This window comes from Apostichopus japonicus, chromosome 20 (assembly GCF_037975245.1).
Source record: "Apostichopus japonicus isolate 1M-3 chromosome 20, ASM3797524v1, whole genome shotgun sequence".
Lineage (NCBI taxonomy): Eukaryota > Metazoa > Echinodermata > Holothuroidea > Aspidochirotida > Stichopodidae > Apostichopus > Apostichopus japonicus.
This window is the reverse complement of record NC_092580.1, coordinates 14,962,240-15,106,418: the sequence shown is the minus strand read 5'-3', so window position 1 is coordinate 15,106,418 and position 144,179 is coordinate 14,962,240. Positions and strand designations below refer to the sequence as shown.

The window sequence follows — 144,179 nt, the reverse complement described above, 5'->3', positions numbered from 1 at the left end:
GCTCCCTCCTCGTCACCACAAGTTCCCTCTCCTTCACTACAATGTAAATACATGATGAAAATTACGTATGAATTCTATCGTGCTTTCCGTCCGCTTTCACAGGGTGAAATAGCTGTTTATAAAGGCTCTAAGCCAGACGATTTGTAACGAAATGAAAAAAAAACACCACAAAACAACTTTACATCCATTCCAATCTTTTTTGAAATTCATCAACTACACTGACATAGACAGCACTATGAAACAACACTATTAACGAATTTATCACCCCCCTCCCCCTCCCCCACCCGCCGCCCTTGGAGAAGAAATCGAAATGAAACATGCAATAATCAGCTACATAAACATGTCGTCTCTCTTATTCAAAGGCAAAGATCGTTAAGCTCAACAGTTGAACCCCCCTATACTTTGACATTTACAGCGACCATAAATTTGTGTCCCCCAAATCGTTACTGATCATTCTATGAGTAAAACACAATCCTGTAACAACCGGCCTCTCTTATGTTTCTGAAATTCAATTTATAATGTGTATGCGCCATGTACGTTTCTTTCAATTGTCTCAACGTCATGCAGTTCAATTATTTTAGTACGAAATTAGCCGCAGCCTGAGAATTCTCATAGCAGATTTACATAGGCCAGACGAGAGGGGGTGAGGTGGGGATGAGAGGCCTGGCGAGAGTGGGGATTCGGGGAGGATTACCGCCCAGGATTAAAAGTGGGTCTTAAAAGTTGGTATTGCAATTAACTGGTAAAGCAATACAGCTACACTTTACCATGTATCTGGTAGGGGTGACGAAAAACTGTCTAGGGGCTCCTTCACGCCGAATGTTATAAACTACTGATGATGTAAGGGGTAATAATTTAGCAAACGCTGCATGCGTATGGTGGATATCAAATTATTTGCAATACATTTTTTTCAGTAACGAAACGGACGTATCTGCTTTGCCTTAAAAAGATATGATTTGTTCTGCCATTCTGCCCAGTCATACGACATATGCCATTCTTTAAATGGATTAGATTTATATAAACACCCAGCAGGCCCCCTAAAAAGACGGTCCTTGCTTAAACATTAATCACATACCGGTATATACAGTATATACAGACTTCATACAGCTAAAATAGCAGCGACGTTTTCGCCTATGGAATTATTTTCCCATCAAAGTTTATGTAAATAGCAGTCATATCAAACAGTCTCATGACTGTAGGCGGAATATTAGATCCCCGCGAATTTTGCCACACGAAGTTGAGATATTCGATTGCCGAATGTTGCGTTTTAATTGGTGCTTTAGACGTGTGTGCTAACTAAACACACACACACATGCACACATACACATATATATACATATAAATATGTATATATATATATATCACACGTGTAAGTATAATCAGTAGAAGCAGAAAGTGCTCAATACCGTAGTAGAGCAATAATATCACATATAGACAAGATATACAATTTACACCATATTGCTACCCTGGGTTTCACGCACGCATAGAGCGACGATCTTCAGGCCAGTGGATGGTCAAAACAGACTACTTCTTTTTCAACCGTTTTCAACCGTTGTATGACAACAAAGGCACCCCTTGGGTAAAAAGGGAGGCGTACAAAGAATTTGATGTCTCGATGGGGGCGTTCGATGGAGCGGAAGTGTGTGAGCTCGTTGGGCTCTTCATCTTGAACGAGCTCAGAACGAAACTTAACGTGGACAGCGTTGGGTTGTATAGAGATGACGGGCTCGCAGTGATGCAAAGCCACTCCGGAAGCGAAGCGGACCGCACCAGAAAGGAGATCATCAAAGCATTCCAAGCTTGCGGACTCAAAATCACGGTGGAAACAGGCAAAAAATCAGTTAACTTCCTTGACGTGAACTTGAACCTAGACACCGGAATGCACCAGCCCTACCGAAAACCCAATGACGAACCACTGTACATAAATGTGAAGTCAAACCACCCGCCAGCCATAATCAAGCACATCCCCCCTGCAATAGAGAAACGGATATCATCGCTTTCGTCAGACCAGGACGCCTTCAACAACAACGCACGCATGTATAATGACGCATTGAAGAGTAGCGGGTTCGACGCAACCATTTCGTACACCCAACCCCAGGAGGGTGAGAAGGAACAGCCTAAGAGGAAAAGAAGGAACCGGAGCAGGAAGATAACATGGTTCAACCCACCTTACAGTAAAAATGTGAAATCTAACGTTGGTGCCCAGTTTCTCAAACTGGTCGACAAGCACTTCCCTCCCGGGGCAAAGCTGAGGAAAATATTCAACAGGAACACTTTAAAAGTGAGTTACAGTTGTATGAAAAATATGAATTCAATCATAAAATCCCATAATGCTAAAGTAATGAAAAAATTCAACCAAGAAACCCCCATAAGAACCTGCAACTGCAGAGATAGAGCCTCTTGCCCCCTACAGGGTGAGTGCCTTGTCAGTGCCGTGGTGTATAAGGCCACAGTTACTTCCGGTGACGATGGCACCACCAGGTCATATGTTGGGCTTACCGGGGGGGATTTCAAATCTAGATACAATAACCACACTAAGTCTTTCAGAAATAGTAAATACGAGAAGGAGTCTGAGTTATCTAAACACATATGGGGATTGAAGAGACAAAAGGTAGATTATTCGGTTAAATGGAGCATAATTAGGCAGTCCGACACTTACCAGCGAGAATCGGGCAACTGCAACCTTTGTATAGAAGAAAAACTGGAAATCCTACGCACAAGAGGTGACACAATCAATAGGAGATCCGAGCTTATCTCTTTGTGTCGCCATGGGAACCCCAAGCTATTGAACCGTAAACGGTTGAAAAAGAAGTAGTCTGTTTTGACCATCCACTGGCCTGAAGATCGTCGCTCTATGCGTGCGTGAAACCCAGGGTAGCAATATGGTGTAAATTGTATATCTTGTCTATATGTGATATATATATATATATATATATATCAATATATATATGTATATATATCAATATATATATATATATATATATATATATATATATATATATATATATATATATATATATATCATGATGATGATGACCAACAGACAGATAGATAAACAGACTCCTTGCTATTTCCTGCAGGCATACATTTACCCGTCTGTTCGCATTATCTTACCGGGGATTGTGTTTGAGATGATAATGATAAATCTGGTCTTAAATTATACATACTTCGGCAGATATTTGTTTATGGATCTTCTCATTTTCGTCACGCTGCCACTTCCTCCATTCAAACGCCAATGCCATCTTCATCAAGGCACGCCAAACTTTCGCAAATTCAATTGATTTGACTCTCAAGAGGATGCGCATATATGTTTTAGCTTTGCCAATTTATAACGAGCACACTTGATTCTTCACCTTCGGAGGTTCCGACATACATTTTTAAACGTTCTAGAAACACTATTCTCCTGAAACTTGATACTCGTTCCCAACAACTTATATTATATAAGGTGAATTAATTTCTTCCGGGATATACTCTCCATGTCAAACCGGAGGTCCTTTCCGTTCGAAGTTCGATATAGGGCAAGAATTGTTTGGATGACACGGGTGGTCAGTATCCGGTTGAAAAAGATATGCTAGAAATACGATAATGCGGTCGTCTAGAATTGGTCACATTGTTCTCACTCTCACCGAAGTAAATGTCTTCATTCCAGAGCAGTGTTATTCACCGAGATACTTTCGTCTTCTATATGGATGAGTCGAACTTTTCTCTTCAATTCAGTTTCTCTAAGGAATGGGAACCTATGACAAACACTCGATCTTTAAAACTTTAAAATTGCATTTTGAGAATTTGACCCTTCTCCTCCTCAATTCAATGTCTCTTAGGATTGGGAACCCTTCATGAAAGCACTCTTGGAAAATTGCAATCCGAACCATTCGTTCTGAGTTGATTTTTGCCCCTGTCTATTTAGAATCGTACATACCCGAGAGGTTAGAGGAAACATGATGCAACTACATGGATTTTCTTCCTCTCTTTTAATGAAAGGTGAAATCAGGCAAAAATTCAAATGCATAATAATGACAAAATGAAAGCTCATCTAAAATAGCAAGACAAGAAAGATGTACCTTATTTGGCTTAACAGTATGTACGCTAATTTGGTCCATGCCGCCAAAACAGTTGCTATCACATGAATAGGTATCTCTTAGTTAGAACAGGTAGTTGCTAGAGATCTCCCTGGCTAGAAAGAGCGGGCTATCAAACGGTGTGTATACACAGATGCGGTTCCAGGTGTGTGTGTGTGTGTGGGGGGGGGGGGTTGTACCTCACTCCCCACGGCCCCTTTCAACCCCACAGAATCTGTAGAGTATTTACTAAAACAACGTGGCTTGTAGACCTAATTATAGACCTATTATTTATGACCTAAATATGCTTCAGAATGCATCATTCCATATCTGGAAATTCTATGCTTTTCCTGCATGGTGGAGGAGCCGACCCAAGGACACACCCCGTACGTTTTTAAATCCTGGATCCACCCCTGATACATTACATAGCTCAATTGAAGTGATACACAGATACAACCTAACGCAAATTACACTTTGGATTGAAAACGATATACCCCTCCCCACCACCCTCGCCAAGTTCAGATGACTTCTACAAGGTCCAATTGCTGTATAATGTTACATAGGGAAGATTGTTTCTTGAGGGTCATCAGTGTTGCCCCTATCATCATCATCGTCGCATTCACCATCATCATCGTCATCGCCATCGTCGTCGTCGTCATCATCATCATCATCATCATCATCATCATCATCATCATCATCATCATCATCATCATCATCATCATCATCATCATCATCATCATCATCATCATCATCATCATCATCATCATCATCATCATCATCATCATCATCATCATCATCATCATCATCATCATCATCATTGTTATATAGTTGCAGTCATTTACGTAAACAAAAGCCTGCCAAAAAGTTCAACGATTATGTAAGACATGGAATATTTTTAACAACAATGTTACAATAACAACTGTACCAAATTCTACTTACAAAACCAATGGGCCGGCCTCATTTATTACGCGTTTGACGTCCGACCAGTGGGAGTATATACCGCAGCTCGAATTCAGTATCGGTACATAAATATTTATATTATTAAAGCTTAAACGTATACAAGAAAACATATGTTCCTTTTCTTGTTATTCCTTTCCAAAACTATGAATGACGAGTTCAAGAGCAGAACTTATATTTGAGGCCGACGAGGGCCGATACATCGCTAAAAATAGCCTGCCCCATCTCAACTTGACAAAAATAGTCGGATTTATAGAAAGGAACATGTACATGGGACTGGAGGAAGTGATGTGATAAGATCGTTATTTATTGTTCATAAAGATGGCTTTCATTTTCACTTACACTCATTTTGGTGCTTTATGGAGAACCTGTTACTTTCTATTGAATATTCCCTTATTCAATGTCGTTGTCTTTTACATCTCAATTTGTGTGAGTAGTTTTAAATTTAGCAATTTTGCCTATTGACGTATGTCAGTCTCCCTAGGGTAAAATGGTTCCGTCTATACAGTTGATCAGGTAACGCGGTCAGGAAACAGCATTGTATATACACAGACACACACATATGTATATAAATGTATATATACAAATATATATATATATATAAACACACACACACACATATATATATATATATAAAAACTTAATATAAATATATATATATATATATATACAAATATCTATATATATCTATACATACATATATATATATATATATATATATATATATATATATATATATATATATATATATATATATATATATATATATATATATATAAATGAAAATCGTAATGAGTTGGAAAATCAAGAACAGTGAAAAAACTTTCAGCCTCCACCGGGATTCGAACCACGGGCCTTCCGCTATATATATATATATATATATATATATATATATATATATATATATTCACACACACACACACACATATATATATATATATATATATATAATTGAAAACTTAATATATATATCACATGAACAAGTATATTATATAGAGTTGTCGTTAGGGCAGCTACATTCCTGGCCTTAGTTTTTGTACGGTTATTTTCACTTTTCTTGTTTAATCTGTTGATATTTTTTACTCATGTTTGTCTATTTAAGTTTTCGAGAGGAGTAACAGGTGAGAGAAATGATTAGCTCAGGAAAAACTGAGATCAGTGTTTTTTTTTGTTTTATCAAGCTTGCATGTATATACGGTGCAATACTTGGTCAATTGGATGGAACAGGGAGCTCTTTCGACATTTCGGAATTGTATATTGTAAAGGATCCGAAATAGCTAGTTCTCTTTAATAGGTGGCGCACGTCTCAAATATTGTCAAGATGCAATTAAATTACGTAACGTAACAGCAGTGTGCCTTCGAAGGTCCTGTAAGGATGAAACTGAAGAAAACCAGTGGCGAAAGCCATGACGTTAACAAAAGTTGTGGTAGGGGGGGGGGACCCTGACGTCAATGATACGGATTCCCGTGTATGGAGTCTGCTATTCCTCATCCTCAAATTGTGCATTCTGGGTCATTTATATTGAGGCCATATAATGTCTATGATTAGGTCTACACGCAAGATTGTGCTAATAACTACTTTCTTTTTCTTGTGGGGTTGAAAATTGGGGGGCCCGGGAGGATGGGGTGAGGGTGTACACCAGTGGCGTCACCAGACTTTTCAGTCTGGGGGGCACCAGCATTTGATGGGGGGGCACTTAGGTGGATACGGATCGCCGTCCTGGGGGAGGGGTCTAAGGGGAGGGGGTGCCCCCTCCAGGCGCGGCGGAACGGGAAAATTATTTGGGGGGGGCTAATGTGTAGAGACTATCTAAGCGGAGCGCCACCATCGGTTGGCGCGGAGCGTACAAGAAAATTTTGGGTTTTTCAAACCCCCAGATGGCCGGAAACGGCACTTCCCGAGTGTTTTATGCTGCGAATACCTAGCCCTAAAATATGGGTCTCAAGCCTGCAATTTCTCAGATTGCACGTAAAAGTCTGTAAAAACATTGTAATTTGTATATTCGATGGTGTTTTAAGAGAGTAGCTATTACTCGTAGTGTACTCGCAAAGACGTTTTTGAGTGTAGGAAGGGGATGTTGGAGAACTGGCTGAAATGAAGCAAGTCATTGGCCTAAGACGAAGTTGTGTTGCGCTTACCGGTACTCACACTCACTGCTTCCACTTTTCACGGGGCGTGAAGACGCGGTTGGGGTGACAATGTGGTCTATAGCCAGGGGACGGGCCGAGGGTCCCCCCAGCATTTACTAAAATTATTACACCTATAGTATACGTGTGCATCGGACAGATCGACAAGTATGCATTGAAAAATGGGCAGATGCACGTTTCGGAGCCTTGGTAAATATTGGGGGGGCTTATCATGCATTTGCCCCCTCAACTTTTTCATTGGGGGGCCTGAGCCCCCCAAGCCCCCCCCCCCCCCCGGTTCCGCCGCCACTGCCCCCTCCCCTTTGGAAAATTTTAGCATACGGAGGATGGGCTAGATGCAAAATGCTGCCACATTTGATGCTAAATTCGATCTGAAGATATCTCCAGAAATTGCTATTTTTGAGGTAATGATTTTAACAAGGCGCAGAATTTTGCAGAGGATATGAACCACATGCTGTCGATATTATGCCTAACCCTATCAATAGAACCTACATTTGTTGAATTAATGTGTGCATGACCCCCGACTCCTTTCTTGTCCTTCTCGTTTTCGCCCATTATCTATTAAGATGTAACAGGTTCCAGCATCGTTATTGGCTCCTATCAGGGATCTCACCATGCAATCTAATGTTTGATCACACATCGAGTATGGCTCAGTATGCAGGTGTGAACATTCGCCATTTGTTCCTACAAGCATCTGACCTCAAATGACCTCTGCACCCCCTACACAACAGGGTTAATATCTGGGTCCACAAATATAGGCAAGTATGGTGCCTGCGGACCCTCACATTCTCACATTTCGTCAGCTCCTAACCTGTCAACCTCAGACCAAGGCAACATATTGCAGTACCCTCCCTTCTCACAGTCATGTAGCTCGCGAAGCGGACGTGTATATCCGCTGGTATGGCGTGAGCACTGACACATTCAATGTAAATATCGACACCTGTTGTGATGGCGCGGGTTACGACTTCGATACCCGACGTTCAAGGATAAACTTTTTCATTTTTTCGCAGCTCATTTGAAGAAAATACGAATTACTGTGCTTCTTTGTCCTTATGAGAAACCAACTCAGATGATGGGAGTTGAATATAGCAAAATATATATATATTTTTTTACCAACCCAAATCTCAGATGGGGGGGGCACTCGGTTTTCCAGGGGGGCACGTGCCCCCCCCCGGCCCCCCCTTGGCGACGCCACTGGTGTACACTGCACCACAATTGGATCCGCACATGTGAACTAAAACAGTTCAAAAGGCTTCACTTGGGCTATATCATTTACTTCTGTTTAAGTCGGAGAACGAAAGATTCTCATGCCAGCTTATCGTCTTGAAGGCAATCATGGCCTAATTCATGCAAGTTTGTCACCGGCGAGGTGCATACTACTACAAGCGCGAAGCTGATTGCGTTTCTTGGTTAACATAACATGAATCCCAGCGTTAGTTTGGCTCAGTTGAACTTACACTTTCCAATACCTACACCACAGGGCTTAATACAATATAACCTAGACAGGCACATTCAACCAGAATGCAAAGTTGCATTGTGGTTTCGATGATGTAACATGAGCAGTTTTCTTCAAGAATCTGACGTAATGTATAGTAAGGGTGTACAATATACTTGATCTTAGTAATACATTGAAAAGCAGTGTGATGTGAAGACAATAAATTCACGATGACACAGGCTGTCCTGAAATGATCATTGACCTTAACAACAGGCTTCTTGTACAATAGGTGATGCATCAACACACTAAGTATGACATCTGTCCTTGTTCAAATATTGTGTAAAAAAATGATTTTCACAATTTGACCCCTGGTGAACTCAAACGACCATTGACCTCCACCCACATTAGGCTTCTTGTACTCAATGTGGTACAATAACATACCAAATATGCGATCTGTCCAAGCTTCCCTTGCAATATTATGTTTAGGAAGGTGTGTTAGTGTAGAGAGACAGGTAAGAGGGGAGTGAGGTAAATGTTCAGTGTTTCTTTACTTCAAATGACTTTTGACCTCCAATAAAAGCAATGGGCTTCTTGTGCTCAATGTAATACTAAATATGAGATCTGCCCAAGCTTCCCTTCTTGAGATATTGTGTTTACAAGTTTTAACAATTTGACCCTTGGTGACCCAAAATGACCTCCACCAAAAACTATTTGCCTCACTCCACTCTTACCTATCTCATATATAAAATATGAGATCTGCCCAAGATTACCTTCTTCAGATATCATGTTTACAAGGTTTACACAATTTGACCCCTGGTGACCCCAAGTGACTGTTGACCTACACAAGAAACACTACACTTCTTATACTCAATGTGGTACTTCTACACATTAAATATTGAATTGGTTCGACCTTCCCTTCTTCAGATACCCTGTTTACAAGCTGGGCGTCTCAAACACACACACATAAACCCATACCATCATGAATGCAACGGTTATCCATCCAAACCAAGAAGTGTGATCCGTACCAAGACATATAAATACAGAAGCTCTTCACGAGAATGCACAAGAAGTATACAAAGTTTGTTAATAGTCAATCCCCAAGTTTAAGGGAGCATCCTTACAATAATAAATAATAAATAATCAGGTGCGGATTCAGGGAGTGTACACCCCCCCATCCCCACCCATCCCTTGTTTTCTAACCCCACACAAAAGAATTAAACCTAGTTACTTGCACAACCTTGCATATAGACCTAACTGGAGGTCTAAACATTCCTCAAATTGAAATTTCTTTTCTCTGGGGAGGACCCTCCCAGGCCCCTACACTGGAGTTCATTTCAACTATCCCAGGGCTATTGGTTCAAGTCCTGAATGAGTCACTGAAATGATATATACAAGCACACATCTCGTAACATTACAGATGTCATTCTCAAACAAGGAAACTAATTCATCACTCAAAGAAAGAAGGCAAAGACAAAAAAAGAATGAAATAAACACCTTCCAAATATAGCCATTGTTTGTACATGGTGTCAGTTTATTATTTTGCAGTAAACAGCAACATCAAGTCTGTACCATTCATTCATGATTAAACAGTGAGAAAATAAATTAACATTGAGGAACCCTGCATAGATAGTTTAACTCTTTCCTTCAAGCCTTAGAGAATAAATACAAAAAGGCAAGACTAAAGCAACTCCTCCCTGAACAAAACCTGTAACGTTTGGTTAGTATTGCTTTATATACTGAATCATGTCTAACCGAGACCGTCGGTTCTGGTCAATCCCCTCCATGCTGGCATTATCTCCTCGCTTCACGTGTAGTGGCGTGCTATCGATGTATGATCGTCCTCATGTCGTGACGTCCGAGAGTGTAATCTACCGACGGTTTCTAGTCTTCCAATTACTCTTTGTTCCCAATCATACCGCATCAACTTAATCACTTGTATGTTAAAGTAACTATTAAAATATGTAACATTCTGGTCAGTTGTGCTATGAACATTCTTATCATATCTAACAGCTAGTTATTAACATGCTGACTGAACTTTTGTCCACATTTGACAGCCTGCTGTTAATAAGCTGACTGAACTCTGATTATATCTAAACGCTTGCTATTAACATGCTGATAGGGTTCAATTCACATCTAACAATCTGCTATTAACATGCGGAGTACACCTGTTTTTCACATCTTACAGCCTGCAATTGACATGCTGATTGGGTTCATTTCACATTTAACACTCTGCTATTAACATGCTGATAGGGTTCAATTCACATCTAACAATCTGCTATTGTCATGCGGAGTACACCTGTTTTTCACATCTTACAGCCTGCTATTGACATGCTGATTGGGTTCATGTCATATTTAACAGTCTGCTATTAATGTGCCGACTGCACCTTTTTTCACATCTAACAGCCTGCTATTAACATGCTGATTGGGTTCATTTCACATCTAACAGCCTGCTATTAACGTGCTGATTGGGTTCAATTAACATCTAACAATCTGCTTTTAACATGCAGACTTCAACTTTTTTTCACATCTAACAGCCTGCTATTAACATGCTGATTGGGTTCATTTCACATTTAACACACATTTACACTCTATAATTTGAACAATGCAATTGCCTGAACCTCAACAACAGAGAGATGTAAAAACATGTTGTTCTTCTAACATGTTCTGTATCCCAGAAAAACAATGGGGGTAATTGTCAATAATGATATCAAACTTATTAACAGACATATTTCAGTGCTTTGAAGCTTAAAAGAATATATTTCAGCTATATTTCCCAGTTCATGCTGTGTTCCACTTTTCATTAACAAATAACCAGATTATAAAAAGCAATGTTAAGCTATTAACAAAACATGTGCCTTGATGACATGACAGGCCACCTACTGTGATCGATTTCCTAGAGTAATGTAGAGTTTACCTAAATATTATACCTGAATAAGTCACATTCCAACAACCACGCCTAGAGATAGGAACAAGTTATCGAGATTGGGTTTTCACCTAGCAACATGGAATATTATTTGGTTTCCTGTGATAGTCATATTATCTGCCATCCGAATATGTTTGACAATAAATGAATATGCAAAATTCATCATTGTTGATGATGACTTTGCCCTAATACATATATAGATAAATACATCACCGTGTATCATGGACAGAGATCAAATGACTATTTACTATTAGTAGAATGGTTATAAATGAGAATTATAATATTTAAATAATATGTTTGAATGAACAAATATTAAACCAAATGAAATATTTCATTACAAAAATAAACCGCTAAATATGAATACAAAAAAAACTTCATGGAAAATCATATTTATACTGAACTTTTAAGGAACAATGCAAAAAGTTATTTTACGTCAATGAGGTATCAATCATTTCATCGACTAATAATCATAATTTAAGAGTAAGCACAAATGATGTAAATTCTGAATGGACCCCAGTCAATGAAAGTAATATGACAAAGTTATGGCCATATTTTTCAAAGGAGAGGGGAAAAAAATTGGGCATATATATACACTGAACATGTATGCTCCTATGCAGGATTTTCTAATCTTATAAAGAATGACTAAAAATTGTTTTTATTTGAAGATATTCTAGTCTAAAAATCAACCAAATTGTGGAGTACACTGTTTATAAATAGAGGGGGAATGCTTCTTCAAAGGAACATTGATGATGAGAAATAGCAATGGGTTACATATATAAGATGACAAACTTCACTCTCAGCAGGACATAAGCTTATCAGCTGTGAAGCACATTCCCCAATATTTGGGCAGGAGTATCTGTATCATCCAAATGTAACAGTGAAATTGTAAGAATGTATTACTCTCCTTTCACCTTTTTTTTTTAACAGAAATTTGCCACAATTCCTTAAAGGGTGTGAAGACTCGCGCAAAAAGAAAAGTCTAATGCCGGTAATCTGACCTAGTTTCGAATGAGGTGTAACAGAAGTGTTAGACACCACCATCAATCCCAGAAAATACACACACAGCTTGCTACCATCGGTAATTAGACACAAGTGTACAGTCAGTACATACAGCTGCGGTCAATACCCACAGCACATTCTATAAACGATACAGGTCCAGCTAAAGATAACAAGATATCACGTTTCATTACTGTCTGCATTTTGTAGCGACACGAACAAAACGTCACTTGCAAGCAACAGAAAGTTAACTTTTTCAGATGGCTGCACGCGGTTTGGGTCAAGTCTTCAATGCCTTTAATCCCAACCGACACATCATTAGCCTTAAGTATACAGATCTTACACACATCTTTGTCTGTTTCTGTGAATACTTGAGCTGAGTTCATCTGCACTTGATCACTTTTTTTTTTGTATCATTCTTCAAGCACCATAAAGTAATAAATTCAGTTTAAATGAAAGAGATAAAAAAATAAAAAAACCTGATAAACATAAAATGGTATTACAAAGAGAAACACATCCTATTCTGCAATGATATATAAACATACATTATCCAATGAGATCTCCCATTCCTTCATAGAAGCTATAAAAACAATAAAAAAAAAAACAATATGCGAGGGGTGATTTCGTTCCTGTTTAACACTCTTGAGATCTTTGTTTATTTGAATATTAATTACCTCTTTCACTCCTCCTGAGCATTCTGTTCTTCAACTTTGACATCCGATTCGTCCGTCTCCGGTTTACCGTCGCCCGTCTCCGTCCCATTCAGCCGAGAGCTGAGCCATTCTCTCATGTCATCCAAGATGACTTTTGCGTATTCCTCTGGTTCTTTGTCCAATTCGTGGTAGTAGCCCTCGTAGACCTGTCAAAAGCAAGATCATCTAAACTGAATCACGTGATGATCACTGAAACCATGGAAACAACAACTGAACGGGTGACAGACAGTCGGTCCCTTTAATGTAGCTTTATAAAGCATCGACATTTTCCATCTCATAAATCCATGTCAAAATTTCCAACTATTTAGATTTAAATCATCCACCCAAAAATTAATTTCCGAATCTATTGAAACATTTCTGATCTGTGTTTGGACTGTCGAATGTTGTAAGAACTCCAGCATTGTAATATTACACTGCCACATTGTGTAATAACTGACATACATTTTGTAAAACCTGACACACATATTGTAATGAAGGTGTTGCAAGGTTGTGCAGTGTTTCTTGGGCTTACTTTCCAAATCTAACCAAAGAAACTAGATTGAAAAGAATGAACCAAGACACAGATAATAAACTATACAGTAGCAGGATGGGATTTGAACTAGTGACCTAAGCTTAGAGGTCACTGGTTCGAATCCCATGCTTAATAAATAAATTTCTTTGCTCGTTTCCATTGTCAAGATTTTCGCTTGCCTTAGATTACCATTTTTCATTTATTTCTAATATCAGAATGTGTTGACTCTTCTGAGCTAACAAAAAAGAAACATATGTGTAATAAAGGTTTTGCAAGGTTGCGCAGTGTTTCTTGGGCATATTTTCCAATTCTAACCAAAGAAACTAGTTTGAAAAGAATGAACCAAGACACAGATGGTAAACTATACAGTAGCAGGTTTCTCCATACATGTAAGCAGGGCCGTTCTTTATTGAAGAAGGACATTGGTTCATGTTATAACCCCTCATCAATTCCATTAGGAGTGTTAGCTCAGTGGTTAACGCCGGTGCCTTTCAATCATAAGGTCCCCGGTTCGAGTCACTCCCAGATTAATGTATGTCGTCCAGTTACAGAGTTGTTGACAATTGACAATTCATAATCATGGATGTTAAATATGAATGTAAGAGACTGACTTCTGTCAGCTTGCGGCTTTGATAAGCCAATGAGGCTTCTTCGCGAGTTCCTGCTTGCAGGAGAATCTAAAATACATTAGAACCGTGGAAATCTTTTTTATTTGACACCTGTCAACAAATCTTGAAAAAGAAGTTGGACCCATTGAACATGAATTTCCACTGAATATGGCTGTTATGGTTATATATCAAATTTTTTAAATTGACTTAATAATTTTTTTCTTTCTTATAAAGCAATATCAGGACTTCATACTTATATATGGAAAGTTAGAAAATTATGGTAGAGCTGTCTAGACTTGGCAGAAAATGTGTATAAAATCTTCACATCATCAAATTGAAACATGAGTTGGGTATCTTTAAATAATAAAACCATTTAAATTCATAACTATTATTAAAAAAATTAATTAATTCTTCAAAATTATAAACCGTTTCATCTAAATAGTCATCTTCTTTCTTTCTATATATTTTCGTGTTTGATTAACATATTTTATTTTTGAGAATAAGAAAGCAGCAAAGTTTTCAGCTAGAATATGAATTTTTTTAAAATTCTTTATATTGACCCTGGGCAGCTTTCTGTTGTTTATCTACTCGAAAACTAAATAAATAATTCTTTCTAATAAAGCAATATCAGGGCTTCATAGTAGTTGAAAGGCTAGATAATTATGGTACAGCTGTTTCCATTAGGCAGTGCATGTGTATAAAATCTTCACATCAATTTGAAACACCAGTTGGGTATCTTTTAATAATATAACCACTTAATTTCATAACTATTATTAGAAAAATTGATTAATTCTTCAAAATTAAAAACCGTTTCATCTAAATTGGTATCTTCTTTCTTTCTATCTATATATTTTCGTTTTTTGATTAACATATTTTATTTTTGAGAAAGAAAAAGCAACAAAGTTTTCAGATACAATGTGATTTTTTTTTCTGTTCTTTATCTTTACCCTGGTCAGCTTTCTATTGTTTATCTTCTCAAAAATTGACTTAATAATTCTTTCTAATGAAGCAATATCAGGGCTTCATAGTAGTTGAAAAACTAGATAACTATGGTACAGCTGTTTCCATTTGGGGTAACCTGTGTATAAAAGCCTGCACATCAACTTGAACACCAGTCGGGCATCTCTAAATAATATAACCATGTAAATTCATAATAACTATTAGATTTAATTGTTTAATCTAAATAGTTAACCTTTTTTCTTTTATATATATTTTCTTTTTTGATTAACATATTTATTTAAAAAAATTAAAAGCAAAGAAGTTTTCAGCCAGATAGCAACTTATTCAAATTCTTTATTTTTAACCTGGTCAGCTTTCTGTTGTCTATCTCCTTATATATTTCATTATTTGTATAACAAAAATGGTCACCTTGAGAGTTTTATCCTTGCTCTTAGCTGAGTTGTGAAACGTCCGCGAACCACCGACGTCACATATTTGATCTGCATCTCCATGGAGCAGAAAGTACGGCCATTCAACAGAAGATGCGGCTTGCAGAACTGCCTGGATGCAATTATGCATTTTGACTACGAAGCCAACCTTAGGGCCTCCGTGAAATACCAGGGGGTCTTCATCATAATCTTTGGCCTATAAAAAGGAGAGAAAAAATAAATAAATAAATAAAATACTAGTCCACACTGCATGATTTGAATATCTAATATTGTAGCCTAAAGTTTGAAAACAATAATCAGCTAAGAAACAAAAGATGGAACTAAATGATTGGACTGATGTCTTTTCTCGCAAAGTGTTTGATGTGGAATAATTAAGTAATAAAATGTTGATATTTATTCATTACAAGCTTAAAACAAAGATTGGCTAAGAAGATGCTGTACAGTTACTACAAATATGATAAAACGTAAGAAAACAGACAACAAAATTTTCCTGCAAAATGTGGAAAAGAGCAAATAAATTTATGGCTAGAATGGCATTCGAACAAGTGACCAAAGCTCACAGGTCACTGGTTTGAATCCAATGCTAGCCATAAATTTCTTGCTCGTTTCAATTAACTATAATTTCGCTTGCCTCAGTTTTCCATTATTCATTAGTATAATTTATATAACACCAGATTGTGTTGACTTTGCTGAGTCAACAAAAAGGAATCACATTTTAAAACACAAAAAGGAGCAATAAAAATGGTCAATAACTCTACAGAATAGGTTACATTTTCCCAAACTTTTTCCAGTCTTTCACTACAAGCCTTCAACGAACCTTTCAAAGAACCTTGACAGTTCTCAGAAAAGAAATGCCAATTTTCAGCACTATTAACTCTTATAGCAGAATAACTCTATAGCAGAATAGTGAAGAAAAATACTTCAACCTAGAAGCAAATTGTGCTTAGGGATTGATCGCCACCTATAATATGAGAATATTTAATGTAACGATACATTCACACCTTAATAATTATATTTACCAGTTTTTTATTGAGTTCCTTATAACAACTATAGAAAGTTAAATGGAAATTCCAATTTGATTACGATATGAATGGGCAGTTCTTGGATGGAAAGTGCGGCTCTGTTTACGCCGTCACTGTTGATGCCCAAACACATAGATTACCTTGTCTCTAATGCATATATGGGTTTCACTAAAATTTTTAAAGGCACTGAAGACTCGCGCACAAAGAAACGTCTCATGCCGGTAATCTGACCTAGTTTCGAATGAGGTGTAACAGAAGTGGTAGACACCACCATCGATCCCAGAAAATACACACACAGCTTGCTACCATGGGTAATTAGACACTAGTGTACAGTCAACACATACAGCTACAGTCAATACCCACAACACAGTGTACATAGCAGCATGGACATCTCAGGTCTAGATAAAAGATAACAAGGTATCACGTTTCATTACTGTCTGCATTTTGTAGCGACACAAAATAAGCTTCACTTGCAAGCAACGGAAAGTTAACTTTTTCAGATGGCGGCACGCGGTTTGGGGCGAGTCTTCAGTGTCTTTAATGTACAGTTTATTGAAGATTGGATCAAACACGTTGTCAATAGGGCCCAGGTTGGACGAAACAAACAGACTGGCTCATTTCTTCATCAAGTATTCAAAACCTGTTTGTTCACTTAATGTCATCTGTCCTCTTTTGCAGCGTAGGGGTCTAGGGTCCAGGTCTAGATAAAAGATAACAAGGTATCACGTTTCATTACTGTCTGCATTTTGTAGCGACACAAAATAAGCTTCACTTGCAAGCAACGGAAAGTTAACTTTTTTAGATGGCGGCACGCGGTTTGGGGCGAGTCTTCAATGTCTTTAATGTACAGTTTATTGAAGATTGGATCAAACACGTTGTCAATAGGGCCCAGGTTGGACGAAACAAACAGACTGGCTCATTTCTTCATCAAGTATTCAAAACTTGTTTGTTCACTTAATGTCATCTGTCCTCTTTTGCAGCGTAGGGGAACATTTCTAGAAATTTATTCATGCAGCAAATTCCCATGAAATATTTAAAAATATTTAAAAGTGTGAAAGGAAACTTACCACTGCTGGATCTCTGCTGATCAGAGACGAGCTGATCTTTGGAAGTTGCTTGTGGTACCAACACCAAGATAATAGTTTAGCACCGGAAATCTACACACGCAAACAAACAAAAAATCCTGAGATCCATAAAATGAATTTGAATTCTTTCATAAAGTAAAACGTTACCTTTTCTCCGCAGAAATCTGTCTGTTGCCAAAGTAAAAAAAAAAACGCATTTTAAATCCCAACATTGGCTGCTTGACCAAGCATTTGGCTAGGCACTGCCTTCATTCTCACTTAAAAATACTTTCAAAATTATCCAACCATTCCAGATGTTGCAAAGGGGTTCTTACACTGGTAATATTCCAGAATCCAATATTTAATATCACCAATTTCAGAACTGATATAAACATACCACAAGAAACCACCAATTTTTTATACTGACTTCTATACCATCTAGAATATGACAGGTTGCATCAGATGCCATGAAAAAAAAATCATTCTTATTCATTACATTGACAATTTCCTTATGGAAAGTTATCTAGAGACTGTCACAGTAACTGCTGTCATGGTCACCACTGTCACTGCCGATGCCATCCCTGTCACTGTGCCCCCCCCCCCCTGCCCTATACAAAAGTGGCTTCCTTTTGAAGAGCTGCTTGATCCATTTGAGACCACCCTGGGAGATAAGGAAGTTTACTTCAGAGTTCAATGGTGCATTTAGATTCCCAACACCCATCAACTACGGTTGGTCTGTGCTTTGCATGAAACTGGTCTGCGAAAGCACTGCTATCTGAATCTCTGTAACAATATTCTACTCTCATAAATGATTATTGAATGCTGTAACCCTTGCTATAAAAATGTGTACCATCAGAAACAGCGAAAAATAAATATAAAAAAAAAGTTGTGGTATGACAGCTCTGGAACTATATGGTATTGGCAATTTCCTGTTTATGAGTGCTATAATAGATATCAGATTTTGTTTCTCAAAAGCAGCGACAAATTTCTGCTGTCAGCCTAAAAAAATGACAGCAAATGTTTTCTAGTTTAATATGTGATGATTACATCATGTATGGGTTCCAAAAGACATTTAACCCGGTCATGCATAATTTACAAAAAAATTATATATTACCTTCAGAGGTGTGGCATCTTTTGGATTGAAGCCAAGGCATGGAGATATTAAGAGGTTGATGAATTCTTTTGGTCTTTCATTTGCCATCATAATGTTGATGAGGCCACCCTAAAAGAGAACGGAAAATCATACTGATTCAAAAAACTGGATTTCAAGCCATCAGCTAAATTTGCTAAATGTTATTGAAAAAACAGCATTTGAAGTGAGGAGAAAACTATAGACATCAGCAGACAAACTTTCAATGACTTTTTTTCATGTAAAATAGCTCAAGTTCATACATAATTTTTTTTTCTCTTCTTTCCCCTGATTTACTTTCCCACCAATACATAATTTCTTGCCAGAGCAACAACCTACAGATATCCTTGAAAGTACCACTGCCAATAATAATAAACCACCTGCTGAATATGTTAATGACTCTCATGTGATGTTTAATAGCTTCCTTTTTCTCTCTTAATAGCCCACTCTAAACAGGATATCAGTCATGTCTAATTCTAAAAAAAAGTGTATCTACATCCACCATTAACAAGGCATACTTCTAGTTACACACTTCAAATATATCTACCAAATGTAGAAAATCCATTTCAAATATTTTGTTAATATTCAAGGTTGTTTTTTCATATGTGGTTTAGATGTGGAATTTCATCTATGAAAATGTATGTGACCTTTATTATAATTGGGGATATGAAGGCAGATTTCCAGACCACTTTAAGACTCCAGGGTGCGGTATAGGAGACATATAAATTTGTCCTCACTGAGGGAAAAACCCCATGTAGCTAGAACTCAACATGGTCATGATACAGAAAGTCGGAGGGTGCCATGAATGGGCAGCTATATGGTGAGGGGTACCTCAAATCTAGAACAAATTCTGCAATGCTTTTACAGCGACTGTATCGGTTTGATATTTTAGCATACATGGACATATATGTCAATGGGCAAATTGTGCAATATGCTACCTGACATGTATTCATGTTTGTTTACTCAAACCAACACCTCCATCTCCTTAGTGAATGCAGAATCTTTATTCTCTCCAGAGTAATGGTGTCGGTTGACTCCAGTACTAACAGTGCTCAAGTGCTCTGTTTCCAGTTTTAAGACACCTGTACAAGTGGATGATTTGTTTTCTTGAGACACACTAAGTAAAGGCCTAACCAAGGTTGAATCTATATTTGAATAAAGTATAAAGTAGTTTTAGGGATTCCCTCAAACTTGATATTCGTGGCTTCATGCAACCCTGTCACTTTATTTGAACAAGTATCCTTGTGATGAGTCTGACTATACGTTTGCTTACAGATACACACTAACAGACAACTACAGTACTATTAAGAGGGCCTAGATTATTATTATTATTATTAATATATTGTGGTAAAGTGAAATTTTGCCTGTTTGGCTCTCCATGGGTGAACTCTGTCATCCTCATGTTCACCTTCCTTGTTCTCTCAACTTTCTAGAAACAGGATATCGAGCAGTGGGCTAACTAATTTGTATAGCCTCTCTACAACTGTGGGTTTAGTGTACATGTGCTACAGAACTTAGTCCAGTGTTTATTGCCTATTTTCTAAGAGATTAAAGGGTCATTTTCTTAGTGTTTCGAGTAATTAGTAAGTTTTAGTAAGTGAGTAAGTTTTAAACACACTACATAGTGTACCACTGCTCTTGCTTCCAAGGTCATTAGAGACTTGTATATATTGTTACACTGAGTGAAGCAGTGAGTCACCAGCTGGGGCCATATGCTGTTTGTTAACTGCTGACCAAGATTTTAAGTATAGAGGTTCTATGACAGCAAGTTTTAAGAGTGAAATTAATTAATTGAAGATATTTTCTGGGTTTGATGGCAAGAGTTTCCTGGTTGTGATGACACTGCTTCCATAGATGTTGAGGGTTTGAAGGATGCTGGCATTCACCTTTAATTAATACTGGGCCGAGGCTGTTCTTAACAGTTCTGAACTTGTGCTGTAATACACTGATGAAACTGGATACTATTGCGTTGTGTCTACGTATTTCGTACTGCTAGGACCCCTTCCACGTCTCCCCCCCCCCCCTTGGGCGCGTCTCTTTTCAATATCATCGCTTTCCCTACTGATCGTAGGTCGTCTAGAATCCTGCTATCCTGATGAGGCAACGGATGAATTACAGGTATACGGAAAATCAACTTGAAAAATATTTCCAGGCATATATACCCTGCTGTGACGAGTGAAAGTAGAAACTGTTGGCTCATTAACTTTCATACGATATGTCAGATTATTTAACACTTTCATACTGTACTCAGATCATATTCGTTCACAATCAAAATCATGGTTAATGTCTCACAGAACTGAATTTAATTTACTTCAATCACAACTGAGCTTTGATCTTACCATGGAATGTGAAACTACAAACAGCGGCAGGTTGGGATGTTTCTCCTTCATCATGTCAACGTGTTGGAAGCAATCTCGAGCATAAAAAGAAAACTCCTCGACGTCGATTCGAACCCCTTCACTCTTGCCATGTCCAACTAAAAAAGAAGATGATATGTTAAAAATTATATTTTTATAACTCTTTCCACTAGCTGGAACTAGCACTGTTTCAATGGCAAAACAGAAATAAGAACCTACAATACATCACTGCTACATTACACTGAAAAAGAAGTTAACATGACTACAAGTTATCTTCTTTAAAACTTTGTTTGATCCTTCGATCTGCGAATACGTTGAGAACTTGGGAATGTTGACCATAAACCAGCTTATTGAGCTTACCCACTGCAGTATACCTAAGGTGTAAAGTATGAGGTCCCTGAAGTATGTTTCCTTGAATTAGCTAACATTGAAGTTGTCAGATTTTCACTGCTACTGACCTCATATGACCTTGGACCCATACAACAACAATATGAGAAACAAGAATAAACTTAGACTGGTGCACAATTTTCATTAATAACAATCATCCAAGCCATTGGGCATATACAGTACTAAGTTGTCATGTTTACAAGCCAACGTGTCACATGTGTACATTCAAACAGGCATGCAAACACTTGGGTACTGTATGTGCACATATCACATCCTGAGGATTCGTTTCATTTTCCTTTCAACACAGAGTCAAGCGTAGTACCTATAAGGAATCAGTGTGAAAAGGCATCAATTGTAATGTATCCTAAAACTATCTTTCATATTCTACCATGTTCCCTACTACTCACTGTGATCATGGCCGCAAACCTTAAAGCCAAGGTCCGTCAACATCTTGGCTATGCGTTCATATCTCAGTATGTGTTCCCCTAACCCATGGATTACAAATGCCAAGGCCCTGGGAAAGGAGAAACAAGTCAAATATAAACACTTTGAACTACTGTAAGTACGGAAAATTAAAACAGCTGCAAGCATTCTTAATATCTAGGTATAGAGTATTTCCCATATCCACCGCCCATTCCATTAAACAAAAAAGAAGAGTTTCTTACTAGGGACACAACTAACAATTACTAAGAGTAATGTATATTATTAATGTCTAATATGTACAGCTACCTGTATCTATATCATCATTTTCTGACTTATCATTTAGCGAATTAGTTTATACACACACACTATACAAATATAAATTGTACAGCCACCTTTGTAAGATAATTTATGATAATGATGATTATAAATATCTTGACGTTGGAAGGCACCATAACCTAAGATAAAAAAGTTCAAACTCCTGTGATAAGGCCAGGTTAGAGAGTACACAGTATACTGTATATCAAAAACTGAGATAACAGTGTTTTAGTGAATATTGATAATTCCATACAGTTTATTTACCTAAGAATTGATATGGTAGTACAGATATTGTATTCATTGTCACATGTTTGTAGCCATGTATAATAATGGGGCTCTCCAGCATTTCAACAGAGGGTCATAATGTGTGTGACAGTGTGATCTGTATTGTTAAACGATCTCTAAACTAAAGTAACACCATCCCATGCATGCCCTTCTCAAGTTGCAAGCATGCCTGATGAACTTGCACTCTGATGTGCTGGGTGATTGACTTGTTCATGGTTCCACTTTTTTAGTTTCGCCAAACAAAACATGCTCAAGGAAATATAAGTTTAGTAAGCTTGACTTCAAAGACATGTTTCCAAAGATCTTTTCTTCAATAATTACGAACAAATGTAGGATAAACTCACTGTACCACAGAACAACAATATGACAATTCCAAGCTATGTCAACTGTGGGTGTATGGAAAGTCGGACCATTGTATAATGTACTTACATGTACTTCTAACCACTAGCAAAGTGAAAGTGCTGATGTCTATTTTGTTTCGCAAACTTTGCAGTGAGCTAATATTTTAACAGCTCAGAATCTTTTGTACTGTAGCATTGACCTCCAATACAGGATATGATGAAGAAGAGCGGTTGTTAAACAGCTTCCCAAAGGAGACCAATTGTACAGGGTATTTGAAATAGTACACAGGGTGTCTTACTTTCGAATTCAATCTGTGTAACAGTACTTATCTTTAATTGATATATGTTTGCTGTACATTGTTCCCATGCACTATATTGAGGCTCTCTGTGAACTTCTCATGAAATCATTTTCTAATAATTCTAAAAATGACAAATTTTTGTGATGAGTTTTTTTGTTTGAAAAACCACATAAAAATGTAGTTCATTTATTTGACTAGCAAAGTTCCATTTCATAATTATCAAATGAAAGTCACAAAAGTTTGAAATCTTCCAATTTTACTTAGCATATGAGTTTCATGAATTTACTAGAACTTGATAAAATCTATCTTCTATTGTGTATATTGGTTAATATTATACTTTTCCTAACAATTCATTTAGCTAGTTTACAAAAAAATAAGTTTTAAAGTAGGAAGCTTTACTTTTGGAATGATATTATATAATTGACATACATACACTCAAATGAAATTCAGTAATAAGATCAACAATCAGTTCTAAAACAAACAGATTATGGTGTCAGAATCAATGGAATGTATTAGACAATCAAAATTTTAATAAATATGGTGATGCCAAGGAATAATCAGTTATGCATGTCCAAGCAGGTCAAGGTCTATAACGTTAAAAGTTTTATGGCTATGAGAACTATGCTAGGCCTAACTCAACTGTTAACTAGTATTACATATTATTACATATTAACACCAGAAACTTGTCCCAGGCCTAGGCTAGAGTATGGTTTTGACATAACAATAATATTAAATTCTGAAATTCAGTACAATTCTGCTTACATGAGTAGTGAGTGCAAAACTAAAAGCAGTCCCATATGATGTTACTTGTTAATGTTAGTCAAGTTACAACACTTTTTTTAAAACCTCAGGTGTTAGCCCAACTACAAACAGACAAGAAAAGTGTAGAACTTGTGAACATTACAACATACATAGCAGTACTACTGTCATAGTGACGGTGTACAGTAAGCTAGTGTACCCATAAATGATTTAGACCCTAGGCCTAGTTACTGTTACTTTTTAATGTTACTTAGCCTAGTTACTGTTAGTTAGACCTAGGCCTTATAACTATTGAAACAAAGATGTGAAACCATATTTCCGTCTCTGGTTCCCAGTATTTGCAAAATATCTTCTGTCCGTTGGCATTAATAAAATGTGGAAAATCGTCACTTTCCTCCGCCATTTCAATGAAATGTTACAGCACTTTACTTATCAAATACAAACGACAACTTCTTCTATGTAAAGATGCACTATAGATAGTACAGTAACTGTAAAGGCTAGGCCTGTAAAATATTTCGGGTGCTTTGCCTGCTTGCAATCTTCACTTTTGCAATAATAATGTACAGGTGTAGTTTACAATATAAACAAGCGCATCCTTTTAAGCAGATAATTTCCTAGGAAATTGATAACTTGCATTATGGTCAGCTGTTATCACTGAGAAGAAAGTAATTACGGAAGTGTAGAGAGAGAACAACAGTGTTCCCTTTGCAAGTTACACAAATAGTAAAAATAGTAAAAACTGGAAAATCGCCGTTTCGTATTATTTTTTATAAAAGACATTCTGTTGTTTCCAAGATTTGAAAACACTGAGGAGATGTTCCAAATTTACAACTAGTAATTTTTAGATATTTTTGTTTAACTATGGCTGTAAGTCGTGAATATAATGCTCTATCTACGCTTCCGTAGTAAGAAAAAAGTAAATAAACAAAAATGCAGCGAACACAGTTTCGTTCAGTTGTTAAGATCATATGCAGTCTTAGCTTGTGCTATCGGTTGCTCAAGATGAAGTCAACTTTCCATGCAATTTTGCTTTTAAGTTTGATTTGTGGTTATGTATCATATACCACAGGTCGCAAACTAACCAGGAGAGAGGTAGGGGTACATATTTCACCCGATCTGTCGGTATACTGATTAATTAGTGTCCCTTACAGTCAAGTTTACGTTAGATTTAGGCCTTATAGTTATACTTGAGTTCTAGAGGCTAGAGTTGGATCTTGGTCGATCACATTCCCAAGACCATGTGCCCACTTAGGCCTAGCCACAGGCGCTCATAACATTTGCCACACAGTAATTATTTATAATTTCTGTGTGGCCAACGTATAACTTTGAGGGAATTGTTTGTAGTACCTGTGGGCCTTGCTAGTACTGTCTTTGGATCAGAATCCTAGTTAAAATTTAGACCTGTAACTTTAGGCTACATTCCTATCAAACACAGATTTGGCAATTTATATAAGCTATGTAGCACTTTGTTGGGATTTTGAAAATGAAATTGCATATATTTGAATATTGGTATCTATCAAGTATGATCAATGATATTTTTGGGATTAGCTTAGGCATTGCAACTTCCAAAGGCTTGTGCGGTTTTGCAGTGTATGTTTTACTAAATCATTTAAGTCACCAAAATGGAGCCTGACTGAAGACTAGTCCTACCGTAATAGCCACATCCTTAGCTAGCTAGAGGTCTAAGCAATACTTTAAGTTTAACTTTAAGGGCATAGATGTTTTAATTAAGTAAAGGAGCATGTTCATTCTTTCCTCTCAACAGTTGTCATTCTCCAAAGATGATTATCTGAACTATGTGAGGTATTACTCATCACATCAAACATCTGAACCATTGAGAAGGTTTGATGGCAATAATGGCAAATTATTTCTTCTGGCCAAAGGTGCAGAAATTCTAGCTGGAGAACTGAGTAAAGATGACAAGGTAATTGACATATGGAATAATTTCTCAAGAGAGGTGAAGACTCTGACAATGACCTGAAATGCTTTCCTTTAATAAGGAGCTGATCAGCATGGGTGTTACTAAAACGAATGACAATTGCATTACACATAACGAATGACAATATGTTGTACACACTAAAAAATTGCGTTGACTAAAACGAATGACAGTAATGACAGCGCAGACATTTGCTTCAACCGGATATCACAGTTCAGACTTCGTAGGTTTATTAAAGCCACGCAAACCGAGTGGACGCGAAGTGCGTGGCTTACAGATTTAGTAAAGTACGGACAAGATACAAACGCACCTTATGGTAAGCGAAATTGTCAGTCTGATTTTAAAAAGTAAATTTAACGTCATTCTTCCGATATTAATTGTTAGAAACTAACAATACTATAATCTTGAAACGGCTTCAGTTATCTTTCTATATAAATCTACAGGTAAATGTCAAAAGCACAGCACCCAAGCGCATTCTCACACAAAAACTTACCCTGTGGGTCCTATCCGTTATAAATTACACCAAAACCCTGCAACCACATAACATGCGATTTTCCTCAAATCATTTTTGCGCAGAAAACCAATAACCGCATTTACTCCACTCCGTTAATCATTGTATCTCATCTCACCACTGTCCTTCGTTGTCATTCGCTGTCATTCGCGAATGATAATTAACCCTGTACAAAGTCAATTGTCATTTGCTGTCATTCGTTTTAGTTTGTCCTATCAGCATGGTCATATATTGTTGTTGAATTTGCATATACCAATATTCCACTTGCCTGTCAAATGTTGTTAGGACTTATAGTTGATCTGAGTTCTATACAAGTGCTTCATGAAAATGTCTCTATTCATTCAAACTGTAGTTTTCTGGTACTATGTTTAGCCTTAGAAGCTAAAGATGATACCAACATCTGTCCTAACTTGTCGGAAATATGATCTACCAGAATACTTTACAGTTGTTTATATGACTTGGAGAGAAATGATGTTTGGAAAATTGTTACAACCTAGTTTCACAATTTTAGCCATTTGCTTAAAAATGCCAGTGCTCTAAAATTTATACTGAAATCAAGTTTTTGATGACATATTTCCTGAATTACGACACACATCAGTTGCTGCACAAACTTTTCAGAGCAGCCCAATAATATTTGCTGAAAGCAATAATACAGGGCTTATTTTAGGTACCGAAATTAAGTAGATTCTTTGACTATTATTAACTGACTTTCCATATATCTTAAAGTTCTTACCATCTACTGGCAGAAGAATGTCAGTACCTTTTAATCTACTGGAAATGGGCAAAATCCACTGGCATTTAGTCAGTCAACAGCCTAATTTTCAAGGCCATGGTTTATAGCTACAGTTTATTAACTGAAAACCCTCATCATTTCCTAAGTGGTGATATATGCTTATATATACAATCATCAGAAATGATATAAGTATATGTCATTGTTGAAGTGAATTCCTTTAATTGATTCAGTTTCAAAAGGATGGAAAGCTATTAATAGTAATATCTCACAACTGCCCTGGTTCTCTCTTTTGAGAAAGCTTAATAATAAAAGTGAAAGAATCACTTTATCAGATGAAGGAATTCAACAATGCGTTGGAAGAAACTGAAAGTTATAACAGTTCATGTATGCAAACTACATCCGTGGGCAGGAAATGAAATGAATAACAAAAGTGGGAACTTTATGGAGGTGCTAAAAGCACACAGATTAAAAGGGGAATTATTTCTCTTTCAGTTGATGTTTTATCTTATAATAGTAATTATGAACTAATATGTATGAAATATTAGTATGAACTACTTATCAAAGTGATTTCTACATGCCAAATGCGGCCTCTATTTTTTTTTGTGGTGGGTAGGGGAGGGGGGGGAGTTGTCTTTTCTATCTTTATTGTATGTGTGTCAAGTTAGGGATTCTCATTTGGAAAGAAGGGTGGGGGTGGGGGATAATTTAGGAAATGAATCACCTCAAGTCAGTTTCAGAGTGATGTCATATATTGTAGCTTGTCTGACCTCATTTCCATTAAAGAAACATAACATGGGTTTAAATAGCATCATGAGTTGGTTCATTCAGGGTCACCAATAGGCTATACATACAAAAAGTTAGTAATACTATAGATTGAAAGTTTTCAATAATACCTTTGTGAAGGGGTCTGAACTTTTATATGTTCATTTTCCTAGAATTTGAGAAAAATCATTCAATTATTAATGTCATCATTATTGACACCAAAATATGCTAGCTTTTTATTGCCCACCCTTAAAAGTATTTTTCCCTATCATAGACATTGAATTTTCTACCATAACTCTCCTCAATTTAATGTCTCGAAAAAATGTAGAAATTCATAACCACCCGGAAAGTACTTTTCAAAACTTTTAGCAATCTTTTTACATGTTAATTATTGGGGTGCAATACTGATGTCCTATATATAATAAATTTAGTGTGGTAGAATGCTTGAGAGGTGGCAGCAAAGCGCAATTAATGTTTTGAGCATGAACGACCGTTATTCAAATTTCTAGCATATTTGAGCTGAATATACTGATGACGTTTAAATTATACAGCACATTTGATGGCATGTCTATTTAATACTCTTACATCATTTGTATCGCATAAACCTGCATGCATTCACTTTCACTCTTGTATCATGTCTTCACTTGGCTAAAAGAATTGAGAAATAAATATCGGGAATGAAACCAGTATTATTGTCTTTCAAACCAGATACTGTACTCTGTATTGAAAATAGAATGTAAGGTCCCCAAAATACATGTATGTTCTGTACCATATGTGACTACATTGCAGTACCTCAGTACTTAATCGGTTATTTGGTTAATGGTAGCAATTTTTCAAGCTGTACAGTACTTGCAGACAAACAGTTTCTTCATTTGCAATTTTGCCATGCACCTGCAAATTACTTGATATATGCTGTAAGACGAAAATTTCTTTGATCAAATTTTTTTGTCACTTTTAAGATTACCTGCCATTTGAGACAGATCATTAATGTGACAGAGGTCGACGGTAATTCTACTTACAAATTTACCATCTTGGTCGAGGATGAAAGCGATGATAGGACATTCCAAGCAGAGGTGTTAGCACAGCTAAGTTACTCTTCTGAAGGCTCAGCTATAGTCGCAGATATCCATTCCATTGGTGAGTTCTGCTATATAGTAATTTACTGTTTAAATTGCTAAGATTGAAGTATTATCTATCATACTGTAGCAGATAATGTATAAGAAGTAATGTAAACATTATGCTAGTTGGTCACTGGTTCATGCTAAACACTAGTGCTGAGGATAATTAAACACATCTGCCGATCACTTGAATGGCAAAATAGTTCAGGAGTACAGTCAAATTTAACCCCGTACATAAGAATAAAAATAAAATGTAGATTTCCTCATTATTAAGTTCTCTGTGTTAGTAAAAGGGATCAAAATATTCCCTGCTTATTCTGTGACCTTTCTGGCTCATCTCTCTTGAGTTTTAAGCGATCATGGAACAGCATTTGTGTTGTGAAAGAATTATAAACTAGTCTGTTCTTAAGGGTGATCAATTTGTCATATATATGTTTTTACTATTTGTCATAAAATATGTCTGAATGTTTCTTAACTCTGCAGATACTACAGAACCTCTGGCAGGAGTGTGTGACCAAATCAGCTCTCTCTCAAAATGTACCGAGGTAATTGTTAAGATGATGTACAGTATTTGTCTGTCCTGACAGTATCCATGCATCCTTCCATCTATATAGGACAATGAATAGAATTGCTGATGCTGAATCCAGCAAGAAAGGAAAAGCTAGAGCAAAGAAAATAAGAACAAACTATACAGTATTTTGGTCTCCTAGCCCATCTTCAATGGAATTTGTAGCTTGTGTCAGCAGCTCTGTACTAAATTAGGCTAAGGCTTTTTTCACCCATGAGTGTAAAACCACTTGGAAGTTTCTAGTTTCAGCCGTGTGATGTTAGTCTGTGATGTGTGACCTATACAGATTATGGTTATCAAGCTCACATTGTCTGCGGTTAGTTTCCGAATGGAACTTTGCTAGTTGCTATAAAAAGCACTCTCCATGTTTGAATTGTTTGACTGGTACTGTTGCTAAAGCATTCAGCAACAGGGTAACCAGCGCTGTCATGATGGATAGAGTGTCCTTGGCTGTTGAATCTCAATCTAAACTGAAGTGCTTGACATAAAAAGAATCTTTTGAATAGATAGAACATTGTGAATGTTGATTCCAGTGTGGTTGACCTTTGACACAAGAAAATTTGGATTTCTGTGATGATGATATGGTCGTCTATTTTGAATCTATTTATAGCTTGAAAGGTTGATTATTCTCTCGTTATTTTAAAGTGCATAAACTTTGGCCGATGCTCAAAGGGTCACGTTCCGATTGATCGTTGGCTTGACTTTGCCTTGAAGACACAGAGGGAGATACAGGTGAGATGTAAACATTCAGTCTCATTGGTGACATTTTCTTGTCATGTTTTTGTCTGGTATTAGTGTTTTGTCCTAAGGAGAAAACATTTGTCCTAGACAAATTATAGTCCACAGAAACATGATATTTAAAAAATATAATGAAAAGGTTTCATTTCAAAGTTTTCATTTCAAGGTATTCATTTGATGGTGACTTGCTGACCTGGTATGACATTCAACTTTCAGTCAATTTGAAATTTGATAATTCAGTAATTAATGGGTGATTGATTACAAAAATAAAATATGTTATTGAAATATACTACCTGCATTAATCAATGTTGTTTGTGAATGTCTGTTTCATCTAGAATGAGACTTTTCTAGCTGTAAGTTGTCCAGTCATGTATCACAAGTGTTCCCCAAGTGGAGAAGGTTTTAGGAAAAGGAAGATTAGAAAGTTAAAATTCAAGCAAAGGAAATAAAGGAAGCTAGCAGATATACTCTCCCTTAAGTTTGATGAATTTTTTTGGCCATTAAATCTAGATGCATGATATCCAGTTTAATATACATCTCGCTAATTCATTACTAGTTAACATAAAAGACTTAATGAGCAATTGCAAATTAAAGAAGCTAGCAGATATGCTAACTTAAGTTGGACAAATTCTTTTGCACTAAATCTAGATGCTTGATATCCAAATATACATCTCACTAATTCATCATTAGTTAATCTGAAAGGCTTTATGAGCAAAACTAAATTAATTGTTCAGAGCTATTCAAAGCTGTTTCTCAGCTATATTGTGTATATTTCTTCCTTTAACTTCCAACATAAATTTGTCCAATCTTTTCTGTTTTCCTTACAGATTCATAAACCATTCCCAGATGTTCAGTTTCTTGCTGTAAGTCTTCTTAATGCACAGACTGTGTGCTTCTCTATTGGCTTTCATACCTAAACCAAGTTACAAACCAGTAACTAATCACCACTTTAATGAATAACCCTTCTTTTTCTTGTTATATTTCAAGTGTGTCTCAAAGGTTGAAGTTTTACTGGTACTGTTTAATAGATCATATCCGTTGTTTAATATGCAACAAGACTCTTCTGTAGACCAAACAGACTCAATGTTAAGCCAGTGCTATCTCTGTAAGAAATAAAGCTAAAATGAGATTTCTTATAAGTTCTGTAGTACAACAAGTCTGTTGTATACTTGATAGGCAAAGTAAAATAGGGGGTGGGGGAACTTTCTCCAGAAGAGTAGCTGACAGTCCAAATATTTCTTGCATTTTTAAACTATGCCTAGTCGAATACATTCCAGATGCATAATGTGTAGTTAGTCAGTGATTTATATATTCTTCAAATAAAGTTCCAATTATTTTCAAATCGTGTTTGAAATGATGCAATTTGACCATTTGGAAAAAAAAAAGGTAATAAATAAGGAGCCAGTCCAAAAAAGAAGTATGCAGTTTGGGATGAGAAACATTTGCCTAAGCAAGGATAGCATTTGTTGTGCAACAAGCTTCCTGTTTACCTCAAAGAATTTAAATGATCAACACTTTTATACATGTACCACAGCCACTGTCATAGTGCAAACAGCACTTCATGTAATGTAATGTAATGTAAATAAAATCTTACATAGCGCACTACGCGCGATGCATCTGTGACCTTTACAAACAATCTAGAATATACAATGACATAAAACAGTAAATACATAAAACAGTAAATACATATACCATATACAGATATTTTCTGGAACATGAGATCGAAAAACAATTAAAAGCACTGGTGAAGAGTAAAGCGATATTAAACAGATTGACTACAAAATCTACAATTTGAATGCTAAATTAGTGAGAATTCCAATTGAAGCTAGAACCTAAAAACCAACACAGAACAGAACAACATAAAATTTAAAAAATCCTAGAAACCATCATTACAGTGCTCTTGAATAAGATGAAAGAGATGTAGTACAGGAATATTCAAATAAGCGAATGTCATACCGAGAGACATCTGCAGATAGCTTGAATATGTTTTCCAACCAGTCCTTTTAATCTTGTCGTTCAGGAATCATATCTTCTGATTTATCTGTTTGTGACTTTTAACCAACTTTCACTTTCTTTTCACAGGGTCACAATGCATTTAACAACAGAGCAGACATGTATGGAGGTTAGTGTTGTTTTAAGTTTGTTTTTTAAGTGTCACGCAAAAACAAAGTGCATTGTCTTTGGGGAATTGTTCAATAAAAGTGAAATTTTAATTGAGAGAGAACAAACGTCTTGAAGACCAAAATTTTGTAGCAACTCAAGTAATATCTTTGTGTCTGCTGTGAGCTGATATTGAATGCCAGGCCTCATTTTGAGTTAACCTTTCCATAGGAAATCAACAGGAAAAACCACTAATTAATATAAAACTAGTTTTATTTTTGATTTTAACTATCTGATACAAATTTGTAAGTAACCCGAGATTTATGAAACAGTTTATATCTTGTTCATGCACCCTTAAGTTAGCTAGTTTCAATGACAATGATTCAGTAAGTATTTGATCATGCAGGAACTCATGCTTGATTTGAAGCTGAACTTTGTAAAAACACTTTCATGGTTTGTTTCAGGTAGAATTTATATAGACTAATTAGACTTTTTGTGTGTAATAAATATTTGCAAAAGAGAAACCTATTTTACCTTGCATCCAGGCTTATTTGTCACTTTGTCAGGGTATATCCCTTATGCAATTCCATGAATAAAGATTGCATTTTATATGCATGTATCCTCCACAAATGAATGAATGAATGAATGCATGAATGAATGAATGAATGAATGAATGAATGAATTATTTAATGAATGAATGAATGACAAACAGGACTCTATTATATTACACTGACTCAGTGACAATATTTTCTTCTGCATATCAATTAATTTTTAATAATTATAATTCTCCTGCTCCACAGTTTTGGATGATTGTAAATGGCCGCCTCCATATAATAAAGCCTGGTTATGTTTAGCAAACCAAGAGTTAAGCTTAACTGATATGCTCAATATTGGAGTCCATGCCCTTGAGTTGGATCCATGGTGGTGCTTCAACAAGGTCAGTTTCCTCCATATAATAAAACGTGGTTATATTTAGCAAACCAAGAGTTAAGCTTAACTGATATGCTCAATATTGGAGTCCATGCCCTTGAGTTGGATCCATGGTGGTGCTTCAACAAGGTCAGTGTTGTTGTCAAGGTTACCTTTTGAACAGTAGCACAGTTTTACTATCCACAGAAATGAAATTTTCTGTCACTTTCCTCAACGTTCTAGAAGCAAACTATAAACCAAACTATGTAATCAGTTCTCTCAAAGATAGATCCGACTTAAAATTGACTTCAGTAAGTTCAGTGCAGCAAGCATCCAATTGCTTAACTTTCAATGAATACTGTCTTGTTATAAATTTGTTGCCTGTGGTAACCAATAACTGTGATCGAAATTCATGTTCACAGCTTCGTTTGAGCCACGCTCATAAACGAGCAGTGGGATGTTCACCGTTGGACCGTCCCTTCTTTCTAGGAATTAAGGAAATTGGGGAATGGGTTAAGGACCCACGGAATAAGGGCAAAGTTATCAGGATATATTTTGAGGTAAGTATTTAAGACTTTCTCCATTAGATGTTGTCCTTCTGTAGTTCTGTAATCAGTTGCAGCAGTTGGAAATTATTAGCTCAAAACAAAGAAGAAGAAAGAGATTGAGTGTAAAACATTACAAAAAGAACTTGGTTGCTGATTTGTTAAAGTTTCCTCTTGAAGTTACTGAATATTGTTTCATTATGAAAATTACTAATAAATCCTACTAGTTTCTCTGTTATAATTATTTTAATGTTTAGAGTAAATGCTTGGTCATTCTTTTAGCCCCTATGATAGGAACCAATGAACTTGATATATCTGCTGTGACCATATTAAGGATCAGCTATTTATCTAAAAAGATGCACAGAGAGAACCCACTATGTTTTACCTATGGAGGACCAATCAGAATACAGATTCTGTCTCCAGGTTGAGCTGAGTGTAAATCTAAACTTATGGTTGTACATTTCTCCAATCCTCCCCTATCCTCAATGGTTTTGCCCTCAAATATGTCTCCGTTCTGTTCCCTTTTCAGACAATACTTTCCCTTACTGGTGTACAATATAACATACATCACAGCCTTTGTTGTTTATGGAAGTACTGTTTATGGTGTACCATAATTTCCCCCACCCCACATCTTTCCCTTCACAGTCATCCTTTCTCTCGCTAACTGCTGCACTTACCAAAGATCAACTCAGTTGATTGTTTTCTTTCTACTCTCTCTTTGGATAGGACGGGGAGGAGCATACAGAGGGACATGATGACCTTATAAACGGACCCATCCAGGAATACGTAGAGCCTTTTGTTTTTACTCCCTCCGATTTAAAGGAAACCTTTAATGGGAACTGGCCTTCCATGGGAGAGTTAAGAAAGGTAAAATGTTGCAGTTGGTTGAAAAGTTGGACACAGTCTTAAGGGGAGCATAAACAAAATTGATACGTGTATGTAAGTGTTGGTACTTGTTGCGACTATTTAGCCAATGTTGTTAAACCTACATTTCCCACCAAGCTTGTTAGGACTAATATGCAGCCATCAATCATGTTTGGGTATTGAAAACGATTTCAATACAACAGTTGAAATCATTGTTTTCGTTCAAGTAGCATTGTATGGGTATAAGCTTTCTTCCCACTGTATACTAAGTGTACTTTTTATACTGACCCGAAAGGCTAAGCACATATCTTTAAAATTTGTCAAGATCATAGTCTGGGGGTGTTAAGTGACAACAAAGCTGAATCATGTTCATAGTTGATTAAGTCACATTATTTGATTAACTGGGAATTGGGTAGAAGTAGCTCTAGCAGACAGGAGGAATAGTTTGTGACAATATTTTTTAATTTGGTGGCACTTACAAATCATTCATTTAAGTTTTTATCATGATTTGTTTTTTAATAGGAGTTTTGGGGCCGGTGGGGGGGGGGGGTGGTGCTATAATAACCTGTTAAGTTCCCCAATCCTGTAACCAATCTGAGGCCCTGTCATATATCTGTGGGCAAATATATCTAATTATTTGGATTTATTTTTGGATTAATGAATGGTTGTCTCCAGTCTTGACCGGTATCATCATGTTGATATATTTTAACAAAAAGAGAAAGTTGAAGTGACTAATTCAGTAAAGGATTTTTATCCTAGTCTCTGCAACACTGTTACAATATTTGATATTATTTTAAGCGGTTGTTTATGATTTTGTTCAGTCGACTCTCACACTCCTCGTTTGCTAATTCCCACAGCTGGATAAGACGGTTATTTTTGCTGGGGATGGTAACTGCACTCATGGAGGGAAGTATATACATGAGGCCTACTGGGAGCAATTTCCTGTCAATATGGTATGTGCATATTACAGAGCTGTTTGCTTCCGTAATAAAAACTCATATCTGGATGCAATTTCTGCTTCTACGTGATATGGTAGATCATTTTTAACTCCCAGCCATACTTTCCATTGCTCCTATAAATTAAGTTTATGCATTAATATCTTTATAGAACATTTTTCTGTTCACATGAAATAGTTGATCTTGTAATTCGCTTTGCGGTCATGAGTAACAAAATGCCATCTTCTTTATTCTTTGCCGCCGACAAAAGCAAAATCTGTTTAATTGTGATGGCATGTGGTGTGTGTATTTCACCCCTCGGCTTGTAACTATGGTAACTCAAAAAAGTACATCAATGGTTGAATTTAGTGTTTGGTTTGCAAATCCAACTCAGTACAAGATACCATTTGTTTGCTTGTGGAGATCAAAGGTCATCTGCAATCAACAACGGTCAATATGGAAACCTTTCAAACAGAGTGAAACTCCAAAAGTGTGAAACCTGGATGAAGTTCATACTTGATATGTACACTAGTGCAATAACCTTGTTGATCACTACACGAGTCAACAAATGGTAAAAGCTCGGAAAATCTTCCGTGCATGGTTTACATCAAATGGCATCATCAAAACCATTGACATGCCTGTTGACATTCAGGTTCTTATATCATTTTCAGATTATCAGTAGAAAAACACAAAGAGTATATTTTTCCTCGGTCAATTAAGTCTTTGTGTTATGCATCAAACATTTGAACGCCTATACACTTAGATATCCCCTGAACAGAAGATGAGATGGATAGCCCCTTCTTTTAATTATTTGACACCTTTTGCTAATTCTTATTTTCTAAATAATTTCTATATTTTGATAATTCTTATATTGTAGATTATTCTTATATTTTTGATAATTCTTTTATTTCCATCTTTATCTATTTTGTAGTTGTCTCCACTTTACAGCTTTAATTGTTTTGTATCTGTACATTTAATTGTTTTTGTATTGCTATGTTTTACTTTTTATGTATAACGTTTAATGTAAAAACCAGGGCCTTATTGGAAACCAGCTTTTGCTGAATAAGCAACCCTGGATAAAAATGCAAATAAATAAAATAAATAAAAATAAATATATGAGCTTGTATATAATTTCTTTTCATATTAGTTCACACCATATCCTCACTGTGGAGGGAGAAATCTGTCTGTTACGAGGAGGTACTACTCTGACAGTACTAATTATGGGTAAGAGTAATGCTGTTTTTATTACTTCAAAATATACATACCATCTTATATCCATATTAATCAGCAGCTAAAGTTTGGTCAATAGCAATAACAGACTTAATCTTTCTTGCTACTACTATATTTGGTAATATCATTAAAAATCATTTAATATATCCTAAAATTCAATATATCATAAAATCATTTAAAAAATACTCGTTTTATGATTTGGTCAATGAATACTGACTTTGTGAGTGACTACCTTCTCCACCTACCGCTCCTCCCCCTCCCTCCCCCATTCTTCTTAATATTGTTAGATACACCAAAGTAATGAAGCACATTGGCCAACTACTTTTGTATCGAGAACCATTTTAGGCTTGATGAAATGTATCTATCTGAACTTGTAAAGTTAAATACACTTTACTTTCAATGTTCATTGAACAGACCTTTCTGGAATGGACCAAAGAAGACAGGCGTCATCCTGGATTTCTCAGAATATGCCAAATGCAGGTTTGTTGTCATTTTGATTGGATCTGGTGTTAAATCAGGGGTAATAAAAAAAATGGTTTTAATCCAGACTAAAAGAGGCACTGAATGTGTCTTTATATAATTCCATATATCTCAATGTGTCCCTCTCTCTCTCTCTTTACATATAAATATTTATATATTACCAGTTTTCAACACCTGAACATTCAATCAGCGTCCATAGCCTAGTTGGTTAGGGTGTCTGCATATAAAGCCATTAATCGAATCCCGGTGGAGGCAGGAAGTTTTTTCACTGTTATGGATTTTCCAACTCATTACAATTTCTGATATCACTATATATATATATATATATACATTTAGATATTCCATGTTCCTCAGATTATGGTCTGTTGCCAGTTTTGCCATTTACCACAATATATTCTTCATCTCTCATCAGAGTTGGATACCCTGCTGCTGATCAGTTGAATCCAGTTATGTTGAGGTCAGCCATCTACACCTGGGCAGAGGGAGAGCCCTCAACTAACTTGACACAGTCTACATGCATTTACATAGGGTAATATTCCTACTTCTCTCCGTTTTGTCGTCTAGCATAGACAGATAGTACAAGAATGACACGTTGCATTCATTTCATCCCAAATGAAGGCAATATCAAGATAGATATGTGACTTGTAACATAGTTACATACAAGTTGTTTACTTATTATTATTATTACACCGGTGCTTATATAGCACAAAATCCCAGGGTTCAATGGGCTAAACAAAACATAAACAAAATACAAAAATACAATTGAAAACACTTAACCATAGGTTTGTTTGAAATAAAACGTCTTTATTGCTGATTTGAAAGTGCTGATAGAGGTATGTGTAGTTACACACCCCAACCCTCCCCGATATCAGGCCCTATTTCTGGCTACACTATCCACACTATCCACAGATGTACATAATCATAACACGAGGCATGCTAATCATGCCCACTATAATCTCTACAATACCACCATTGGAACTTTAAGCCTACAAAACCGTGCAACAAAAACATGGAATCTTCTAACGAACGATTTAAAGAGTAAAATGTCAGTCACATCCTCTAAGAAGTGGTTTTGTAAGGAAATAATAGCTAGTCACTGACTACTACCAAATTATACCTGTATGTTATTACTATATATATATTGAACATTTAATTTGTATTTATATTTATGTATATGTGTTTATATATATATATTTCTTTTCTTTTCTTTCTTCAGGGAGTCTTCCACATTGTTAAGCTTTATGGAAGACTTCCCTCCACTTTGTACTTTGTGGCAAAACAAATAAATAACTAAAAATAAATAAATTTACAAAGTAACAAGAATATCTAATAGGAGTGAGTGTAATGGATGCTTTTTTTCTGATTGTTTTAGAGGCAGAGATGGAAGATGGCATGTCGCAAAGAATTGCACTACATCGATGCATAGTGCTTGTAGTAGAAAAAAACATGGAGATGTTTGGACAATAAGTTCAACGAAAGGACCAAGTGGGGACCAAGGACAGTGCCCAGAAGGTTATCGATTTGATGTGCCAAATGATGGCTACAAGAGACAAAAGGTCTGTAACATATTTAAACGTTCTTTCATAGAAAAACATCAGAACTGCCTCAAATGCATGCAAGGAAGTTAAAACTTAATGTTTGCTCAGTTATAATTCACTTTGATAATTTGAATTATGACAAAGTGGTGTTGTTCTAAAAGTTTGTTGTGGCTTCTGATTTCTGGCTAATAGTAAAAAATGCAAGTTTTCTATTTTAGAAGTGAAAAGCTTTCTTCTGCCACACCCATTTTGCTTCCCCTTGTCTCATTGTATTCCCATTGATATGCCTCTGTGCAGTAAACAATTGCTTCCACCCCATTTTTTGTCTTTTCTCTCCCTTAACCTTTGCCATTGTTATGCTACTACGCTAAAACCATTGCTTCCACCCATTCGTTTACCATGTCCTCCCCTTCCCCTCCTCACCCCAATGTTATGCTACTAAGCTAAAACCATTGCTTTCACCCATCCCTATCCCTTCTCCTCCCCTCCCTTCTCCTCCCCCTGCCCGTCACAACCCCCATTATTATGCAACTAAGGTCAAACCATTGCTTTCACCCAGCCCTCACCCTTCTCCTCCCCTCCCTTCTCCTCCACTTCCCTTCATCCCAACCTCCATTATTATGCTACTAAGGTCAAACCATTGCTCTCACCCATCCTTCTCCCCCCCCCCCTTCCCCTCCCAACCCACATTATTATGCTACGAAGGTCAAACTTTTTCCCACCAGGACCATTTCCTCCCTATCCCTTCCCCTCCAAATCCCATTGTTAAGATACTAAGCTGAAATTTACCCCTGCTACTACTTTCCCTTCCTCTATATTATATTATTACTATTTGAAGAATATCAACCATTTAATTATCATCTCTTTGTAGCTAATGGAATCCATGAAGAAGCAGGATGTATGGATTAATGTCAAGCCATTTCTTCCTTTGCTGATGACCGAAAACATTCTATAGTGGTTAGGCTTAACAGGACTCTTTATGATTTGTTGAAACTGAAGATTATGCAAAAGTGTTTCAAATTATTGAAGTATTTTTTACTTGAAATTATTGATACAGAATTCGTTTCTAGTTCATATTTTTTTTGGAAATTTAATGTGCTATTAAATCAATTATTTTCTATAGCTTTCAATACCAACTGAAACAGTTTTTTGCTTGCCTTGCTCACCTTCAGTTTTTAAGAAAATTATTTTGTAAAATTAAAGTTACGATTGCAATGAAAATTTACCACCTTTTTTTTTTCCATTTATTTATTTGCATTATTTAAAGCTCCATTCAGTCTTTTAACTTCCTTTATAATTCTCGCTAGACTGTTTATGAAGAGCTTATTAGTTTTTAACTTGAAGAAATACAAATAACAACAGTGATTGGGACCTGTATACATATAGGAATGACTGCAATGTTTTCGGTTGCCCCTTCAATATCTTTGTAATACAACAAGAAAGTACTTTTTGAACTGTTGGAATCCTGCCGTCTCCCAATTGATCTATATATACGTATACTCGTATATAAACTATATACGCATACGTATATATATATATATATATATACATATATATATACATATATATACGTATACGTATATATATGTATACGTATATATTTACATATATATATATATATATACGTATATATATATATAAATATATATATATATATGTTGAGACTAGTGGAACACTAGTAGTTGTTACTCGGAGTTTCACGCATTGAGCGATCTTCAGACAAGATCAACATATTTCGCTCTGTCCACCGGACATAGAGCATTCTGCGCCAAGATAGACGCCAACCAACCAACTTTACTCTTCGTATATATATATATATATATATATAAATACATTTTGAGTCTCTGTGGCATATCCCTAATGAGGCTGATGCAAGGTGCCATCAATATTATGATTTTTTAATTTTCAGTATGACTTTAAAGTTTCGTTTCTATATCCATTGAACCATTAATCTTCAGTAAATCACTTGAAATCATAACTATGATCCATTTAATGGTGCTTCCATTCCTTGAAGAAAAAGTTGTGAATTTTGTTTCACACTGGTCTTTCAGATTCCTTTTCATTTTATCTATTTATATATTTGCTTTTAATTATGTTGCATATAAGATACTGAAATTTGTTCAAAGGAAAAGAAAAAATAGTGAAAACTTGGAATCCCAAGAAAGTATCAAAACAAAAGTTTGTTGCTTTGTAACGGCATCTAGGCTTAATGCAAAAAATATGCAGGGTTAAAATGTTGAAGTGGCGTCAGAAGGATGTGTTATATTATTTTGAAAGCATTTGTAAGTTAACTGAACTGAACTTAACTGAACCAAAGAAGAACACCACCATTCTATCTAGTTATTGTCAGCTGTTACTCTTCTTTAAAAGTATGTTTGTAAATAACCTGTGTTCTCCTCAAAGTAAAGTTGCACGAATGCCTAACTTTATTCACTTTCTGCACTTTTAATACATATAAATTACACCTTGTGCTCTGGGAATTGGGTGGAAGTAGCTCTAGCAGAAAGGAGGAATAGTTAATGACAATATTTCTTAATTTGGTGGCACTTACAAATCATTCAATTAAGTTTTTGTCATGATCTGTTTTTTAATAGGAGTTTTGGGGCCGGTGGGGGGGGGGGGGGTGGTGCTTTACTACTATGATAAAGTACTTAGTCTGTGGTGGTTTTCCTAAATGGTATGTACATTTTCAGTTTAAAGTAAGTCCAAATTGCAGGAGTGGAGTTAAAGAACATTTACAATAGATGAGAGAGGAAACTTTGTAAACAAATACACAGTTAAACTCAAGTTGTTTTCTGGCAATTTTACCACACGATGTGACACACCGCATTCTGCCAAACAACTCCGTCAAGGGAGTACCATCAATTAGTCTTGGCTTCGTTCTTTTGCTCAATGGAGTATTGGGCTCTGAATGGAAACTGACAAATTGTTAGCAGTTAGCAGTTTCCTATATTAATTGGGATTAAGGTGTCTGACAGGAACCCCCAAGTGGGCATTTTCTCCCTGATAAAATTCTCCAAAATTAAAGAGTGTTTTTAATGTTTGAAATTAGGAGTTAAGATTAAAAACTTTGTTGGAAAGGATTATTGGGGGATGGGGGGGGGGGTGGAGATGAGGCAATGAATTTTACTACAGATGCATTTGCAGTGGTGGTGTGTTCATGTATATAGCAGAGTGTGATTCCATTTGTCAAGTCCTTGTTACTTGGGTTGCAAACTGTACTCATTAAAAGACACTATAAAAGTATTTATTTTGGTATTAAATTCTATTACACTGTTTCAATATAGCAATAAATATTGTATGCATTATGTTACCAGATTTGCCTCTTTTCTTCTATTGTTATCATTGTTTCCTCTGAAATTAAAACTAATCTAAAAACAAAGACGAAGAGGGGTGGGGAGGGGTATTACTCACCACAACATCAATAACTTGTATGCAAGGAGCTATGCAGGGAGCAGGAACCTCACTGACAACAAATAACTACATTTTGTTACAATTGGAGCTGTGGTGATCACAAATAACTTGCTAAAGTATGTCCTAACCATAAGTGGTGACATTCTATCATATTTTCAATGACTTTGTTTACCAAAGTTCATTCAAACCTCCTCATGTCAGAGTGCCTTTTCATCTTCGTAGATGTGCTCATCTGGACGGGTTGAAGAATTCATCCTGAAATGCACATTTTTAACGTTGTCTAGCTACGTTCTTCAAACTTCTTTGTATCTATAGCCTCCCAATAGGTTTTCTAGATAGAGGGTGTGCTTTAACAAATGTTGTTCTTTGTTATTACTGCCATCCTCAAAATACTTCCACCCTCTTAGAAATCTTATCTGTTGTATGGATCTTCATATGCAACTTTCACTGAAAAAATGTTGCTTCCAGTCAGCTGTCACAAATATCTTTTTACCTGAAGTTATTCTTTAAGAAAAACAAGAGGTTTGAAATACACGTGAACAGACTCTTACGGTCTTACCCGATGTCTTCCCTACAATAGTCCACCATCTTTGTGACTCTCATTAGATTTGTGTTTTTTACCCCAACTTGGTTTGCAAGATTCTGACTATCATATTTTGGCAACACCTCCTTAAACACGATCTCACTCGGGCTTCATATCATCATACAACATCAATGTGCCTCTAAAAGCAACAGCGCCATCATTATCCAGTTCTTCCAACATTTGTTTCACCTTCTTCGGTATCATCCACATTTTCTGTTTTGTCATTTAGCTCCATTTTAGTTTTCATGAGTTCTTGATATTCCAGCTGTGTAGCCATCAGTTTATTCTGGAGGGTTGCAATCTCCACACACTGCTCAACAGCTGGGGAGCATAATAAGAATAGAGAGAGAGTAACAATAAGACATGAGCAGCAGGGAGGTTCCATACGTCTATGACAGGGGTGGGCAACCTTTTTGAATGAATGGGCCAGATATAATGGGTGAAAAGTTTACTGGGCCGCACCTAGCCAACAACCTGCTGTTGATTTCAAACCTTTGATTCCGAGGACTTTCAAGCAATAGGTGTGTGTACTTAATCTGTATTCACAAAAACATAATGTCAATGCAGTACAGTTGATAATTAATGGGTATAATAGGTCTACATGACAGCATCATTAGTGCCAATAAATTCTAAGCAGCTAGTTCATTTTTTTGTGATGGTGTAATTTTTGGTTAATTTGGTTAATTTTTTTCTTTTTCTTGAGACATCTCACAGGCCGCAAAAAAATCACTGGCGGGCCATATGTGGCCCACTGGCTGAAGGTTGCCCACTCCTGGTCTATGCAATGACTATTTCAAGCCAGATGCTGCAAGTAATTACAGCTGAAATATGGCAAAAACATGATGAAAAGTGTAGTCAATTAGCAGACTTTGTGAAGCCAGCCATCTGGGTGGGTTTGCCCAGCAAGGCAAAGGATAGAGCTATACCTTAGGAGATCATAACGTTTTGACACCCAATCTGTGCAACTGCCAATGCTTTCACAGAGTTGGTTAAACTCATCTCTGTATCTTTCTCTTCATCTTATTATCCTCCTGCTAATTACCAATAAATCTTGCAAACACTATTCCTAAACTTATTCTCAGACCGATGCAGCTTAACTAAACGGATTAATTCTCTACATACAGACATACAACTAGAGACAGATAACAAGAATCTTTTGAGATCATTCTTAAATATGAAAAGAGTAGACCAGTAGTTCTAAGATCTTTATCGCATACACAATCCATGAGTGTGGTTGATATCTTTTTTCCCTTTCCATTTTTGTTGGGGGGTGAGGGGGTGGGGTTAGGGGGGGTGGGGGTGGCACTGGTGAGTGGATAACACTATTTCTTAAATGATATACTGTTGGGCTATACCAATTAATGAAACATAATATGACTCTATATTAGCTTTCAATATGTCAACAAACATAAATATGATTAAATATTCTTCATTCAAACCAAATTTACATGTTTTAAATATACATTATATTCTTCATTGATTAACATAAATCTAGTAAAACTGTAATTTAAAAATTAGATATAATATGAAGATAAATATGTATAAGGTATACATTTACCTTCTATAAAGGCATTCTGACCCTGTCTTAATGCTGCTGGGACCAAAATACCAAACCACTTTAGTGGATCTTGGATAGTAACCTCCTCTATGGAGAGTTCTTGGATTCTCTCTTCCAACTCTGATTCCTCTGGGCCATTCTCTTCTGCCTTCCTTCTTCTGACTGATGTATGCAGAAGAAAATGAAAAAAGGAGTGTATAAAAGTCTGTAGAGTTGGACCTTTGCCATACAAAGAATACAAAAATGTTACACATTCCCACTTATGAATGTATATTAGATCCTCCTGCAAGCAAGAACTCGCGAAGAAGCCATCATTGGCTTATCAAAGCAGCAAGCTGACCGAAGTCAGTCTCTTAGATTCATATTTAACGTCCATGATTATGAATTGTCAATTGTCAACAGCTCTGTAACTGGACGACATGCATTAATCTTGGAGTGACTCGAACTCGGGACCTTAGGATTGAAAAGCACCGGCGTTAACCAATGAGCTAACACTCGAAGTTATAACTAATAACTTCCAATTTATACAATCAACATCTTCTTCATATTATGCCATATATACTTTGTTTACAGTTTACACCAGATGAATTTAAAGAAGAAACAGAGCAAATCACGCTCTTTACCTCGATGTGATAACGAGTGAGATACACAACCCTACACAACTTTGATAGAAATCTGCTAAGGAGACACGTACCTATTACGGATGCAGTCTTAAGACTGACGTACACTTACCATACTGATTAATCGTGATTGTTCCATTTTTGCAAACGAACACACATTGTCCTGCCAGCAAACATAAAAGTCCAGATTTGTTGAGGTTTTTGTGAGGTTCATAATAAATCACTGTGTAATGTGACACACAAACCACAGAAGTGCACACATAGTACGCATCACTATACATGGCCGTATTTGAGGCATGATGTTATCGTTTTCAACACACAAAGATGATTCATGGCTGCATATTAGCCCCACAAGATTGGCAGAAAACGCTGTCTAACTGGATTTACAAAGTTGCAACAAGTACCAATATTGACTTCAATTGCAATTTTTTGGCAATATTATGAATCTTCCTTCCCTAAGAGCTCCCCAAAACTCCTCCCCACCCAGGGATGCAGTGTCCTACCGGTAAACCACTGAATATGCTAACCCTTGCCTAAAGCCTTGAGCAAGTCTTCATATGATTAGCATTGCACATCAATTTCATTTCAAGTTCCTTTCCACATTCAGGTGGCTTTACATATCTGTGCAGTTGAAGTGTCAAGCTCAAGCAAATCAGCTCAAGCAAACCACTGTCAAACTCATAAACTAATCCCTCAACAGATATCTCTGTACTGGATTATTATGGCTACAATTTACACGCAGCACAGTGACCTTTAGGCTATACTGTCTGCATAATTACCCTGTGATTCGGTCGACTGTACTTCCGCGTTTCTGTCTTTGTCACTTCCTGCCTGCTTCTGTTTGGCAGTTTTCTTAGTCGGTTCTCGTCTTTGATGAAAAAATGTGCAGCTGCCACATTCATCACTGCAAGCAAATGATAGTCACTTAAAAGGTTATCTTGGTAAAGACAAGAATGATCAGCCGTTGTAGGGTCAAACCTGTACTGCGTATTGTAATACAAAGTACTTTACTTTTACAAGTCAACATGTACCCAACAATTAACTTCAAAATAACTACAGAACATGCACAGCTCATTACTCAAATATCAGGTAAATAAAACAGTTTTATGAAACCAACCTGACTTCTACTGATGCCAGAGCCTTCATATTGGTTGTGTTATACTGCAAAGATCCCACAGATCTAGATCCCATAGAGTACCTAGCCTTGGAAAGACTGAAAAAACCCTGAAAGGCAAAATGAATCCTAAATGATCATTACTGGCGATAAGAATGCCACATACTTTGAAAACATATAGGTATATTCACTGTTTTGCACACAAGGTTCACTCACTAACATACTGTTTGGTCCTCTAACAGTACAAGGTATGGTAACTTGTACAAGGTATGGTAAAGCTACAGTATGCTATAGGCCTAGTTCATATCCTTACAAGTGAGAGCAATGACTAGAGTAGGCCTAGTACTTAGTTCTTCACTATGTTCTCCCAGGTAATACCATTTGCTTACTTTGGTACATCCATGGGTACCCATTTTTTGAGCATAGGTCTAATTAAAAACCAAACTGTACTTAGTGAATATAATTTTGCCTAACAGTATTAAGCAGTGTGTACTGTAAGGCTAATTAATTGTGGTTTCAGTTGTTTTCCGCACACGTTACTTTCCGCACACGTTACTTTCCGCACATTACTTTCCGCTGGAAAAAAATCTTGTGCGGAAAACAACTTTTTCTTCCACTTACCTGTACACTATATTTTTCCTCATGATGATAAAAATAACATGAGAAAGTATCAAAGAACGTCGATAAGCATGGTTAGACTGAGTTCATGTTAGAACAGTTAAGCTGCTTATAATTTACAGGAGGCTTGGGGTGTTTGTAATGAGGGATCACTTAAAGGAGTATGAGGCATAATATTATATAGCCCTATATATTCTCACTCTGTACTCTGTTATTGTTAATGTGAAAATATCACAAAAGACACCCCTCCCCCTCTGCCCGCCCCCTAAAGGATGAAACTTAGCGAGACCAAATCGTCACGGCAGCTCACCTTTTTTCACCTTTAGCCATATCGAAAACTACAACCAAATAAGATGGCGCTGTTTAACTAAAATTAAACTTGTGCTTACAGCCTAAGCTAGTGCTTACAGCCTAAGTTACAACCTTAGCTATCCTAATAATAATCTAGTCTCGAAGCTACATTTTATCCTGCCAGTTAAATGCTATCTTCTCCATCCTCCATAATCCTTCCATGTGCCTAATCATTTCAGTAAGTCATTCTGTTCCTCCCACAAAAACGGTACTTTCCGCTGAACAAAACGTTGTTTTCCGCTGACAAATTTGTGTGCGGAAAACACTGTTTTGTTTCAGCGGAAAGTAACGTGTGCAGAAAATTACGGTATCCATTAATTTTACAGTAATTGCGTCAGACAATAAAAAGCTGTTCCTATTTTAACTGACTTGTAGAGCAAAGATGCAGAGACACACATCTATAGTATATAGTTAGAACTATTTGTATCTTGCAATTTTGCTTTTTCAACACTAACACACTTTGTTTTGCTACAGTATGACCTGGGAACCTTTTAGAATTTCACATCAGATATATATATACTGCAAATGCTGTGCGTCTCCATCAAAATCCTATTTGAAGAGTAATATGCTTCGCCTACCATCATCAGTACCACGTCCGTCATTGTACACAATTATCATTACTCTAGGTCTAGGCTATAGAGTATATTCATACCGCACACACAGAACTCTAGCACGGGATTGTTATGGTCAAAATTCAAAGGCCACAAAGTTCTAGAATGCGCATTGACCATCTGTTATATTAACTTAGGCTACAGTTCTGAGTAAGTTAATTAGGCTACAATAACGTTAGGCTACATAGTACAAGTACTATAGTATAGGCCAGTGTGTTAGCCTAGGTCTACCTCTCGTAAGCCATCCTGAAGTCTCTTTTTCCTTTCGGTAAGTTCCTCGAGAATTTCGAAATATTTAATTGCTGCTTCATCAAGTTTTTGACAGATGTTTGCCACCTCCATGTTTGAAAAACTCACTTACTCTTGCAGTTACAAAACTTATACTGAGGGCATCTTCCCACAAGATATTTCACATGATCATAAGTGTATATTTACTATGTACATTGGGTAGCTAGATTATGATTAATAAAATCAGTTTTGTTATTGCTAATTTTCAGGCGGGGCTTTAGTTCAAGTACCACCCCATTGATCATCAAGGCGGACCAAACCGTAAGTCTAAACACGCCTCCTAACAGTTCACTGTGCGCTCTGCCCAAGGCCATGTTATACGTACAACTACAAGATGGAGGTGTGGCTTAGCTAGATAATACTACAAAATAGTTTCTATCATAATAAGTGGACCAGTTTAATCTTGAAAAGTGTTATTCTTATGAGAATATGACCTAGGTACTTTTATTTTGTTGCATCGTGTTTCTGCATCACGTGTATGGATGGATTTCGCGTCCTGGCCTACTGCGAACAAAAACGTCAGTTCGACGCAAACATACAGTCAAGCAGTCCAAGGGTATGTTGACATAGAACCCATGATATAGGTCTAACTTTAGGTTGGGGATATAGTCCTAGGCCTGACGTTTGTTTCCAACGTTGACAGTTTTTGCCTGTGCCACACAAAGTTTAGATCGACAAAATTTAGCCAACTGCGTGTCACTGGTAATGGTATGTAATTACAATCAAATGACGGAAAGCATTGTATGTAGGCAAAGCTATAGCCAGTATAATAAGGCATATATTGGAATTTTACATTAATACAGGCCTAGTTGTTTTTGCCCAAAATAAGACAGTGGCAAACGTTAATGATGTATACGGATTGCAAGAATATCAGTCAGTACTCTGAAGAGGCACTAAGCTAACCCAGTATAGGCATGATCTGTAGAGGGGAATAAGGGGTACATATATATGTGACTTTGACTAATTGATCCCCCCAAATCACCTCAAAATTTCCTGATAAAATAGATTCACTCTGTGCATTCTGTAGCACAATTTTTATACTTGTGTGAAGCGTATTCTAGTTTGTTATTGTTATTATGACGTCACACATGGCTCGCGTTGTGGTGGTTTGCTCTGTGGTGTGACGGGCTATGAATCACGCGCTATTAGAAGCATACAGATGTTTTGTTTTAAATGATTCGGTTTGTGGGGTCGGAAGACAGCCAAACTGGTTCAAATTGGTTGAGTGCCGATTTGCATGTGCTCATCTGCATATCCGGTTGGCACTCAACCATTCAAGAGTTTGGTGAGGGGTGAGTTATAAGTTTAGACCAATCAGGTTCAAGGGCAGAGCGTGTGCCCTGTGTATCGCGTCGTAATTTGTTATTTTAAAATCAGCTAGGGGTTTAAGTGTCTCCTAAAGACATATCGGGGAGTTTAAGTTTATCATCCGGAGTCTACAGAGTACAGACGTAGAACAGTGGCCGGGCTCCGTAATTTATATTTATGCCTTTACATTTTAATTAACCAAAGTTATAGTTTTATTCAGAATCAATAAAAAAGGAACATATTATCAAATATCCGCTTTTGGAGATTATTTCCTGTTCACGCGCGGTTCGACGTTATCAGTGTAAGGCCTGGCTTACCGTTCTTAGAACTACCCTTATAATGGTTTTCAATATAAAGCGACACCTTTTGATTAGAATCATTTCTAAATTTGTCAACAAAGTGGGCCGGTATCCTCTATCAAGTAAAGTAACAGTTTCCTCTACATTTTCTCCACAGAAGGGCATCTTTCTAAATGAAAAATTCATTTTTTAATTACAAAAATGAAAAGAGAGCACTGTTAATTTATGAAAGGGGAGCTTAATGATGTTTTCACAACTGTTGCCTTGTTTGTTTGTTTGTTCCTGTTTTTGAAGAATATTGTAGATGGGGCGGCCACCACTGGTTGTAGACCAATGAATCTATGCATGCTCATAACAGAGGTTACAAGTACTTATATAGGCATGTTAAATACTTTATACTGTTGTCATTGAATTTATTTAAGTCGTAACGTTTTAAGAAAAACAACGAAAACCCCAAAACAAACTGGGCAGTTATTTTATGAAGGCACCAGTTGCATGATTATTAAAGTAATTGCTTGATACAGTTCAGTAGGCTATAGAAGTTACTAACTTTTAATCTCTTGTCTTTCTGGAAGACTATGGCCAGTTTTTTGTTCATCATCTAAGTGCATTTTCTTTCTCTCTTCCAGGTGACAGAGATGGGAGATGCTACTAGCAATCTTGTCGATGACCCATCAAATAATAACAAGCTGTTCAAAGTGCTAGTTGTAGGCAATCCTCTAGTTGGAAAATCGTCCTTTGTTTTCCGTTACGTTCATGGTAAATATACCAGATTCCAGGCGACGATTGGCGGTAAGATCTTTGTACTACTGAGACTGCACAGGGCAGGTTAAGCCTGAAAGTTCTTAGAAGTATATATGGAAATGTTCACCATGCACTCCCAATGGATTAAGTCCTCAGATCAATATGTTTGCTCTTCCAAAAGTTGAACAAATTCTAATGTACAGTTTGAAGTAAAATATATGTTTTTGCATCTTACCCAAATGTTATTTTGTGTTATGTCAAGGTATGACACTTACTTTAAAACAAACTTTCTTACAAGTTTTCAAAAAAAGTGTAAAAATTACTACAAGGTTCTGCCCAGATGCTGTGTAATGTACGAGGTTCTGCTCAGTTGCTGTGTAATGAGTGAGGTAAACGTAACTAGTGTAAGAGATGCTGTATTGTACATATAAAAAATGAAAGCAGCCAGTTTTGTACTCAAGGAACTATAATACTTTTTTACTTTTGTCGTGATTATAGTCATTCAAAAGTCATGACAGGTCTGGTAATACTACCATGCAACCTTATAAAGGTAATCATGTATGTATGTACCCCAAATATGCTAGTAATTTTCAACATGTATTTTACTGTGAATGTAAACATTGTATAAACCCACACCCAGATAAATTGAAGTATCTAGTTTTAATAATGCTCAATGGCTGAAACAAATTTTTGGGATCAGAGCCTTTAGCAAAGTACTTTCGAAAGGTTTTAGCAGCATTGCTAACATTTGGGGCCAAATCTGATGACCTTTAAGCATGATCGTTTAATAGTCATTGAGACATTTTGATTGTTTAATTTAATACTATATAAGTTATCTGGGGACGAATTATAATGGTCACTTCTCCGAAAAAAAGTCCATACAATATGTGACCTTTTGACATAGACCTACAGTGCTCAAGATTAATTATGAACCGCAGTTTGGGTAGGTATTGGTAGGTCTAGAGTAAAGCCCTCATCACTTTTTTAGCTTTGTTGTTTTCTTTGCCATACAGTGGACTTTGCCTTGAAAAAGATTGAAAGGCCTAATAAAGAGACCGTCAGATTACAGATCTGGGACATTGCAGGTAAGTGACTCACTAGTAACTGCAGGCTTCATATTTTGGCAGTAAAATTCTGTGTTTTCCGCCATTTCTAGCAGCAAGGATCTGTGAGTCATTCATTCAAAGTCACTGTACATATAAACATAATGATTCAAAGATCACCATATAATAGAATCATTATCAGGTCATAACTTAAATGTGACATAACAAATCAAAGAACCTCCCCTGACAACCCTCCCCACACCCCACCCCCCCCCCATATCCCACCTCTCTTTGTGAAATCAAGGGAAGAAACCTTGGAAGAAGATAGATTTTTGCAGCGTATGTGCAGAGTGGATACATTGTATTTGCATTTTTTTGTTAATATGTGTATTTGCTTTCTTCACCATCTCATAGTTTAATTTTTCTCATGTTTTGCCTCACAGTATCTAATTTTGTTTTGATTTTATGATGCCAGTCCCATCATAGGAATTATTTCTTTATAATTTAAATCACATTCATTTATAATTATTATGATGATTTTACTTAATTTTCTCTTCTTTTTTTTTTACCTAAAAGAATATTTCAATAAGTATATATGTTCCTCAAGGGAAAACTAGTAACATATTTTTTACGTCCTTTTTCGTTTTTCAGGACAGGAATATTTTGGGTCCCTCACTAAACTGTATTATAGGAAAGCCTCTGCCTGCATCATTATGTTTGACGTCAGTGATGCCAAGAGCTTTCATGACGTAGGTAAATGGAAGCACGATGTCGACCAGAATGTACAACTGCCAGATGGCCGCCCTATCCCTTGCATGCTTCTTGGGAATAAGGTATATACAGTACATAAATGTGACACATGTTACATGATAGCCCTGCTTACCTGTCAGCTAGGCAATCTTTTTATAACCCTTTTCTGCGTGTATAGCATTTTTTAATCTTTGTATAACCTTTTTCTGTGTGTACATCTTTTTTAATTTAATAAATTTTGATGTTGAAGGTTTCCTATATAGCAATGATACATAGCCACTCTTCTGATAAAATGTATACTAGGTATTTTAACCTACATATTCCAAGATACAAACAGTTATTTATTTAGTTTGAGAAAAAAAGAATGATTTATATTAGAAGCAAATAAAATCTCTCATTCAATTTCTTTTATTTAAATTTTAACTTCAGACAGATCTGTCGAACAGACGCATTCAAGATGAGGATATAAAATCCTTATGCCGGGACTCTTCTTTTATTGGTTGGTCAACAATATCTGTTAAGGATAACACCAACATAGCAGGACCAATGATGTGAGTACATCTTTTAGTATGAAAGGATGACTATAAAAGAACATGAATTAGGTTAATACTGTCTAGGTGACATACCATTAAATACAATTTTGCTAGAGCAGGATGAATTACAATACCAAATTTGAGTTATTAAGGAATTTCACCCAGGGGCATAGTCTGACTTTTTTATGGGGCCCAATACTTTATTGGAGGGGAGGGGGGGATAGGCAGAACCTATTTTCCAAACAAGAAACGATTCTCTGACCAATAATTGGGAAGTCTCCCCTAAATGTCAGAAAACCTTGATTATAGTAGATTTTTTTTTATTTGCACTAGTGACTATTAGTAAACACAAAACCAAAAACAGTCCAAAGGGGAAGATGCAGACTTGCAGAACCACAGCATAAAGCAGTGTGTCTTATTATCCATGTCATGTTATGTTACAATAACCCCCACCTCCCCCTCCCACCCCCTCCACTCCCATTTCTTCTCTTTATGGCTCCTCTTTTGATGTCAAATCAAATCACAAATTGCAAAACTTCAAACCATGCCTGCATGTTCTTTGTTTTTTTGTAGGTTTCTTGTGGAGAGGATATTGGAGACTGAGAATAAATCTAACATGTGCAAAACCGATCTCTTTACCACCAGCGATGGCAATATTCGGCTTCCAGATGAACCAGAGAATAGTTCAAGGTTCTGTTGCTCCATATAGCTAACTTTAGCCACTACAGTAACATTTAATCACCAAAATTGTAACAAATTTAACCTTGTATTTTAACCAAATTAAGATACCCAATTAGTCTTTTGGTTAGAATTTATCATCAGATGAATAATAAGTATTGATTAATTGCTGATTATATTTGAATCCAAACCATTTTGCTGCCCATACAATTTATATCATGTAAATAGTATTATAATCACAAACTTGTACAAAACTTCAATCTCAAATTTGTAAAAATTTAAGGATGCATTGATGACGTAAAGAGACGTGATATGAACTGTTTTCAATGTTTTGCAATATTTATAGTGCAATGTAGAAGCAAAATCAATTATTCTTTTATTATATGATCACATATGTTGATTAACCTGTTTGAAAATCAGGACAATTTAGTTTGCTGGAGGACAACGTATCATTGTGGCAAACACGGGACAAATCCTGATACATCAATACATGAGTTAGCGCTAAATACATTCTTCTATTAATGTCTCATACACTGGCGTTGACAGGTATGCAAACTTTTCCGTTTAGTGCTCTTGTAATATTTCAGATATTATTTTGTCTGTTAAATTACAATCCATGATCATGTGTATTACATATGATATATTTCATGTGGTGCTAATCTTAATAATTCTTGAAAAAAAAAAATTGATTTGGGCAGAGGAAATGACATGGTTAAATCAAGGATTCCACTAAGCATACTCTACTAAATTTCTTTTTAAATGTGTGTGACATTGCAAGTAGCTGTTTATTACATTCTTTTAGAAGTTAGTGTTATGTTTCTATTTGTAAACTTTGCACCACGATGCTTTATTTAGCTTTTGGCTGGAAACATTTTTATATTTACTCAGTGCCGTCCTTGTGAGGAAGAGATCATGTTATGAAAGAAAGGTTGGTCGTACTTTAGATGCTATCTTGACAAACTGTCATTTTTGTTGGCTTTGTTTTATTCAGTTTGTTTACTTTATTTACATTATACAGATTAAGTACTATGCAATTGTTTATCTGCTTAGGGATTTAATTAACAATGCAGTGTGTCTAATTTATTACAATAGTTAAATTGGAAGGTTACTTTATTCATTACTCATTTAAACACAACTGACTTTCATTATTGATATTTAATTCTTTTTTTTATACTTTATTTTAGTTATTGATCTTTAACAATTAGTAAATTAATGAAATGTATATTTTTAAAATAAAGTATGATTAATTTCATATTGATATCAACAGTAATAATATATATTATTTTGTCAATTATAATGCTTGTCATAGCTAGATGTTTATAAAGATAAATCATTATGAAACTATGTGAAATGTCTTAAAATTTTATGAATTCCAAAGGTACTACTTTCATTTAGATGATCTTAACCATAGCAATACTTCCATCCATGACAGTTTTCTCTTTTTGCTTGACACAGTTGCCTCAGTAGATTATTCATATCTCTGTAAAATGTTCAAATTATGCAATTTGATTATTTACTGGATTTTTGAGAGTTATTTATCATATGAAGTGGCTGATATTTTATTTTAAAAATTTCAAAAATGTCTATCACATTATCATTACCTATGTAGATATTATATTAGTTTGATCATGTAGTACATTCACTGTGCACATGATACATAAATGTAGTCATTCGGACTTATCATTTATTACTTATTACATCACAGAAATTAATTTCCAGACTGAAATTTACTTTTCTTGCTTTTGAAACGAAAAAAAAAAACTTTGTAGATAATATCATTTGTAGAGAAAATCTTTATTATTTGGTTGTTTTTAGTTAATTCTGCCAAATTACATCAAGTTGCTTATATTTTGTGTTGTACAGAAAAGGGAAAATTAATTTTTATTTACATGGAACTTAAGCTGACAAACCCTACAGATGATGAAGAAATGTTCTTCTATGAGCTAAATACATCCATTACATTCGATCCAATTCTTTGATCTTCATTTCTGGTTACTTTAAAATTTATTCATATACAGCTGTGAATCAATTCATTAATATTTATAAGCGTATCCTAAAATATCATACATCACAAAAAAGAACAAAATGGTGACACCAGAGAGAAAACACGCGTTTGTTATTTTTCCTTACTTCCAAAGTGACAATTTTAATCAATGTAATTAAAGATGAAAGCATTCAAAGGTGAAATAGTTTAGAATTTCCGCACACAACAGGTCAACATTATCAACTTTAAAACATAACCCAAGCAGTCCCGACTCATTTACTTTTCCCCTTACAACAGACATCTGAGAATCTATTGCAATACAAAGATAGTTTCCATCCCACTGAGAAAACTTAAATTTGACTTCAAATACAAACATTTTTTTGTGAATTCCAGGCATTCATTACCTCAAAAGATTATAGTCACACCTTAATCAATATCATTTAAGATGCAAACATTCCATGGTGACTTAGATAATCCGCACACCACTGGTCATCGCCAACATTTAAAAACATGGCCCATGCAATTCAGAACATCTCTTACCTTTGCCCTTACGATATCTCTAATACAAACTGGAAAATAGTCTACATTTCCTAATGCTTAATGTAATAAAATATTCCTTACGCTGCGATACTGGTGCCCTGTCATTAGCTCTAGTACATATTCCAGTGTACAAAAAGGTGAAAGAAACAAATTTGCCACACCTATCAAGTGGCTTCCTGGCATAGGTGTTGGAGCCTCATTTGATTTGGGGGGCTGTAACGACTTGCCCGAAAATTATAACCAAAATTGTTCGCGCGCTCCCGCGCATTCAACAACTTAGTGTGCATATCATATAGGCATTCATTGGTTATTACATCACATGCCAATTACATACAATCATTTTCCGTGTTATTACCATTCCATATTTGTTATAATTATTGGGGAAGTCGTTACAATAATAATGATCATAATAATATAAGTTTAACCATTGAAAAACACATTGCAAATTATTTTTCTTTCAGTAGGTGCCCAAAAAATTGTCAGCATATTGCCCGAATTTTCACAAACATGTTTGGTTGGGGGGGCTGCAGCCCCCCCCCTCCGCCTCCTACGCCTATGCTTCCTGGTTATGGAGCTGTGCTTCATCCCTTTGGACCAGAGAAATAGTCTCTTTTCACTTGGAACAGTATAATAAACCAAGGGAAGTGGCAGACTATTGTTTCCTTGTTATTGTCTAATATCAAATCTATTCTGCAGATTAAAGAGGAAAGTGATTCTCAGAAGACATAGTTTCTTAAAAACAGTTGTCACTATATTAAAAAGAACAATGCATTCAAAAGTAATGTCTGAGAACAATGCTTTCTTATTCCCAACCTGATGGAGATGTTCAATATATGGGCGATAACTGATAACAGAAAAGTGGAACATTAGCATTACGACAAAACCCTGTAAAATTTAGAGTACTACATCGACAACACCTGCAGGGATATAAAACAAACACACATACCAGACAAAGATATTCAAAAAGAAAAGAAAAGAAATTTGCAACAGTGAATATAAGAAAAGAGTAACTATCTACTGTTAAAATGGTAAAGCAAAAATATCTTTATTTCTTGCTGTTTCTGTTTTGGGAAACAGAAAACACATTATTTCAAACAAAGAATATTAATACATCCTCATCTGTGAACCCAAACATTCATAAAAACCTGTAACATAATAAAAGCAAATCTTAATCGTAGCAGTTAGTTCTGAGCAAGAAAGAAGATTAGGGGGATGAGGATCATCAAATGCGTGTCCAAGAGGAGTCAAAAGCAAAGATACTTTTTTAAGAAAAGTTACCCAAGAAAGAACCTGGGAACGAGAGCCGAACGACTGGTCCGCTCTCAACCCAGTCCCCTTGTGTCAAGACTGGGACTGTGTGATCATTGTCAAGTGTGTATCACTATTCCTCTAGATAGGGAACAGACAGTACAAATGATCTTAGCCTAAAGGTAGAGAGGCAAAGATGTCTGATTGATAAGAAAGTTTGCATGAGTACCATCTTAATTCCATATAGTTTGTGTTGCTATGATGTGTGACTTGTCATTAAGAGAGTGCATAAACTGAAGCAAAACATTTTTAAACATTTTTTTTTTACAAAGTCTCACTCATGAACCTCTACCAGACAGTGCAGAACTAAATTATACATTGATTAGCATTTGCTAATCAATATATAATATCCTGAATATATAACATGCTAACTATGAACAGTATGCAGTTGTATGGTTTGCAAAGCCTTAGTTTTGGATTAACTTGAAACTACAAAATGAGATCAAGAAAACACCACCTCTTTGTCGTGACCCGGACCTAATCAAATAACCTCCATTTTAATTTGGCAGTGACATTAAACTATATAGAAAGCCTTCTTTGAAAGTATTTATTTATGCCTTCCTTCATTTACAGACAATTCTATATTCTAAAGTTGATGCAAGATACAATATCACTACAGCTAGTGAGAAATACAACCTCTTCAATTTCAGTTAAGTTAATCAGTATATTTGTATGATACTCTAAGAGTGCACCAACAGGAATACAAAAATGTTGAGTCACACTTCATTTTAATGGGATAAGGGAATGGGCAAAGCAGAATAGGATGGTTCAGTACTGCATCAGGATATAGTGTATTTCGTTCCTGTCAGAATGGCAAAGTTGCTTATCCTTTCTTATCTCGAAGTGGACTACCTTTTGGTTTCGTTCCTACACAATAGCTATAAGCTCAAAATGGATGACATAACAGATACAATACATTACTGAGAAAGTACATAAGACAGTAGGAGTTCTTACAGCAGATTTACCAAGAAGCAGCGTACAAATATACTAAATGCAATACAGAAGTAGAACAATCATGCCAAAGAAGAAGTGTTTGTTACCTCTGAATTAATCATGAAAAGTAACCTATGAGAGTCTCTAAATACAGCGGTGGTGAAAAACAACGATACTGACACCTTCTGTGAAGGAATAATATCTATTTTAAGGCACTGGATGGCGGTTAACTTAGCTATCCTTCTTGGTATCTTCGCTACTCTCCGATTGTTTCTGTCAAAGTAATAAAAAAAGAGAAGATAACATTATGTTAAAAGCTGCTGGCTATTGCGTACATACGGAAACAAAATATATTACTTGTTGTATCAGAGTACTAAAAGATCTTTAAATATAATGAGTAAGTTTTGACTCTTCAAAACAAACGCTCCAGTGCTTTGCCTAGACTTACAGTCCTTCATTGCCGATGCACTGAGACTTGGCCTAATTTACATATGAAAATGAAAATCTTTATTGAAGTCATTATCATAGACTAGTTGACTAGTTTGACTAGTTGACAGTTGACTAGTTTACCACACATTAAAGGAATCACCTATAGGCTAGACACTTAAAGGGGTTGAATTTGGGTGAGCCCTAGGCTTGTCAAATTTTATTGTTCGTGTGCAAAAACTGTTCAAAGGTTGAAAGAACAATTTGTATAACATCTAGAGATTTAATGCAAATAGCTTCACCAATTATATAAAGAATTGATGAGGTTGTTTCTGATAGCTTTCTATTCTGATAACCTCTGATTTGGCACTATAACATAAACTTGAAAATGCAGTTCACCTTTATTATGTTAGTTTTCTAGTTAGCAAAGGTCAATGACTGACCCCATTTGTTAATAATCTCAGACTTAGATAAAGGGGGCAGGCAGGTACACACAGGGAAAAAGACAGGTACATGGCAAGTAAATATGTGGAGAAGGTAGGTACATATGGGGAGAAAGCTGGTACATATAGGGAAGAGGCGGGTACATATACGGAAAAAGGCTGGTACATATAGGGAAAAGGATAGTACATGTGGGGAGAAGGTTGGTACATATAGGGAAAAGAGTGGTATATATGGGGGAAGGTTGGTACATATAGTGAGAAGGCTGTAACATATAGGGAAGAGGCCGATACATGTATAGAAAAGGCTGGTACATATAGGGAGAAGGATGGTACATGTAGGGAGAAGGTTGGTACATATAGGAGAAAACAGTGGTATATGGGAAGAAGGCTGGTACATATGGGGAATAGGCTGGTACATATGGGGAGAAGGCTGGTACTTATAGGACCAAGGCAGATAGATATACATTGGTACAACAAATACCTGAAGATCTGAATGTTCCTTCAACAGGCGATCATATTCGCTGGAAACCCCCTCAGCTTGCTTCTTGATAGAACTCAAGTCACTCTTGGTCTTCTCTAGTTCTAAGTATTTGGATAAGATAAACAAGATGGATTAACACAGGAAAGAAATTTATGGAAAAGTGCCATGAATGATTTTTTAATTTCTCAGTACTGGAAGGGGATTCTGCTAGCCAGTTTTTATTAAATAACAGTTGCATTAGGATTCATAATTGTTTTGTTTATTTTGATGTTTTGATAGAAAATACGGTGTATCATATCGGTGAACTTTTTTCACCGAAGTTGGTCACATTTTTTTATATCAAAATTCTCTTATTAAGCATAATATTTAAAAAAATTCCTTTCAGCTTTTACTATGACATATTTTCTGCAATTCCTATGTCGTGAAAGGTTAAATGTAAGTAAACAGCATGGCTTAAATATGAATGAACGCCTACTGTTGAAATTCTCCTTACAACAGAGCCACACAGTTTGTGTACAGATCTATTCTTATGAATAACATTCCCCACCCAAGGGCCATAAGTAATGGGAGGGAAGGGATCCATGTCATGAGTTTCACTGGGAGTCTGTTTCATTATTCCATTTTATTTACAGTCAGGGAGATTCAATATTTTCAGTTTCGTTTCCTGCATAGGATTATATGCTCAAATGATTATCTATTCTGTATTAAAGTATATGACTCTCCTCTCTGTTCTTTTGGTAACTCTGAATTTGAAAGTTTAGAGCACCTTTTCTATTTTTGTCCATTAGTAAAAAAGTTTTGGGATGCAATTTGCACTGAGAGAAAAGTGTAATATAGATGAATTTATTGTAAACTTCGGAGCTGTAGTTCAAATGAACAGTCACAGACTAGTAACTTCTTTGTTCTGCATGCAAAGTACTTTATTTTTACATGTAAGAATAGAGCTATGGTTTCCAATGCACTTGACATTCTATTTTAAGATTAAGTTCATTTTTGAGGTTGAACTCTTTAAAAGAAATTTGAAATGGTTGAGGAGTACAAAGTCGTCTTTGATTGCTTTTAATATGCGTAACTCTGCTTAATTCTCTTTGTTTCTGTGTTCGTGCTTGCCATGGAAGCTTTTGATCACTACTAAGAGTAAGTTGTAAGGCTTTCTCTTTGAAAATACATCACCATATATTTTTTTTATGTGTTAAACAAAATGTGGAAAGAAAGACATGTAATAACAGAGATGCAAACAAAATAAAAATAAAATAAATAAATAAAAATAATTGATTTGATGTTTAAATTTTGGTTAATGAAGTTTGTATATTACAAAACATTGAAACAAAAAAGGTAAAGTTATGCTATAACTTCAAAAGATTCAATGGTTTTTCACAACAAATAATGTTTAAACATTTGCATGTGTATCTCAAACTTGCATCCCAGACAAATCCTTTCCAAGGTTAGTCATTAAGAGGAAGATGTACTATACCTTTCTTGGTCATTTCTAACTCATCTTGGGTATGCTTCAGTTCTTTTGTGACTTCGCTATCGGCGACGGCTGCCACAACAGTATCCGACAAGGTGGAAGATCCTTTACGACTCTGTAAAGAGTGTTCAATGAAAGACATTCTTTGCACATTGCTGTCGGCAGTATCAAACTTACATCACCTACTTCCAGCTACTTAATTACTTATGGCAAAGATCTAGTACCATTGAGAAAGGCATCAATACATACATAGCCATCCAGAGATTCCAGACACACCTAGCTAACATAACCAGTACTCTGCATCAAACATTAGACAACAACACCAAGCTCTGACTGACAACTTAAGCTCCGTAGCAATGTGGCTGAGTAGATTTCTTAAACTAACTCTCGTTGAGGCCATTCCATCAAGTGTATGTTCATTTCTGATGAGAATTGAAAGCAATGAACGGTAGCTTTATCAAAAAAGTCTTCAAATGATAAACAATCTACTGCAAAATACATATATATACACACACATATATATATATATATATATATATATATATATATATATGCATTCAATTTGAAATAATGTTCCCTTGACACACATATCACTTGGAGATAATAACTCCATGATGCCATAAAGGAATTCAACAACATAAAAGATTTAAACAATGTTGTCATTCCAATGAAGAATCTCTGTTACAGAAAACATGCCCTCACTTTTTCAACCAACATTCCAAGGATTACAACTGTAACTGTAAGTGTGTACTTCTGACAATTGCCTTCAAAAGGTTTTGTCCTGATCACACTGGCCATCTGCTCACCAGCAACCCTCAACCCGTTAAGTTTCTCTCAACCCCAAGTTGAACATTTTACTGACAAACCTTTTTCAAGTCATCTAATTCCTCCATGTATTTGGTTGCGGTATCACTAGCATTCTTAGCCTGTGTGAGGGATGCTTCATTAGAGGCCATCAGGGTAGCTGTAGTTGAGATTAGTGTACAAATACGACTTAGGACCCTGCGAACACAAAATTAAAAAAATACACCCAGCATTACTATTTGTTCCCCATGCCTCTGTGCAAATGTCACAGTATATCATATTATGAAAGGCCTATTTTAGTTCATTCAACATTACAGATGCAATTGATTCACAGATATATCATGCTGATTCATCCTACCCATCATCAAGTCATCATTCACTCAAGACATTCATAAAGTGCATCTGATGGAAGGAAGATACTTTGCAGTGTTGATGAAATATGTTAAAATAGCTAAATTGCATTAATACCAATTGATGCTGATCTATTGAGCTACAACATGCAAAACAAGGGGAGCTGTGTATTAGATCAAATTGCAAATTGCTCTGATAGACGTAAGTAGCAAGAGCAACAACTGTGGTCATCGATGTTAAATGGAATATTTCTGAGCGTTCTACTGCCGGTGAGATGGATCATAGCACAGATCGACTGGAATTGTGTCGTTTAAGACAACTAGACGCTAAATGCAGCAGACCTTGTCTAAGATTTGATCTTCATAGTTTTCTTCATGCACTATATGAAAGATCATACATACTTAAAAAGATAACAGATACTTAAACAGACATACTTAAACAGATACTTAAACAACATGGTTACTTCACTTAGTTATATAGACAAAATAATCTATTTTAATGGTTACCATTAATACACAAATATTTGGGGTTAAGCCCAGACAGCAAGTTCTCCAGAAATAGTTATTAAATGACTGCGGATACTACTCTTGACTAGACTAACCACTACCTGAAATTGATTAGGTCCAATGGAAAGCAAAATTTTGTGGAAGATGACAGAAACAAGAAAGAATTTATAGTAAAATCACTGGAATAATTTCTGTTTTTATGACCCTCTCGCCAGCTACAGGCAGGGACGTAGCCAGGGGGGGAGCAGGGGGGGCGACAGAAATTATTCCAGTGATTTTACTATAAATTCTCGTCAAATGTATTAAAGTCTAGACATTGGACAATAAACAAGAATCATCCTACTGGAAAAATTGTAAAAGAGCACTACCTTTGTCTTTCTGATATAATATATACAAGAACATGTAAAAGAATTCAAACAGGAAACAAAATCTGCTGATAATATGATATCATATGATAATGATGAAACTGGCAAAACATTGCACCAGATCGCATCTAAGGACCTTCAATTTTTCAAAAATATCTCAAAGGGGAGGGGGACTCCCCTCCACTTAGAACCCTCCCCAATATCAATAGCAAAATGTGCTCCCCCCCTTTCAAATTTCTGGCTACGTCGCTGGCTACAGGTAATGCTTTACCTTGACCAATATGTAGAATAACATGGCTGGGTTTCATGAGCTCACTGTATCAACTGAAAACAGTGCTTGATAATTTACGACAATAACACTAACATGCCATCTGAAGTACTCATCAAATTAGCTTTCAACAACCAGCCGGTGAGCAACTGACAAGGAATAACTTACATCCAAAGGAAAACAGCGAAGCCTGCAATGTAAAGATTACGTTGGGAACGAAACAGTTTCATGTTCATGACCGCTTCGGCGTTAGGAACCGTGAGATCGACGTCCTCTGCTGCTTCGCTGTATTTACGGACATCTCTGACCGCGTCTGAAAGAGACAGAATATCCACATCATTCAAAGGTTATGAAAAACCCCCTCAATCTGCAAGAACGGCAAAAGAATTCCGCCACTCATGCTCGATGTGGTTTAATTCCTTTACTACCAGCAAGGGAGCATGTCACTGAGTCTGCTTCAGGCCCCCAGTAATACATGTCAGCCACACTGGCAATGACAATACAATGGATTGGATGGAACAGTTTTGAAGCGACCACAAAGATAAAGAATATCACATCAACAACGAGCTGCTGTGGCTGATTGTCCACAGTTGTAGCGTTAGACGTGAAACGCTTTGCATTTAACGCTTAATTTCTTTGATATCTACATCATATTTTTGTTAGTGTATGAATCCTCTCAGCTTTCTTAATGGATTGACTTTCGGCACAAAAACTGAATTTTGATACGTTGTAGACCTTTAGAACACTGAGCACTATCAGACCAGGTTGTATTTCTATGTAACACTTTTAATTTTTTAAGAAATGACCCCCTTTTGAAATATTAATTTAAGTTGCTGGAATACATATTTAAACACAAAAACCACTGGTTTAGTTCCCCAGATGTAAAAATATACTCAATAGGAATATATAAGACTTTTATGGCTTTAAAAATGACAATGTAGTACTTTGTCAAGGACAAATGGTGCTAAATGACATCCAATACTGTCCCATTGTTCATGAGAAGCTCTTGGTTATTTATTTACTTGAATTTAAAACGTAGCGTTGAAATACCTCATGCAACATTTATTACACAGGGATGTGCCCAGGATTTCCTGAGTGCCGGGTATACTGATCGCCATCCTGTGGGAGGGGTCTAAGGGGGAGGGGGTGCTTTTTTTCGATTTTTGAAGGTGCTCAGATGCCAAATGCTGGCACTTGTGGAGCACTTACACAAGTACTAGTTTTGCTAACTATTTACATTTTTTTTTTTTTTAGGGAAATATATTACATACCTGGTAGAAGTTATTAGTTTGTTTCAAAGAGATTTTACAAGGGACCGATTGAGAGCCGTAAGAAATGTTTCTCGCAAGCGTAATTGATGCATTATTAGTCTGTATGATTTTGGTATAGGCACGGCCCAATTTATGTTGAATATATTGTTAGGAATGTCGGGATTTAGATGAAAATAGTGCTGGGCGGGATTCACCATTTTTAAGACAGTGCTGGGCGGTAATGTTTAGTGCTGGGCGGGACCGCCCAGTGCCGCCCACCGTGGGCACATCCCTGTAACATATGTCGTGCGCTGTATGTGTTTAATCCAGTTACTCCTATGTTCTAACAGAAGCTCTTCCAATTCCAAGCATGTGAGAAAGTAAAAACTTAGCTCACTTGTGCACAGGAGCTGTGCATAGCATGAGATACTAATAAGCCGTGATCAAGAAGCCTTTCTGCTCAACAAATTGACTAGTAAAAATAAATGACTATTTGTAAGTATTAAAAGTCTCTTCAACATGTATACTCCCATGCATACTCTACACCAGGGGTGGATAACCTTTTTGAATGAATATGCCAGATATAAGGAGTGAAAAATTGACTGGGCCACACCTTACCAACGACCTGCTGTTATTTTCAAACCTTTAATTCCGAGGACTTTCAAGCAAAAAGGTGTGTTTACTTAATCTGTATTCACAAAAACATAATGTCAATACAGTACAGTTGATAATTAATGGGGATAATAGGCCTACCTAACAGCATCATTAGTGCAGATAAATTCTAAGCAGCTAGCTCGTTTTTTGTGATGATGTAAAATAGATTGATTTTTTTCTTTTTCTTGAGACATCTCAAGGGCTGCAGATATATCTCTGGCGGGTCGCATGTGGCCCGCGGGCCGTAGGTTGCCCACCTCAGCTCTACACTGTAAAACAACTATTAAACATGAAGTTTAACCAAGTTTCTTGATCTTACCTAAGAATAACACGATTAATATCGCCATAAAGACATTAAAGTAGATGTTTCCATATGCACTCATTGCTCTGATTGCTCTGGAGTGGAAAAGTTTCTGCCATCTGAAAAAATATAAAATACAAATGTAATCTCATATATCAGTATATATATATATTTTCTTTATTATATTTTTTCTTTATCATATATCAGTATTTATATTGGCTTAACAATACAAAAGTCTTCATATACACATGCAGTTTTTTAAGTATTCTGCAAGAACTTGATACTACCAGCTTCACTTCACCCAAAAAATAGAAAGTTTTGAGTATGAAACCTGAGCAGCCCCATTTTCTTTTGTTTTTTTTTTGAGTAACATGTAGCTTTGCACTGCAGCAATAATGGAATGCTAGTTGTGTTAGACTCATTGATAGTAAAATGCATGAATATACTGTATATGAAGGTCTACACTGCATATAATGGCACGGAATGCTGTGTCAACCTATATGTTGTTCTTATATAGATACATGCACACATACACGCACACATACCTACACGCATACGCTCATACAGAAACAGACACTAGGTCACTTTGAACTAAATTAGCATACAGTAATTGTTGTAATTACCTGTTACAATAACAACTATTCCTAATTAAGAATTATTTTGCTTTCAGTCTCTTACAAAGGTAACATATTTCACAGTTTGTATGCTTGTAACTTACTGTTGGGGGGGGGGGAGCATGGAGCTTTGCATGTGTACTGTAATGGATATATAGGAAGGTGTAGTACAAAGCAAATCCTGTTTAGAATCAGAAATTTTATATTTTTTTTATAGCAATCTGAATTTAAAGCTATATTTCAGAAAATGTTGTTTTAAAACAATGTTTTTAACGTATTTACCCTGCAATAATCCAAAATAATGATATGCAAAAGACTCTATCTTACGTTCTGGGCTTTATGAAGGGTAGCATTAGCAAAGCAATTGCTACAACCTCCATGTACATGAAGGAAGCTACAAATTTCCACTGCAGACTCATGGTGTCTCTTGGTCTTATCAGCAAATATACTGTATGCTCAAAGAATCTGTGATGGAAGCAATTGAGAATTAATACATTAGATCATAAATATTATATTTTAACAAACATGAATGATGAAACACCATAGCAGTTTCAAACCTACAAAAATAGTAAACAGTGAACACACTGGTCAGTTACCCTTGAAAGAATGACAAAGCAAACATTGGAAGTGGGGACTCCAATCCCAGAGGTTCAATGTGTGGATGGGTGGATGTCCCCCTTCCCTTTGACAAAACTATCTTTGCAAGTGCTAAAACACAAAAATGGTGACGGCTTTTCAAGCAGATGACTCTGCCTTCAATTCCTATTAGAATCTTGTGAAGTATCAACCACTTATTCTTACATTCCCCAAACACAATGTCTTCTTTCCTACATAATTTAACAATGGACTGGAGGGATCACTACCTAAACATTTGCTGTACACTACACCTGCTACACCAATTGTTGAGTAACTTTCTTTTCACCTGAGGCAATATAGTACTTTTTCTCTATCAGAATCTGTAAATAGCCTGGAATTTTGGAAATAATGTTAGGCTTAGGCTTAGGTTTTTCTGTATCTACAAAGAAATATATTGCAATGCAAGATGTGACCTCTTTCTACAGTCATAAAATAGTTAACATACAAAGCTATATGTATAATTTACAAAAATGCAGCGAAGCTAAAAATTGATTTGTGGGACGATTTGCCTTCTTGTGCTTGATAAACTTTCTCCTGCTGGATGATTGCTGGGCAAATTTAGAAGGACTATTCTGGTTGGCGCTCAGACAACGTTTTTGGTTTTCTGAACAGTAAAATTGGATGTTTTCAAAAATGTAGCAAAATAACAACGAATGACCAATACATACAGTACACTGTAGGACGGATGTGAAGGTTTAGTGATAAAGAACACAATATTTGGAGCATAGGCCCACCGCTGTATCAGTATCTCAAAGTGTTACCAATTTATCTAACATTTGACCAATTTGAGGGTATTTAGTACAATGTAAACTGAATTTGATACAAACAAATTAGTTGTCCGATCGACGACCACCAAAGCTGATTTTGGTTGACCGAACAGAAAATTGGTCATCTGGGACAATTAGATTACCGTTTAAAAATTATCATTTATAATCTGCCCAGGATCGTGAAATGAAATATTGTTCAGATTAAAGTTCAAGTAATGCAAGTTGAATATTCCCTCTAATCTTGACAAGTTCAAGAAACCAGAAAAAGTTTAGTGGTTCCTATGCCCAAACATATTCATAGTGTGGCAAGACAATGGACAGCGGTCAAACACAATGTAAGAAGTTACTCATGTGATGTTGAGAAACATAAAATGATAAAATTATGTGCTACTACAGAACGTATTAGCCTATCACACTAACTTGCACAGTGCTTTGGGGGCTCCGTGGAGAATAAAAGTTATAACACATGGAAAACCCCTACTAAATCATTCCATCTTATGAATCTTTTTAAAGCTGCAAAAAGTACCATGGATGCAGTTTGGTAAAACATCAAGAACTAATGACAAGATGGTATTTTGAGAATCAAGTTTGCGTATCAAACAATTTGTTCCCGGTTGGTTTACAAAAATATTTCAAACACAAAGTATATTGCTAATTTTGATTAGGCTTAGTTGTTACTATAGCAGACTTATAATAGTCCTATCATTTTTTACAGGAATTAAAAAAGAAAGAAAATGTTTCGTTTAGGTTCTGGTCAGCACAAACTACAAAGGGTGGTAAAAATTAATAGCCAGGATATGCTACCAGACTTGCACCTAAGTGTTGCACTTAATTGGTCAAACAGAGCAACGAATCATACAACAGAAGGTAACAGGAAAGATAGGCTTGTGTCTTTCCACAAAGAAAATGCCAGCACACAGCTAGTTTCATATCAACTTGGTGTAGAATATGATCGTTCATATTAAATGAGGTTAAGACTAGTGTTATAGAATATGCACATACTTTTCTTAATAATTTACTAACGAGAGTTATACAAATGGTTTCTGTTTGTGAGTTGTGCAAACGCTAATGAGTGACTAGTCGATTATAACTTTAACACTTTAGCCTATTAATGCATGACTTAACGTGCGATTTGAACTTCATTCTGGCTGTTTAAACATAACGGTATCAGGCCGATATCGGGATTGGAATATCTGATATTGGCTAAAACCGATATTGCCTAGGCCTAGATCTGCACAACACTAGTGAATAAACCTAACGTTAAGCCTTAATTTACGTTAGAATATGGGAACATCTTATATAGGCCTTGGGCCTAGGCTACATGGCATCTTATTTCACCAACAAGAAACAAGAAAGGACCCAAACTACTCTAGTTCACACACAGGCGCTCCCAACGTATGTCATATAGAATTTATTAGAATAAAGCCTGTGTGTCATTCGTTGGCAGCGCCTGCAGTGATATATCACAAAGCATAAATAGGCCCTATACTATGTTAGCCTAACTTTACTATACTACGAGTACGTGCAGCCTTCTACTACAGTACTACTACTAGGCCTCAGTTCGAACACGTACTTGCTACAAATAGTAAAAGCGAAGATAACTGATTTCTAAATTTGATGTCACTAGTGTGAGTGATTTTCATCTGCAAATGAGCATATTTACCTCTGCTGTCACGCTCACGGTTCTACTCTCGAACTGCAACACCGCTTAAACTAGTTGAAACAGTGCTCGTGTTCACTGGACGTGTCTTAATGCTTCGTTCTTCTACTATTGTAACCTATTCAAACAAATATGTTAATTTTTTCAAATGTTACTTTCAAGACCTCTAATCTCACTGTGTGCTTAGTACGTACGGTTCAGACTGACTCCACACATTCAGTATAAAATACACGGTTCATACGTATGTCGCTTGAAACCGCAGAAATATGAATATTATGTAATCAGATTTGGCTGCAGTAAGTCAACTGAGAGTTTCTTTGAGCAAGGAATAAGCTGTAATGTACAAACACTGCTCTTACATCAAGCTTTTCATATGAGTCAATACAATCCAAAGTGCTACACGTAGACTAAGTTCTACTATGATGCAACCCACGCTCTAAATTTGGGTACTGACCAAATAACTAAAGACGGTACTGACATTCCTTTGATGAGCGAACTTTTGTCGGTGCTTATCGGTATGACAGACAGGGCCCCAAATTTCGGGTTAGACATCGGGGAAGGTTAACTGGAAGTAAACACATTTTTTTGTGGTATTAACTCTTGAGAGTGCTCGAAAATTCGAAAATTTCCGGGATTAACAGGAGAAGGGTAAGGGGTCGGAAATCGAGGAAAAGTTAAAATGTTGAGGGTGAAAAGTGAAAATTGGTATTATGATCAAAAATATAGAAGAAAACTTGGGATTACGGAAGATTGAAAATTGAAGTAGGCCTATTGCCTGAAAAGGTTAAATTTTGGGAATTACAATTTCCAGAAAAAATACCAATATTTTGAAATAAAATATTCTAATTCTCTACATCCCATCAGCTTTGCCAGGTAGCATCTGCAATAGTGAAATTCTCCTGGCAAAGTGCCCCAAGCTGGACAAGAATCCCCCCCTAAATCAACCACCCCTCACCATATGCCCCACTTTTTTATCTCAAGCTTCCTACACCACTGGTCCTTAGGTGTTGGGGCTGACAGATTGGATACAACTGTCACTGTAGCCACCAGATAACGTTTGAGCTAGCTTTAAACTGGGGGCGTCAATCCGATTTGAAACGTGGGGGGTGGGCAAGGGCGGCGGAAGCACTTTTAATCTGGGGGGGGCACCAACGTCGAAGGGCACTTTGCAGAAATTCGATTGGACTGATGCGGCCTGATATTTAGTACCCTTTACAGGCGCGTATCCAGGATTTTCAAACCCGGGGGGCGCGAATTACTATCTAAGCGGAGCGCCACCATCGGTTGGCGCGCAGCGTACAAGAAAATTTCTTATTTTGATACCCCCCAGATCACCGGAAACGGCACTTCTCGGGCTTGAAATGACCAACCAGATGTACACTTTTTGCCTGAGAACCAAGTATTTCCTAAAAGTTTTTTTTTTCCATCCATAACCTTTTTGAAGATTGTCAACCCGGCACACATCATGTTCGACCTGATCGCATATCCTGTGGGTCTTTGCTTTTGTAGGTGATTCTACGTCGCGGCCCTCTATGATACCCGTCAGCCCCACTTTTCAAGGTTTTAAGCCCCATATTTGTTCAGAATTTGAAACTTCACATTTCTCGTGAATAAACTCACTTCAAAACATACCCATAATGTTGTACAAAATTTCATCTATGGACAACCAATAAAGAAAAACTTCCTTCAACCCCTAACAGACCGGTCAAAATTGCACGAGTAGAGGGAAGTGTGATGCAGAATGTTGGTCAGAAATTTTCTAAAATTCAGACAGTTAATTTATTGGTGTAGAAATATTAAATCCTCTTATAACGGCTATTGTAAAACTTGGTTGAAGGAAATGAAAAAATAGCAGATATATCCGAAACCGAACACTACACACATAGGCGTAGGAGGCGCGGCGGCAGTGGCGGAGCTAGGGGTATTGGTCAGGAGGGGCGAGAATGGTCTGTAGGGACGCTTTCGACACTATCTAAGCGGAGCGCCACCACCGGTTGGCGCGTAGCGTAGAGAAAATTTTTGAGTAAAGATACTCCCTAGATCGCCGGAAATGACCCTTTCCGGGCCTGGCTAATTTGCAGATAAACGAAGAATAAGGTGTCATCGCCAAATTACACCAACAAAATGTGAGAAATGTCAATAAGTAGATGAGAGCGCAATAAAAAAGTCAATAATCTAGAATAAGTAAAAAGTGGTAAAGAGCTGAAAAAGGCTCCAGCAGTCCATTTGAGTCCGTCGGGGGGGGGGGCATCCGCCCCTGACCGTATGGACGCTCCGCCACTGCGCGGCGGGGGTGCAGCCCCTAATTCGCCATTACTAATGTAAAAGAGAATTTTGACATAATTGGACCTCCATGCTTTTTATACATCTACATGAGACATGTCGTTGTTTACATTAGCATCCCGTGGTATACTGCGCAATTTGAACGGACCGTACGGTACATGATGGCATGCGATGTAATAACCGATGCTTGCTTATATGATATTGACATGAACACGTTGAACGCGCGCTTCGCGCGCGAAAATTTTTGGTTATTTTTTCAGGCAAGTCGGACAGTTTTGAGGCTTTTCATCCTGGAACGCCATTTTCATGCTCACTGATATGATGTGATATCTGCTGTTTGCGTTACAAATTCGAACAGGCGCGTAGCGAGGAATTTGCCAAGGGAGGGGCGAAGCCTGTAGGCAAACTATCTATAAGCGTAGAGCCACCATAGGTTGGCGCGAAGCGTTCAAGAAAATTTTGGCCGAAAATGCCTCCGAGATCGCTGGAAATGGCACTACCCAGGACCATTTGTTAGCGCGAAGCGTACAAGCAAATTTTGGCCGAAAATGTCTTCCAGATCGCTGGAAATGACACTTCCCAGGCCTTGTAAGTTGCATCTAAGCACTTTCTATTTTGAAATTACTTAGCGATATCATTTAAAAAAATGCTGAATGGGGGGGGGGCGGGCGGTCGCCCCCATCCCAAAAATCGTCATGTTCCCCGACGACACGGTCGAGTTCGAGACCAGCCACAGTTGGTTTCATAGCACAATTCTACACACGCGTTATGATAGACCATATATAGTATATATATAGATCATTAGTGAGAGAGGAAAATGGAAATCTCAAAAAATGGAGTTGTCGGTGTAAGGGGTAGGGTGAGTCACACTTTTACGAAATCATTGATCCGTCACTGGCTACCCTTCAGCGCTGTAATGATGTCACTGTTCCTCTTTCTCTTCGCGTTTTTCTTTTACTCCCTCCTTTTCTCCTTTTTCTCTCTTTCTTCTTTTTCTTTTCCCTTCCTTCCTCTCCTCCTCTTCTTTTTCCCCCTCTTTTTCCCTTTTTTCTTCCCTTTTTTTTTCTCTCCTCTTTTTCTTACCCGGGGGGCGCGCGCCCCCAACGCCCCCCCCCTGGATACGCACCTGCTTTATAACTCTTATTGTATTATCTTATTTGCGTATACACATCACTCCATCAACGCCCCACCCCCCCCCCCCCCTCAAGGAAACAATGCATACTAGCACTGCAATATCTAATGTGCAAATTGGGAAACAAGGAAAAGGACAAAATGAGGTGAAATCATTATAAAGTCCAAGTCCCTGCACACGTGATCGATACATGCATGAAAGCAAATGAAATATGTGAAAATACTGAAAGAAATATAATTTTCTATGTGTTTTTCAATGGTTAAACTGATATTATTATGATCATCATTATTGTAACGACTTTCCAATAATTCTAACCAATTTGGAAGGGTTTATAACACGGCAAATGATTGTACATTATTGGCATGCGATGTAATAACCAACGCATGCCTATATGATGTGCACAATAACATGTTGAACGCGCGCGTAGCGCGCGAAAAATTTTGGTAATATTTTTCGGGCAAGTCGTTACAGCCCCCAAATCAAATTGGGCTCCTATGCCTGTGGTAGTAAACATTTCAAACTTTCCGAAATAGTTCATTCGACGTGGGTTTTGCTTTGTAAACTCTTTTTTTATATAGAAATGTTTATGTAGAAAAAGGGCACATTTTTAACCTGATGAAAAGTGGGGGGCACGTGCCCCCTGTGCCCCCCGGTTCCGCCGCCCTTGGGGGTGGGGACGTAATCGATTCGAGTATTCCGGCCGTAAGTACTATCTAAGCGGAGCGCCACCATCAGTTGGCGCGCAGCGTACCAAGAAAATTTCAGATTTCAATACCTGCCAGATCGCTGGAGATGCATGGCACTTGCCAGGCTGGATAGCAGCCATCTAGTTGCGTGATTTCGGGAGAAAAATTACAAATTCGTCACTCAGGAAAGTTCATGCGACCTTCCTTTTTGGTGGATTATTTCTTTTATTAGTGATTCCAATTGACATGAACATTAGAACCCAGTGCAAGTTGACAAATGATGTGGCGAACTGGAACACCAGCCCCATTTTGCCCTATGTTTCAGGACAGAATACCCCTCATTTGTTCGAACCCATGACAACTAACAATCTGTGAATAAATTTACTTCGAAATGGGCACATTATATTCACCAAGTCGGTCAAGGAATGACCCCAGGGCCTCAGATATAGGCCTATGGCAGTGGTGGGCATTGGGCAACCTTTTTTGATGAATGGGCCAGATTTTAGGAGTGAAAGATTGACAGGATCGCACCTAACCAACGACCTGCTGTTGCCTTTGCTTCCGAGGACGTTCAAGGTGTGTGTACTAATCTGTATTCACAAAAACATAATGTCAATACATGATATATATATATATGATAATTAATGGTGATAATAGACCTACCTGACAGCAGATAAATTCTAAGCAGCTAGTTCGTTTTTTGTGATGATGTAAAATAGATTTAATTTTTTCTTTTTCTTGAGACATCTCACGGGCCGCAAAAAAAATCCCTCGCGGGCCGCATGTGGCCCGCGGGCCATAGGTTGCCCACCCCTGGCCTATCGGAACGATGTCCCAAAATGTCCCCGGACATATAGGCGAAGGAAGCTATCCGCCGCGACTGCATGTGAGTTTCTCGACTTGCCGTTCTTGGAGTCATAGGCTACCACAAAATTGTGCATTTCCTCATACGCCATTATTAATAATTTAAATAACTAACTACTTAGGAACAGCTCAGATCCGAGTTCGTATACGGTGAGCTTAGCGGATTTTGCCAAAAGTCGTCATACGCCAGCATGTTAAACCTCCAATGACTTGTAATGCCACCCGTGACACACTTCCAATGGGACTGTGTCAGTTGTTTTGCTAGGTCTACGAGAACACATTTCTATGAAATTTGAAACAAGGGATGGCAAGACAAACCACTTTAATTATGTTTTCAGGACCTCGAACATGCGCATGTATCGTCCGTCAGACTTAGAATAGGTCCCATGTGAGTGGTGGCTAAAAGTGATGAAGGCCTCAAAATAAATCACGCAAGTTACCTCGGTTGCCAGGTGGATCTGCATCTGGTAATCGGGTGAAATCTGGTCGGAGCGTACTATGTAACCACCGTGTACCAGGGACGCAAGGCCTGTAGCAAAGGCCTGATGATTGGGGAGGGGGGTGTAGTGGCTGAAAATCCAGCTGGATGGGTTTAGCCAGAAAATTCCGACTGCTGCTTTGTATCCCCCCCCCCCCACCATCGCGCTACTCGTCAACGATACGGTCAGTGTCAGTCAGACACCCAATCTTTCGCGACTGCACTTTTGTTCCGAACTTTTTTCGATACATTTGTACCCAATGGCACTCATTTCACAAACTTATTATCCCCCCCCCCACCCCAACCAAGTATTTTTGGGAAAATTCGGGCAATATGCTGATAACTTTTCGAGCACCTACTGAAAGAAAGATAATTTGCAATGTGTTTTTCAGTGGTTAAACTTATATTATTATTACCAGTAATATTGTAACGACTTCCCCAATAATTCTAACCAATATGGAAAGGTAATAAGACGGAAAATGATTGTATGTTATTTGCATGCGATGTAAAAACCGATGCATGTCTATATGCTATGCACATTAACATGTGGAACGCGCGCGTAGCACGCGAAAAAATTTTGGTTATATTTTTCGGGCAAGTCGTTACAACCCCCCCCCCCCCCAAATCAAATTGGGCTCCTACGCCTATGACGGTAGTTCTATTAGGCAATTTTTTGGGGAGTATTCAAAATCATACGAAGGTTTCTACGGTGTAGTATAAGAATCGCGAGATACAATTTCTCAAAGTGGCAAGGAAAACGTGGTAAATATGACAGATTAAAGTTCAATTTTGACCAAAATTTTTCAATTTTTAGGTCATGCACAATCACAGGAATAAATGAATAGGCCTAGATAAACTAGAGTGCGACAGTCGGAAATTCCGACTGTCGCACTCCAATTTTCCAACTATCGTCAGTTTTACCAAGTTTGGGGTAAGACACCCCCACACCCCCCTCTAGCGACGTCCCTGCATGTACCCAGTGTTCTCACTGTGGAGTAAACTCCGGTATCACTCAACAACAAGGTAACATGGGATGCGCTGCCAAGGAATATGCTCCCTATTTAATTTCCCCAATATTAGCGAACGGGCACCGTCTTTGAAACACCGTCTACAACTAAAGAACAACTATGTACAAGCTTTGGCTCAAGCTATGAAGTGCTGTCTCTTATGATATTGACGGAGCACACTAGTTTTCTACTGGAATCGCCCGATGATGCGGCGTCTGTAATCCGAGGAACCAACAAACTTCTCTGCTAACTCCTCAGGCTTCAACTGGGCTAGACATTCGCGGTGAATATGGCACACCATCACATGGTTCAGCCTCTGTTGAGTCATGGTGCTCTGTAGCCATGTCTTCAAACGCCTCAAAGCACTAAAAGATCTCTCGGCTTCCGTCGAACTGGCGGAGGAGACGAGGAGCAACCGCAAGAGAGCTTCGACTTCTCCAAACATAGCCCGTACCGCTGGATTCATCGCCTTGAATATGTGTCTATTATATTCAACCGACGACGACTGGAACTGGACTCGAAAGAAAGGCAGACTAAGCTTATTGTTGGAGAGCTCAGGGTACCAACTCACGAGATCTGGGTGGAATTCTCCATTCAGCAACATTGAGTGATATTCGATGATATGAATCTTGAGATGTGTAAGCCCTAACCAATAGAAGCCACGACACTACTCTTTTTCCAAATGTGTGTGTGGGGGGGACATTTGATAGTGTGTCCCCCCACCCATCGAAATGTGGGGGGACTTGTCCCCCCCTGGATTGATGCCCATGTTTTAATGTAATATGCAGGGTTGTGAAAGCAAGTGAAGAGGCCGGAGAAAGAGGGAAATAAAATGACTGCAAAAAGTGCAACTAATCAAAGATCAGTTTGACAAAAAATATCTTTATTTACAAATTTCAAATGAAGAGGTTGAATGATTTAAAATAGAACAGGAGAATTCATCAAGTTTTCTGTACATTAAGGTGGGTGGATGACTTGCTATATGTTTTTTTTTTTCATTTGCAATAACTGGAGATGATTTCACTGATGCATATGGTCACTGAAGGAATAAGAACCATCTTAAATATATATGTGCTAGATGTTGATAAGGATCTCCATATAAAGTTACATGCATTGCAGGAGTCGTATGAACCTATAATGAAAATAGGGTGACAGCAAATTAAAATGTCACAAATAAAAACAAAATCCTTTATCACAAAATATGATTTGTAAACAGTGGCGTAGGAAGGTACTTTTGAGTGGGGGGTTGAAGACTGATGGCCGGCCTGGGGGAGGGGTCTAAGGGGAGGGGATGTCCCACTCCCCTTTGTATTTTTTTTGCATTTCCAGGTGGCCTCAGATGCAATTTGGTGCAATATAGCACACTTCAACACCCACTCCATTTTGTAAATAATTTTGCATTTTCACCTGGCCTTAGATGCAATTTGGTGCTCCAAATGAGATTTTTTTCTCATTTGGAAATGAAAAAGGGGTTTTCTGACTTGCGAAGCGGGGGGCGGAATGACACTTCCGTCCCTCCATATTTTTCACGGGGGGGGGGCTGGCGCCCCCCCCAGTTCCTACGCCCTTGTTTGTAAATGTTACCTCAATGAATACACATAAAGCAAGAGGAACATCTGCTCGTCTTCTTTGGTTGTAGTAAACTTCATTGAATAGTCAGAGGCATAAACAAATTTAGTGGAATAAGAGGGGAGCAAAAGTTGTTAAAGAGTTGAAACTGAAGTAAAAGACCTATGGTTACAATTTTGATTTGTTTCCTGTCCATCTCACCGTCAGAGGGATGGGAGATGAAGGGGGAGCGAAAGGGTAAGGGAAGGAATTGTAATAAGAAATCTCCTACCAAGATCATCCCACATTAAAAAACAATGAAAATGCTAGCATCATTCTTACATTCCTATGGTAGCTGTTCTATTCCTGGTTTTGGCTGGATAATAACAATCATTGCATCTGATGAATGCAATGAAATATGAAAACAATGAACAATAGTGAAACTACAATAAAACACCACTAAACAATAAATTATATTAAGCTTAAGTCATATTATTGTATTCTCAAACTACATCATTCTTAATAAGGTTTGCACAAGCATTCAGTGTATTCTGTTGAATTGTCACAGAATCAGGTTCTGACAGCCGCCGTAGGTTTTGTCGGTATGACTCCGTTTGTAGCTCCTGTGTGAGATTTAGCTCTCATTGCTTTGGCCATACCAGGAAGACGGGAGAAATAATTCCTTGCCAAGGTATGTTTGGTTCGAATCTTGTGGCAGAAAACTCTTCCATAGTTCTGTACAAAAGAAAAAAAGAAAACAACATGAAGATGGCTGATGACAGTGAACCACAACGCTTAGTGATTCCTTACCAATGACACGACATAAAGTTGACACATTTTGTTTGAAGTTTTCGATCACTCTTGATTTCAAGTGATCAGCGAAGTTCATGCAATGACTAACATAAAACAACAAATCAATTTAACATCAACTCACATGTACTTCTCTACTATAGCAATAGCAAAGTATTCAGTAACTCTATACAGTTAAGTATTATTGTATGAAAGAAGCTTTCTGTGATATCAAATTACCTTTTCTAGGTTTTCCACTTGGAAGTGTGAGGTAGCTTCATCTTTGGTGAGGAGGATGCAGTTCCAAGGTGCCCATTCTTCATCTCTGTCCCATCTGACCAATACAAGGTCATACAGGTCAGACCAGGCACTAAGGGTACTCTGACTGTTCCAAATGTCCTCCACCAAGTAACGTAAATCTGCCTCCTGTACGAGCAACGACAGACAAGAAAATAAACAAATTATTCTCAACTTCTGAATATAGAATATGATTAGTGTCTCAAAATCATTCGAATATGGACTTTCTTTACTTCACCCCTCATAACCTAAGAAGCAGAAGTTACTAAAATTCTTCTATTTCACTGAAAGAAACAACTATAAGCTATTCACCATTGCCAATGGAGTCTGGAATGCAGTAACAAACCTGGATTATTCAATTATCGTGTATATCTTGAAAGACAAACGTAACAACACTGAATGATGAATTAGCCAAGTTTGGAAGTGTGGGAGGAAAAGCATAGCACCAACAACCTCATGGTCCAAAGGGATAAAAAGAATTACAAACAAACAACAGAAACAATAGATGAGGATTTGGAAAATCATATGTCAGCTATTAATATTGTGTATGTTATACTATTTTGCTGCAATAATATACAAATATATATATATATATATTTATATACATTTAATATATATATATATAGTTATATAGTTATATATATTTATATACACATTTAATGCAGAGAACCATTACCTGCAGGAGAAAGGCAATCCGAGAGCCATCTTGTGCAGCTTCCTCTGAACGCCGCAGCGCTTTGAGCATGTACCGGTAATGACTGAAGTCCTCGCGGACCCTGCCTTCGTTATCCAACTTGACACAGCGTCGACATCTCCCGACCACGGTGGAATTGGATGAGAGTTGGAACTCGGTTGAAGGAAGATATGAACCGCAGCTTGGACAGAAGTAGATGTTCTGGCGCAAAGTTGAGGGATCCTGCGGTACCTGAGGTGACGATAGCGAGAAGAACAGAATGAATCCTCACTGAATACGATTACAAAGAATACAAAGGACAGTTAAAGGCATTGAAGACTCGCCCAAAACCGCGTGCCGCGCTCTGAAAAAGTTAACTTTCCATTGCTTACAAATTACGTTTTCTTCATGACGCTACAATATGCAGACAGTAATGAAACGTGATACCTTGTTATCTTTTATATAGACCTGAGATGTCCACGCTGCTATGTACACTGTGTTGTGGGTATTGACCGTAGCTGTATGTATTGACTGTAAACTAGTGTCTAATTACCGACGGTAGCAAGCTGTGTGTGTATTTTCTGGGATCGATGGTGGTGTCTTAGACTTCTGTTATACCTCATTCGAAACTAGGTCAGATTACCGGCATGAGACGTTTCTTTGTGTGCGAGTCTTCACACCCTTTAGTATGGCTTTGAATTGTACATTGGTAGGTAAATGTAATGTTATGTAAATATAGTGACTTCAAACCTTTCACCTATTGATGTTAACAACGACCACATGCAGCCGAATTGTGTGGCAAATTTGATGGGGACAGCTGATTATTGTAATGAAATATGGTGATGGTATGTGCAAAACAAATATAAGGAATTTAAGAGGGAACTAACCTTAAGTAATCTTGCTGCTTCAGCATTAAATGTTGGCGTTTTAATGTACTGCAAGAAGAGAGTAGATATCCTCTTACGTAGTCCCTCGAGATTAGCTTCCTTGGTTCCTCTCATTAGTAAATCTGCCTCTCTATCGATCAGTTCTATGATCTCCTGGGTCAGCTTACAGTCATGCTCCTAATGTAAATATTAACAGTAATTAACAACTTTCAACAGGATTACAGAACAAATTTTGGAAATAGACAATGTAAAAGAAAAAAACAGTTCCAATAATCACAACATATAAATTATGTTACATTCAAAACAAGGGTTTGGAACATAAGAAAGAATTTAATGGCAATATTTATCAGCTCTTCTACACACCTGGCTATTATGGTACATTCTAGAATCTCAATGTGTAAAATCAGTTGGAATGGTTAGATGTAGTTTCATCGAACAATGATGCCTTGTTTTGAAGCAAACCCTCCCCCAACTCCCCCCTTCCTCCCCCTGCCCACCTTTTCCTAATAATATCACAGATAAACATAAACAATCTAATAATGCTCAGTGTACAAGTACTCCACAAAATAATATTACCAATAGTTTCTTACCTTCACAGTGTGTTTAAGTGTCAGCAAGGCATCTAATCTCTCATCCTGAGTCAGGTAGCCCATATTTAAACTGTTAAAGATATCCCTCAGTTCTCTAGCCCTCACAGTGTAAGCTGTGTCCATTTCCATATACTTGCCATCTGCAGATTTCCAACGTCTCGGAGCTGCGGCCTGTGTAAAACCATAGCAGATTAAATTGAATGTAAAATGTTCACTCAGCAAAGAATATATCAACTGACTAGAAAGAAAGCTGTACCAGAATGCAAAAAAGGGCTGAGTTTTCAATGCTGTTATAAGTTGCAATTTTCTTGACTAAAGAAATCCTGTTATTCTTATTAGTACCACAGTAAACTTGTGACTTAACGAAAGATTAGACAACAGGAATTAACTGTGCCCTCTGGTACGATTTTTGTTCTCCAAAAAACAAAAAGAATGAAATTTATTGGCTCGGATGTGGTTCAAGCCAATGGCCTCAGGATAACTAAGTTTCTGCCCTAATAAGAGAATACAGCCCTTATTATGATGGCTTGATTCCAGCTGAGACCATCTTCTAGTAGGGGTGGTAGCAAATCAAAAATAGTGCTATACAAATACATGACTTTGAAATGATTTCTGATTCATGAACTGCTAGTAATTAAATCAAATGTTCCTGTAAGAAACACACAATTTATAGATAATGAAACACTACAACCAATTGGCTAGGTTCATTGGAGACACTAGGCTATGAAAACAGAAGCTAAACAAATATCTTTGCTATTTTGAGTACATATAAACAATAATTGTGTTGTTCCTAACTAGGACCATGAACAAGGAGGGTGTGTTTGAGACAACACACTTTGGAGGAAAAGGGGTATGCTTCCTGTTGCCATGGCAGAGAAAATTACAATAACAACAAATGAAACCTGTTACCACTAATTAATAAAATTTTAGATAAACATACTCAGAAGTCAGGAGAGTACCAACTTAAGTAATATTACCTTATCCAGAAAGTTTTGAACACTACGCTGCTTATTTTCTGTGTCTGCTTGAAGTTTATGCCGGCCTATCGCAGCTATCAGCTGGGTTTCTTGGTCCAGCAAATGACAGAGGGCAGCCTTCCTCGTGGCACCGGTCATGGTCGAGTCAATAACTGCCAACTCTTCCTTACGCCATTCTTTGAGAAATGAAGATTAGAAGAGAGATGTGTAACAATCTTAATCATGTTACAAGTAACTCACACGTTTTAATAAATGCTTTTTTAATGGCTGGAAACTAAGATATTGTTTATGAAGCAGCATGGACTTTTTTCTCCAAGTTTTCAAAACATCTCCCAGATCAGCAGAAGCGAGTAAATGAGTCACTGCATTTCATGATTAACAAGACAATTCCAGAAACTCACATGCTTGTTCAAAACATTAAATTTGGGGAAGGAATGGCTTGTTGCAGCATGCAGCAAGCAATGTGAGGAAATACAATATGATATCAAAAATCTCTGTACCTGTAAATAACAAAACCTGGTTTAGCACCTCAAAGCAAAACCAGCAAACTCTTTTGTCAAGTCTAAATATGACTATTGAAATTAAAAATAAAGAAAAAAATATATAAATAAAATTTCTTCCCCAATTCAATATAACTTTCTAACAGAGTTATTAGGGACCATTACTGCAAGTAACAAACGTGCTAGTGCAGTGACCGATTACTTTACATTTTCTTGCCTTCTTAGAGTTCTGTTAAGTTCAGTCATCCCATGGCAGAAAATATCCATGGTGGAGAAAACCTGCCATGGCAGACAGATATCTCTTGAGTTTGACTTACTCTCTAATGCATGGTATAGGAGATCAAAGTCTTCTTTAGTTCTGGGATTCATCCTCCTCTCAAACTCCTTCCTTATCCTCTCCTCTTTTTCTCTAATCTTTCTCATCTCCTCCTGTCTCTCCCATTCCTTCCTCTTCTTCAGGTCCTCCTTTAGTGTCAAGACATGATGCTTAGCTTGCCATCTTCGAAAGTATGACTGTAGGACGATCACCTGTGTCAGAAGGAAAAAAATGAACGTGCACAATGTCGGGGATGTTTAGATTCACGAAAAGAGACTTTTGTCTGAGATAATTCAAGTACAATGATTTATTTGATAATCCATTAAGGAATTTCTATGACCGTATACATACTGATACCAAGAGGGGAAAACAACTTCTATATACATAAGGGTGTCTTTAACAGCTTGAATGTCAAGGCAGCCACCAATTGCACCTTCGACGCAAACACGAACCGAATCGATAGTGGTGTAGTGTGTGCAGTGGTTCAAGAGTAGAACTGTCCATTTCGAAAAACGTAACCAATCTTTGGGGAATCATTTTTGCAAATTACCTAATCAAGCACAGGTTGTTTTAATTGAATATAGTCAGTCATTCAGTGTGTACTGGGATGGTTGACTATGAGCCATGACGACTATGGAAAGGTAGGTTAGGAAAGTTGAGATAAGCTGTATAATTCTTCAGTCCAGCAGTGTACATACAGCTATCTTTGAACTGTCAACTACTGTGTTAACATGATGGTTGGAGGAGTTATTATATATGATAGGGATACACATCATCATCATAACCAGATCTGAAAAATATATACAGATATAAGAAAGGAAATAAAAGGAATGTAGAATCAAGTAGAAATAGGGCAAAGTAGACCATGCATGTAAACTGAATACAACAGGTACAGATATGTACAGGATACCAAATTTAAACTAAATACAAAACTGAATACAATATCACACCAACATCAGATACTTGCAGTATTAATCATCACACTGACGACTGTACTTACAGCTCGCAAACGCTTCTCGTGGTATTCAGCAGCCGTTGTGTACATCCCAGGGACGACCAATTTATCAGGCATGTTGGAGACGTAACATCCAATATTGGTCATCTGAGTTGCAGTGTGTCTAGTGGCTTGTTGTCCTTTGTTTCTCTGCGAGACGGTCTGCGTGTCGCGGCAGAATTTAGGTATGCCGTTATCAGGACGGGTCTTCGACCTCGTCTGACAGGAGGCGTGATGGAACTCCACTCCAGTGACTTTGTGTCTGAAGCCGCCTAGGAAAGGCTTACGTCTCGTGGATCTTTCTATCTCGACCACAACCTCCTTGGGTGAACCGTCCTCTGTTGAAAAGAATGATACCACAGAATAAAACAGAGGGAAAGTTAGAGAATATTACAAGGACTGAGATGAATTAATATCGCTCATCCCGAAGGGCTACAATGGACTGAAGTATTATCTTTTATCTTCTTACAAAAGATGTTTAATACAATGTGTAATTCTGCTTTCTATCTCGTGTTGTTGTCATGTCAATATAATATAGTAGAAGTTAGCAGTCACTAACAGCACACCCAAACAAACATAATGTTCTTAAGGATAGAGGGCAGCAATCCTAAATAACTACTTGTAATAATAAAAGGTAACATATGTCATAATACAACATGGACGACATTCTTTGTTACAACCATTTGGATGTCTCAAAGGAACTGGCAAGCTAACTTCGATTTGATCTATGTAGCGGCAGATACAAAACAAAAAAAGTTGGCCTTTGTGCTCTGCGTAATGAAAGAAAATAATGCATCAATGGTGATGATAGAGGAAAACTAACCATTCTCTACAGTAACTGTGATGATATCTGGCATACTGTAGTCAGGTTGGGGTTTGGGTGGCTTGATGGGTACATTAATGGGATCAGTTGAAGAGACTTCCAACTGGACAGCTCCATTAGCCACGACTCCAAGATCTGCCAGGGTCTTCTCGTCCTCCACAGCAGAACCTGGTAAAGTAAATGGAAAAATTAAAAGCACAAGCACTCAAGGTGATTTAGCATTACATAAACTATGAAATACTCACTTTAGTATTTACTCATGTGAAGAAAGATTAAGGTGATATTAGGTACCAACGTACCATACTAGAAGACTATATGATAACTTATCCCTACTTAAACTTATACCTAAGTATGTAAATGGCAACTTTCTTTACAACCACAAGATTATCCAGAGGATCTAATGCAATTTCACATTAACAGAGTAAACGTTATTCATCTTTTTCATAATCTGATTATACCCAACCGGTACTTTGTGTAACAAAATTTTTAGCAGACATAATGAATATTACACATGTGAGCAATGAATAGAATTATTCCAAACCATTCTCACTACATGTATATGTATTGTACAGTAAATCATGTACAGGTATGGTAGTACATTTAATAGTAGAAGTTCAGAAGACAGGATGCATTTATGTCATTACCGTTATACATAACAAGCAAGTGTGTGGCTGCAATGCGTACAAGTCCAGACAACATCTCCTTCAACTGTGCCATAGGATCAGCTAGAGGGCAGGCCATAGTCGTAACATGAGCAGATGGCATCAGAACAAACTTGACTGTTTGGAAGAAAAAATACAAATTCAATAGTGGTAATTAAAACTATTGAGAAAATCATAAAAACCTAACGTTGCATAAAATATAATCCATATAGGTTAGTTTACTATGTGGCTGTAACATAATAAACTAAATGCCTATATCATTTACTTTCCTTGGATATTTATTACATCATACATTTCAATTCATCAAGACAGATTTCCTGATGGAAAAAGCGAACGGTAAACAAATCTTGACAAACTACTGCAAGAGTAATCACACATGAACCAACATGTTTGCAATATCAGCTACAGTACTGTAAGTTAAATTGATGAGAGAACAACCCCTCATTAATCAAACCAGTTGTTTTAAGCTTGGCTGCTTCCATAATATATTAAACTAAACTTAAATAAACAATCCAGACAAAATGTGTTACATTCATTTTAAATGTATGGCTAATTATCACATTTTAAACCTTCTCGGGAAAGAAAGGAACTCTTTATGGCATTAAGAAGGAACATTGGACTCTTGATTAAAACTTGTGAGACCTGAGAAGTGGAACATGGCATATATGTCAATTTAGAGTTTTGTGTAATCAGTATCTTTACCAGTCAAATGGCAATCAATACACATTTTGCCATGCATATTTATGCATTAATTGAGCATTAGCACATACCTGTGGCTGTGGCTGCAGATGGCTCTCCTGGAGACGGAGAGCAAGGATCAACTTCTTCATGCGGTTCTCCAGTTGCTTCTGTCTCCATAGCAACTGTCTCTGTCTGGCCTTCTGTGGTGTTAACCTCTTCTATGTCACCAACTTGAGCACTAGGAATGCTCACTGCAAATAACAAAGAATAATAATAATTTATACAATCAGACAAGTTAAAGAAATGAAAATTTAGCTAATTAATGTAGATTTGATGATAATTAACACTTTCTTTCAATGCATCCTTTTTATTATTATTTTGATTTAAATCTGTCCATAGCTTTAGCAGTTAAAAACTTATGTCAGATTAGAACTTTGACCAAACCGACCAAGTACGTTCAGGAAAGCAATAAAACTTGGACCTCTTACAAACCCCTGAACATCAAGATAGGTACCTCAAAGAAACAAACAAAACTCCTGTATGCAAAGCTAAATAAATCTAATTTTCCTTGAATGTATGAAAAAGAACCACAGAATGCAAGTTTTGCCCTACTATGCAAAAGGAATAAATGGAAAGTAACAATTCAACTGTGCCATTCACCTCTTGTTATAAGGCCAGTTAAAGAATGTATTAAGCAATGCCCACCCCCCCCCCCCCCAACCCCACCATCCACCTAACCCTCCTTCTGAATAGAATGCAAATTGATATCTAATAAGGGTTACTGTATGTACATCACATTGCAGGGGATTTGTAATAAACTTTCAAATATAAAGACAAACACTCTTTTTACTGTGTGACAAGAGGTAGGGAATATCTACTTCAGTCATAAAGAGGCTAAAGATTAATTTCAAATCTGATAAAACACTATTAAAACAACTTGTTACTCCTAAATAACATATTTTCCCCATCCGACATGAAACCTTACCTCCTGTTATATCAGGCTGCAGTGAATCCCCTTGCTCTGGTTCGGTGTCCTCTTTCTCTTCAACTGCTTTGGCCTCCGTCTGTGCTTGATCATTCTCTTGATTCTGTTCTTCAGTTGGCACTTCCTGTTCAACTCCACTCTCATTGACTTTTACTTCTTCAGCTTCCTTCTTAACTTCACTAGATGCACCCTTTTCTACAGCTTCTTCAACATTGTTATTTTCTTCCACAGTTTTCTCGTCTGATTCATTTTCAGGTTTCTCTGAAGTTGCATCGATATTTGCAATCTGGTCACGACTTTCATCTGCCGGGTGTTGTGCTGGCTCATCCACATCCACACTAGCCTTTTCGGTATCTTCCTTGCTAACTTCCTCAACATCATCTGAAGTTTTCACTTCTCCCTCCTTGCTCTTCTCTTCTTTGTCTTCGGTCACCTCTGGTTTATCCGCTGACTCTTCTTTTTCTTCAACAGGTTCATCCTTTGATGGAGGATCTGAATCCTTTACTTCCTCTTCCGTGGTCTTTTCACCTTCTTTGTCTTCAGGCGCCTCTGCTGCTTCCACTGAATTTTCAACGGGTTCTTCATTTACAAGACTTGTTGTAGGGCCTGAATCTTTAACTTCCACATCTGTTGCGTTTCCAACATCTTGCTGTTGCGTATCCTTAGTCTCCTCATCTGCCATTTTATTCACTGATCTAAGTCAAATTATAAAATAATAACAGTTAACACAATTACAAGGTAAGATCTTGATGATTTCTCTTAATTATTGGTCCATTTTTCCAAGTGTGCTATTAAGACCAAATAGAAGTTAGTTATGACTGTTAGCTAACTTTCAAGCGCCTATTAGATTAGAACATTACCATTGAGTAGGGAGAAATGGACGTGTCTAGGGTGTTACCAAAACGAATGACAATATGTTACACATAACGAATGACAATATGTTGCACACACTAAAAAATTGCGTTGACTAAAACAAATGACAGTGAATGACAGCACAGACATTTATTATTAGCAATTTTAAGGTCAAGTTCTCCTCAAATTAATTGTGAAATTATTGATTCTCTCATTACACGGACTGAGGTTCTTTTCCTCGACTGATCATAAAGGTGGGGCCCGTCCCCACCCCCCCCTTTGTGCACGCCACTGCTCGAACGCCATGTATTCATTCCTAAGTTCCCTACATGAAAAAGATATATATATAGGGGCCTATATATGTTGCGAGATGATTCATCTCATTAGATTTTTTGAACGGCAGCCAAACGTTCCTAGAAATTTTTTGAGAAAACAGTCGTTGCTACTACAATTTTTATAATTTAATAGTACGATATCATAGCATTTTCCACCCAAATTAATCGTGGATATATCAGTTTCATTCATACCAATTAGCCAGCACCTAACAATTACTTCAGTTATCTTTCTATATAAATCTACAGAGGTAAATGTCAAAAGCAAAGCACTCAAGCGCATTCTCACACAAAAACTTTCCCTGTGGTTTCTATCTGTAAATTACACCAAAACCCTGCAACCACGTAACATGCGATTTTCCTCAAATCATTTTTGCTCAGAAAACCAATAACCGCATTTACTCCACTCCGTTAATCATTCTATCTCTTCTCACCACCATCCTTCGTTGTCATTCAGTGTCATTCGCGAATGATAATTAACCCTGTACAAAGTCAATTGTCATTCGCTGTCATTCGTTTTAGTTTGTCCCCGTGTCTAGCTTAGGGTCATACTAATTAGCGTCAACAGGCCCATTTCACGAAAGTCAAGACAAGACAACAAGTTTAAAATACCATCAAATACAATGGTTGTAATCAGAGTGTATCTGGAAACACATTTAAAACTGACTGAAACCATCGTGCATACATATTTTTCACAGGAAAAAATGTTTTTTCGTAGTCAACTTTCTTCGTCCGTAGTATTAGACGACGTGATGCTATTGTGCTTGCGCGATGACATTAGACCGAACCATTACTTTACAGGTAAGTAATTTTTAAGTCGAGGATGGTGCCCACACACTCGTGTCAATGTAAGAAACTCTTCATATAATAGTTTTATTTACATTTATTTCTTTGTTTCTTTCGTTCTTTAACACTTTCTTCTGTCTCAATTCTTTTTTGTCCTTTCTTTCTTTCCTTCTTTCTTTCTTTCTGTCTCTATTTCTTTCTTTATTTATTGTACAGAAAGGTCGTTCCAAACCCTAACACAAACCGACCCATATCATAATGTGGCGGTCCAAAGTCATTGCGCAAGCGCAATAGCATCACGTCGTCCAATTCTATGGACGGAGAAAGTTGACTATTTTTAAGAAAGAGATTTTTTTTCCCGTGAGAAAAATGTTTGCACAATGGTTTCAGTCAGTTTTAAACATGTTTCCAGATATACTCTGATTACAACCATTTTATTTGGTGGTATTTTAAACTTGCTGTCTTGAGTTGTCGTGAAATGGGCCTGTTGACGCTAATTAGTATGACCGCTAGCTTAAGCCTATCCTAATTACTAACTAGGCCTAGCCTATGCTTGTTCTTTACTTGGTTAATAGAGCAATGGGGAATGAAAGTATCTTCCACCTTGCCACATACATCATATTTAATTACACATTGTCACTTAACTAATACCTGGTATATTATTTATTGCTAACTTTGGCTTTAGGCCATTTGTACAATTGTCCTAACTATGTGTATTGACGTTCGCTAGTTGCTTGGCAACAAGTCCTAAGCCCCTAGCCTAACGATACGCAGACTACGTTAACGGTAGGCCAAACATAGACTCACAAAGTTTTTCAGGCCAACATATGTCATAGTTATACATAAATGGAAATTAGAAGCTTTTTAAGGAATGGCAATTACTATACATAATGTGTACTTTAACAATATTACAATAGAATACTGCCGACAAACTTTCAATTACCAGGTTCCTTCTTATCTTGATTTACGGAGCTTTTCTGGTTTCACCTGTCTACTAAAGTCATACTACCGAGTCCGTAGTTTTGTTCTTCGTGAGAAGTCAATTTTATTTGGTCAATAACAATAAGGATGTAGCGCCCTCTCATAACACAAATTGTAACCTTAACAACCATGGAAGCTCGAAACAGGTGACAGAATTAGACCTACACGATTGAAATGGTTTTATACTTGAAAGACGGCAAAAATATCGTATGGCTTTGACTCATACATAAAAATATAGTAATATAAATTGAGCTTCCTGTTCCATAAGCCAACGGTAAGAGATGATTAAAGAATAATTTAACTAAGAACTCGCGCAAGAAGGCTATAACTCGAACAGACGATAACATTACATTGGTGATTGGCTACAGGCTTACATTAGGCTAGGCTAGAGTATCCTAGCGAATAACAATTAAGTAAAACTGTCTGGCGTACCACTACAGTAACGGCCTGAAAGAGATACATCATACATTTAATTTTCATTACATAGCCGGCACATGTACAGAGCTGACAATTCTTACAGTTTTCCTATATTTTGTCCAGGATGAAAGACCTTGAATTTGAAGTTAAAACTTTTGAAAAAAGTATGAAATTTGATTATGGTTGAAAGGCATGGGAACCATGCATCACAGAGTTTACAATGATAAAAGCAAGGATGAATCATTTTGAGCAAATTTGTTTCATTGTACAATGTCATTCTTTGTTATTAATGTTTGTTGCATATCAAAAACTTCATCATACCTTTGACAAGTGAGTACAAGCTGCACAATTATAAACTTCGGAGATGTGCAGTTAGTTATAATTTAATCTTCTTTTACTTTCTTTGTTAGATGTCTGCCACAGTAAATGGCTCAACTCCAAATGGGAGCACCAGAAATGGTGCTTCCTTTACAGTTAAACCTCGTTTGCCTCCCATTCATACACCAGCCAGTGTTCTCTCAAGTATTAACTCCAGAGACTATAGTAAGAGCAAATTAATGAAACACAGAAGAGCCAGGGAAACACAGAAGCTCATGGAGAAAATCATGTGCGAAAAGGCTCAGAAAACGAAAGAAGATGTCGAAGAAAGTAACAAGAGGAGACCTCCATCTGCCAAAGATCCAGACTATCCACTCAGTGTAAGCACAGTGATATAAGTGTAAATGATAGAGAAATGTTTAGGTCATCAATATTGTCCCAAAGTATGCTAGGAAGTGGAACTACTGGTTACTTATATATCAGAAAATTTATATGGTCAGATGCTCTCCAGATGTTTGGAAACATTTGACAATTCTTTTAGCTTGCTAAATTTGGAGACTATTGATGATCTTTAAAGAAAGAGTTTTTGTCACAATTATAGAAATACAAACACAAAAACAAACAAGAATCACAAAAAATATTTACAAAATGTCACAATCAATACCCAATGCATTTTTTAAAATAAAATTGGAGAAAGAAGTAACGGATGTTTGAATTAATGCATTAAAATAGACTGTGAATTTTGCGAGTAAGCATTTTTAACTTTTTGCTAGCCTATTTGGAAGATGCAAAAGTTGACAAGCTATTGTTATAGATGCAAACTGTGAATTCCTTATCCATATTTTTCTGATTTGACTCTCAAAATCAAACTGTAATATATGTTGTGGAGTGCTGTTTTTTGCATACTGCACCTGGAGAGAAATGCAAAAAATGAAATACAAAATTGAAATTGATAAATTCACAATTTCTTGAATTAAAGGTCGTGCTGTAGTTTAGTTACAAAATCTCAGAATTGGATTACAGATAACCTTCCCAACATAGCCTAAAAAAACTAAACCTCAATACAGCTTGTCCAAAATTGTTAAGAATTATTTTCTTAGTTTTTTTTTTCCTTTTTATGATTGATTTAATTTTGTTCAGTTTGTCATCTGTGGTTTTGACATGGCTCATAGAATTTTCCTGCCTCACTGTATCCAGTAAGTGATGAAAGATGTTTGAAATTAGTATAACTGTGCAGTAAACACCTGGGGATGCAATACTTGATTTCTGTGATCATTTCATATGTAATTTAATTTTTCTTGAATCACATTTTTAGATGATGAGTAAAGATAGATTAGCAAGGGTAAGTCTTTGATGTGTGATTATCTGTGGTGGAAACTAACCTTTCAAATATATATATTTTTCTTCACTTTTCCTTCTCAACAATCCATACACTCATTCCTGCTGTACTATTCTTGTACTAACTTTTCTGGTCATCTTTCATTCCAGTGAGCTGGTGTCTTCATTTAATAATATCTGAACCAGAAGCTTGACTGATTTTTTTTTCTCTTCATTCTATATGTATTTTCTTCTTGTTGAAAAGTTTGGATCATTGTCATAATATTGATTGCCTCTGCAAGGTTGGTAAAAACAAGGTTTATGCATTGTCGTCTCTCTTCTTTGGAAAACAACATCAAAATGTCTGCTTTTGCTGTGGCTTTAATCATGCATCATGCTCTAGGCTGCACAAGAAAAAATACAGATGTGAAAAGTGTCTTTGTTTGCAGCATTCATAACCAACATCAACTATCTCAACTTTCATATCCGTATGTTAAACATTTCACATTGTACAATAACTGAAGAAGCCTCTTATACCAGCCCATACAGTATACTATAACTATATATTGTAAGGCTTAAATCAGCTTTCTGGATAAGTCAATGCTTAGTCCATAGTAAAATCCCTAAAACAAAGTAAATTTCAGTTTTGCTTATTATAGTTTGAGTTCAAGGAGTGAAGCAAAAGTCAACAATTTTGACATCTGCTGTTACTTGGCATTTTATTCTACTGTGAAAAGTGTGGAGCAGATGCAATATGGAAGATTGAATCAAATTTGTTAGCTTCTCACTCAATTTTATTCATTAGATGAAATAAATCTAGAAGGATGCCTTAGTGTAATTAATTGCTACATTATTTTAAGAAATACTTGTATATGTTTTGAAAGGTCTCGGGCCAAACTAAAAGTGGTGCTTTAAGATAATATTTTCCCAGTCTCTGTTTGTTAACTCCCCTTATAATAGTTTGCGCACATGGGCAATATAAGTCACTCCCAGATTTTAACCTCAGTATTACAACAGAGTTATTTTAGCCAGTCATAAGTAAAATTCCATGTCATATGCCATATTAGAGACTGTAGTCACATGAATTATTAACTTTATTCCTTGAACTATATTTCATATTCATGAAATTCTAACAAAGTCATGTAATACGTTTGCATTTTTTTTTCGACTCTTGATAGCAAAATTACTTATTCATGAGGCAGTGTGTGGAGAGTTCTCCTATTCAGTCATATGAGCAGCAGTGGTTTAAGTCCATATTAAATCTGATACCAGAGCACCTCCAGTCCACCCCAGCAATGGCTGAAACTATTCAAGAATTATTTGAAGAAGTTCAGAGAGACTACCATCAAAGTATCAAAAAATCAATGGGTAAGTCAGCACAATAATCATAATAATAATAATGCGTAGCAATAATAATAATGAAAACAAAGAAAAACAATGGATTATAGTTACACAGTGTTGTGATGCCACTTAAATTGTACCATATCCTGTTCAATAATTATGGAAATTATACCTTCAAGTTGTAGTTTCAATTGGTAATCAATGGTCGTAAACTTTTCCTACCCTCTTCTTTTCTGTTTTTCTCTTATTTTTGGCAACGATGCAGTGCAACATGTGCTGGTTAAACCAGAGGGCATCAAAGGATTGGAAAATGATACAACTGGAGGACCCCCTGAGGAACCTACGTAAGTGGAGTTGAAAAAGAACTTTAATTTGTTCAAGGTTGAAGATACACAAAATGTTTGTCATTGTTTGTTTACTAAGTCATCCAGAGTAGATTATTGTAATATTCATGAATTTTGGCTTTGGATGTGTCTTAGGTGATTTGCAAAGAGAGGACCTTATTGACAGTTTTGAATAGTAAATGTAGACTTAATGATATGATAAAGAATGTTAAACCAACTGAAATATGTTACATAATTTGTAAAACAGTTTGTTCATTTCACGCTGTAAACAGACGGCAACCAAATGATTTAGTTTGTATAGCTGGTAATTCCATATAGCTATGTTACATTTGTGGTTTATCCTTTACTCATAGTCATATGCTTTATCACATTTTGCATGCAAACTGGAGATCATGATTTTATTTTCACAGTGGTTTAGATTTCTCCAGTCCTTGGCACAACGAGTACCTGGAGAGTGTAGAGTACATCAAATCAAACCTCCACATCACCCATCCGTGCACCCAGAAGATCCTCGGGATTTGTCAAGAGGTCCTCATGCCACTCCTCATGTTGGACCTTTCCGGTCTCAGAGCCCAAGGTCCGGTCGACTGCGAACGACTGAAGAACGATGTCATACTGGACTGCGAAAAGTTGGAGGAGAAGCTCATGCACAGTTGGTTCCGGGAAGTGTTGCACGTGATTCTCCAGGAGAGTGCACCTGTGGGAGCAGATAAAGCGGACTCGTTTTATGGAAGTTTGGCGACCTTGATATCTAACCAAGTATGCAGATAACCTCGTGACTTTCTGAATCTTTTAAAGACAGGGTGTTTAGCCTTTTTAAAGATTTGTCAAAGAATGAATGTATTTTGTGTCCTTCTGTTTTTTCAGTTTTTCTTCTTTTTGATTCTTAGAACATCATTTGACAGTATAAGGTTGCCTTCATCTAGTGGATTTACTGGAAGTCAAGTTTAGGTTACTGTGTAGTAACTGATGTTGTGCTTTGGTCATAAATCCCATAGAAGTACATTTGAAGGGGATTATTACACTGTGTTTTTTCTCTACCTTCAGTTTATCCCATCACAACCCCTCTACCAGACACTATGTCTTTCATAACAGCAAGCCAATGTTTATGACTGTCCGCAACCAGCTATTAAGCACCCACCCATCCCCTCTTATTACATGACTTTTTTTTCATAACAAACCCTGATTTTTATCTACGGTTAAAACTAAAAGCAATGATAATTGAATTCTTTAGTACCCAAGTATTCTGTCATTCATTTACAGCTGAAGGACTTCATCACAAGGAGCATCGAGGCATGGGTCACTCTATTTAATCCGGAGGATAAAATGTATCTCCCCGTTTTCAAAATGGAACTGACCTACGACAATGACAAGATGGAATTCTACCCATACTATTCCGATTTAGAGGAGTGCCTTTTATTCATGGTCAAGCAGTTGACCAAGACCATGCAGAGCGTGCCTACCGTCCAGTCATGGCTTTCGTCCACCAATGAATCGAGATACATAGATGTAACCATTGCCAAACACATCATTGAAGAGAGCAACAGGAAACTGAAAGAGGCATGCAGGCTCAACTTTGAAGGGCCACAAGCTCATCTACAGTCATATAGTGAGTTTACTGTCAAACTTAATTCTCTGCTGGCTGCCAACGCTATACTGTCGCACGGTTGCTTCTGTGTATCTTATTATTTTCTCAAAATAAAATAAAACTGTTAGCAAACTGCTTATCCACTAGAGAGCCTGTGTAATAGAATGTGTAAAAGTAAGTTGGCCTGACGTTTCGATCCTAGCAGGACCTTCATCAGAGGCTAAAAATGAAAATAAAAATAAAAATTTTTAGCCTCTGAAGAAGATCCTGCTAGGATCGAAACGTCAGGCCAACTTACTTATTATTTTCTATGTAAATTTAATCCGAAAAGCTGGTTGGTGGCTAGAAAGCATTACACGTCGACCAATGCAGGGCTTGTTTGCAATTGATCGATGGATTTATTGATTGATTGATTGATTGTCTGTTTCTCATTTACAGTTGACAAGTACCAGCACTTATGTAATGGAGAGGAAGAAGAGAAAGTGAAGCAATTCTTGCAGGAGGAACATAACTTTGAAGAATATTGTAAAGTAAGTATTACATTGCCTTCAAGTAACGAGACAGGGATAAACCAAATATGCAGTAGTACTTCATGGTCTGTCAATTGATAACAGTGGTTGAAATGGTTATTAAAAGCCATCATGTATGGGAGGAGTATATTAAAGTAACGACTCATAATACCTTAGTGGCCCCTCATCCTCAACAGAATGTGTTCTTGGTACCCCTCAATGAAAATGTAATCTTACGATGGCAATGTTAGTGTCAGGCTACCCTGCTGCTGTTAGTTTGCTTAATATTAAAAAATTCTTTTTCACTTGACACCTTAGCTAGTAGTGGGCTGGGCTGAAGTAGTTGTCTGATAAATATGTTATCATCTGTGTAGCCTAAGTGTTGACATTTGTTTTGGAGTAATGCACTTTTTTCCTTTTTTTCCCTTTAAATTTGTTATTTTCTGTTATAATTTATCGCTACACTCATATATTATCATAAGGGGAGATGTTGATTTCCAAAGTGCAACCAATTGCTTTAATTTACATCATCACGAAATACCCTCTGATAGTATGAAGTGATGAATTGCTAAGTCTGACATCACCTATGCTGCCATCTTTGGTCAGTTCACAATACCTATTTGTTTGATCTTGTCAGTACATCGGAGAGTTTCGCGACTTGGTCCAAGAGATACTGAGTCAAGACAGCATCATACATTTCGATATGATCTGGTTGGATTGCGAAGATTTGAAGCGAGGACTCGCAGAGAAAACCAGAGGGTACACTAACATGCTGCTTGATAAAGTTGCTGAAGAACACAGAGCTGAAAATGAAAGGTACGTCAAGAACCATCGTCACTTCATATCTCATGGTTGATATATATATATTTTTCTTTAATTAAAGTCATTACTGTCAAATAAGTGACTGGTGTTTTTTTTTTACTTTCTCATAAATAGGGATTAATTTGCATTTAGTTGATAAAAGGAAAAAATGTCTACTTTTAAATAGATAACAACAGTTTCAAAGAAGTTTGAAGATGTTTGATTTCTTTCCTAATCATGATCAACAAACTGAATTAATCCAGTTCTTCAAAAAACTTGAATCTATGTCTCATTTAGTGTGTTATTATCAAATCTGATGAAAAATCATCCCTAAAGTTAGGTGGACTGAGTTTACCACTACGAGAAATACATGTCATACATGCATATCATACATGCATACATGTCTCAACAACATATAGACTGAGCCTTCACAGAAAGAAAATATCTAGTTCCTAAACCTGACAACAAAAACATGCTATTTATAGTTCCAGTTTTATAAATTGTTTCATTATTTTTTATGAAAAACATCTGAAATTATGTGTTAGTCATCATCTAGCTTTGTATCAAGTCTCTGTAGCTGGTTTTTCGAGAGATGTCAATGCATGTATAAAGTGACATACCCCAACCCCCCCAAATATCTGCCTATTCATGGTATTGCAGCAAAACTATAACAATCTTGTTAGAACTAGCTACTGCATTGTCACCATTTTCCTGATCCCTGAGTTCAGCACCCCCCCTGCCCCTCACAAGGGGAAAACAAAATAAGTTGGTTCATATTTTCAAGATGTTGAATATGAGGTAACAATTAAATTACACTTTGACAATGTTGGTTACATAGCCCACCTCCTCCTCCTACTCTTCTTCCTCCAATTTTCCAAGGAATAAAGTCTTTAATAGCATAATTGTCCAACTGTCTAAAACGAACCAAACGAATGATAGAGCCACATATTTAACACCTTATAACTCAACAATCTTTAAGAGAAAGCAATATGAAGTTTTTTATTTAGATATTAAGTATAAAATCCTTTGTTTCTTTACTTTCTGCCAGTATCTGTAATGACTTTGAGTACATGAAGGAGAGAGCACTAAAATCACCGGAGGGTACTGAAGAGATGATGGATATGATAAGTTATGTCGAAAAGGCCCGGATCGAAGGCATCCAGAAGCTCGGTGATCGCATCTCGGAGAGCAAACGAAGAATGAATTACCTTCTCGACGTCTACTTCTTCACATCGGAACACATCGAACTTAATCGTACCGTCCTCCTCTGGCCGGGCAAGATCGCACCGGTGTTTGAACAGAATGACGAGGTTTGTTAACCTTTTATTCTGTTGATAATTCAGTGTTGTGATTCCATGAAAGGTTTTAGAGGATGTGGTAACATTGTTATGACGGTATCAGCAGGTTCTCTGGCTCATGTGATCTTGTTTTCTCAAAGCGGCTGATATTATGTGTAGTAATGTAAGCCGTTGATGAACTGCCAACGATTTCTTTATGACCGCCGTTAAGATTTGTGTTGTACTACAACGTCGATTTTAGTATGTCTTAAATCTCAACAATACAATGTCAAAGTTCTGTGATTCATAACATTTGCTGCAATTCTTTTCTTATTCTTTTAAAATAAAACAAATGAAAGAAAAATGTGAATGAATGAATATTACAGGTACGATTGTTTTGTTAGTTAAGTTTTCCATTGATAGTAATAGATATGAGCCTAACGCTATAATCAATATTACATGATTTAAGGATGCTTTAGTTCTTGTAAAAGACTCACTCACCAAGTGATTTATTATACAATTATTTGACTGAGTAGAAATGATAACTCTTTCAGTTATTATTATTACCATTATGATTATTATATCCTGACCACAGCTTGTGGAAACATCCAAACGGAAAGGAGAAAGCGAGCTACTGGAGAAGAGAGAGAAAGTGATGCTTGAATTGGAGAAGATCAGAAAGAGAGCGGCTGAGTTTGCCGAGTATGGGGAGTTGGACATGATGGTGCAGTATGTTAATGATGTCCGTGCTGTACAGAAGAGACTAGGGGATGCTCAGGAAGCTATCAACTATATCAACAAGGTACAGAGTTTCTTAAATGATTCTCCTCTTCTTTCGAGTGTATTTTGATCTGATAAATGTCTTTTATGATGCACCAGGCAATAGTCAGAGGTTGGACTATTAAATTATGTCCATCCTCGTTGGTACAATTAACATGAATACCGTTTTGGTTTTCTGAAATTTTTAAAATGAAAGTTGGTCACGGTTCTGATATATCCTAGCTGTTGAAGGTCTAAAACAAATTTGTTAACTTTGAAATGATCTAGAAGTGGTGTTATTTAAGGTCAGTATTGACTAAACTTGTCTTTTTTTCTTGTATTTTAAAAATAACACTTACAGGTTAGTTTTGTACAGATTAGCATCACAAAACATAGCAATGATTAAAATGATCTTACCTACAGTAGACTAACATAAAAGCATTCCTACCAATGAAAACAGATGCAAAAAATTAAATTGTTTCTTATGTGAGAAACTGTTTTAACACCACCATTCATGTTTTTTTTTTGTCTCTAGGAAGAGAAACTTTTTAAGTGGGATGCCACTGATTATCCTGAGGTGAACGAGATCACCACAGCTATCGAACCTTATCAGAAGCTCTTTGGATTAGTAGTAAAGTGGCAGAGAGCCGAGAGGAGGTAATGATTCCAAATTACTTGCTGATATGTAAAGACAGCATTCTTTTGTTAGTTTGTCCATCTCCCACCCCCCCATCCCACACCACCCCATGTCCTAGCTGCTTTTAGGGTGGCAAACTCAGCCACATAAATTTGAATACTGTACGGCTTTATCGGGTGTAACATTTGGTCACTTTGGTAAAGCATGGGACCATTTTTCCCAGAGGACACTGGTTAGCAACTGTTGTCCGCCAAAAGATCTTGGTCTGATATCAAAAGTTGTGATTTAGTTTATGCAGCAAGTTTGAGTGAATATAAAAATCAAAAAGTCTTTGCAGCGTAAAGTATTGTAGAGCTGTTTTATCTAGACGGTATATGCAGGGTTCATGTATCATTTTGTTCATGACAAAGGTGGATGGACGGCTCCTTTGTCGAACTAGATTCGGAATCTATCGAGGGTGAGGCGGACGAGTACTGGAGGGAAATTTACAAAATCACAAAGACCTTCAACGCTCAGAAAAAGAAAGAAGAGGCAGAAAGAGCAAAGAATGCTCCAGCCAAGAAAAAGAAAGGAGATGATGAAGTTAAAGAACCAGAGGAGAAAAAGGAAGAATTGGCGTCTCTGAAGGTCTGCAACACGGTGTCGGAGCAGATTAAAGAATTTAAGGTACGTCACTGAAGGGGGAGAGAGGGAGGGGAAGGGGAGGGAGGGAGGGGCTGCTTCAACTTGACAAAAGAGAAATTGGAGGAGAAACTTAATGTCAATTGTGTTTGGGAATTATAGGTAAAGCAGATTAATATACTCAGCTTCAAATGTGGTGGAATTTTATGAAAATTGTTTTTCTCTCAATGCTCAGTGAGTGTTAGGCTAATATGGGGAATGCCCACATAGACACATCTGTGGCAGATTGTGTGTTATGACCATTTCATGATATTAAGATTTGGAATGAAAATGGAAGAAGCTTTAAAAAAGGCATAAGAAAAGAATGTACTGAGTAAAAGCATTTATTAGCCAAAAAAATAATATAATTCTAAAATATGGAACGATAATTTTAAGCATTGGTGAAATATGATCAGCTTATAATAATGACCAAAAAAACAGCAACTTGGATACAATAGGCAAGAGCAAACGTAATGAGCAGATGTCCAAAATAGTTTAAATTTGTCATTTAATTTTTTTAATTTACTTTTGCAGGAATTCATTCCAACAGTTGCCATCCTCTGCAACAAAGGTATCCGAACCAGACATTGGGAGCAAATGTCAAACATTGCTGGGTTTGATCTGACTCCTGACTCTGGGACCACCCTTAGGAAGGTCCTCAAATTAAGCCTAGGACCCTACATGGATCAGTTTGAAGGCATCAGTGCTGGGGCATCCAAGGTAAACTTAAAACCAGTTTTTATGAAAGAATTAAATATTAACTGGTACACTTATTGACCCCAAGAAGTAACTGTCAGTTGTCGTTTTTTTTGGTACCTTTTTGGTACCTTTGGTATAACATCAAGGACTCTTGTCTGTTAAGATTATTAACATTCTAACATTAAATTATAACTTTCTTTTCCCCTCTTTACATAGGAATTTTCCCTGGAGAAGGCTATGCAGCGTATGTTAGAGGAGTGGGGCTCAATAGAATTTGGATTGACCGGTTACAGAGACTCTGGTGTTAATATCCTGGCATCGGTCGATGAGATACAAACACTCCTGGATGATCAAATCGTGAAAACACAGACCATGAGAGGGTCTCCTTTCATTAAACCATTTGAGAAAGAAATCAAGGTCAGTTCAGAATGTCAGAACTTGTCAGTTTGCATGTAGTGCTTATATAGAAATATGTAATTAGCCATAAACACACTAGAATGTAAAACACAGCTCAGATATTATTTGTTGGCTACACCAAATCTAACTTAAAAGTTTTCATTTTAACATGAGCAGTAGTATAATTGCTTGTACTTTCCATTCGTTTTGTTTTCATGAAGCAATTAAGTGCACACATTTGATCCCTGTAAATGGTGAAACAGTAATGCTAAGTTTTCACTATCCACCTTCTTGTAAATGGTCTGGTAAGGGATATTTAAATGCAGTACCATGCCAAAAGGTGTCCTTGTGTATTGTATGTTTGATATTCAACAGACATGTTCTAATGATTTCATTTTTTTTCTTTTGTTAATCTCTATTTAAGGTTTGGGAGGAAAAGTTACTGAAGGTTCAAGAAACCATTGATGAATGGTTGAAGGTGCAAGCCCAGTGGTTGTACCTGGAACCTATCTTCAGCTCGGAGGATATTATGCAACAGATGCCAGAAGAGGGCAGACTCTTCCAAACAGTAGACAAACATTGGAAAGAAATCATGAAACACACATCTAAAGACCCAAGTGTGAGAGTTTTTGTATGTTCTTTGTGTATGGAACCATACTGTAGATAGTTAGCATGTACTTCATGTGATAATTACATTGATGGACAAAATTAATTTGTTTGATATTGCATGTTGTGTGCTACAAACCTTGCAATGTTTGTTGAGTTCTAAGCAGCTAGTTTACTACCAATCATATACTATGTACTGGAAACATTGTGTGTGATACATAATACGCATGATACACATGTAAACAATATTTTGTATTATGAATAAATTCACCATTCAAATTCTGATATCATGTGAAAGCTCACGACATATTGATGGATGCAACAGTCATCAATACTCTGTTGTTTAATCAACGTCACCTTCTGAGAATGATGATAAAACCAATTAATCAAAATTAAGGATATTTTTTGGGTACAAGGATCAGTTTATGTTATTCAATCCTTTGACAACAAGTTGTGCGATAATCATGAGTTTACAGATTGCCATTTTCATATCCTCACCTTGTCTAGATTAACCATTCTTGGTTTAAAAACTGACCAATTCCCTGCACTTTCCCATCACCTACAGGTCTTGGCAGCAACATCAATGTCAGGCATTTTGGAGAAACTTGTGGACAGTAATGAGCTCCTGGACAAGATTCTCAAAGGATTGAATGCATACCTTGAGAAGAAACGTCTTTACTTTCCAAGGTGAGTAGTTCATCTCTGTCACTTTTGTTCACGAACATGTAAGGACTGCAGTTTACCTACACTGGTTGCAACTATGGTGGTCAAAGCTCATGGTATCTCAGCTTGCGAGATTTTATTTAATACCTGGAAGCAAAACTAAGCAAGGAAGTTACGTTCTAATGCTTGGAAGCTTTTACTGCAGACAGACAGTTGCTTTTTACATGTGGACTGTATTTTATAGCCATGTTTGGATTCAGTAAATATAATAATGATTAAATATAATAATGTTAGAATACATTATCAGAAGCTTTTTAGCATGATAAGACTACAAACTCCTGGTGACATTGATGACACTGCAATATTTAACAGTAAACTATTTGCATAATTGACCAGTCTCTTAGGTAAAAATGATTGTAATTGATGATTGACTTGTTATGGTTTGGTCAAGTCTGCTTATAAATGCAATGTAAGTACATAGTCATAAAAAGTTTTTCCCATTGTCAAATATCAGAATGTAGAAATGAAATTGTTTATGGATGCCTCTGCTAGCTGTATATAAAATAAACCAATTACAATTTAGCACTACATGGTAGTTAGTCTTTATTTTGTGTGTGACTTGTACAAGTTAAAACTTCAGTATTGTTTGTATGGTCTGTATGGTTTGTAGAACATAGGTCACTGACTTGCAAGACTTGTAAAAAGCAGAAATTCACTTAAACAATGTAGTGAGTAAAATGCATCCCCCCCGACAAAGCTAATTGAAAGATATGTTCCCAACCCCCTCCCACATACAGCCAGTTATCTTCACGTATATACAGGTTTGATGACAAGTGATGACAGCTTCTCCAATTAATAATTTGTTACATTACAGATTCTTCTTCTTGTCTAACGATGAAATGTTGGAGATCCTCTCAGAGACCAAAGACCCTCTGCGAGTACAACCTCACCTCAAGAAATGTTTCGAAGGCATCGCTAAATTGGAGTTTACTGATGCCCTGGATATTTTGTCCATGCTCAGTTCAGAAGGAGAAAGGGTAAGCATTCAATTTACCAAGGTTTCTTCTTCTTTTTTTGTAGTTACCGCTTTTGATTCAAGCTAAAACAAAGGAGTAAAAATGGACTAATTGCTTATGATCACTATGATGACAGAAAATAAACAAAGTAGTCAGAATCACTTCACTCGCACCAATCAGCCAAGTTCGATCACTCAACAGAATTTCAACAGGTGATATCAATAAATGTCACATATTAACTACAAAAGTATTACACAATACTATGTGCCTGCATATCCTACTGGTGTGAAGAAAAAATATTGAAAGGGGAAAATAGCAGAGAGGAGAAAAATGGTATATTTGATTTTGTTTTTGTTAAATGTTCTCAAGCAACTATATAAATTATTTTATTGTCTGACAGGTCAAGTTGTCATCGGTAATCTCTACTTCTGAAGCTAGAGGAGCTGTGGAGAAATGGTTGTTACAAGTACAGGATATCATGTTGCTCAGCGTCAGGGATGTGGTAGAATCATCATATGCTGTAAGTATATAGTCATATGTGGTAGAACCATTGTACTCTGTAAGTATATAGTCATGTATGCTGTAAGTATATAGTTATGTATGTGGTAAAAGCATCATACTAACCTGTGAGTATATATCTAGTAATTTATGTGTAACGCTGAGAATGACCTGTATGTACGTCTTATCTTATTGAATTATTACACTATTTGAAACATACTCTTTAGTACTTTCTGTAAGATTACTCAATGATGGTTCTAGATGTTGTAGAAGACTTGTCTGTAACCATTGATACACTAAATATGTGAAGCATTTGTTTGAAGGGCTCATATAGGACCACCGCAATGCATTTAATAGGAAACAATTGTGTGAGTTAAAAATTGCATTTTGTTTTGGTGGGGGTGGGGGGTGGGGATTGTTAATATTGCAATGAGGAATAAAGTCAATCCCTTCTTTCCAGAATTACAAGTATGGAGGAAAATAATGTATTCCTTGTTTTTTTTCTCAGTTTTCCAGACACTTGATCCTTCCATCTTTCTTTCATTTTGTTTTGTTAGGCATATGGTGTTGAAGAGCGGGTGCTGTGGGTGCAGGAGTGGCCTGGTCAGGTGGTGCTCTGTGTGTCTCAAATATATTGGACCGTTGAGGTTCACGAAGCCATCAAAGGTGGACCCCAGGGTCTGAAGGAGTACCACGAAAAGCTACAGGAACAGCTCAGTGAGATCGTCAAATTGGTGCGCGGCAAGCTCTCCAAACAGACTCGTACAACCCTGGGAGCTCTTGTAGTCATTGATGTGCATGCCAGAGATGTCGTCCTGGACATGTGTGATAAAGGTAAAGAGTTTTTGTCCAATGATCAGAGCAACTTGTCATAAAAGTATGAAAAAGACTATTATCTCATATGTTTTTTTTCAGTTCCTTGTCTGTATTTATTTGTATTGGAAGTCACACTTGTAGTAACAACAGTGCAAACAACCAATAGAAAGACTGATGTGCTCTTCAAGTTTGCTACTTTTTACTCCCCTTATTCTCCCATCTGTTGTAACCCAGACCCTCCACCTTCTTTTTCAACCCATCAGAGAAGGACCCAGTAGCAAGGTCAAACAATTGCAATGAAGCCTTATTAGCAAAACTGATGGCCTTGTCAGTTTACTTTCCTTTATTATTGTGTTTCTTTTTTAATCAGCAGTAGTTACCACAAAAATCCCTTTACGTATAAACGCTTATCATTTTTGACAAATTTGAATTGAACTAAGATTAAAATAATACTTTTCCCTGGTACTTTAATTGAACTATTTCTATGTTCCAAATTGTGCATGGTAACAAATTTTCTTTCCACTTAGAAACTAAAGTAGCCGCAAGATGTATTCTGATTTTGAACTAACATCGGTGTATTTTATTCTCTCTTCAGGTGTGAGTTCAGAGAACGATTTCAATTGGTTGTCTCAACTACGATACTACTGGGAGCAGAATAATGTACTGGTGAGAATAACCAATGCAACAGTCAAGTATGCGTACGAATACCTGGGAAATTCAGGACGGTAAGTTTACTCTCTGCGACTTGTCATATACCAGATTGTATTTGTACACAAATGTGTCACCGAAATGGGCTACAAGAGATTGAAGTATTTGCTGGCTATATCAAGAAATTAGGAACAAGTTTTGTCCACAAAATTGTTTTCTTTTTCCTTTTTTGGAGGATAATAATGATTTCAATTTGATTTCTTTGTAACAGGTTAGTGATCACTCCACTGACTGATCGTTGTTATCGTACACTGGTTGGAGCATACCATCTTAATCTGGGGGGTGCCCCAGAGGGCCCCGCCGGAACTGGTAAGACAGAGACCACCAAAGATTTGGCCAAGGCCCTGGCCGTCCAGTGCGTGGTCTTCAACTGCTCAGATGGCCTTGATTTCATAGCCATGGGAAAATTCTTCAAAGGTCTAGCATCGTCAGGAGCCTGGGCATGTTTCGATGAGTTCAACAGAATTGAACTGGAGGTCTTGTCTGTGGTAGCTCAGCAGGTGAGTTATAAATGTTTTTGGGAAGTAGTTTTTGTAACAGAGAACAAAGTTTGTCTATAATAGATATCACAAATAAGTATTTTCATTTTCAGAAAGTGTTTGTGTGTTAGGGAATAGGGAGGGGTGAGGGATGGGGGAGGGGTGAGGGATGGAGGGGGGAGGGTGTGTGAGTGGTTAGGTGAGAGGTTGCTGGTGTGGTTATTACGTGTGTATAGTTTCGTCACTTCTTTTTCTTTTTTGTCCTTTGTTCACAGAGTATTCTATGTGTTTAGCCCTCAAGGGGATTTTAGTTTATTAAATTTCACTATTCATATAATTTGTATGTTTCATACCAACTCTCTGTACTCTTCATGTGATAAATCAAATTAATGAATGAAAGAACAGATTTGATCATTCTGAATAGATAAGACTGTCAGTTCAGTGATCCGGAGTATCTGTGTGGGGAATCATTGCTCATGTCAAGATTTTACTCTTCCCTTTGATTGGCTGAGAAAACAGTATAAAATAATGGAAGTAAGCCAAGAATGCCATAAACCCGTAGAATGTAACTGAAGTATTTCAGATACTCAAGCCATTGACTGAAGTAGTCACCATGGTTACAAGGTTATCATCATTCCTTCCCTCTCCACTTAGATTCTCTGTATTCAGCGAGCCGTCATAGCAGGGGTCGATTCATTCATGTTTGAAGGGACAGAGCTAAGCTTGAAACCATCTTGCTTTGTAGCCATCACCATGAACCCTGGATATGCTGGTCGCTCAGAACTACCGGACAACCTAAAGGTAAGAAATTTTGTCCACGTTAGGAACACTGCTCAACCTGTTCTCGAAAGTGTTTAATAGCAACCAAATTAAGTAAACTGCAAAGTTAAAACAATGAAAAGATGTCATCAAGAGATAACAGGACTAATGTGTCTTGTGTGGTTGATAATCACAGTCACTTTCATAGTTTAATTTTTTTTTTGAAGTACTCTTCTAATATTTGACTTTAAGTTTTATATAAATTCATCCTCATCCTCATCTCCAGGTACTGTTCCGTACTGTGGCTATGATGGTTCCAGACTATGCCATGATCGGTGAGATCATGCTCTACTCCTACGGCTTCATCGATGCTCGCAACCTCTCCGTCAAGATTGTCACCACTTACCGTCTCTGCTCGGAGCAGCTTTCGTCTCAGTTTCATTATGATTACGGGATGAGGGCCGTCAAGGCCGTCCTGGCGGCAGCTGGTAACCTCAAACTAAAATTTCCTGATGAGAATGAGGATATCTTGGTAAGTTGAAGATTTGCTTAGTAATATCGTATGAGTACACTATATTTGCGAGTACCAAACATACTATAGGATAAGCTGGGGAGTGGCTAGATTTACTATATCTATGTTAAGCATTAGTTGTTCATCAATGCAAGTTTAGGAAAGTTGAAGTGATTATAGCAACTACCTTTCCCTGACCTAAGGGGTCCACAGTGACTGCCATTGTACTCTTTTTTTGATATTTCTGATTGAACCGCATGAGAATAAATTTGAATTACATAAGAGAAATAAATTTGAATTGATCAGTGATGCAGCTAAGATGCTCGTTGGGGTCGCCATTGACCTGTACTCAGTCTTACAGACCAACACCAGTCATAAATTGATACTTTTCCTACCACCTCTTTGCTAATTGCCACAAATAGTACTTATGGTCCATAGTTACCGGAGAATTCTAAACATTTTATGAAAATGACCCAAATTATCCAGAACATCCCTGGTTGTGATGTTGCATTGTTTCTCTACGGAAAATTCTTCTTCCACTTATATTTGATATGGTCGTTCAACATTCAAAAAGGAAAGGAAATTCTCTAAAATAGTAGCCAAGGTGCTTTTACTTTGATGCAAAAGCCTTTCAGATTATATTTCCATTGATATATAGCTTTTTAGACTATTCTTCAAAAGAGATACTTTTTCTTCCTCATAATTTGTTCCATCCTTTTGGTCTTTCATCATGATAGAACCAAACTTTCACACATTCTGATTTTATTTGAGCGTCTACCTCTGCTATTCCGCAGCTTCTCCGATCCATCATCGACGTCAACTTGCCCAAGTTCTTGTCGCATGACATCCCTCTCTTCAACGGTATCATATCGGATCTGTTTCCAGGGGTAGTCCTCCCGAAAGCAGATTACAAGATATTTTTAGATGCCGTCGAGGAAGTGTGTCAACAGAAGAATCTTCAAACTGTAGAAATCTTCAAAGAGAAAATCATTCAGACCTATGAGATGATGATTGTAAGGCATGGGTAAGTGGATTACTTATTGCTACCTATGAAATTATGGCTTTTAAGTGTAGGTAAGCACCTGTTGTTAGGTCAATGAAGTTGTAATAATGATTGTAAGGCATGGTTTAGTATGTTTTGTTATTTATGGAACAGATGGTTGTTAGGCATAGGTAAGTCCCTGTTGTTAACTAGGAAGTTTTAATAATTATTGTAAGACATTGGTTTAGTAAAATGTGTTATTTATGGAATGATGGTTGTTGGGCATAGGTAAGCACCTGTTGTGAAGGTCTATGAGTTACACATTAATAGGTACTAGAAACTAGATATTGCAATTGTTTAACATGGTTTTGTGTTGTAATCTGTCCAAGCATCTTTACCATGTTTTATAATGTTACCTTTGTTAACAGGTTTATGTTAGTCGGGGAATCTTTTGCTGGTAAGACTGAAGTCCTTCATGTTTTAGCAGAAGTCCTGACCTTATTAAACGAAAGGGGACTCAACGAGGAGGAAAAGGTCATTTATAGAACCATCAATCCCAAGTCGGTCACCATGGGGCAGTTGTTTGGTCAGTTTGATCCTGTCTCCCATGAGGTAAGTTTTATATTTCTTTTAAAGTTGGAAGTCAGTACATGATATGAAGGTAGCATAGAGTTTTTTTTTGTGGGTGTTTGGCACTATTTCATACCTTAAGTGGGTTAGAAAACTTTTTCATTGGGTATATATAAGTGGGAGTCCTTCTAGAGCTTTTATGAAATCATACTTTATTCACTATTGATGAATGGTGAGATGCAATATAAGGTATTATACCACAAAGTTAGTCATAATTCAAAAAGAATTTTCCCAAAGATAAAATACTTTGCTTCTGATAACGAGAAATATTGAAGTATTAAAGATTTTAAAATTATAACATGTTTTTGCAGATTTTGTAAATTTGACATCGATATTTAGGAAGGTGCATGGGAGATGAATGCGGTAACTGTATGGGTCCATCCTCCCATGTCCCCGTCAATATATCAATATGTCCAAAGTCTACTGCAACTATCTGTAACTGTGTGGAAATATTGTTTAATTTTCTTGCAGTGGACAGATGGTGTAGTCGCTAATACCTTCCGTGAGTTTGCATCGACCGACACCCCAGATCGGAAGTGGGTCATCTTCGACGGACCCATCGACACCCTTTGGATCGAGAGCATGAACACAGTGTTGGACGATAACAAGAAGCTCTGCTTAATGAGCGGTGAAATTATACAGATGTCTCCACCTATGAGTCTGATCTTTGAAGCAATGGACTTGTCTCAAGCATCGGTAAGCTGCTGTTTTCTCTTTATCTTTCAAGAAATCATTCGTAGTAATGTTTGTTTACCTGAAGCTTGGGATGAATTTTGTTATACCAAGGTTTGCTGACTTCTCATCTGAAACATTTTGAAACTCTTCTGAACTTAGCTGGGAGGAAGAGGAGAAATGGTTATTCTTTTTGTGAAATGTTTCCACCTTTGTTACCGGTAGAAAATATATATATTGCTGTCCGACAATGGGACATCTCCTTTCATAAAAGTGACGAATAAATGAACAATATACTGAGACCGCAATGGTGGAATTCTCTTCGTTTTTCCCTTTACAGCCTGCTACCGTCAGTCGCTGTGGAATGATATACTTGGAACCTTCTAACCTCGGCTGGCGACCAGTCTTGAAATCCTGGATTAACGACCTACCAGAGATGTTGAAGGCAGAAAGTGCTCTTATCAATGCCCTGTTTGATTGGCTCCTGGAACCATGCCTTGTCTACTTACGAAAAAACCTAAAGGTAAACCTCAAACCAGAAATCTCTCTGCTTGGTCTTTTGTGCAATGTCTTTTTCACAAACCCTGCTATTTCCTTTCCTATCTTTAATTTGAATTTATTTTCCTTACATACAGAGTCTACCACAGTCATTTGTGAAATATCTTGTTCATACAACCTGTTCTCAATACTGCTTGCCCTACTATGATTTTATAAGTGTGTTCTTTTTAACTTTTCTTTTTTTTGGGGGGGGGGAGAAGAGGGTAAGGTACTGGTAAATAATTCTTCTTTCACTGCCGATATTTCTACTCAGGAGTACGTTCCTACCATGAACAACAGCTTGGCCAGATCCCTGATGTCTTTTATCCGAATGTTCCTGGATGATAACTTAGATAAAGCTGATGCCAAGACTCTAAAGACTTGGATAATTGTAAGTAATTTTATGCAACTTTTCAACCAGTAACTTGTTTGAATATCTATTTTGCATTCTTTGAAATAAAGAAAAAAAATTTCATCAAATTTTAATTTATGAAAAGGAAATATTCTATTTGGTGCTCGTGCATATTTTGAAAGGTATCCTTGTGTTGCTGCTGTTTTACTTTTATCCAAGTTGGTAGATTGAATTCACCCAGTGGTGACATGCTTATGATCCTCTCACATTTTGATGTTTATGAGGTATTTTCCACATTATTGTATTAATTTTTGTATGTTCTTTTTAAAGAGAATGTGATTTGGTTAGTAAAATGAAAGAAGTAGGCCAAAAAAGAAAGAAAAGTGATCATACTTACAAAATAACACATATTCAATGGCTATAATTATGAAAAGATTGGATTTATGATGTTTTCAAAAAATTTCAATACTAGACAGATAAGTAACATATTGAATTGTTCATCTCTAGAAAAAAACTATCAAATAATTGATAATATCTCCCTGGCCCACTCCCAGCATCCCATGATCCCTCCCTCGTCCGCTCCCATCAATTCATGATTTCTCCCTCACACGTTCCCATCTATTGATGATTTCTTCCTCACCCGTTCCCATCTATTGATTATTTTCTCCCTTACTCCTTCATTTCAGTCTACATTCCTATTCTCCTTGGTGTGGTCTGTCGGTTGTACGACAGATAACAAGGGCCGGGTCAAGTTTGACACCTTCCTGAGGGATGTCCTCAACAATAAATCGGAGGATAATCCGTTCCCGGCTCAAGTCGGCAATAAGCTAGACGTTCCTCTACCACCGGAGGGTTTGGTCTACGACTACATGTACGATGTAAGTTCACCTGATTCACTCATTCAATTATTATATTCAGACACAGTGTCTGTGTTTCTGTGCTTGGAAGATCCTGCAGTGCATTGATATACATCTCAATCGAGTGTGATGTAGACGTAATGACATTGTGAACACATACATATAGTTTGTTCACATGAAGGAGACAAAATTCTAGGGCTTCAAGTTGCCTCCATCCTGCCAAATTCTTACTTTGACCTGTGAAAAGTCATTCAGTCATTTTTGCATCATGAAAGAATGATAAGTGGATTTGGTGTACCTTTGGGGAATCACTGTCATTTCCTAAAATAATATATATTTGTTGACTCGATGACAGGTGTCCCTAGCTTCATTGTCTGTGATGACCATGGCATTGTCTGTGATGACCATGGCAGCTTACTTTGTAAGATGATCAGCTTCTTTTGCTTACTCCCTAATTCCTACTGTAGCTTCACTTGAGGACATTTAGAAAGTAACTAAATGGCTCCTGTATGACTAATAAGGTGGTCACTGTAAGGTTACCTTGTCAAAAAGGAAAGCTTCAACAGCATATAAAGTCCCTCTAACAGGGCTGTATCAATCAAGAATATCTCTGCATAAGAGAAGCTCCTATTGTATGAAACTGCAGAGCACAAAAGGATTCTGTCTCCTGCAGCATAGCTGCAGTAGTGATGCTGCAGCCCCCTCAGCTTGTGGCTTTTGATAGTGCTTTATTGTAATTAGTGAGTTACTGCAAGACTACTATAAACCTGATTTGATCATCAGTTAGGCGGAGCTCTAAGTTACAGCCACCATGAAGAAGTTTCTAGATCACCATTTATATTATCCCATTTGCATTTTGTGTGTCATTTGTCCAGTTCAAAGGTCGTGGGAAGTGGATTCATTGGAATGAAACCATTAAAAATGCTGAAATTGGTCAAGGTCGTAAGGTTCAGGAGATCATCATACCAACCATGGACACCGCACGGTATACATACCTTATGGACATCTGCATCAGGCACAAGAGGTTTGTATTGTCTAAACTTAGTAATACTCCAGTGTTGTAAAGCATGTCATGCTTGTGTGTTTGGCTAGGTTTAATATAAGTCACATTATTATGGTAATTTTATACTTGACTTTCATGGTCATTTTCAAATATATAAGAAAAGTAGTCATTGACATAGGGTATATCTATAATGTTATAACACCTTAGGTACAGACATATATATGTCATTATATGAGACACTTGACTGAAACAAGGAAATTTATAATCATCAGAAACTAAGTGGTTTATATTTTGTTTGTTTCCCCTTTTGGTTTATGAGAATTTAGCTTCATATATAATGTTATCTGTTTATCATCTTATAAAATATCACCTCCAGTTGTTGTTTCACAGCTCTGGAGTTTAACCCTTGCCGATGACATTTCCAAAGTTTGGTCATCGTCCTAAAGATTGTTTTGCAGAGGTATCATATTTGTTGGACCAACAGGTCCTAAAGATTGTTATTTTAATGTTTTTAACTTGCAGAGGTATCATGTTTGTTGGACCAACAGGTCCTAAAGATTTTCTCTCATATGTTTTTGCTTGCAGAGGTATCATGTTTGTTCTTTTATATGATTTTTTCTTGCAGAGGTATCATGTTTATTCTTTTATATGTTTTTTTCTTGCAGAGGTATCATGTTTGTTGGACCAACGGGTACCGGCAAGAGCGTCTACGTGAAAGATAAATTGATGAACCATCTCTCCAAAGATGACTACCTGCCCCTCTTTGTTAATTTCTCAGCCCAGACAAGTGCCAACCAAACTCAGGTAAAGTGGAACGAACAATAAACATGACGTAACACAGTGATATGTAACATTATAACATGCAAATATGGCAGATTATAGTGGTTATTTATTGAAGCAAAATTAAGCAATGCATGATGGTATAAAAATACAATACATCATTGAATAATATCCATATTTATGTTATTATTGGATATATTCATACTATGTTGGTTTTCATGTGTCTTTCGTAAATCTTTGGTCTTTCAGGACATAATCATGTCCAAGCTGGACAAGAGACGTAAAGGTGTGTTTGGTCCTCCGATGGGCAAGAGATCCGTCATCTTTGTCGACGATCTCAACATGCCGGCAAGAGAAGTCTACGGAGCTCAGCCTCCTATTGAACTATTGAGACAGTTCTTTGATCATGAAATATGGTAGGTATCTCACCACCCCCGCCCCTCACTGCCACCCCCAGCAAAGTAATCATTATGTGAATTAATGTTAGTAGACACTCTGTCACCATGGAATTTCGGTTCTTATTTCATTGGAGTTCAGCCAATATGTTAGTATTGCTCAAATACTCACAATAGCTGATTTGGGGTTTCCTCAAGTACTTTCTCCTCAATTTTTTGTTTGGAATCAAATGTTACACAGATACGAGGGAGTTGTGGTTTTGTGTTCCATTTCCTAAGTGAAAATCCAATACAAGGTGACCATGGACTCTTAAAATCTTCAAACGAATCTATCACCATAAAGTTCCTACTTTGAACAAAATTAAAAGCGAGAAAATGGGTTTGCAAATCTTTATTTGATGATTTAATTCAGTCATATCAAATCAAGTTCATTCATTTTAGTTTCTTTATATTTTGCAAGAAAATGATAAAGACATTGATAAACTGAAAAACTGATCAAGTTTTGTGTTTTGACTAGTTTTAAAATTGAAAGTTTTCTCTTTAACTTGCTTAAGTAATAAAAAGTACTTTAAAAGGATACTTTACAGATTAAGAAAAGAAAATAACATCAAAGGCACATTTCTCCCTCTTTAACAGGTACGACAGAAAAGATACCTCCAAGATATCCTTGGTAGATATCCAATTCTTGGCGGCCATGGGTCCTCCAGGGGGCGGCCGTAACCCCATCACACCAAGGTTCCTTCGTCATTTCAACGTGATCGGTATTACAGAGTTCAACGATGAAACAATGCAGAGGATATTCTCATCAATCGTCAGCTATTACTTCAGGGTGAGATACTTTTCGTTGTAAATTCTTTCGATGACTGGAATTAGTAATATCATAAAGGAAATTATTTTACAAAAATTGGGTATTCATTGGTTTGTTATTTTTTTTTAATTGCATTTGTAAGACAGCCCCTGTGTGGTTATAACATTAACTATTTTGTATCTGTCAATTTCTGTAATGGTAAATTGGTCACTTAAGCAAATATTCTTCAAGGATATGATGCAGTTTACTTCAATGCTTCTCCAATTCGCCCCCCCCCCCTTCCACAAAAGAATGCAAGTTTGATTCGTATTGGTAGAAGTTAATTGTGTCAAAAGCTCTTGAAATTTGCACCAATCTATGTGACATCAATTCTTTGCACCAAAGATCAGATCACTGTTCCAAATCTCCTGATATTCAGTTGTGGTGACCTTGACCTTGGCCCAAAGGAAGTCATATTTCCATGTTACTGTCTGTGTTATTACTGTTTACTTTAATTGTTACTGTTATAACTGTTTACTTTAATTGGTACTGTTTACTGTTATTGTTACTGTTATTACTGTTTACTTTAATTGTTACTGTTATAACTGTTTACTGTTATTGTTACTGTTATAACTGTTTACTTTAATTGTTATTGTTATAACTGTTTACTTAAATTGTTACTGTTATTACTGTTTACATTTATTGTTACTGTTATTTCTGTTGACTTTAATTGTTACTGTTTTTAGTGTTTACTTTAATTGTTACTGTTATAACTGTTTACTTTAATTGGTACTGTTTACTGTTATTGTTACTGTTATTACTGTTTACTTTAATTGTTACTGTTATAACTGTTTACTGTTATTGTTACTGTTATAACTGTTTACTTTAATTGTTATTGTTATAACTGTTTACTTAAATTGTTACTGTTATTACTGTTTACATTTATTGTTACTGTTATTTCTGTTTACTTTAATTGTTACTGTTTTTAGTGTTTACTTTAATTGTTACTGTTATAACTGTTTACATTAATTATGTTATTACTGTTTACATATATTGTTACTGTTATTTCTGTTGACTTTAATTTACTTGCAGGCCAACGAATTTCCTACAGATGTCTTTTCCAGTGGTACCATGGTGGTACAGGGTACCTTAGAGGTCTACAAACAGGCCACTGCTAACCTCCTCCCGACACCAGCCAAGTCACATTACACCTTCAATACGAGGGATTTTGCGAGAGTTGTCAACGGCGTTCTCCTGATTACGAAGCCAGCCATTGAGAATAAGAGGACAATCACCAGATTGTGGGTGCATGAGGTCTACAGGGTATTCTATGACAGGCTCATAGATGATAAAGATAGAGATTGGCTGTACAGGTAAGGGTCAGAGTTAAAGCAATCATTAGCAAAACTCTTTGGGCATTGCTGTTTGGTCAGTGCCAATCAAACCTGATAATTTTGTGCTTGTTTGCTAACATTCTCTATGGCATGGAAAAGGTACAGAATGACTCTACAGGTAAGAGTCCGACTTGATGCAATGTCCCTATGGTGTTTGGTGATAGGATGTAAATTACTGGAAGATTGTCTGAGCATGGCTCTACAGGTACAGGTCAGACTTGATGCAATGTCCATGTGGTGTCAATGATGTGAACAGTTGTATCATCTGCTGTTTCTGCTTTTATCATTGTCAAACATTTTGATGTTATGCTGACTGTACATGAGGCAGTTAGCTGCTGCTGAGGTGGTTACAAATTATATTTTTCAATCACAGTCTTTGCACAATTGTCTTTTACACACTACAAGAAAACTTTCAAACTATTGATCACTATAATACTGAATTGAAACATGATAAAATGTGATCTTCTTAATTTCTAGTGTAGCAATCTCCCTCATTTCTTAGCATCTTTAGTATATATATCAAGTAGTTTTAGTAAAATTCATTCTGTTTTACCTACAGCTTGACCAAGACTCTGGTGAAGGATATTTTCAAAGATACGTTTGATGGGGTGTTTGAGCATTTAGCTGCACCAGGTGAACCTGTCATGGAGGACAATATGAGGTCACTGATGTTTGGGGACTACATGAACCCTGACCTGGAAGAGAATGATCGGATATACGAAGAGGTCAAATCCGTGGAGGAATTCAACTCTGTGGTAGAGAGCAGCCTGGAGGAGTACAATAATACACATAAGAATGCAATGAACCTGGTCATATTCAGGTAAGGAAACATATAAGAGTGCCTTCAACCTGATCACGGTTAGGTTTGAGCAGATAGGTAAAGATCATAAACCAATCGTATTAAACTAATGAAAAATTTAACCCTTGATGTTGAGGTGTACATGTAGAAGGTAAACAAAAAGTACCTTGAACCTGCTCATGATAAGGAGCGCGTGAAAATTGGTGATAAAGCATCTTGAACCTAGTCATAATAAGGTTTACTTAGTGTATGAAGGTTATTGAAATTCTATTGAACCTGGTCATGATAAGGGTAGTGTGTGGGGGTTAGTGTCAATTTACCTTACACCTGGTAAGGGTAGAGTGTGCGGATTTGTGTCAATTTATTTTCATTCTTCCTTTAAAAAAGAATTGCATATTGATCAAAAGGAAAAAGATTCTCTATGTGTCCGAAACTGCTTTCATTTCATGATAAATATTGTTGATCTTGTAGGAAAATAGTTCCTATGTAAATAGATAGATACCTTTATTACTTTACAACCTGCAATATGTTTTACTTATCTACAACCATTTGATTCCCAAAACAATGTCCAATTGTCTTGTTATATGTTGCTTTTGTTCCTCTTCCTAAGGTACGTCCTGGAGCATCTGTCCAAGATCAGTCGTGTCCTGAAACAGCCTGGAGGTAACGCCATGCTGGTTGGTGTCGGTGGAAGTGGTAGACAGTCCCTTACAAGACTGGCAACCCACATGTCAGGATTTTCTCTCTTCCAACCTGAGATCTCAAAGAGCTACGGAAAGAATGAATGGCGAGAGGATTTGAAGGTGAGGACCTTTGTCACTTTGAGACTTGACTAATAACACTGGACAAGGAGTCTATATCCAACAAATAAAACCAATCACACACCCAGCATGTTACTAGAAATGCACTTGTAAAATGAGTTTCAAAAGTGACACTGACTTTGACAGCAACAAAAGTTGTGTTAGTCAGTTTAAGGATCAAATAGAGAATCATGGTGAGATAAAAACAGAGGTGTATTTCAAAAACTCCCTTACTCCTCCAGTCCACTTCCCCCCCCCCACCACCACACCCTTTTGCCACCATCCCCACCCCCTTTTACCTTCCCAAGTGTTATTCGAGTTCTTTCCATCGGTAAGAAACATTAACTGCATAGAAGCTGAACTGACGTGGCTTGTCTGTCCGGTTGGTTATAGTGACATTGTACACTAAGAGAAGTCTACCAGGCAGTGTGTTAAAGCTTGGTGTAAGTTATGTAGGAATAGGTTAATGTATTTGTTAATTTATGTTTGTGAGACATGAACAACGGTACACATGTGTTAAAGTTTGTCAAAATTCATACCAAGTCATTTATATCAAAACTAGTGCGATCAGGATATACTGAAAATAATTATGAACAAAAGCACATTAATGGAATATCTCAACTCACACACACATTATCATTTACTTCAATGCTTACAGCTCTAACATTTTGGTCTGTTTGGTTTCATGCAATAACGATCAGTTGAATATTCATGTCATGTTTTATTCATTGTTTCCATAGCAACTGATGAAGACTGCAGGTGCTGAGGGTAAACCTACAGTGTTCCTGATAACTGACACCCAAATAAAGGAGGAATCATTCCTGGAAGATATTGATAATCTGTTAAACACAGGAGAGGTTCCCAACCTCTATGCTGTTGATGAGAAACAAGAAATTATGGAGGTAATAGATTCATAAATTTGCAGAATATGAAGACAATTGTAATAACTGCAGAATATGTGGTTTTGTATCCATGCAAAAGTAAACTCATATAAAATTTCTCAAAAATCATCAGAGAAGGGTTAGTGTTGTAAATGGTATAAGCCATCATACAGTAGACTTACAATTGTTTATCATATTGAAAGTATATTTGTCTTAGTAACAGAGTGGTGGCCTCTTCAGTGATTATCAATAACAGGTGAATCACTTGTTTTACTCTATATAGTTGTAAAAATTGATTGGTTAATTTGAAGGAAATACTTTTAATACAATTAGTACCTTTGTTTTAAATTTGAAAGTATCTATATCTCACATTAACAAGATTATTTACATCACCAGAACCATGCAATCCCTTAGTACGTGTTTGACGTTATCGATAATTACCTTCTAGCATTTTTCTGTGGCAAGAAAATCTGCAATTCTTAATCTAAATCCTTAATTGCTCTGTGAATATTAAAAACTATTACATCATGTCTTTCATGCTCTGCTTAAGTTTTTAAATACTATTCATTCTTGGTTTTGCACAGGCTGTTAGACCAGTGGCCCAAGCTGGTGACAAAAATGCAGACTTCAGTCCCTTGGCACTCTTTGCCTTTTTCGTGAGCCGTTGCAGGGAGAACCTCCATGTGATCATCGCATTCTCACCGATTGGTGAAGCCTTCAGGAACAGACTTCGTCAATTCCCATCACTGATCAACTGCTGTACCATTGATTGGTTCCAGGTAAAACAGCTATCTATTGGAGAAAAAACACTGCAGAATTTTACCTTTTCTATTGTGTGTTCAATACTCACAAGACTCAAGAATAGAAAATCCAAGTTTAATACAACGTAATATTTCAAAGCTTGCTGCTTAAAACAAGATTTAAATTTATTCAGATTTAAGTAAATGTAGTCACTTTCTCTTGAAATATTTCACTGTTTATTAATAAGATTTGATACCTGGTATGACGACAGGAATAACTAGCCTTAAAAAATATTTCAATCATGTTTGTAGTAGTACATGGAAACATCAGCTTTCCATTGTTAATAGTTTAAATGGTCAAAATTTATCAATCTATCAGAGTGTATATCATATAGCATGACCACCTAGCCCCCCCCCTTCTCCCCACCCAACCTCACACTCCCTGTTAACCCAGAAAATCTTCAAGGTAAACCTTTCCAACTGTTCAAAGATATGCATGATGTATGCAATAGGTACACTTAAGGCTCATTTATCATGAAATATTATTCCATAAGGTAACCATACATAATAAAAAAAATGTTTCTCTCTGCTCAGGCTTGGCCAGAAGATGCACTTGAGAGGGTTGCGTTTAAGTTTCTGGAGACAGTTGAGATGGAGGAGAAAGAGAGAGTTGATGTTGTTGACATCTGTAAACACTTCCATACCAGTGCGAGAGCTCTTTCAGAAAGGTAAGTGCAGCCCTTGATAACATTGATATTTTTGTAAACAGTTCTGTAATAGTAAAAGAGCATTTTCAGGCAATTATAAAAATGCAAGTTTATTATTACAATGTAACTGTTGGATCGTCTGCCAAACATTAACAAAACACTCAGAAATGTATCAATTGTCAGAAAATCCAGATAGAAAGTAAACATGAGAATGAAAGAGGAATCTCTTCAGTAAAGTGATTCGCAAGTTAGCAAACACATTTAGCACTCTGCAGACATTGAGTGGTAATTTCTGAGACCATCATTTTGAAGTAATTCATTTTTGGTTCGATTCATGCACAGGTTCTCTGAAGAGCTGAGTCGACATAATTACGTGACTCCGACCTCGTACCTAGAATTGATCTCAGCGTTCAAGAATCTTCTGACAAAGAAACGTGATGAGACTTACAAAGCCAAGAAGAGATATGTGGTCGGTCTGGAGAAACTAGCCTTCGCCGAGAGTCAGGTCGGACAGATGCAGGTAGAACTGAAGGAACTACAGCCCCAACTAGTGGTGGCAGCAGAGGAGAATGACAAAATGATGAAGGTAAGCGTGTAGGGTCCATCTTATGCATAGGGAATTTGCAGCACATATCTGAAGAGAATGATGAAGGTAAGCGTGTAGGGTTGATCTAATGCATGGGGAGTATGCAGGACATATCTGCAAGGAGCATGGAAGGAGGAAAGATTCAGAGTTTTAGTGATCTTTTGGTATTATTGGCATAATGAATAAAATGGGTTAAAAGGAGACACACTGCTCATCTTAAAAGAGGACTGTCATGATAGGGTTCTGAGGAAAATGTGAAACTAATTAAAACTGTTTTAAGCAGATATCTGAATGTATCACTCTCTTTAGTTTGAGTATGTTTGTTTCCTTTCCTGTCTAAATCAGTATCTCAAATTCACAGTATTTGACATCAATAAACACTTTAAGACTTTACCCAGTATGTTGAAAGCTTTCTCCCAATCATTTCTTAAATCTTCTCCCCCTTTAAGGTGATCGAGAAAGAATCGGTGGAGGTGGAAGCGACCAGCAAGAACGTCAGGAGGGACGAGGCAGCCGCCAATGTGCAGGCAGCAGAGGCCCAGAGTTTAAAGGACGAATGTGAGAATGAACTAGCAGAGGCTATTCCTGCTCTAGAAGGAGCCCTTGCTGCCCTTGATACACTCAAGGTTTGTATCTACTCTCTCAATAGTTTGTACCCCAAACCAAAAAATGAGCTGGAATTAGATAAACCGTACCACATGAGGGATTAAATAGCAGGGTTAATAAATATTAAGCTGCAGTGTGGTTCTTTATACCAAATTACTGTTTCAACTCAAAATGTTTTAAATTGGGCACTGCGTGAAGTCAGTTGTCCTTTGAGGGCGTATGTCACCAAGGACAATGTCAGAAAAATTGCATTAAATCTGACTGTCTAATTATACGGCGAGAATTTAGTCACTGAGACTGACTGAATCATATTCAGTATTTTTATAAGTTGGTTCAATTTTCTTATTTTCAAACATTCTCACCTTTTTTCTTCTCATTGCTTTTTGTTTGTTTTTGTTTTTTTTTTCTTTGCAAGTTAATATAAGACTATAGCCTAGATTGTTTACATTAAGAAATTAATGAGGATGCTTAAGAACAATACAGCCTAACAAGTATTCATGTAGACAGTGTCATAACCTGACTGTCAGACAGTTTTCAACATTTGTTCAGCTTTCCAGTATTCAATCTGGTCGTGGGCACTCCTGCCATCCTTGTAGGATCATGAAATGTATTCCCCATGTCATACATCTTTGGTGCTCAAAGAGATATTAGTAAATTCATATTTGTATGGAATTGATCCGTAACATTCGTTTAAACCCTACCTACAGCCTGCCGACATCGCGGTAGTTAAAACCATGAAGAACCCACCAGACGGTGTCAAGTTAGTGATGTCCGCTGTCTGTGTCATGAAGGAGATTAAACCGGAGAAGATCAGCGACCCTGCCGGGACCGGAGGAAAGATCCTGGATTACTGGGGACCAGCTAAGAAGATGATAGGAGACATGACTTTCCTCAACTCCTTACGGACTTATGACAGGGATCACATACCAGTGAGTAGTAAACAAAATATAACTTATCTAGTACAGTAGTCACACTAACTCAAGTTAAGGTACATCCATGTTTTTGTCCTTGTGATGCTTTTAAAGTTACATAAGAAAAGGTATCAGCATCTCTTTCGCCTTTTTGATTTTCATTTTGCTCACAATTTTTGGCAATATTATGAAATATGTCCAGTCATTCATCGAAAGTAGATTGCAACCAATCATGCTAAGCCACTCCACAGGATGTTTCTGCCAAGGAAATGCTAATTGACAAGTAGTATATAAATTCCATTCACTTTCTAAAAGCATTTGTCACCCAGACACTTATTCATATTTCCTTAACTGATACCAAAATAAAAAAAAGGTAAAATTGTAAATCTTTCAAGCTCTTTCTAATATATTTTTCATTACTCGGAGTGAAGATGCACTTAGTACTCAAGCTACTGAATTTCATCGTAATGGGATTTGAGTGTATAATAGTGCATAATAGTGAGTATTAACCAAATTCGAAAAGCTGTTTTGATATCATGCTGTGTTCAACAGAATGAACCAGAATTTCAACAACCATTTGAGGTGCTTTTATATATATATTGTTTTTTTTATCATTTTTTTATATATTTTATTAGGTGTCGGTCATGAAGAAAATCCGTACCGAGTTCTCTTCTAATCCTGAGTTTGACCCGACGAAAGTGGCAAAGGCTTCATCTGCCTGCGAGGGCCTGTGTAAATGGGTGAAGGCTATGGAGGCATATGACAGGGTTGCTAAGGTGGTGGCACCAAAGAAGGAGAAACTAAAGGAAGCTGAAACACAGCTAGCTGAGACAATGGCTATCCTTAATGGTATGCTAATTACAACGGCAAAGATATATTGATGTTGGGAAAAGCTACGTCACTTTTGGGACTTCATGTATATATCTGAAAAGATTGAAATGTTAGTCAAGCTGGCATCTGTAGTCCTACCAAACAAAATTAATTTTTCAATTGGATTTATGATCTTCCTCTCGTGGTTTGTGTGAGCAATTGAAACCTAATTATAAAAGAGAATAAATACTAATTATATCTGGTATTGTGTTTTAAACTTTATGAGAGAGAGGAAGGGATTAACAGACAAGGATTATGTAAATACAACTTAAGATAATGGTAACACTAGAGTAAATTCTTTACTGAGTTTCATTATTTTTGTTTGTTGTTTCCAGTTTGGACAATGTATTATAATCTTTTGGTATAGGTATAACTATATATGCATGAGAAGATACAGAATGCATATTGTTAAATGCTTAAGAGTTCTGTTGTTTATGTTTACACCCACAGCCAAGAGAGCTGAGCTGAAGGCCGTTGAAGACAGAGTAGCTGCCCTGAAGCAACAGTTCAAAGATATGACCGACAAGAAAGAGCTCTTGGAGAAGCAGGTTGACCTCTGCGCCAAGAAACTGGACAGAGCTGAGAAGCTGATTGGTGGACTAGGTGGAGAGAAGGACAGGTAAAGAGACACAGATTGAATTTAAAGCAATCTGGAAGAAATGTCACTCAGAAGACGGAAAAAGGCCTGCCAATATCCGCCTTTGGAGAGGGCAGGGAGTTATTTGACATATTAGTGGGCAATAAATGTAAACAAGTTTCAAAACATATCTTGCCCCTACTTAGATGGTTTCATTATGAAGTGTGGGTGCTAACTTGGAGTGCATTAAATAGCAATTCGACCTCAGTGCAAACGGCTCTGGTAATGTTTACAAATGTCTTTAGACTCATGGTAATGAACCGTAACATTCGTGCATTGTTAGGTGAGAAATCAGTCTCTTGAAAACCAGTACAATATTTTTCAGTGAAGTTTAAGTTGAGACTGACAGTGTCAGTAATGTCTTACTATTACACATCTTGTCATTTACAGGTGGACGGTGGCAGCAGCATCTCTACAGAATATCTACGATAATTTAATCGGTGACGTCCTCATTTCATCTGGAGTCATCGCATACTTGGGAGCTTTCACATCGGCTTATAGACTCAGCTGTACCAGTGATTGGACTCAGATATGTCAGGTAACCTTTGCCAATCTTGTTATTTTTGTTACACTTTTTGTCCTTTACTCACCCATTATGGCAGCCTCTGACCCCTATTTCATTCAGTAGTGGTACAGTATGTACATTTCACAAGCAGACTGTCTTAATACTTCTGAAAAGTGGCAGCAGTTGTCTTGCATTTTGTTCAGTAAGGGGAAGCGTTGTAGTGGGTAAGGGTTAGCAATTGAATTCCATTCTTTTGGTTGGGAAAGTTTCACAACTTGCATCTTAGAAGGCCACATGCAATGATCACACCTTCCCCTTCTCACAAGCCTCTTCCCTTTACATTTTTAGATCCAAGCACTTCAGTGAGCGAAAGAAGTGCTTTTTATAGCATGTTGCTCTTATATATTCTTAGCAAGAACACATTTCTCAGTTCATTTAAATTTTTCCTATAGGCCTTGAATATTTGATACAGATATATATTTTTATTGGGGGGGGGGGGGAATGGGGATTGTCTTGTTGCAAACATATTCTCATCATTTTGCATTAATCTTTGTTGCAGTCAAAGGACATTCCTTGCTCGGATGAATTCTCTCTCAGCAAGACATTGGGAGAACCAATCAAGATAAGAGCCTGGAACATTGCTGGTCTTCCAACTGACAGCTTCTCAATCGATAATGGTGTAATAGTCGACAATGCCAGAAGATGGTAAGTTGAATCGATTGCAGGTTTTTAGAGGTCATTTGTGACTGATAACGTTCAGTTTGAGTCTGGGATGGCAGTTGGGGAGATGAGGGGGAGAAGGGAGGGGGGAGTGAATGGACTTGTACCTTCATGTATTAATAAAGGTGTATCTCCATTAATAGACATTGGAACTACAAACTCACTACCAGCATTTGTGAGAGGGGGGGGGGGGTTATGGGATTGGCAGCAGTCCCTTAGCAACCCATCTTAACCTTTTTGGTAATCTCAACTGGCTATAACCTCTGATTGTGTACATACTTTGATTCAGGCCTCTCATGATCGACCCCCAAGGACAGGCCAACAAATGGGTGAAGAATTCTGAGAAGGATAACAAACTGAGTGTAATTAAACTGACTGATGGTGATTACATGAGAACTCTGGAGAATTGCATTCAGTTTGGTACACCTCTCCTGCTGGAGAATGTAGCAGAAGAACTCGACCCATCCTTGGAACCTCTGCTACTGAAACAAGTCTTTAAACAAGGTAACAACCTTTGGATTCAATCAGAGTGAAGAGTAATGTACAGGAAATATGTCTACCATTAATCCATACAGTTTTAAAAGACATTTTTACGATCATACACAGACCGAGATGCTTGTTACTTACTGACAGTGTGAATTCTGTCCAGCAGAATGGTTGAAAACACACAAGTACGTTGGATCGATATCCAGCTGCCCATTCAAAAGTTTGCAGAAGATGTAAATTTTTAATGTGTTATATTAATATATGTTAATATTAAATAAATCATCTTATATACGAGAATGGTTCAGAAGTTCATAATTAACGAAGGAACTTAATTTCACCCCTTTTTTGTGCGTTCCTCATCAATAAATGTGACACGTAGAATCCTATAAGCTTTCAGTGATTCCTTAGAGTCATTGATTTCTGTTTCCTTCCAACTTAATTGAAAAAAAGAACTCTCTCTTTTGTCACCTACCCTACCCTGTATTCACCATTATTATATTTGTGTATTTAATGTCTTATGCATTTAAGAAACTTGATCTAAATTTCACATTTTCACCCACATTCTTTCTGCACTTTTAGTTTTTGTGTTATAAATAACTAAATACATACTAAATGAAATAAATCTAGATTTTGCATTTCCTATCCATGAATCATCTTTCTTCTTTCTCCCCTCTCTCTCTCTTTGTTCAGGTGGTGTCGACTGTATTCGTCTCGGGGAGTCAGTCATTGAATATTCACCAGATTTCAGGTTTTACATCACCACCAAGCTGAGGAACCCTCACTACCTACCAGAATTATCTGTCAAGGTCTCTCTACTCAACTTCATGATCACACCCGATGGTCTAGAGGATCAGCTGCTTGGAATAACAGTAGCCAAGGAAAGGTACCCATCCCTTCCTTATATGACATTAAATTTTCATGGTGACAGTTTTGTTTATTAGTTATTAATTTGAATGAAATAAAGCTAGGTTGCAAAGAAACTTGTAACGAATTGTAAAACACTTTCCCTGTAGATTTCTCTGTGATCAAAATTGACGGTTTTAATCCTTAATTCTCTTTCAGACCTGAGCTGGAAGAGGAACGACAGGCTTTAATCCTCCAGAGTGCTGCTAACAAGAAACAGCTGAAGGAGATTGAGGATAAGATCCTGGAGACCCTATCGTCATCAGAAGGGAACATCTTGGAAGATGAGACAGCCATTAAAGTACTGGACTCTTCAAAAGTACTCTCTGATGAGATTTCTAAGAAACAGAAGGTAAGTAAACAGACTACGGAATTGTTAGAAAGAAATCAAAATGGTACTGTAAATTATCCAATTATATCGTTCTTTATTAAATAGAACACATTCCTGCATTTTTTGATCAGTCAGTACACAAAAGCTGATATAAAGTTACTTTTGCTGATCAATTTAGAGTAGCATCAGCCATCTGTAGAACATCTCAGAACAAACAACTGGTTTGACACCTTACACATTCAAATCGCAAAAAAAAGGCACTTAATTATGCAAACATTAAGTAAAATATTTAAATATGTTTTGACATTTTTCTTGAATATCTTCATGAGAATTATAGACAATAGAATGACAACATGATACCACTTTAGAAATTAAGATTTAAGGGAAAAAAATTCAAAAGTTATGTGTCTTTTCAAAAGTCTCTGAAATTGAAAAAAAACAACAATTGGTTATCAATATACATGGATATTGAGTGTATAATTATATGTCAATTTGAATTTAACCAGACCCTTTCTTTTCACGTCTCATATTTGTTCTTGAACCTCGTCCCAGGTGGCTGAAGAGACGGAGAAGAAACTGAATGAATCAAGAGCAGGGTATCGACCTATTGCTAAACATGCCAGTGTCTTGTTCTTCTCTATCTCTGACCTGCCTAACATCGATCCTATGTACCAGTATTCATTGACTTGGTATGTCAATCTCTTCATCAACTCCATACATGACAGGTAAGACAATAGTTTTGCTTATTATTTTATCTTATTTTTTATTTTCATTTTTCTCTATTCTATCTTCATGTCCTTTGCCATTGTTTGGTTAAAACCCTTAACGTTTAAGTTTTCTTGTATTTTTTATTGATATTTGTTATTGGTAGGAAAAGTGAAATAATAGTTAATAATTGCATATTTCGTGAGCGCAGGTGACGTTCAGACCCCAAGTAGTATCAAACCACTTCTGGGGTATACAGCGTTTGTTAATGCTAATTGCTTATATCGGTTTACGAACATTAAAATAGCAAAATGGAAATTTACTGTAAAAGTTGTTATTAAAAATAATAAATATAACATAAGAAAATAATATAATATAAGAAAAGAGTTTATCATCTGAATAATAAATTGTCTTTGAATATATATGTCACACCTAAGAAATAACATGAAAAGGAATTTTCCAGTTTTGGGTTAATTTCTCCTTTTTGTCATTTTATCTGGTTTCTTTCTTTTGCCAATTGACTTTATACTTTTATTGCAAAAATTACTGCATATAATATTGTACTTTAGGAAGAAGTGAAGGTATTTATTTTTGTTTATACAGCTTTTCTGGAAAAAAAAATTGGGATGAATTTTCTTAATGTTAAACAAATAATATATTAAGTTGTCCTTTATTAAAAGCAAATAATCTATCTATCCATGAGTTGCTTCCAATTTAAATTCAATTAGGTATTGACCAATAAAAGAAGATTCTACTCTTCTATAAGTGAAGGTATTAATACTTGATAGGATGTGCTTATTTCTTTACATTTTCACTTCCATGAATCTTTATCAATATTTCTTGAATTTTATTTTTCAGCAACAAATCCAAGATTCTTGAGAAGCGATTGAGATACCTGTCGGACCACTTCACGTACAACCTCTACTGCAACGTCTGCCGCTCTCTGTTTGAGAAGGATAAATTACTCTTCTCTTTCCTCCTGTGTACTAACATTCTCATGTAAGTGTTAATGTATCTGCATCTAGGCTAAGGATGTATTGATGGTTAAAGAACCACACTGCCAACATACATCAGTTTTGTGTGGCTTTTGGGAGAATGGGGATCGGGGTAGTATACCTATAATTTTACAGGTAATACTATTTAGGGAGTGGAGTGGGAAGGGGAGTGGGTAGGGGGCAGTAGAAGGATAAGAAGGTGTGACAAGTCTGTGGTTGTTATCCCATTGACCATTGAGAGGGGCAGTTTGAAATGAGTTAATTTTACATCCACCCTTAAAAAGAGTGCTTGTCCAATGTGCCTCCCCCCCCCAATTCACCCTTCATCTACTCTTTACAAAAATGATATTTGTCTACTCCATCATATTCAGAGACCACCAATAGCAGGTACATTTAAATATATGATATGGAGTACTGTAATCATGGCTCTGTTTGCATGTCTTAGTGCTCATAATTGTATTAGCCCCTGCAGTAGTAAATGTCAATCCATCATATAGGCTGAAGTTCATGAGTAACCAAATACCTCCTCCCCCCACCCACCCCCCCCCCCCCCCCCTCCATTTGATCATGACTTGCCTATGTGTAACTTGTTATAATCCATACATCTCCACATAAAATGAATTCTCAACTGAATTATTGTTATTATTAATTACAACAATCTTTTAGGAGGGTTGGAACACTTGTTTAACCAAATGCTAATCACAGCCAATGCCCTCTAAAGAAAATTAAATATGAAGAGAATACTTATAACAACAATAATGAGAACAGTTGAGAGCAATAAATAACAAATGAAACCTAACAACCATGCTAACCATAGCAACATCATGCCGATATTTTAAATGTTAACAATATCGAAACTCGTAAACTTTATATTTGTTTTTGTGATGTTATTTTAAATGGATTTGACAGATATAATCCAGCATTGCTGATTGGGTAGTTTTTACTCATGATGATATTCATCCCAGATACTGCATGCTGTATCATATGTTTCTAGTAGCCAGACTCTTATCATATCCCTAGCCTTGTAATCAACTCCTCAGCTTTTCTTTCTCTTCCTTCCCCATGCATGACCCTTTTTAATCATCTACTGACATATCTTGATAAAAAGTCATTAAGTTAATTTCATTTCGTATTTTACTGCCGTCTGTGTCTTATGCAGAGGGTTCATTAGCTGTCCTAGCTGCAGGCTGGATCTCTCAGCTTAATTAGACGTCATTTTGCTCTTGTTTCATGTAATTGCAATCTTTATTCCCATCCTCTCTGCATGTTCCTGCTTCTCCCCCATCCCATCTCCGTCTCTAGTTCTCAAGAAGAAACCCCCGAAGGGTAAGTTCAGCATTAATTTAATTCCCTTCCTTCATCCTATTACCCATCCATGCAATGCAAATTTTATAGACCTCCTCTGTTTTGTTTTTTGTTTTTTTCATGTTTGATGATAAGGTAATCTCGCTACCGATCTTAACTGTCATGGACTCTATTCTAAGTAAAGTAATCTCTGTTGGCTGTAATGAATTGAAGACCTGTGCATGTTGATAATCTTGCTGAGAAGTATTCTGTCTCATAAACAAGATATTGTATTATGTTTGGTAAACGTGTGTATAAAATATAGGCCTATGTTATGCCATAGAAAATTTCCATCGCCCATTGATTTTGGCTATACACAAGACAGTACTAAAGACTCTTACAACACTATCATAGGACATGGTACAGAGAGTAATTTTGTCCAGCATCTCTGAATTTTGTCTTCTCATAAAATTCTATGGTTTTCTGTGCACAAAACTGTTATATATCTTTGCACTTGTTTAGCAACATGACCATCTTGCATACCATTTTGCGATGATGCGTCGACACCCAATACGTTAATTCCCTGTAAAGTTTTTCCTAAGGCTATCTTAAACCTGAAAATTCCCCCCTATTCAGGTTTTAATGTTACCTGTTACTAAAGGGGCTTTTTGTTTTGAAAATTTTATTTTCTTCAATATGTATCAAGATATTATTATTATTATTATTATTTACCAGATTTATATAGCACTCTTTTCATGCTTAAGCATGTTCAAGAGCACTTAACAATAACAACGACAAACCCTTCAAATATGAATATGAAAAAGAAAATGGAAGCAGCTTACTTATATATATAAAACTATATATATATATTAAGGAATCATTTTAAAAACAAACATTAAATATGACGTTTTCATAAATGTCCTTGACACGTTTGACATGGATAAGAGATAAGTTATTAGTTGCATTGCAGTTTGAAGAGGAAAGTTCACCAGTTCATATTTCTCAGTCTTTTCTGTTTGTTCTCCTTTTTTTCTGTCTCTTCTCTTGCTCTGTTTGGAATCTTGAGACATCTCATCACCACATTACTTAAAAATGTTTTAGATATTCAGATATGATTCAAATTTGAAGATTTCAAAAATAAGTTGATTTTTTGCCAAATACATCATTTCTTGTAATTTATCTTACAAGAGGGCTCCTTTTTTTATCTTGTCTTTTTTCATTTTCCTTTATGCTAGGGACAAGAAGGAGCTGGATCAAGAAGGTTTCATGTTCTTCCTGACCGGTGGAGTCGGACTTGAGAACAAAGTAGAAAATCCTGATCCCAGCTGGCTCTCGGATAAAAGCTGGGATGAAATCTGCCGAATGTGTGATCTGCCAGGGTACAAGGGCTTCAGGTGAGGAGGGGTGATATATGGAGTCTAGTCTATCAGAAGCCTGCCTAACATACAAAATATGCATTTACATGATGAACAAACTTAAATAACTGTTGATGGAAATGGCATGGGAGTACGTTCACTACTAATATTAGCTGTTGACCTTAGTTATTTGGCAATTATTTGTACATAGTACATGGTCTTCTAATGGGAATAGCTTCTTGAATTAATACAGGAAGTATAGTAACATAGTAATGGAAAAACGAATTATAATCAGTGATGGAATGACCCATCTCCCCCCCCCTTCATTACCCCACTTTTCTATAATTGAGTACCCTTACACAATACTGCAGCTCTTTAATTAACCAGTGTTTCTATGTACCACAGTGCACTTACAACTAACAATTACCTAAGGTACCTGGTACTGCATCGATAAACCCATAGGTCATTTATAGAAGGATTTATGGGTGAGGAGCAAAAGACTTATTCAGAGGTGGCATTTACATCTGATGCACTGTTGTGAGGGTAAGATTAGGCATTTGACATGTCTGTTGTGAGGATTAGCAGCGCCAACAATTGCTCTATACAGTACCTCACATTAAGATTTCAGCGTCTCTTCAAAATGATGCATTTCTCGTCTGATTTTTAATAATTTTATATAATCTAACTTATTCCTAAAATTATTATTCTAACAGTAGAAAGATTTGTTTGTGAGTCAAGGCTATGCATTTTTTTGATATCTCTTTAGTTGTGGTGTTGGTCAATGGTGTAGCTAAATTATTGTCTTGTTTTAATTCTTAAAGTTTAAATGTTTTCTTTTCTATTTCATTTTCTGCTGATTTACAGGGACTATTTTCAGGACAATGTAGTTGAATGGAAAACCTTTTATGAGAGCAAGGAACCTCACAAAGAGGCTCTACCTGGGAATTGGAACAGTAAACTAACAGATTTCCAGAGAGCTATTGTTATCAGATGTCTTAGACCAGACAAGGTAAAGTTACTTAATAATTTCTAATTAAAGTTGTAATGAAACGACACAAGAAGTAGGCACTGTTTTGGGCTTACTGTAATGTGTGCTTTCCAGATTAGTCGGTAATTACTTTAATCTGCTTTCGGGATTGCTTGTTGCCTATATCAATTTTGGAGTGAATGGTTACTTACTTTAAAACAGGTTTACTTGTTTAGCCATTAAAGCTAGTCTTTTCCACAAAGCCTTGAAGAAGAAGAAAATACAGATCTATGGGATTATTATTTTTAATAGAGTCATAGTTTTTAAATTTTAACAGAAGTACCTTACAGAGAAATGTATCTTGCATATATCACTACAAACCATGTGCAGAATAGGTATGTGGTGCTTTTGTGGAGGGGGGATACTTGGTGGTAGGTGCTTTGGTGGGGGGATATTTAGTGGTGAGGTGCTTTGGTGGGGGGGGATACTTGGTGGGGAGGGTTTGGTCATCCTTTTGCAAGCTCACTCAAGAATGTAAACCTATTTATTAGCATCAACTTGCATTTAGACTTAATTAAAGACTTACTTTATAGTCTACATGTGCGTAAGAATGCACCTTTTGGTATATTTCTGAGGGAAGACATCCAGACTTGGATGTTGGCTTCAAGGACACAATTATGACGTCGTATGCATACGCTTATCATCATTTGAATATTTGTTTTGTTTTTATGCAATGTTTGTCTCAAACAGGTCAGCCCTCTTGTCACCGATTTTGTCATCAGTAAACTTGGTCAAAAGTTTGTCCAGCCTCCACCGTTTGACCTGGCCAAGAGTTACGCCGATTCTCATGCTTGCGCCCCTCTTATCTTTGTCCTCTCCCCTGGTGCTGATCCCATGGCCGCCTTGTTGAAGTTTGCCGATGATAAGGGCTTCAGTGGTGACAAATTTAATGCCATCTCACTGGGACAAGGACAGGTGAGAAAACTTTAACCATTGGGAATCTATAACTTTTTGGGACACAGAGAGGGTATCTCGTCCCCAAAGTATTAATTTATATTATTTAAATTATATCATTTTAATCAAGTGTTTGAATTATCTGCTGATTGCGAGTCTATTACTTTTGGGTAGACAGATAGTATATTTCGCACCAAAGCAGAAATTTATATTAGTTTATATGTATCGATTAAATTATATAGTTTTAATTTTCAATCAAGCCTTTGAATTGTCTTTGGGCTTGGTATGAGTACTTATACATAAACAGGGCTCTAAGTGTGTGAGTATGAATAATCAATGTTGCAGTGGTATCTAAACTAGATTGCCGAAATGCTCCATTTAGATGTAAAAATCCCATGAGGCTGGTATGCATACAGGAGAACAGTTGAAAAGTACAAATAGAGACTTCCTTACAAGATTACTGTTAGTTAAACTGATAACTCAGATGAATCTGGTGGGAGGTGGATATATATTGCGAATGTGTTCTAATATTAGTAAATCTATTGTAATCAGCTAATTTATCAAGAGATCATTGTCGTCTCTCCTGTGAAAACAAAGGAATGAAAAGGTCGTTCTCCTTATACATATTTGATTCATAAAATGTTTTATAATCATAAATCATAAATAAATCATAAATATAAAAAAAAATCATAAATAAAATAAATCATAAAATGTTTTATAGATCAGGATAAGAAAAGAGGTAAATTTTGTGCTATATCTGAGTCAATATATCAGCCAATGTTTTTATTTATGATAAGTTAAACCTACACTTGTAATGTCCACTTACACTCTCTGTAAAATATCATACTCTCATTCCACCATCTACCAGGGTCCTGTTGCGTCTAAGCTTATCACTGCGGCCGTCCAAAATGGAAGCTGGGTGGTCCTACAGAACTGTCACCTAGCAGTCTCATGGATGCCTAGCCTGGAGAAGATCTGTGAAGAATTCTCACCAGAGAATGTCAATCCTGAATTTAGGCTCTGGTTAACAAGTTACCCCTCTGACAAGGTAAAAACTGGGCTTAGCTTGCTTAAACCTAATATGTCACAATTTCAAGTTACGGTTGGTCGTAAAATGTCCAAAAATAGTACAAAGTGTTCATGTAAAAGATCTAGCCAGCAGATGTTAAATTTGAGATCAATATTCCATTTCTCTTCTGATACAAGAAAATAGTTTTTTTCTTATTCTGATACATACTCCCAAGCATGATGGCCAAGATTCTGATGTATGCAAAGTAAAAAAGTCTTGGAAAGGTGTTATTATGCATGCTCTTCAGTAAAATACATCTTTTATTGGCTAACCCTTTCAAAAAACAGGCATTTTCCTGTACACTAATGGTTGTTGCTATGTTGTTGCTTGTCCATATGATTCTTCATTTTTTTGTCAAATGCTGCTTTGTCTTCTTACCCATATCCAACAAATTTTTGCACCAGAAAAGTGTAACTTTTGATTTCCAATCGGCACCTACCTTGGAGACTTGATTTACCTTTGTTCCCACTTTGCATTTCAGTTCCCAGTGACTGTGTTACAGAACGGTGTTAAGATGACCAACGAGCCCCCGACAGGGCTCAGAATGAACATACTTCAGTCTTACATCAGCGATCCAGTCAGCGATCCAGAATTCTTCAGTGGCTGTCAGGGTAAAGAAGTGGTGAGTCTTATTCTAGTGCCAATGTGCATATGGGTACCATATCAAAAACCACCAGATATCTAAAGGTATCCTCAAAGTGAGCCATATTCTTGTGAATATGCGTACTATATCATAAACCACCTGATATCTAACGGTATCCTCAAAGTGAGTCTTTTTCTAGTGCCTATGTGAATATGCGTACTATATCAAAAACCACCAGATATCTAACGGTATCCTCAAAGTGAGTCATATTCTAGTGCCTAAGTGTATATGCGTACTACATCGAAATCCACCAGATATCTAATTGTATCCTAGAGAAGAAGAAAAAAATGGGACTTGGGTTGCAGCTGAGAAACAGTTTTTATTTCAGTATCAGGGAAAATAATGTTACCATCCTCTCACAAACAGCTAAGTGACCCTTGATGCAATATGGAGATATATTTATGATGTGTTTATGATGGTGTTTGATCTTTACCATCTCAGTAATGTTACCACCCTTTAACAAACAACTAACTGACCCTTGATGCAATATGGAGATATTTTTAAAATGTGTTTATGATGGTGTTTGATCTTTTACCATCTCAGGTCTGGGAGAAGCTCCTATTTGGTCTCTGTTTCTTCCATGCCCTGGTACAAGAGAGACGTAAGTTTGGTCCGCTCGGTTGGAATATTGCCTACGGTTTCAATGAGTCTGATCTCAGAATCAGCATTAGACAGCTCCAGGTATGTAGTCCAGTATTACTTTTTGGTTTGCACAGAGATCATTGTTTCATCAAATTAGAGGGTCTTACTTTTATATTTAAATTCAAGTATCCCCAGTAGTCTAATGTTTGGTTATTGGTGCATTTTACATTAATATGGTAAGTCAGCCTAACCTTGCTAGCTATGATGCCAGATATTTATAAAAACTCACATTTAGTTTTTTTTTCTTTCTTTTATTACATATTTAGATGTTTGTCAATGACTACGATGATGTACCATACGATGCCATTACTTACATGACTGGAGAATGTAACTATGGAGGTCGCGTCACAGATGACCGGGATCGCCGCTGCCTTCTGACCATTCTAGCAGACTTCTACAGACCTAGCGTCGTCTCCGATCCAAAGTACAAGTTTTCTCCAAGTGGAGTCTATCACGCGCCTCCCAAGGGTAGCTATGATAGCTATGTGGACTTTATTAAGGTCTGTGTAATACATCATTCTCTGTTATGCTACAGTGTAAAAGATTTAATCAACACAAGAAAGAGAATGTTGCATATTCATATGATGAGAGCCAATCAGGAGACATTTCAAATGCTTATCACCACACTATACTGTCCTTTCATGTGATGGTTCAAAGCACTAGTATGGACAATTTAACAGTTCCTAACCTCTACCATATAGAAACATGATATTCATACTGTCTGTACCAGGGTTTTGAAGCATAAATTGAAAGTACTTAAAGTAGAAAATTGTCCAAACTTGGCGACTTGGACACCTTACTGGCAAAGTCAGGCTCAACTGTGTAAGGAGTATATCTAAAAGGAAGTGAATTTCCAGGAACTTTTCCAGATAACTTTCACAAACAAAAACATTTTGTATGGATATTCGGGAGTGGAGATGTGGATAATTGGGTAACACACTTGAAAAAGATATCTATTTGAATCGTATTGATGTTATGAGAAACAAAGAAAGGGAAAGTGTCTTTGCATATTTCATTTGATAAAACCAATTAACAATTTCATATCATAGACAAATTATATGATTACTCATACGGTCAACAGCAGAGAAGAAGATAGATTTGTATTTTCATTTGCATATCATCAGGGACTTTAGTTTTATTGTTTGTATTCCCTGGTTGATATATGATTACCTACAAATTTATCCTGCCATAGGTTCTATTGCAAGTCTATATGTTTAGTACACATACAAGTTAACTGCAAACTGTACAAGGTATGATGGAAACATAGAAAATTTGACAATTGGTTGCACAAAGCACAAGAAGAAGTACAAAGATGTCTATGATGTGGATATGTAAAATTATGGGTGCAAAAAAAAAACTTCTTTGCATTGATGGTTTGTCTTTCACGTTTTCCTTCCAACAGAATCTACCTCTGAATCAGGAACCAGAAGTATTTGGTATGCATGAGAACGTAGACATCTCTAAATCTCTGCAAGAAACCAAGGAGCTGTTTGATTCAGTCCTCCTGACCCAGGGGGGTAAAGGAGGGGGCGGTGGAGGAAAGAAGACAGATGACGTGCTCTACGATATCGCCCAGGATATCCTCTCAAAAGTAAGATCCAGTTGATATCCTTTAAGTATCCTTCATTGTAGAAATTTCAGCTGTGATTATGGGATATGATGATGCGGTTGAAAGGATTGGTGTATCCTCCCCCCCCCCCCGTTCCTTCATCTCCTCCTCTCCCTTCTCCCTTCAGTACCTGGAAAATCACATTGTTTCTGTGTTTTCTGAGAAATTTCATTGGCGATTTCCTCCATGGGTTTACAACATCCTTACATAAATGTACAAGCCATACATACCTCCTCTATGCATTTACCAAGAGTACACCTTTTATAGAGACATTAGGATTTTACTTGGCACAACTGAAATTTGTTCCATCCTACAGTCATTTCATTATCCACATGCAGTCCTCTTGTACAGTAAACATCATAGTACCTCTCATACAGAAACCCTGCCCTTGGCCTCTGATACTATAGCACCACTGCAAACACACCTTGGCAGGTCAATTCTTTGCATGTCCTTTTGTAGATGGTTTCATACTTTTCTTTGTGTTACTGTGGGCCCTAGCAGTTTTCATCAGTTTCCAAACTGAGTTTGTTCTCGTCTGATGTAACAGTGATGCGTAGAAATGTCACTCAAGGAAGGTCATTTATCTTGGTACAGAAATAGCATTTGCATGCAGCAACTGATTTGATTAATTTGATTAATTTGGTTTTTGGTACATTTGATTAATTGGTACATTTAATTTATCAATGTGTTACCTCTTGCACAGTTGCCTAAAGACTTTGACTTGGAGGAAGGATTGAAGAAGTATCCAGTGGTTTATAATGAGAGTATGAACACTGTACTGGTGCAGGAGATGGGCAGATTCAATAAGTAAGTTATCTTTATTTCTCATTCTTTGTTTTATTCTTTCTTTATTTGTGATCTTCTTTGCAAAGCTTACATGGGTTTTCCTATCCTTCTTTTTCTTTGTGTTTGTTTGGGAGTTAGAAAAAGAAAATACAAGAAAATGCAAAGTTTTGTCTTAAAATTTTTTTTTTTTAGAAACTATAGTTTCAGCACTTTGTGACCTGATGAATGAAATGTTATGCATATTTACCTTGGCATGATATCTGAGATGAAACAGACAAATATTTATTACTCTAAACTTCAGTAGCAAATATTGTCATCAGAATAAATTCTACATCTATTAAGTCTGTTATTGAGTGAACACTTGTTCGTGATGAAGTTGCCTTGCTTTCTATTAAGTAATTGTTAGATGGTCTCTAGCAGCACAGCTCCTTGTCATGGAGGGGGGTCTTTACTTATTGTTAGATGGACTCTAGGTGCACAGCTCCATATTCATGGAGTGTTTCTTTCAAGTTTATTAAATGAAACAAATTATGCAGCATATTAATTCTCCCCTCCCTCCCTCACCTCTGCATATACCAGTAACCAATTTTTCATGCTGTTTCTCTTATGACAGGTTAATTATAACAATCCGAACTAGCTTACAAAACTTACAGAAAGCAATCAAAGGTCTGGTAGTGATGTCATCTGACTTAGAATCTGTGGCATCCAGTCTCCTCATTGGCAAGGTAAGCATCTACCTTTGGGCCCCCTTTGCCCCCCATCTACATCGGCAATCCTCTCTCCACCACATCCCATCAACCCCCCCTCTCCCAACCCCTTCCTTGACAAGTGTCATGATTGGTTGTAAAGTTGTCATGTTTTGGCCCTTGTAGGTAGACACTGATGCTTGTCAGTAAGTTTTTGCACCATTATGACAAATGTAACTGCATTCAATAAATAATTTATTCTTCTTCAGAACCACAAGAACAAATTAGTTCTATATGCCACACATTAAGGTCTAGCATCTCTGTCACATTTTAGTTTGAATAATATAGATAGGCAGACAGATAGTGCTCATATTTTCAATTACTAGTGTGAAAAGATTTTGAAGTATTAATTTGATTTCATTGCATGCATGCATTTTAAAGTATTTCACGTTTCATACTTTTTAATGTCTTCATGAAGCCATTTAATTCAAATCACTTATGTTTTCACAAAATTGCATTTATAGGTTCCAGACATGTGGGCAAAAACCTCATACCCCAGTCTGAAACCTCTCGGAAGCTATGTGACAGATTTCTTGGCTAGACTCAAGTTCCTTCAGGACTGGTTTGATAATGGCAAACCAAATTCCTTTTGGGTTTCGGGATTCTTCTTCACACAAGCGTTCCTGACTGGCGCCATGCAGAACTACGCCCGGAAGTATACCATACCGATTGATAAATGCGGCTATGAATTTGAGGTTTGCAATTTTACAACTTCTCGTGAAGAATTCTTGCAAAGAGCTGATATATTTGTATTTGAGTTACATGGTCAGTTAAGCAGAATAAGATTTTTTATTGATAGATTGTAGTATCATGTGCAAACATATTTTTTAAGACTAATTTAGAATATTACTTAGGTATAAGAATCAGGAAGATAAAGAAATTCATCAAAAGCAATTTAATTGCCAACAAAATGACTAAATAAATATACTCAATAGTCCATGTGATAACTAAGTAGCCATGTAAGATACCTTTAATCCATGACCATACTTTGATGTCACAATACACAGTGACAAGGAATTTCTATGTTGAACAGATATCCACATAGGTAATCACTTCTCGTTTGCCTGTTGTCCTTTTAGGTTCTTCCCTGTGAGACTATTGAGACTTCCCCAGAAGATGGAGTCTACATCCATGGGCTGTTCCTTGATGGTGCCCGGTGGGACAGAAAGAGGTAAGCGCTCACTCTTTGTTTAGCCCTCTGTTAACTTACAATAAATGAAACCAGAATGAGCTGATCTTTAGAGTACTTGCATGTAAAATTTTTAATAACAGATAAATGTTCATGTGATTACTCACAAATCAACTTCTAGTAAATACCCTGTTTTTAAGGTTAACATGTGTTAAATATATGGTAACAATGGGAGTATTTGAGGAACTGTTTCAGTTTCTACTGTGAGGTCCGTAGTTGGCCAGTCCTTTACTTTATGTGTCATTTGCTAACGTACAATTATATCAAGCAGTAAATTACTGTATACTAAAAACATGGATAAGCACATGATTGGACTATACATGATGGTCCTCTTTTGTCTTCTTGCAAAACTACAGAACTTTCTCACCCTTCAAGGAAATTTGACATATATACTTAGTCCTGGTGTATATTTGCACTGCAAATAAACAGAAGGTGTGGCCTTTGGAGAGCCCAGCCATCATTTACTAAATGGACCCCCTCTCAAACTTCCCCTTAACTTATATCCCCTCCTCTGAAAAGGTACATACTAAAATCACATAGTCACAAGATTGGTTAATGTTATTATCTGTACCACTTAACCTCCCTGCAGTAAAAAGAGACCTTCCATATTCCCCTCTCCCCAGCTTCTCCCCAACCCCCCCCCCCCCTCTTCCAAACACACACACACACATATGGTAAATCCTATGCAACACAAACAGCAACTAAGACACCTAGTCAACAGACAAAGAAGCATTTGGTAAACTATGTCTGAAATCATCACAACACAATAGTCAAATTTTAGCCAATCATTTTTGTATGTCTCAGTATGTCGCCCTCTACATCCCCTCCACAAGTGGACTGTACTGTGAGTAGGATATGTCATGTGTCACCGAGGAATGAGTTGTGATATGTTAGATTTTGTCATTTGATTGAACTCTGGAGACAACAATATCTTCCAATCTGAAGTGTTGCAATTATTGCAAACTACTATGATAACACTCTAATATATGGGGGATGAGTTCAAAACAACAGGCCCCAATACATCAATTTATGACAGCTTTCTAAGATTACAAAAGTCCCTTTTTTTTTTTGCTTCTTCTGTGTTTTCCCCTTTTCTTGTGAAAAATACTCTGTTCTTGTTATTTGAATAATCCTTGCTTTCCTGTGTTACGTCTTCATAATCGTGTTAGATTTGAAATCTGTCCTATTTTCATCCCTTTAGGGGTATCTTGGGAGAATCTTTGCCCAAGGTTCTATTTGATCCTGTGCCAATCATTTGGATTAAACCAGGTATGTTGAATTTCCTGCAATGCTCTCTGCCAAGTTTCCTTTCTGTAATAAAAGATAAATTTGGATCATGTTTCAAGCAGTGATCAGACTTCACAGCATCCTGACACAATTGAATGCTAGGAATGAGACGTTTGGAGAACTTGTTTGAAGGTGTCAGTGGTGCAGTTCAATGTATTCAGTGACATTGTTTGTGCACACTGTAGATTGGTATGTGGTATAGTTGTAGGCAATTAGGTAGGTGCATGTGGTAAAGTTCTCTACAATGTAGGTGGATGTGGTGTGATTCAAGGTATAACTGTGTACAATCTAGTTGTATGTGGTATCGCTTTGTACCATGTAGGTGTATTTGATATAATTGTGTACAATGTAGATACATGTGGTAGGTTATTTACTATGTATATGGTATGTGTCCTCTGTGTGTATGTGTATATGTTAAATTTGCTTACTCTGTATGTGTATATGGTACATTCACTTTTGTCTATTACTTGTGATGGTGTTGTGTGTCCTTTGCACACATTGTTGAAGTGGTTGGAATAGTTGCAAATTAATTTTATGTTATATGTTTGTTTTTGTTAAATGCATATGTCGGTGAAGTGGGAATGTGATGTCATCTTTCCTGAATCAAAGCGAAATTTATGCTTTTTGTCCTTCACAGGGAAAAAGAGTGACTTTAAGGACAAGCCTGACTATGTCTGTCCACTGTATAAGACAAGTGAGAGACGAGGTACCCTGTCCACTACCGGTCACTCAACTAACTTTGTCCTGGCCTTCAGTCTGCCAACCGACCAACCTGTTCAGCATTGGATTAAGAGGGGTGTGGCTCTCCTCTGTCAGTTGGATGATTAATATTCCTCAGCTGTTTTCACATAGTCATGTTTCACAAAGGCCTTGAACATTATTCCATCCATTTTAACCACCTTGAAGAAAACTTTGTAAATACTGTGTTTGTATTGATAAACTGTTTAAACTTTTGGCAGAGATATTTATCAATATATTTGAATGAATGTAAATAGAAACAAGTTAAAAATATACAGCAAGAAATGTATACTTATTTTGTGGGTCTTTATATTGGGAGGAGGGGTTGGGATGGGTAGGGGATGAGATAATCCTCTTTCCCTGCTTTGGTAAATGAACTCTTTGGGGATAGAACAAGCTAAATTGTGAAAGAGTTATTCACACTTAAGTGTAGTTGTACAGACTTCCAACTTTGAAATGCAATATTTTCCTTTTCATGCACAAAAAATAGGTATAACTTCTTACACTTCCTTATTTAGGATAAAATATTAGCATTTCTAATTTTTCATATTGTAAAACTATACACCTTCTAACTGTGACATACTATAACTACTACTTCACTATCAAACTGAGATTTCTTTTTTTCTTTCTTCTCCTTTACAAAATTTCTTGCTAGTGCAAAGACATAGGAATGGTGGAGGGATACTAAATATTTTGAACCAACAAAGTAGCATCTGAGACATATTCAGCAAACATTGATGATTATGGCATTCATAGATCATATTTTCATTTCCAATAATTAACAATTTAAATGCTGGACACAGTGGGTGTGTTTGAGTTTAATTTTTATATATATATTGTAAATATGTACTAATGTACCACATTAGGTTACATTATATAAGTAAGACTTACACACACATTGTGATGTCTCTCAATGGTTTCTTAGTTACTACAAATATATTTTCATTATTGATCACATTACGATATCTATTTCTACAGTGGATCAATAAATGTTTCTTCCATTACCCTGAATGGTGAAGCTGTGTGTAGACTATACCTACATGGGTTTGCTAGATAAATGATTCATATTAACTGCAATTTTAAGGAAATCTTATCTCTTCAACATGTTATTAATATGAGGGGAATTAAATATTTGTCCATTCTCCTGTGCCTTGTTTTCTGATGTAAATAAGAATTTGACACAAAAGATGTCTTTCAGAGTTATTTATCTGTTGATCAATATTTCATTCCACTTAAAGAAAACAAAACACAAAAAAAAAAATGTGAAGTTGATCATCCAAAACCTTGAAGTGAAAAATACATTTTGTTTCATATATTTTCTTCTTTTTTTTTTTTTGGCATTTTCTAAACTTGAGAAAATTAAAATCTTAAGTGACTAAGGAAACTGGGTTTTAATATGAGAGAGGGGAATGTAACCTTTCTAGATATTTCCAGTTGTACAGGATAAATAAAGTTTGCTTTGACTTCGCTTATTTTTGTATTGTAATTATTTGTTGGGCTTGCTTACACAGAAAGAACTCTTCCCCTTCCCCCCCCCCCACACCCAACCTCTCCATCCCCACCCCTTAAGCTGTCAATGTAATGTCTCCATCTTCTATACAGTGGGGAGGGGGTATTGGTCAGAGGGGGCGAGAATGGTCTGTATGGGCGCTTTCTACTTTATCTAAGTGGAGCGCCACCACAGGTTGGCGCGGAGCGTACAGAAATTTTTTGAGTAAAGATACTCCCTAGATCGCCGGAAATGGCCCTTTCCGGGCCTTGCTAATTTGCAGATAAATGAAGAATAAATAGGTGTCATCGCCAACAAAATGTGACAAATGTCAATAGGTAGATGAGGGCGCAATAAAATAGTCAATAATCGTGAATAAGTAAAAAGTGGTAAATAGCTGAAAAGGGCGCCAGCAGTCCATTTGAGTCCGTCGGGAAGGGTGGCATCCGCCCCCCCTGACTGTATGGACACTCCGCCACTGTTGGAAGCGCAGTGTAGGAAGAGAAGGGGGGAGGGGAGGGGCGGTATTTTTTAACGCTTTGGGTGAGCGTCTGCAATGATTCGTAATGACATATTATCGCAAGCGTTCAACATGCTGAAATAAAATGAATGAATGAATGAGGAGGAATTCATGTCACTTTTCAACCATTTAAAAAAAAAATTGAGCGAATTGATCGCTAGTAATCTTGAAATTGATTTTATAACGGTCATTGTCATGTACGTTTCCCATGTGTACCTTTCTCATAGAAAAGGAGGGAGGGCGAATCTGTACGTAATGTAATCAGAAATACTTTAAAAATGACACCAAAGAGACTAAAAATTCTTTTCGACTTTGTTAATAATGATGTCTTTTAAGAGACACCGTAGATACGTTACTCGGTTGGGTTTACTGCAATAGTGGCAAATGGAGACCAATATCCGCACTTAGTGGACCTAATGTTATAGTCGTGCATTGACCTTGAACAGAGGGGCCTACCGTGAAAACGTATGGAAAATTCATCCTTGTATATCTCAGCGAGACAATTCCACTGGATACTGAAATACGACTCAAAAGTCTTTAGATGTGGTCATTATAACAATCACATTAAAAGATATGTATGAAAAGCAGATTAAAGATATGTTGGAAACTCAAATGTGGACCAAAAAACGATGTCCCTACGGATGCCGTCCAGTGACATTTACATAATTTGTGTGTAGTAGGTTCTGTAGCTCTTTTGTGGAAAAACTTTGGAATATGCTTAAAGTTGAGAGTTCATCCATGCCTTAGATAAATGAGGGACATAGATCATCACGTTTTATGAGGAGGGAGGCTGTTTTTAATTATTTACATAACATCTTGGTAATAGGTACTGTAACTCTTTTCTTGGAGAAAGCTTGGAATATGCGGATAAGGAAGAAAGTTTCGAGCTCCTCCCATTTATTAGATTAATGAGGGACCTAGATCGTCACGCTTTACGAGGATATCTCATATATTAGGTGTAAGAGAAGCCGTGAGTGTGAGGACGGGTAGGTGAGAATGGGGGGGGGGGGGGGGGAATGATGTTACCAGGGGGACCTAATAATTCGTCCTAAATAGATGAGATTTGAAAAAATTCATTAATGTAAGTAAATATCATCATTACTGCCTGCTCTCACTGATTTCTTTTAACCCTAAGTTACGCTTATCGGAAGACTAGGCCGATAATACAATGCCGCTTATTAACAAAGAGATGCTTCTAATTTATTACTTAAAACTGTGTGTAGCTGAAAAGGGCGCCAGCAGTCCATTTGAGTCCGTCGGGGGGGGGGGGTGGTGGGGATCCGCCCCCTGACTGTAGGACGCTCCGCCACTGTTGGGAGCGCAGTGTAGGAAGAGAAGGGGGGAGGGGCGGTATTTTTTAACGCTTTGGGTGAGCGTCTGCAATGATTGTAATGACATATTATCGCAAGCGTTCAAAATGCTCAAATAAAATGAATGAATGAGGAAGAATTCATATCACTTTTCAATTATTTTTTAAACCAATTGAGCGAATTGATCTCTAGTAATCTTGAAATTGATTTTATCACGGTCATTGTCATGTTTCCCATACGTACCTTTCTCATAGAAAAGAATTCTGTACGTAATGTTATCAGATATACTTTTAAAATGACACCAAAGAGACTAAAAATTCTTTTCGACTTTGTTAATAATGATGTCTTTTAAGAGACACCGTAGATACGTTACTCGGTTGGGTTTACTGCAATAGTGGCAAATGGAGACCAATATCCGC

At 36.9% G+C, this 144,179-nt stretch overlaps 7 protein-coding genes across 12 annotated transcripts; 3 read left to right on the top strand and 4 right to left on the bottom strand.

Moving 5' to 3' along the window:
• Positions 1–10,093: 10,093 nt before the first annotated feature.
• Positions 10,094–24,681, bottom strand: LOC139961550 (monoglyceride lipase-like). Its single transcript, XM_071960816.1, has 7 exons — positions 24,430–24,681; positions 22,104–22,210; positions 21,292–21,428; positions 18,938–19,045; positions 17,827–17,916; positions 15,718–15,933; positions 10,094–13,376 (listed from the first exon to the last, which is right to left on the bottom strand). Exons 1-7 carry the CDS (start codon positions 24,519–24,521, stop codon positions 13,197–13,199), a joined length of 930 nt encoding a protein of 309 aa, XP_071816917.1. The 5' UTR covers positions 24,522–24,681; the 3' UTR covers positions 10,094–13,196.
• Positions 24,682–25,080: 399 nt separating this feature from the next.
• Positions 25,081–40,603, top strand: LOC139961080 (uncharacterized protein MT2135-like). The gene is made up of 16 exons (XM_071959946.1): positions 25,081–25,210; positions 25,884–26,042; positions 29,020–29,197; positions 29,662–29,723; positions 30,392–30,478; positions 31,312–31,347; positions 32,567–32,606; positions 33,385–33,521; positions 33,916–34,053; positions 34,765–34,905; positions 35,760–35,855; positions 36,985–37,061; positions 37,482–37,547; positions 37,960–38,076; positions 38,920–39,103; positions 39,957–40,603. Exons 1-16 carry the CDS (start codon positions 25,121–25,123, stop codon positions 40,038–40,040), a joined length of 1,692 nt encoding a protein of 563 aa, XP_071816047.1. The 5' UTR covers positions 25,081–25,120; the 3' UTR covers positions 40,041–40,603.
• Positions 40,604–42,331: 1,728 nt separating this feature from the next.
• Positions 42,332–48,464, bottom strand: LOC139961219 (coiled-coil domain-containing protein 115-like). The gene is made up of 5 exons (XM_071960277.1): positions 48,186–48,464; positions 46,378–46,484; positions 46,040–46,164; positions 44,641–44,802; positions 42,332–43,403 (listed from the first exon to the last, which is right to left on the bottom strand). The coding sequence occupies exons 1-5, from the start codon at positions 48,294–48,296 to the stop codon at positions 43,243–43,245; spliced, it is 666 nt and encodes a 221-aa protein (XP_071816378.1). The 5' UTR covers positions 48,297–48,464; the 3' UTR covers positions 42,332–43,242.
• A 111-nt stretch (positions 48,465–48,575) lies between these two features.
• Positions 48,576–54,323, top strand: LOC139961217 (ras-related protein Rab-7L1-like). 2 transcript variants are annotated; one of them, XM_071960273.1, is made up of 6 exons: positions 48,576–48,798; positions 50,479–50,641; positions 51,607–51,678; positions 52,288–52,469; positions 52,816–52,937; positions 53,493–54,323. In XM_071960273.1, the coding sequence occupies exons 1-6, from the start codon at positions 48,721–48,723 to the stop codon at positions 53,626–53,628; spliced, it is 753 nt and encodes a 250-aa protein (XP_071816374.1). In that variant the 5' UTR covers positions 48,576–48,720; the 3' UTR covers positions 53,629–54,323. The 2 variants fall into 2 exon arrangements, with proteins under 2 accessions (XP_071816374.1, XP_071816375.1); XM_071960274.1 differs by lacking the exon at positions 48,576–48,798 and adding an exon at positions 48,807–48,950.
• A 78-nt stretch (positions 54,324–54,401) lies between these two features.
• LOC139961218 (B-cell receptor-associated protein 31-like) lies at positions 54,402–69,677 on the bottom strand. Of its 2 annotated transcripts, none has more exons than XM_071960276.1 (8): positions 69,368–69,677; positions 66,624–66,764; positions 65,701–65,801; positions 63,646–63,790; positions 62,050–62,185; positions 61,187–61,298; positions 59,713–59,813; positions 54,402–58,635 (listed from the first exon to the last, which is right to left on the bottom strand). In XM_071960276.1, the coding sequence occupies exons 2-8, from the start codon at positions 66,713–66,715 to the stop codon at positions 58,594–58,596; spliced, it is 729 nt and encodes a 242-aa protein (XP_071816377.1). In that variant the 5' UTR covers positions 66,716–66,764; positions 69,368–69,677; the 3' UTR covers positions 54,402–58,593. The 2 variants fall into 2 exon arrangements, with proteins under 2 accessions (XP_071816377.1, XP_071816376.1); XM_071960275.1 differs by having other exon boundaries at positions 66,624–66,761; positions 69,363–69,675.
• Positions 69,678–76,671: 6,994 nt separating this feature from the next.
• On the bottom strand, positions 76,672–89,562 carry LOC139961079 (IQ motif and ubiquitin-like domain-containing protein). Of its 2 annotated transcripts, none has more exons than XM_071959944.1 (13): positions 89,445–89,562; positions 86,532–87,226; positions 85,636–85,797; positions 84,848–84,982; positions 84,204–84,371; positions 83,387–83,718; positions 82,388–82,598; positions 81,571–81,746; positions 80,594–80,764; positions 80,004–80,180; positions 79,120–79,368; positions 78,387–78,572; positions 76,672–78,092 (listed from the first exon to the last, which is right to left on the bottom strand). In XM_071959944.1, exons 2-13 carry the CDS (start codon positions 87,211–87,213, stop codon positions 77,928–77,930), a joined length of 2,814 nt encoding a protein of 937 aa, XP_071816045.1. In that variant the 5' UTR covers positions 87,214–87,226; positions 89,445–89,562; the 3' UTR covers positions 76,672–77,927. The 2 variants fall into 2 exon arrangements, with proteins under 2 accessions (XP_071816045.1, XP_071816046.1); XM_071959945.1 differs by having other exon boundaries at positions 86,532–87,221; positions 89,445–89,507.
• A 42-nt stretch (positions 89,563–89,604) lies between these two features.
• Positions 89,605–141,908, top strand: LOC139961078 (dynein axonemal heavy chain 12-like). 3 transcript variants are annotated; one of them, XM_071959941.1, is made up of 67 exons: positions 89,605–89,756; positions 90,310–90,597; positions 91,533–91,559; positions 92,713–92,902; positions 93,141–93,219; positions 93,630–93,978; positions 94,483–94,828; positions 95,246–95,337; positions 95,954–96,132; positions 97,166–97,427; positions 97,990–98,196; positions 98,689–98,810; positions 99,201–99,456; positions 99,985–100,170; positions 100,366–100,566; positions 100,970–101,164; positions 101,717–101,838; positions 102,689–102,851; positions 103,231–103,350; positions 103,886–104,162; positions 104,740–104,869; positions 105,064–105,352; positions 105,986–106,132; positions 106,377–106,622; positions 107,396–107,625; positions 108,012–108,195; positions 108,685–108,909; positions 109,226–109,408; positions 109,697–109,813; positions 110,461–110,652; positions 111,507–111,655; positions 112,300–112,438; positions 112,664–112,830; positions 113,446–113,638; positions 114,689–114,969; positions 115,550–115,810; positions 116,400–116,592; positions 117,330–117,491; positions 118,055–118,249; positions 118,805–118,938; positions 119,260–119,503; positions 119,953–120,129; positions 120,817–121,038; positions 121,656–121,869; positions 122,341–122,509; positions 122,918–123,065; positions 123,592–123,737; positions 124,042–124,256; positions 124,929–125,121; positions 125,301–125,493; positions 126,025–126,197; positions 127,036–127,176; positions 128,475–128,498; positions 129,692–129,850; positions 130,676–130,820; positions 131,529–131,753; positions 132,601–132,780; positions 133,283–133,423; positions 133,988–134,125; positions 134,353–134,586; positions 135,489–135,677; positions 136,399–136,502; positions 137,095–137,206; positions 137,692–137,922; positions 138,307–138,398; positions 139,618–139,685; positions 140,341–141,908. In XM_071959941.1, the coding sequence occupies exons 2-67, from the start codon at positions 90,310–90,312 to the stop codon at positions 140,529–140,531; spliced, it is 11,946 nt and encodes a 3,981-aa protein (XP_071816042.1). In that variant the 5' UTR covers positions 89,605–89,756; the 3' UTR covers positions 140,532–141,908. The 3 variants fall into 3 exon arrangements, with proteins under 3 accessions (XP_071816042.1, XP_071816044.1, XP_071816043.1); XM_071959943.1 differs by lacking the exon at positions 91,533–91,559; XM_071959942.1 differs by lacking the exon at positions 128,475–128,498.
• The last annotated feature ends 2,271 nt before the right edge of the window (positions 141,909–144,179 follow it).

What these genes read in the sequence shown, in the direction of transcription:
- LOC139961080 (XM_071959946.1), top strand. Translation starts at nt 25,121, where the DNA reads ATGAAGTCAACTTTCCATGCAATTTTGCTTTTAAGTTTGATTTGTGGT. An exon ending in CTCTCTCAAAATGTACCGAG is followed by an intron (nt 29,724 to 30,391) that starts GTAATTGTTAAG and finishes GTTATTTTAAAG; the next exon opens with TGCATAAACTTTGGCCGATG. An exon ending in TCAGAATATGCCAAATGCAG is followed by an intron (nt 37,548 to 37,959) that starts GTTTGTTGTCAT and finishes ATCTCTCATCAG; the next exon opens with AGTTGGATACCCTGCTGCTG.
- LOC139961219 (XM_071960277.1), bottom strand. Translation starts at nt 48,296, where the DNA reads ATGGAGGTGGCAAACATCTGTCAAAAACTTGATGAAGCAGCAATTAAA. An exon ending in CTGGCATCAGTAGAAGTCAG is followed by an intron (nt 46,165 to 46,377) that starts GTTGGTTTCATA and finishes ATTTGCTTGCAG; the next exon opens with TGATGAATGTGGCAGCTGCA. An exon ending in ACAGTCGACCGAATCACAGG is followed by an intron (nt 44,803 to 46,039) that starts GTAATTATGCAG and finishes TGCATACATCAG; the next exon opens with TCAGAAGAAGGAAGGCAGAA.
- LOC139961217 (XM_071960273.1), top strand. Translation starts at nt 48,721, where the DNA reads ATGGATGGATTTCGCGTCCTGGCCTACTGCGAACAAAAACGTCAGTTC. An exon ending in ATTCCAGGCGACGATTGGCG is followed by an intron (nt 50,642 to 51,606) that starts GTAAGATCTTTG and finishes TTTGCCATACAG; the next exon opens with TGGACTTTGCCTTGAAAAAG. An exon ending in AACATAGCAGGACCAATGAT is followed by an intron (nt 52,938 to 53,492) that starts GTGAGTACATCT and finishes GTTTTTTTGTAG; the next exon opens with GTTTCTTGTGGAGAGGATAT.
- LOC139961550 (XM_071960816.1), bottom strand. Translation starts at nt 24,521, where the DNA reads ATGGCGGAGGAAAGTGACGATTTTCCACATTTTATTAATGCCAACGGA. An exon ending in TCAGCAGAGATCCAGCAGTG is followed by an intron (nt 15,934 to 17,826) that starts GTAAGTTTCCTT and finishes TCCTTTTTATAG; the next exon opens with GCCAAAGATTATGATGAAGA. An exon ending in GCAAGGATAAAACTCTCAAG is followed by an intron (nt 13,377 to 15,717) that starts GTGACCATTTTT and finishes TGCTTTTGACAG; the next exon opens with GTCTACGAGGGCTACTACCA.
- LOC139961078 (XM_071959941.1), top strand. Translation starts at nt 90,310, where the DNA reads ATGTCTGCCACAGTAAATGGCTCAACTCCAAATGGGAGCACCAGAAAT. An exon ending in AAGTATCAAAAAATCAATGG is followed by an intron (nt 92,903 to 93,140) that starts GTAAGTCAGCAC and finishes GCAACGATGCAG; the next exon opens with TGCAACATGTGCTGGTTAAA. An exon ending in TCTCACTGGGACAAGGACAG is followed by an intron (nt 131,754 to 132,600) that starts GTGAGAAAACTT and finishes ACCATCTACCAG; the next exon opens with GGTCCTGTTGCGTCTAAGCT.
- LOC139961218 (XM_071960276.1), bottom strand. Translation starts at nt 66,715, where the DNA reads ATGAGTCTGCAGTGGAAATTTGTAGCTTCCTTCATGTACATGGAGGTT. An exon ending in CCCTTCATAAAGCCCAGAAC is followed by an intron (nt 65,802 to 66,623) that starts GTAAGATAGAGT and finishes ATATTTTTTCAG; the next exon opens with ATGGCAGAAACTTTTCCACT. An exon ending in GTTAGAAATGACCAAGAAAG is followed by an intron (nt 59,814 to 61,186) that starts GTATAGTACATC and finishes CCAAATACTTAG; the next exon opens with AACTAGAGAAGACCAAGAGT.
- LOC139961079 (XM_071959944.1), bottom strand. Translation starts at nt 87,213, where the DNA reads ATGGCAGATGAGGAGACTAAGGATACGCAACAGCAAGATGTTGGAAAC. An exon ending in ATCTGCAGCCACAGCCACAG is followed by an intron (nt 84,983 to 85,635) that starts GTATGTGCTAAT and finishes TCTTCCAAACAG; the next exon opens with TCAAGTTTGTTCTGATGCCA. An exon ending in TTCAAAACTTTCTGGATAAG is followed by an intron (nt 80,765 to 81,570) that starts GTAATATTACTT and finishes GGTTTTACACAG; the next exon opens with GCCGCAGCTCCGAGACGTTG.